General features: G+C 41.7%; 1 protein-coding gene across 3 annotated transcripts; it reads right to left on the reverse strand.

Annotated features, from left to right (window-relative positions):
• Positions 1 to 33,632: 33,632 nt before the first annotated feature.
• Positions 33,633 to 121,288, reverse strand: ALDH1A2 (aldehyde dehydrogenase 1 family member A2). 3 transcript variants are annotated; one of them, XM_081151559.1, is made up of 15 exons: positions 121,204 to 121,273; positions 120,934 to 121,125; positions 80,898 to 81,002; positions 80,619 to 80,759; positions 77,364 to 77,493; positions 69,032 to 69,093; positions 66,887 to 67,015; positions 66,650 to 66,763; positions 46,972 to 47,074; positions 45,108 to 45,292; positions 43,563 to 43,727; positions 42,806 to 42,963; positions 42,423 to 42,497; positions 35,336 to 35,425; positions 33,633 to 34,446 (listed from the first exon to the last, which is right to left on the reverse strand). In XM_081151559.1, the coding sequence occupies exons 2-14, from the start codon at positions 121,048 to 121,050 to the stop codon at positions 35,353 to 35,355; spliced, it is 1,557 nt and encodes a 518-aa protein (XP_081007685.1). In that variant the 5' UTR covers positions 121,051 to 121,125; positions 121,204 to 121,273; the 3' UTR covers positions 33,633 to 34,446; positions 35,336 to 35,352. The 3 variants fall into 3 exon arrangements, with proteins under 3 accessions (XP_081007685.1, XP_081007684.1, XP_081007686.1); XM_081151558.1 differs by having other exon boundaries at positions 120,934 to 121,288; XM_081151560.1 differs by lacking the exon at positions 43,563 to 43,727 and having other exon boundaries at positions 121,204 to 121,276.
• Positions 121,289 to 134,545: the final 13,257 nt, after the last annotated feature.

The following is a 134,545-nucleotide window of genomic DNA, read 5'->3' on the forward strand; positions in this document are numbered from 1 at the left end:
TTTTTAAAAAGAGCAAATAATAATAAAGATAAGAGCAGAAGTCAATGAAAGAGAAAAACCATAGCGAAAATCAATGAAACAAAAGTTAGTTCTTTAGGAAAATCAATAAAATTAATAACTGTCTACCCCAATTGATTAAAAGAAAAATATAACAGAAACTAAGAATATCAAAAATAAAAGAGGCTTATTATGACTAGTCTTAAAGACAGTTAAAGGATAATAATAATTTGAACAAATTTATGCCAACACATTTGACAGCTTTGATGAAATGGACAAATTACTTGAAGAACACAACCTGAAATCCCTACCTACCAGGAAACTAGGAATAGAAAGTAACTTTCTCCACTTGATAAAGACCAACTATGGAAAAACCAATAGCTAATATTTTACTTAATAGTCAAAGACTTGTGCTTTCCCCCTAAGATTAGGAACAAGGTGTGTATGTCTGCTTCCAACACTCCTATTCCAATGGTACTAGAAGTGCAATAAGGCAAGTAAATAAACAAAGGCATCCAGGTAGGAAACTGTCTTTATATAAAGAGTCAGGAGAGTTAATATGTGAGTTTATAATAGCAAGATTCAGAGAAGTTAAGGTGACCGAGATCCACAAGTAGTGAGTGGTGGAATTGGGATTTGAATCTAGTTCTATCGGACAGAGTCTTCAGTGTTCGCGTTCTTACCCACCATATAGCAGAAGCTGTGGCATTCGCAGGTGATGGCTAAGGAGGCCATGTGTATTCCATATGGCCCCTCCACAAAACAGCGGAGCCTCTGTCAGCCTGGGTTCCAGAATGACTATGTGGAATATCAACTTTTGCATGTTAAACCACAGATTATAGGGCTCTTTGTTACTGCAGCATGATGTATCCTGTTCTAACAGATACAACTACCATGCTGCACTCCCCAGTACCTTCCTTTTGCAAAACCTGAGGATCTGTGTAAGAGTTTTAGGTTATAGCAAAGGGAAGTTGTTGAGGATCTTGAACCCCATTCTTAGGAATATAGACACCACTGAGTAGGTGATTGGGACTTCCACCCAGTTGGACGTCCTGGATTCAGTCTTAAAAAACTATGAAAGTCAGCAGCCCAGTTGCAAAGCTTTGCTGACTCTGTGTCTTGGCTCCTATGGCTCTGCCTGGGAGCCATTTTCCTTGGTATTAAAAAGCTAAAAGTGTCTCACTGGCAACCTCTCCAAAGGCTCAGCCCTTTGGGCACCAAGAACATATCCAGAGCCTTCCTGTCTGGGATCTAGTCCCCCGGCTGGCTCCTGCACTGGTGGGCAATGTTTTCCTGTGCAGTTGCAGTATTCTGTGGAAAATGAGAAGCAGAAATTGTTGTGATAAGCCCGGAGCTCAGGGGCCTCTGAGGAGCAGCCCTGGTGAGCTGGGTCACCTCATTTCATGAGGGCCAGCCCTGGGGGAGGCTCCACAGGCTTAATTAAAGCCAGCAGGAGCCTGCTTGAAGCAAGAGGAGCAAGAGAGTGAGGGCAGCAAAGAGCAGAGTAAGCCACACCCAGCTCTTCCCGCTAGAAACCAACCTGGGGAGTCCCACAGGCTGGAGCCCAGTCGAAACCAATGCACAGGATGAGCGAGGGGCAGCACATGGAGTGGGGGGGGGTGAGGGGGCCTGGGCAGTAAAGCAAGATGGTTGACACGGGACAGCAGGTGGGGTGGCAGGGACGGGGGAGATCCTTGTTCTAGTTTTGGAAACTTTCCCAGGGCAGGGCTACTGTGATTACCAGGATAACCAGCTGGGGTGTGGAGTCCGGGGGACACAGGAATCCCAAAGGTGCTTGTCACAGGACCAGGGAGACATTTTAAAGCCAGACACTGCTCTCATACCTCTTTTTGGAAGGTTTGCTCTTGTGCCGCAGTCCAGAGAAGCCTCTTCATTCTGCAGAGAATCTCCTTTTCTTCACTGTTTGTTGACTGCTTCATGGGTAAGTGTGGGCAGCAGTGGCTCTGGCTTCCATCCCGTGTACCCCTGAGCGCAGCTGCCCTGGGCCCCATCCGCACACAGGGCAGGTGCAGACTCTGGCTTCCGGGCTACTGGTCCCATACCAGGCTCTGGGCTGGAGAGCATGGACATCTTTTTCCTTCCATTCCCATGAGCTTTGGGATTGCTTTTATGAGAACTTGACTTCCAAACCAGCAGAAAAGATAAAGGGATTAACAATAGGCCTGAACGTGACTTTGTACATTCTCACAGCAATTTAGAGTTTGCAAAGCCCTTTAACGTATCTTGTCTCATTTTTACCCTGATGAACTATGAGGCCATTAGAGCAGGAATTCTTATCTCCGTGTTACAGATGACGGGATAGAGGTCCAAGAAAAATTAAGTGACTCACCAAAATCACAGGAATAGACTCAGGAGCCTTCCCTGATGCTTTAACTGGGAGTTTGGGGGTTGGTTTGTTTTCTGTCATATTGAGATGGTAAAAGATATCTCTTGTTTTAAAAATATTGTTTAAAATAGCCACACACAAAATGGAAGATCAATGTTCTCTTTTTCAATGAGGAAACACAGACCCAAAGAGGGGAAATGATTTGCCCAGGTTCAGAGACCATTTCTCCTGTCTCTGGGCCAGTTCTCTTTTTTACCCAAAAAATGGCCCTGGGCCAGACTGTGCAGTGTGTCTTTGTGTCTTTCCTCTCTCCTCAGTCCAGGCATGGCTTTCCTCTCTTGCCAGGATCTAGCTAGGATCTCAGGATTGAGAGCAGGAAGGAGGTTCAGTCCCAGTCTGAGGAATGGGGTTTCACGTTTGACCAAGGCCAGGCAGAAGTAAGAGGCAGAAACAGGATAAACCCAGAGCCCCTGGGTCTCTAGGGCAGCATTCTTCCATTTCACTGTGAGCCTTGAATCGTCCTCCCCAAGCTACCTCCTCCCAGCCTAGGTCCTGAGAAATTCCTGACTCTTTTCTCACTGACATCCAATTACCTCCTGCCTCTGCCTGGGACAGACTGGTCCCTCAGAACCAGGGGAGCCTGCTTTCCAACCCATTGGGCCCTTAGTAACACTGGTCTTCCTTCTCGACTCCTGCCCTCTCCCTACCACGAGTATAAGGCAACATGTTTAAGACTATCTATACCCAATAAAAAGAGTCATAATCTAATACAGACTAGAAATGGTGGAAGTGAAGGAGGGAAGTGTTCTTTCCCCCAGTTCCCTAATTCTGGAAAACTTTTCATGACTTCTCCCCTAAGAGTCCTTAATGCCCTTGACCACAGTGCTGGTGAAGGACCTAGAAGCAGCCTCCATGAGGGAGTTCCAGCTCAGCCTGGTAGGCCCATGCTCTCCTCCTGCCTTAGACTGTCTGACTGTCAATTCCAACTCACCAGGGGTTGGGCTCATTCAGTTTCCTGTTCCCAATACATACATACAACGCCAGGAACAGTGCTTTGCACATGGCAGGTATTTGTTTAACATTTATTATATATTATTTTATTGTATTACATCATCATGATATTTATTAATATATTTCTATTATTATTCATATAAATATAAAATATTTATGCATAATAAATGCATAATGTTTATGTGTCATAAATACATATTTACTCACACATCTTATTTATTGTATTATAGTATATATAATGTTATATAATACATAGTAATATATTACATAATATATAATATATAATAGAATATACTATCATATTATATGTTAAATAATAATACATCATAATATGAGATATTACATAAAATAGTATAATATAACATCAAATGTTATTATAATAAATATTATTGATTAATTAATAATTAATACATTCCTGTATATTTGTGCAGGACCAACCCCCAAGGGAGGCAGAGAAGGGCTCTGAACAATATATTTCATTAGTCCGAAGAATGAAAACTCAGTCCCAAATGTATCTCCCCAAAATGCTTTTCTTGTGAGTTCCCAGTATCTGTAAAGACTCCTTAGAACCCCAGTTCTCATAGTTTCATCTCCTGAGCTGATTTTTCTAAGAATGAAATGTATTAGCCTCCCTGATGCTCCTGACACGCTGTGAAATTACTTAATGGTACCAACAGGATGCTGCATCCCGGCCAAACCAAATAGACGCCTGGGCTAATGGTCTGGGGTTGGCTGGAAACATGCAATATGCAAGTTCTGCAGGAGTTCTAGATTTGGGAAATGCCCACAGGTGTCTGAGGGCTGGGAGAATGGGTCAGTTCTGCATTATGTCTCTTGTGTCAGTGCCTTCATGAGCCTCAGTTTACTCTCCTGCAACGTGGTTGGGGGAGGGAGCTGGAATAATTATGCCTCACAATGGGGCTGTGAGAAACAATTAGAGAAATATTGCAACGTGTTTGAATGAACAAATTCATCTGAAAAACCATTTGGCTGGGTCTCTAGGGAACCACAAACAGACTTTTACAAGTTCACAGTTACTTAGCTAAGATCAGGTGATGATATTTTATTTCAGGAAAAAGAAAACACCATGTGCTAGCAGAGTTGCTCATGCTTGGGCCCAGTGAGGGCCCCTGGGAGGAGGGAGGTGAGGGCCGCCCTGGTTCAGCCCCAGGCCTGGGAGGAGCCATCACCCTTTCCAGTCATTCGCTGGCAGTATCTTCACCAACACCCTCAGCCCTGCCATCTCTCTGCCCAGATGTTTGACTTTCCCTGACATCCCCTCCATGGCAGGCTTTTAGCTTTATGTCTTCTTCCTGGGTTTTCATTTTCTCTGCTTTTGTCTTCTTTTAGAAAACAGGTGGAAATGCCCCATAAAAGCTCAGTATTGAGCTTTGAAATATGGTGGGAGCTGGCCAAAGGCCTCTATCTTCTTTACCTCCCCATTTCCAAGACAATTCTTCAGGAATAAGAAGGTCATATGTCCTATTTGGTAAATATATCCTCCCCTCCCCTCCCCTCCCCTCCCCTCCCCTCCCCTCCCCTCCCCTCCCCTCCCCTCCCCTCCCCTCCCCTCCCCTCCCCTCCCCTCTCTATCCCCCTCTCTCTTTCTTTGTAATGATTTCCAAGGTTCTTAGCTCTGGGAATAAGGGAGCTCAGCATTTAACTATATACAGTCTGTAAGATGGCATAAGTAGCTTTGTCATTTGCAAAAACTCAGAGGGAAATACTGGTGATGCTTTATCCGCTCTCGGCCCGGAAAGGCCTTCTGGGCCTCAGCACCCACCTGGAGTAACTGCACTGCGAGGGTCTGTCTGGGGGGTGGGATGAGCAAGTCCACTCCCATCAGCCTCTCTGCCTTCTCCAAGGTCCTGGGGAAATCAGCTGAAGGCAGGACACCCAAGGCTGGGCTGGCTATGCAGTTGCTGCTGTATTATTTGGGCCCATCCCATAACTTCTCTGGGCTTCAGTTTATTCACAAATAAACAGGAGAAGCTTAGACTAAATCCCTGGATTTCAAAAGTTTACTTCTTTTTTCAGCAGTGGAATCCTCTTCTCAAAACCTTGCACAGAACCTCATATAGGAAACAGATCAAAGTGAAGCTGGTTGAAGGTTGGGGACAGGGCCCAGGCTGGGGCCAGTGGAGGAGATGCGGCTCTGTTTCCTTCCAGTTCCCGGGCTCCACGATCCCCACGCCACAGCCCCTGACTCCAGCTGAGGATGCAGGAGAGGAGCCAGGGACTGTAGCATCACCTTCTCTCGCTGTCGTCCCAGCACCCTTGCCTTCCTCCCGTGTTTCACGATACCTGGTTGAAAATAGGATCCTTTGGTCATGGCATGACATTGTGGAAACACGGCCAGCCCACCCCCCTGCACAGCCTGCTGTGGCCTTCTTCCCCAGCCTCCCAGCTTCTGAGGCCCTGGCAGATGTGAAGGCTGACCTGAGACCTGGGAGAAGGCCTGGGGGGGGCGGGGGTGCTGGCGACCTCACAGGGGAGGAGATCAAAGGAGGCTGAGCTCATCTGACCCAGGCCGCAGAGTCAGGGCCAGGACAGCTGTGCGAACAGAGGGAGGGCACCGAGCGCTCCAGGCAGGGAGAAGGAAGGTCCTGAGCCTTCTCCAGCTTCCAGGTGGTACCTGCTTTCCCCCGCGGTCATTTTTGTGGCGGACAGTTGGAGAGAGAGAGGGCCAGCAGAATTCCTGGTTGTTTTGTTTCTTTTAACTAATGCCTCATCCTGTACTTCTCTCCCACCTCCTCAGACTTTATAGGAATTTTTGGTTACTCAACACACCCTCTTTCCTGTCAGATCGCATTTCATTTCTCACATTCCACCCGGGGCCTAGGTTAGCGGAGCCCCGCTGCCCCGGTGAACCTAGGTGAGATATTAAGCCCCGCCTGGCCCAGGAGTCGCCCATCATCCCGCCCGAACCACGAGTTCTCTCTCCCTGGTGAAACGGAGGTGATAACAGTTCTCATGGTATTTTCAATTAAAAATTCCTGAAATGCTTCCAACATCAGCCAGCCAGAAAGGAGGGTGATAGAGAACAAATGGTGACAAGGAGAGAAAGAGAGAGAGAGAAGGAGAGAGAGGGAGGGGGCGGTGGAGCGGGGGGGGGGAGGGGGGAGGCAGATCTGTGAGGAGCCAGAGGTCAGCGAGGGATCGAGAGGGAACTAAAACCCGAAAACCGATGGCGAGAAAGAGAGGCCACCAGAAGAGAGATGAAGAAAGGGCGCAGATGCAGCTGCTCACGTCGAACGGGAGGCCTCGGAGACAAAGCGGGACCTGCACGCGGAAACACCGCAGCAGCCAGAAGATAAAGGGCTCTGGCTCGGGGTCCAACAGGAGTAACGAAGGTAGCTGGCGCGTACTTGGCATTCTTTGGCCAAGTTTTATGCACTGTCTTTGATTGGTCTTCCTTTATTCTTCTTTATCATTTTCTTTATTACACTAACCAGAGGGCCCCTCCCAAAAGTGTACCTGAGGCCACAGAAGGGAGCCACAGAGATCTAAACATGTAAGGAAGGAGGGGCTTTTATCCCTCAGTCCTGTTGGCTCTTGAGTGTCTCCAGAGCACTGAGCCCAGCCCTGACCTCCAAGGCAGGCACTTGGCAAATTCATTTCGTCGAAACCGAGGTGGTCGCCCATCGCGTTGGGGAGGGAGGTGCAGAGGCGAAGATAAACAGGAGAGAGGTGGGGAAGGGCGGTTATGCAACATTCCCAAACACCACTTCAGAGGGCGTGCGGCGGAGGAAATGAGAACCAGTCATTTCAAAGGCAAAAAAGTAAACTGAAAACCCCACAGGCACCCACTTGCACACAACGCCGAGCAGAAGAGGGAAGTCGCTGCATCAACAGGAACCCCAGCCACCGGGAGGCTGCTTGTGGAATTCTCTTGAGGAAAATGTCACATTAGTGAGTTCCTCCAATGAGTGTGGGACCCTCTTCCAGTGTTCCCTGGCCCAGGCAGTGACGCCACCCATGATCTAGTCTGTGCCAGTCAGAAACCCTGGGGGAGGCTCCCGAGCCTCCCCCACCTCTTCACCCTCCGTTGCTCTTCATCACACGTGGCTGGAAACCACTCCCTCCGTCTCCTCTAATCGCTCGGCTCAGACCAGCATCCCCACTCACCTGTGGTACAGTAGTAGCTTGCCAAAGGCCCCTGCATGGTCTCTTGCTCCCTCTAATACCCCATCCACCCTTAGCCAGGGTGATCTAAACATGCAGCTCTCGTGGCATTTCAACTCTGAGAGCTGGCCTATGGCTTCTCACTGACATTGAATCAAGTTCAAAGGTTGACCACAGGCTCTCACATCTGCCAGGACTGGCCTCTGAGTCTCTCCTACCTTACACTGCATGGAGCACATGGCCTTCTTTCTAGCACACAGAATTCCTTCCTGTCTCATGTTGTTAGCACTTTAACCTATGCATCAGGGTCTCTCTGTGGTACCTGCTGAGGGAAGGGAAATCTCAAAGGAAGGGGCCCTATAGTCTCCCAGGCTTCCAGGGTCCTCTGCCAGTCTGTAGTCTTTGCCCCCACCCCACCCACCCAGGAATTGCAGGATGTGCTCAAGGTGACCTTATCAGGCAATCAGGGGGCCTTGGAATGACCCCAACAGCTCCCACATCTCCTTACTTCTAACACCACCATGTCTGTTCCCACTGACAGACCACACGCTAACTCCAAATTAGTCACAAGTAGATGTTTTCCTGAAGTTTTAGGAGAACATCCCCAAACTGTACCGAGTGGGAAAAGTGGGAGGTCTGACTAATCAGGCTCATTGGTCCCTTGGGCTGAAATGAGGGTTGGGGTGGAAAGCCTCACGTGGCTCTCTGAACAGACAGTGCCCTTACCCATCCACATTCACTGTCTCACCAGCTTCTTTGTACCCACTTTGAACTCTCAACACTCAAGACTGTCATGCACTGAATGTGTGTGCCCACCCACCACCCCAAATTCATATGTGGAAACCCTGCCCCCCAGTGTGATGGTATTAGGAGGTGGGGCCTCTGGGAAGTAATTAAGTTTAGATGAGATTATGCCCTGTGGGGCTCCCATGGTGAGATTAGTGCCCTTATAAAAAAGGAAGAGACACCAGGGCTTCCTCTCCATCTCACCAAGGAAAAACCACGTGAGAACACAATGAGAAGGCGGCTGTCTGTAACCCAGAAGAGGGCTCTCACAGACACCGAATCTGCCTGCACCTTGACCTTGGACTTCTAGCCTCCAGGACTGTGAGAAATAAATGTCTGTTGTTTAAGCCACTCAATCTAGAGTATTTTCTATAGCAGCCTGAGCTGACTAAGACTAAAGCCCAGTCCCAGCCCCTCAGGACACCCACCCCTCTCAACAGGAAGCAGAGGCCCTGTTTCTGCCCATTGTATCACTGGCTCTGATGTTGGCAGATGCTAATGGGGCATTCCCCTGCTCAGAGGGCAGTGGGCAGGTCTGCCTTGCTGGCAGCATGACAGTCATTGCTTCATCTGCAGTTAGGTCCTTATCTCTGGGGGATGCCTGTCACTGGTTTCCCCCTGAATCACCTAGGAACATGTGTCACTGTGCAAATTAACTTTTTTTTTTCTTTCTGAGAATGCCACAGTCTAGTCTATGAAGAAAACCTATTTTTCTCTCTCTACACGATTCGATCTTGTGAAATAACTCTGACTTTTTTATGCCATATGTAAATTTGTCTCCTTCCTAAACTATGTTCATTACAAAGAGCCCCTCACCTCCACCCCAAACCCTGCCAGCATTAGCCAAGACTGCATTTCTGTCCCATGCAGGGTGGAGGGCACTATCTTCATATAGTTTCTCTATGATGCTCCCAGTTTCTCCCTGGCAAGTGAAGGAGGGTCCATTTCAGTTCCAGAACACTGGAATGTTCCTTCCTCCCAGGATCCCTTATTTAACTGGCTTGTTTGTCTTTCACTTTTCATCTCAAATTTTCTCAGGAAGTTTGTTTGTTGGTTTGTTCATCCATTCATTCATTCATTCATTCATTCTTCATTCATTCCATACTTACTCTGTACCAGGCCCTGGGACAGATGTTAGAGATCCAATGATGAGCCAAAACAAACATATCCCTTACGGAGCTCAGAGTCTTGTGGGAGCAGACAATCAGGTAGGCGTAAGAGTGCCACGGAGAGCTGTTCCAAGAATGCACTATTGGGGGAATTGGACCTAGTGAGGGAGGCCAGGGAGAGCTATTTGGGTGATGAGGGAGACATATGAGCATTTCAAGCAGAGGGACAACCTGTGGAAAGGTGGTTCATCAGGAGGGAGCAAAGTACATATTAGGGCCTGAAAGAAGGCTGAGGTGGCTGAGCAGAGAGTAAGGGCTGTTTCCCTGAGTGTGGGAGAGAGGGAAGGACTCTGCAGGATACACTCTGGGGTTTGCCTCAATACTGAGAGCAAAGAGACATTAAGGTTTTAAGTGTGGGATGGGGAATGGGAGCATCGAAGGGAGAGGAGAATAGGTGAGGGGTAAAGTGTGTCATGATCAGGTTTTCTTTTCAGAAGATCCCTGTGGCTGCATGGCGTAGAACGGATTGTGGGGCCCCTGTGGGTGGGGGTGGACCTGGCCCAGGTGCCACTGTGGTACAGGCAGGAGATGATGGTTCTAGTGGAGACCACAGCAGTGAGGACAGAAAGAGGTACAAAATTCCAGAAGACGCTTATGAGCAACTTCAAGGGGATTTGGTGAGGAATTGGTAATAGGAACTGAGAAGTATTAAGGACAACTCCTGGGTTGTTGGCTCCCACACTGAGGAGCTGGGGGTGGGGAGTGCTGCTCTTTGAGATGGGTAGGGCTAAAATAGGACCTGGTTTAGGTTCTATTATGCCTGCCCTGTACAAACCCACCCGACACTCAGCACTGTTATAATTCATCATTATCAGGGTGGTCATGTGTTTATCGTATGAATTTCCTGGACAATTATTAGCTCCACGAGGGTGGGACTTGAATTGGTCTTACTCACCCGGAAATCTGCAAGGCCTGACTTGTTGGCATTCAGCAAATGCTTGCTGAATAAATTAGTGACCATCTGCCTCACTCAGTCTACCCATGGGAAATCACCATGTGAAACATTCACCATTTCTGTAGCCTCCATGCATCCCAAACAGAATTTGTTACTAACCTCACATGTTGGAGTTGAAAAGCACTGGGCTTAGAGTCAAAAGATCTGGGTTGAAGTCCCACTAGTTATGTGCTGTGCTAGCAAAAGGTCTATAGACAAGTCAGAAATCATCAGAAATACGTTCCCTCTGGGGTAGAGCAACCTGGAAGCCAGGCCAGTCAGAATACAAACTCAGCAAACTGAGATTATCATTCTGTAGGTGTTAGCTTTAACATGCCCTGTGATGGCTCTTTATTTTATTTTATTGTTCTATTTTATTAATTTCATTTTATTATTTTTTAATAGTGGAAACCTAGAGGGAACTCAGAGTAGGTCAGGGGTCTTCAGCAGTGGGGCTGCCCTGAAAGGAATTTTTCTAGGAGTCATTTCTCTAAGGGACATTTGCCTCCCATTGTTCTTTCCTTGGGAGAAGTCATACATCAGAGAGGTTGGGTGTGAGCACTGAGTCACATGGGGAGCACTGACCCTGCCTCAGGAGTTCTGGCTCCAGACCCAACCTGCCGTTTGACTACGAACAAGCAACAACCCTTTCCCCGGCCGGGGCCGAGTTTCTGCATATAAAGAATGAAGGCCTTGTACTACCTTAATGCCTATTCTCAGAGTAGAACTGGGTATTGGGGATGTTGTTGCAGAGGCAGAACAGGTGGTAGCTTACAAGGCCAAAGACAAGGAGGGTCAGAGCTGGTGGAATGAGGCTGTTGACTTAAGACACTAGGAGGCACAAGTTCAAATCCCCAGCTGCCTGGGTCATTTCTACTTGTCCATCAATAAGGCATCCCCCTGAACCCCAACCTAAAATAAGCCCCTCACTATTTCCTATCATAGCACCTTTTTTAAAAAAATAAACCATAAAAATTACACAATTCTATCTATTTATTTATTTAATATATTTTTATTGATTTCAGAGAGAGAGAAATGGAGAGGGAGAGAGATAGAAACATCAGTGATGAGAGACATTGATGGGCTGCCTCCTGGACACATCCTACTGGGGATCGAGCCCACAACCCAGGCATGTGTCCTGACTGGGAATTGAACTGCAATCTCTTGGATCCTGCGTCGATGCTCAACTACTAAGCTGCGCCAGCCAGGCAAAATTACACAATTTTAAATTAAATATTTATGTGATTATGTTTTAAATGCATTCCTGCCAGTAGGCTATAAGTTTCACTAAAGTCCCCTTCTGTATGAACAGAAATTAACACAGTGCCTGCCAGGGATAGATTAAATGGAGATCTGTTATGAATGAATGAATGAATGAATGAATGAATGAATGAATGAATGAATGAATGAATGAATGAATAGATGGATGCATGCATGGATGGATGGATGAACGCCTGAGTGGGTGAGTATAGAAACAACAATTCACAAACTTCAATATTCTCTATTCTGTGAGGACTTCTGCCTTCTGGTTTTTGATGGGCTCACTCCCCTCCTCAACCCTAACAGAGCCCAAACCGTTTTCACCCAGATCTCCTCAGCTTGCTTGCTGGACCTGGCACTGCGACTCTTATTACTTATTATGTGGCTGCTGTCCTGACAGTCTTTGCTTTTATGATGAAAAGGATTATAAATTAGCCCAATCCTAAAGATTACTTCAGGGGACCAACTGCCAACCAAGTTCTGCCAAGATTTCTAAGACAACTGTCCTTCTGACAATGACAGCAGTTCCACTATTTTGTTCTTATTATTTGTCGGGCCAGACTGAACACTTCCCAAATATTACCATTCATTCTCCCAGCCACCCTGTGATGTGGTGTTATTCTTACCTCTGTTTCTCAGATGAGGGCACTGGGGGGGATTTGCCCACAGTGAGGCAAATAGCAGTGGACTGAGCTGACTTTGGATTTAGGCAGCCCGAGTACAGAAACCGTGCCCATAACCATTACGATAGATTTCCTCCTGTCCGAAAAGTGTGTTCCTTTCAGTTGAGTTCAGCTCCAGCTGTGAGATTTCTATTCTAGGGTTCATATTGGGTCTCCAAGTAATGCCCAATTGCAAAGCGGGTGGGTGTGGAGAGGCCGCTGTGTCCCGGGGAGAGGAAATATTTTGATTTTGGAGTGTCAATGGTGCATACAAGTTCTGCAGATTGTCCTCCAGGGGCTGGAGGCTGTGCTTTCGGGAAAATCTCGAGTGTCTGCTCTGGATGCGATCAGCCCAGGGAGGAGGGGCAGGTGCCCAGTCCCTGAGTGCCCACAACATCAGCGACTCCCACACCTTGGCTTCCCCGATGGAAGGCCTGATGCTAAAGATCTGCCACAGCAGAGGTCAACTCTCTCATTGCACATATTCCAATTTTAAACAATAAAGATTTAAAAAGTCAAATTAGGGATTAAGCCCGAAAGTGTGCAAAACAGCAGACTATCGCACGTGGAGGATCCATGAGTATTTCATAAAGCACCATCTTATAGTAACAAAAGCACCCCCAAATTAGGGCTGTTAACCCTTTTGGAAGTTGCTTGGATGAAAATCAACTCTTAACCAAGCCTGAAACCAATATGCTGTTGTTTCTTCTGTTTGTATCAATTTTAACAGCTGTTGCTTTGCTAGGATTAATTTGTCTCCGAGGGGTTTCAACACTATCCTCCCTGGTGTATTTTCAGAGCCCATAATGTCATGTAATCGGGACCATGTTATTTTTGTCTGAATCTCTGGGAGTGATGTAAGAGGAAAAAGGAAACTAGCTAACTCCCAACCATTTGACCAAAGGTTAAATTAGTCTTGGCCTTTCCCCAGCTGGACAGAGTGCTGCTCAAACATTTATTCCACCCGGCAGAATGGAAGTCCTCTTCCTTTCTTCTTGAATTGTTTGCCTTAAGATATCCTTCCCCATCATGTCCCCAAATAATATGCCAATATTCTTGTTCCCCTCGCCACGGCCCCCATCTTCATGATGTTCATTATGGATCATTAGCACTGAGGGGAAACGTGTAGAAAAGTCATACGAGGTGGAAATAGATCCTGACATGGGAACTGGAAACATGTTTTTCTTGAGAAAGACCTCCAACTGCTAAGTGTCTGCAAGAACACACTGCTTGGCCTTTTGGCCTTGTCACCAGTGCAGATGCCCAGTGTCACCGAGATCTCAGGAACACCCTGATGGCTCTGGTTGCAGCTTCTCCTGAAGCTGCCAAGAAGGACCAGTCAAAAACCCCTTCTGAGGACCAGTAGCTGGTCCTCTTGTAAGACACAGACATGTTGACTTTCACACTATCAAACTCTCACTTCCTGCAAGTACAGGAAGCTCTCTTGGGGCCTGTGAGTGAATCGCAAAAACTCAACATCTCTCCATCAACACTATCCGTTTTGTATTTGAAGGAACTTCAGGACATGAGTTGTGACTGTTGAATGATACACCAGGCCCAGTGAAATATTTATGTTTCCTTTTGGCATTTTTCTTCTGTCAGGTGGCAGAAATTCATCCAGTGGCAAATGAGAGCCTTGTTTCTGAAAAGGAGCGGGGACCCTGGTAGAGGAGAATGAGCTGGGACTTTGGAGCTAGAAGAGCTGGAAAAGCAACAGCGAACATTGACTGAGACTTCACCAGGTCTATGCCAAGCAGTTCATGTGTGTTTTCTTTTGCCTGTGTAACCATTCTTGGAGGCAGGTACTTTTCTTGTTCCCATTTGCAGAGAAGGAAATTGTCACTTGGAGAGTTTGACCAACCGGCCTAATGTCATGGAGGCCGGAGCTGGGAGACCATCCTGGGATTGTTGGGATTGGCTTCTCCAGCCCATTTCTTCCTCCCTGAAATGGGAACCTTAAGATCTGTCCTTTCAACAGATAAGGGCAGTTATAAGACTTGAGTGAGACACAGATGTGAAAAAATGGCACTGTGAAGCAATATGCAGTGTTTTTGCTGTTATTTTTGTGGCTGAGACATGATGAACACCAGGGACCCACTGCCTCACCAGCTTCTGTTTGTGACCTGAGTCTTGCAATTGGTGAGACAGTTCTTGGTGATAGAGGCCCATGTGGTTGGTACTTTTTCAAATCTTACTGGAGGAAGAGTAAAAAGAGGTAGGAACAAGAGAACAGGAAAAGGGTCTAACCAACAAGAGCAACATAGTGGCAAGAAGAGAGGAGAGAAACCAAGATGTTGAAGTACCAGCCCTCGGTCAGTTATTTTCCTTCTCACCTCCCAGCCTGAAGTCCATGTGGTCATCTTCATCCAAGCAAACCCCATCAAGTGCAGCCTTCAAAGAGCTCTCACATTTGACTTCTTCCCCTCTGTCACAGTTTTGGTTCAATGCCCATCACCACTCACCTTGACTTTGTCAAAGCCTTCCACCTGCTCTGCATGCCTCCAGTCTCATCCCCATCCTCCATCCTGCTGTCAGAAGTCTTACGCTTCAAAGACTACTCCTTCCCTTGAAGGATAACACCTGACTTTTGAGCATCAGTTACTACCCTTCACGACCCCAACCCTGCTAACACCCACAGCCTCAGGTGAACCACATCTTACAGTCCAGCATTCCAGCCACACTGAACCACGGCCATTGCCCACATTGACTTCTCCTCTCTCAACCTCTGTGCTTTTGATGTTTGGGAAGGGAGGAAGTTGTCTTTCTTACCTATGCATCCTGCAAAGTCTAACTCATGAATTCTCCTTCTGTATATTTTGATTGCTCCATATTTGAATTATCCAATAGTATTGTCACTATTTAATGCCTGTCATTCTCCCTTGGTGTTTCTAAGCTGTGGGAACTGTGTGTTAGCCTCTATAAATCCCCAGTCTTGGTGCCTGGTACACAGAAGGCACTGGAGAGAGGCTGTGTGAAAGGATGAATGAACCTCTACATTTAGACTGGGCTTGTATGCAAGATGGCTCTTCCTTTCCCTTGCTCAGTTCACTGACTGTGTTTTCCTACAAATTTTCATGAACTTTCCAACAACTGTAGAGATTGTGTTCATGCCCATGAAACGATATGATGAGTCCTCATTCTTCCTGAGTTGGGGAAGTCAGCGGTATGTAAAATATCTTAAAGCAAGCAGGGAAAAAAATGCTATTTTTTAAGTTGAAGTTTTTATTCAAACAAACAATTTTACTGAGCTCTGAAGAGTCTTGGAAAATATGTTGGTTTAGTGCAAGGTTTGAATAAAATCTCTGCCAGCAAATTAATCCAGGGAAATGAATCCTCACACCTCCTTTATTTTGCTCGTCTCATTGGTTTAATGAAAGGGATTGGAATGGCGTTGACAACACCATGTTATCCAAAGGAGCAAGATTAGGAGCTATTCTTTCCATCAAAAAGAAACAATATAAACTCTGCAAACAGAGGCATGTTTCCATTATTTTTTCATGAAAACCTATTCCAGTACAGTGGGTTAACCACAGCTATTTTGGAAATACACCCTATTAGATGTGCAGCCCCACAGCCAAAATATCATAGACATTTTAATTGTTCTAGTTGACTAATATTCATTGGTATACATATATACATACATATTCTGTTCTGAATTTGCCCATCAACCAGCATGTATAATCACCTAAAAGCAAAAACAGATTTAACTTTTAATTTTTACTAGTCTGATTACAAATGAGAATTAAATCGTGTGGTTTAAAGCAACAACTTCAGCCAAGTTGAAATGAATAACTTCCACAGAAAGTCTCTCATTAAGAACATTTCTTGGGCTTAGCCAGAGTTCTAGATGAAACCAATTATCTTCTAGGAAGTTACTATACTGGGAATGGTAATCTGGTTCAGTGGTTCTCAAACTTGAACTCCAAGGTTAGCGTAGGGCAGGTGGCATACGGATTTCTAAAGGAGAATTTCCAAAGTGTTGTTCGCAGACTTCCCCCAGATAAATACTGACTTGGTGTGTATGGGGGCACCTGGAAACCTATACTTTGGCAAAGTACAGGTTTGCAAACTGATTTTGATGCAAAGATGAGTTTGGGGTCCACCCCCACCCCTCACCTTGCACGGGTGTAACTTAGGATAGCACCTTCATAATCTTTAAGTGGCACCTCTGTGCAGGGACCTAAAATGTGTGTGTGGCAATGCCCTGTCCACTGGTGCTCCATGGTGAGAGCCACACGCTAAATAAAAAATGTGTTTCCCACTCAGAGAGCAAGAGTTTGGTGTTCGTGGGCAGTCAACAGCCTCTTCATATGCAAGTGATTTGTCACAGATTACTTGGAGTTATTCTATTGTGCAAGAGCAGTGGAATGGCCAAAGTAAAACCAGTCCTTGGCAGCCTCTGCCCTCACGAATCCTGAGGTTTTTCTCAGATCAGGGTGGGAAGGACTGAGTCTTTCAAGCTTGACCGTCCTTTTCATCTGGTACAGATCTGGCCCCGGCCTCTAAATGCAAGGGCCTTTTCCACGAGGTCAGCAGAAACCAGATACCTCAGCCTGTTCTCTAAGCTGTAGATCAGACGCCTGACTGATGGGTAAACTCGCTGGGGAAGCTCCTCAAGAGTGAATGGGGGTGCAATTACCTTAGAACTCCCAGTGATGGCTGGGCCCTTTCGTTTTGAAAGCTGGGTCAGGCAGAAACATAGCAAGTTATTGGGAGATGTCTCATGTCCAAGGCAGCAGGTGACCACTGGACATCAAATTGTTTCCTTTAATATAAATCATTATTCATTTTGGACTTCCTTCTTTGCCATCAGCTATGTGTCATAGATTTCTAAGAATATTTTAAATATTTAAATTTTGTCCACAAAAATGGGGAGAGAAGTAATGGGGAAAAAGCCCACTCTAACTGAATGTACTATTCCCATCTAGACAAAGAAAGTAATTAGTTTGGAAAAAGTAGCTGAGTATTTATCTTCATTTTTCTTTTAGTTATAAGTTGGAATCAATAGCTAGGGATTTGTATTTCTGTTTTTTTGTTGTTCCTTGATTTCTTGTTATACATTCCTCAAAAAAAAAAAAAATCAATTAACTATGTAATAGCAGACAGACTGCTGCTATTGAGAGTGGAATATTAAGTGGCATGAATCCAAGCATTCAGGAGATAATTTCATAACCTCACCAAATATTCAGTGTGTCACCCTTAGCCCAGATATTTGCTGTATCTAGAATTGCACAGAGATGGACACTGGAGTCGTTGGCTCTTCCAGGTGAAACAAACCTTCTCGAGGCCTCATCCAATCCTGTGTTTGCAGATCAGGCACCAAAGCCCAGCCAGAGGGGCCAGGTCCAGTCTCATGCCATAGAGATGGTAGTGGCAGGGCTGGCTCCGCAAACCCGGTCAGGCCAACACCCCCTCGTCGGCCCTCCTTTTCCAGTCGTGAATAGTCAGCCCTGGAACAAAGGATTTAAGAGTCTCGACCAAAGCAAACAACTACGCCCTTTACAGTGTCCTTAATCCCAACAATTAACTCTGTCATTGCATATTCCTGTTTTCAGGGTCTCCCGTTCCCCTGCACCATGTTCAAGGCCAGCACATGCTCCGTCTTTCTCTTCGGTAAATTGTCAAGAACAGTAAATTGTCAATTTGTCCGTAGGATCAGACCAGTTCCTTCTGCAGCAAAGAACAGCTCATGGTTCTGTTGCTTCGCTCTGCAGAGGGCCCATGGACTCCCACACGGAGCAGCCACAGCAAAGTGTATGCAGTCAGTGTCTTGCTCACTCCTCCCTCCCTCCCTCCCTCCCTCCCTCCCTCCCTCCCTCCCTCCCTCCCTCCCTCCCTCCCTCCCTTCCCTTTTTGCTCCTTTCCTTCTCTTTCCCTCTTTTTTCCTTATAATTTAGCCCCATCCCATATATTTGAAGCCCAAGGTCTATTGAATGAGCCCCATACCACACGTTAGTAGCTGGAGCTTCCCTCACATTCCCCCCCCGCCACCTCATCGTGGCTACATTGGTAGTAGAGTCTATCACCGAGGAAGACCTTGCCACCCAAGTTTCCTTTCTGGGGTTGTCACAACTTTCGTTGCTAATTTGGTAAGCAATGTGCCAACTGTGTAGTTACTCTTTCCTTTAAGGAATTGACATTCCTTCAACGACTGCATAAGCCCAATTTTCCCTCAAGGTCATTGGTACTATATTCTTTCCTTTTCTTTCTTAGCAATTTATCTTTGACGGCTGCTCTGAGGGCAGACATTATCCTGGTACTGGGGTTCAAGTCATGACGACAATGTGTGGGTTCTCCATCAGCCCCAAAGGGAATTCATTTCATGAACAAGCTTTTAAAATATTAATTTTTGTTGGTAGCACTCACTGGTTATTATCACAAATGTATCTGTTTCTTATGATGGAGATATATATTTAAAATATATGTCCTATTTTAAAAATGTATATTTTCAATCTTTTGGCATATAAGTAAATATTCCTTGACATCCACTGATTGGCCTCATCAATAAGGTGCTCTGCGGTTGAGGGAGAGATGTTGAAGGCAAATCCTGCGTACCAAGGAGTGTGCTCAGCCATTGACACGGACCTGCGGAGGCTGCAGAAGGAAGGTATGCCATGGATGCTCGGGCGGCATGTGGCCGGTGCCAGGTCCCGACCAGAGTAACAACAACGCTCGGAGGCTGGGGTGGGAACTGGGCCACCGAGGGCTCCGGGAGGCAGTGGGAGCCGGGGAGCTGGCTGGGGAGGCGCCCGCACTCCATCCATCACCTTCAAAGCAGCAGCCGGGCAGGAGCTCTTCCAGGGGCTCCACCGGGCAAACGGGCCTTCCATTTGCATTTCTTTGTTGCGCTGTTTGCATTTTGCACTTCACCACCTGTCCACCCGAAGGTAGAAGTTCATTAAAATATTTTCCTGCGCAGTCCTTCCCAGGAGATAGGGTTTCCTTTTTCCCACAGCACTGCCATCCCAGGCCCTGGCCTTGCTCACCTCCGGGGAGCCCTGGCAGCCCATTTTCTTCAAGACAAAGGAACTTTCCACCCTGAAGCTTCTCCTTTGTTTTCTGAGCCCCTTCCTCTTCTCATTTATATCAACAGTTTACACCTCCTTGGGCAGACCTATCCTACTCTAATAAGCCTCCCTTATTAACTTTGGGGGTCAGAGTTACATGCTTGCCTCTTTTCCCTTAAACTTTTGAATGGACAGTAAGACTGACTGGACAGAGTGGCATCAGCCAACACATCCCTGCAGATCCATAGCCCACATTTGAGGGCTGAGCGCCTTTGCTCACAGAGCCACCCTTCTGGAGATGATGGCACTGACACCCATGCAGGGAAGCACTTATATTGCTATGTCATCTCTGGCTATTTCTGGGCCTATCAAGATGGTGCCAGGGCAGGGGCCTTCACGTGGTTCATGGCATGTTTGGGTGGGTTTTTGAAACATTTCTTAAAGATTACTTGGCTCTATTTATCAGTTATATATATTTACCACCCAAAACTAAGATAAAAGTATAACAGAAATTCTGATCACTATTTTATAATGATACTTATCACCTTTATTATAGTTGGAATGAAAACATTTTCCATAGGAATGGTAACTATATCATCTGAAACAAACATCAGGATGAATAGTTTGTCAATAAGACATGGTTCTTTGATATTTGAAAATTGTGTTGTTAAGGAGTGTCTGAGATGTGTGTGGTTACTACACAAAAATGTTCTCACAGAGGATGTTTTAACCTGTCTCTATCTCAACTTCACCAAAAAATATATATATATTTCAAATGTTTTTCATTGCTCATTTTTTTAAAATTAATTTTAAAGTTGCCATTTAATTTAGAAGAAAGTTAAATCCTCTCTAAGACTCTTGGGCAAACTACTTAAGCTCTCTGAGTCTCAGTTTACCCCTCTGTAATTTGGGGATAATGATACCTGCCTCACTGAGTCTCAGGGATCAAGTGAGATAATATGTGAAAGTGCCTTGAAATACAAATGTCAGTTCTTAGAGATTTATTTCTTTGGAGCATTGACTGAGAACAAGAGAATCACCATAACCAGCAAAAAATATTTATGCCATGAGTTGGGCTTTTATTTGAGTTGCCCTTTTACTAAAGAAGTCTGGTGAGATGTGTGCAAAGAAAGAGATACAAACATTTTACAGGCACAGAAATGAAGCTGAGTCTGAGTGCTTTTATGCCTCAGATAATGTGATTCGTATAATTAGAACACAAAGTCTTGGGAACCAGAATCCGGACTGAGAGTGTAAATCATACTGTGTCACTTGGGAAAATCATCAGATCTCTCTGGTTTTAGTTTCCTTATCTGTGGAATAATTTTGGGCTAAATGTGGATCCTCCCAACTCCAAAATGGGATGACTTTTGCTGACCCAATGTAGGAAGGAGAGTAATGATAATAAAAGTTACATTGCTGATCTTTTCCACATGCCAGGCACTAGGTTCTTCACAAGTATTGACCATCTGTTTTCAAAACAACTGCCCTTGACAAGTACGACTGTTACATTTATATCAAGGATGAGGGAACCAAGGCAAGAGGGGTCAGAGGACGTGGTTAAGCTCACACAGAGTAAGAGGTGGGGTCCAGGTATGCACCCAGGCAGTCTGGGTTCAGAGCTGGAAATTTCAACCACACCCTATGCTGAGATAAATTATCACATATATGTTAAACGTTTATTTATTTAACTTAACCATTTAAAATGATGTATGAACACATTCTTATAATAATTGAAACTTTCATTGTGGGTCTGCATTGCTGTGATTACTAGTGAAAGTGAAGATCTTTTCATGTGCTAGCTAACCTGGTCTTTTGTATTTGTTCTGTGAATTACCTATTCATATTTTCTGTTCAGTTTTCTATTGGCTTGTCATTTTCTTATTGATTCCTAGGAGCTTTTTATATATTCTAGATACTGATAATTTGTCTGTTACATATAGGGCAAATGTTTTCTCCTAGTCTGTGTGCATACTTTTAAGAAATCTCATTTATTGAACGCTATAGGCCCTGACATGCACCGGCAATAATCCTTATAGCAAAACTATGTGTTAATCTCTCCTTCAGTTTTATAGCAGAGCAACATGTGATACACAGGAAAAGCATCTTGCTCCAAGTTGCACACAAATGACAGAGCCAGGACTGAAGGCTGACTGTCTGATTCCAGATCCAGTCTTAGCACCACTCTTAACTTCGTCTGTACTAACAGTCCCACTTGGCAAAATGCAAGGACTATTTTTTAAACCTCAGGTCACTCTTACTATAGACAATGAATATAAACTCTTTAATTCAACTAGTAAGTTTTCCTGTTTCTACTAATGTCATTTGGTGTGACAATATGCAAGCAGGCCCAGGAAGTATAAATCCAAACACAAACCCCTTGAAGGCAGGAGCCAATTTCTGTTCACGGTGCTACACCAGAGCCTGTGGGAGGTGCTGGAGATTGATGACATGGAAGGTTCTGTCCCCAGCAGGCAGAGTTCTCCTTGCTGGTATTGCTGCCTGTGGGAAAGCTTGTGTTCCTCAATATCCATGGGAATATCTTTCCACCAGCGCATCCCCATCCTGGGTCCTGGGCCGAGAGCTGTGTGAATAGATGCTGTCCCTTAGTGGGCTCCTTCTTTCTGACCATCAACAGCTCCTCCTGGATCCCAGCAGAGCAGCTTTCAGTCCACTTGCCGGCCTGGTACATGAGAGAAGCCTTGAGGGAAGTCAGGTCACAGAGCGAAGGAGATGTGCACCCTGGTACTGAGCTCATCCTCAAGAGCCCCTATTGTGGGGTGTGGCCCACCCACCTCTTTGCAAGGTCTGTTTAGCATTTCAGAGGAGAGCAATGCAGTCGTTTCCATCTGCCGCCACAGATTCCTGGTCACTCTCCCAACCTTCCCGCCAGCACCCCACTGCTTTGTTATACACACTGGGATCTAACCCTGATTAATGGACAGATATTTTCCCCTTGAGGTTGATTCCAGGTACTATGGGTTTTCTTTTGTTGCTTATATCTGCACTTTCCCCCCTCGACACCACTGCCCTAGAAGAGGGTGTCAGTGTGAAGTTAAGTAAGACTCTGGGCTTTGGACATGACTCTGAATCTCCCAGCTGTGTGCCTTAGGCAAGTAAAAGCGTCTGGTATGTAGCAGGCTTCACGATAAACCATAATGCTCTCAGCCTCTGATCCCTGTCCTCTATTTGTGCTTCTAAAATCATTTTTGGAAGAAGGGAAGGTATTTAAAAAAAATCAAATGACACCTTCTCTATAAAATTTCCCCCCAGCTTAGCCCCAGCCCCTGTTCCCCTATCAAAATTGATCACTTCCTTCCTCTGCCTTCCCACTGTAGCTTTGCTTCTCCTGAGTACAGCACTTAGGATATTAGAGTGATTTATTTATTTCCCTGTCTCCCACGTCGGACAGTAAGCTCCAGAGGACCAACACGTCTCGCTCACTAGGTCTTCTGAGCACCTGGTGCCGCAAGTGTGAAGGGGAGTGGGCTGGGCCCTAGGGAGTCAGCACCAGGGAGAGGAGAGGGAAGGCTGTCAGAGGGCGAGGCGGGGTTGCAGGAGATGCGCAGGACTGGGGAGTGGTAATGAAAATGGGCGGTGGGGCAGTTTGGGGGTTGGAGTCCCCTCACCTGGACTGATGCCCACCCAAGGCTGGAGGAAGAGCGGACTGAGTTCTGCTGGGCCTCTCCCGGGGCCGCTCAAATCTCATTGCCGTCAACAGCGGGACCCCTCGTGCGTCTCACTCCAGGAGCGCGCCGTCAAGAGGGACAGTGCCATGGGCAGTGCCATGGGCGGTGCCATGGGCGGTGCCATGGGCGGTGCCATGGGCAGCGGCTGTGGCAGTGAGGCCCCGGCCTGCGGGGACGAAGCCGGCCGGGCGCCCGCAGTCAGCGCTCAGCCGGGGCCACAGCTCAGGTCCTGGGCCACCAGTCAGGGGCCTCCCCTGCCACACGGGGCGGCCCTCGCCCGAGCTCCAGAGGCAGGAACATGGACGTTAAGTAACGCGAAGGAATTCTTCCTAGGATCGCACACAAAGCCCAGACTCACGGCCAGCTCCGAGGCCGCCCATTGGATGCCGAGAAACAGGAAACAACCAAGGGATGAAGTAAACTGATCCAAGTGTTGAAAAGATAATTTGTCCAAAACCAGGCCCGTGGTGAAGCTTCACTGTTATTTATTAGCTAAGGGCCGGGGCATGTGGAAAGGAAGCCTGCTTCGACCATTACTAGACGGTTTTTAAGGCCATTACTGACTCAAGTATCAGAACGAAGGCTCTTTACTCTCTCGAATTTCCAGCTCCTTTTCTGGGAAGGTTTTTTTCTGTGTGAAATCGGTTAACTTTAGGGAACAAACCCTGCGTTTAAGTTCTTGATGCCACAAAGGCCAGAGAGAGGAGGGGAAGACACAGTACCCGCGGTGAAGTTCACACCTTCCCAGGGGCCTGAGGTCCATTTATTATTTTGCCTGGGGGTCCCACAGTTGTCATCCAGCCATCCTGACATCACTGTCCGGGGTCCCACTCAGTGCAGAAGCCCTTCCAGACACAGTGTCATGCCAGGGGGAGAAGTCAGCGGTCCCCTCTAGAGCGGAGGAGAGAGGCCCTGGGGAGTAGACACACTACAGCCCTCCAGTCCCGGAGAGCAGTGACCTTCAGCAAGACAGTGACGACAGCAATCAAAGGCTGGGACCTTGGCAGGCCAGGCAGAGAGTTAGGGACACTGTGCATCGGGGTGCTGGCATTGCCCGAACACTCTGTGAGGCACAGTTTAGCATCTCTAAGCCTCCATTCCCTCATCTGCAGGGCAAGGAAACTCTAGAGCAGGCACCCAAATACCCATCTTGAGACCAGCGGCCCCACAATCGCTTGGGCTACATGCTAAAAATGTCAATGACATCTTTGGAAGGATACCAATAAACTGATGTTGATCGGGTCTGCTTCTGGGAAGAGCACTGGGGGACAGGGACACGGCATTGGAAGGAAATCTTCCAATACACAAATACTCTTTTTTCCTTTGGGTTTTGAGTTTTGAACCTAGTGCATGTAATGAACTATTCAAACACAGCTAAAATAATTCACATTTAAAATAAGTGGAACCATAAATATAGTTTCCCAGTCCAGTTGAATCAAAATATCCAGACAGGAAATGGGCAGTATTTTTAACTAGTTCTCTAAATTGACTCTGGTACTGGGTTCAAGGACCCCTGCCTGCCCTTGAGGACGACACCTCCCTCCCCACAAAGGACCCCTGTTACACAAATAAGAAAACTGACTTCTGAGGGGACCAACTCACACCCTCCTTAGAAACAGAACAGCCAGTAAAATCTGAGTTTCCAGTGCCCAGATCTCCAAACCATGATACTCTCAAGTCTAGAAGAAAGACTTTCCTTGTCTTGGATCCCTTGCCCTTCAAACCCAGCTCTCTTCAAGCTACCCTGGAAATCTGGGTGATGCTGTGTTTAGTGGGTACTAATGGGCTAATTGGCTTTGTTAAAGGACACTGCTTGAACCCTTCTGGAAACATTTGCAATTAATGACAGTGTTTTACTCCAGTTAGGTTAACATGGAGGATTCAGTACAACTATGTCCTCAAAATTCTATCCCAGGAGGCAGAAGAGAAAAAGCTCTGGACTTCAATCCCAAGACCTGGGTTAAGATGATTAATATGTAGAAGTCATTTCTCTTTTTGGCTTATTTTCTACATCTGTAAAATGAGGACATTAGACCGAATAATCTTAAAGGTACCCTTTAACTCTTCAAATTGTTACATAATCCCTGTCTAAATCTTTCTTTTGTTTAAATCTATATTTTCAATGACAGGCACTGGAAGATTTAATTGTCCCTTTGGAAAAGAGTTCCTGATGCAAAAGAGTACCAGGAACTCTTTTGCAGCTCTGAACCTCAGCAGCATGGTTTTGGCCATTTCAGGATTAAAGGGAACCATTCAGTGCACATGTCAGTCTTGATCACAAGAAAGAAGAAGATTTTAGGACTGACTATAAGAAACTGAAACCAAAGAGAGTTAAAGGTGGAAGAGAGCCTCTGAGAACTGAAGACGACCCAGCGTGTTTCTCTGCTTTTGACTGCTCTAAGCGCCATGTGCAAGTGGAATGAAGCCCGGGAGACGCGCTTCGGCACAGACACGCCTGCTCTCCAGTGGCTTCTGCTCCTGCCGAGGAAGGAAAGCCAGGGATGTGTCTGAGAGAGGGAATGTTGAGAAGAGATGCCCTAATTTTCATTCCTCTGCAAGACCCTTGTACCGGCTGGCATAGGAGCCTTAATCTAAGGCTTTCCTCCCGCTAAAATGCAAGTAAGTGTTCATGAGAAAGGTAGAAGAACTCTAAGTCTTACCAGCCATGTCCCCCTGAGTGTACATGAAGTTATCAGATCTTTTTATGAGTTTTTTTTATTGTGATAAAATACACGTAACATAAAATGTGCCATTTTCACCTTTTTTAAGGGAAAAGTTTTATGGCATTAAGTACATTCGTTACTGCGCAACCATCACCACCACCCATCTCCAGAGCTTTTTCACCCTCCCCAACTGAAACTTCTAATCCATTGAACAATAATTCATTTCCCTCTTCCTGGCCCCTGGCAACCACCATTCCATTTTCTGTCTCTCTGCATTTGACTGTTCTAAGCACCATGTGTAAGTAGAATGATGCAATGTGTTCCTTTTGTGTGTGGATTATTTCACTTAGCATAAAGGCATCGAGGTTCATCCACCTGGTGGCATGTGTCCAAGTTTCCTTTTTAAGGCTGAGTAATATTCCGTCATATGTCTATACCATGTTTTGTTAATCCCTCCACCCCCTGATGGACACTGGACTGCTTCCATCTTTATTGCGAATAGCACCTCTATGAACATGGGTGTGTAAGTATCTGTTCCAGCCCCTTCTATGACTGGGTTAGGAGAAGGGTGGGAGGACCCTATCTGGCAGATTGAAGCATTGAAGGCCAACTCCATATTCCAGGGCTTTTTCACAGCCTTCCATGGAGCGGGTCCTCTGGCCTCCTCACTTCCAGGCACCCGCCCTCTGGTGAGCCTTCCCTAGTGGGCAGCAGCTGTGCCAGACGCCCCTCCTGGGCTTTCCTTTCCAAGCTGGGAGGGCCTGGCCCAGCGCAGTTGGTGGCTCTGTGGAGCGTTTTCCTCGCAAGCATGGGCCATCCTGCCTCCGCAGCTGAGGACATGAATGTGTGATTCAAACCCACACACGAGCCCATCTCCCAAAATCTCAATGACCTTCAAAATAGGAAAGAATTTAATTGGGGGGTATGGGAACCTCTCTCCTAGAGGAGGCCTTTAAAGGTTACCAAAACATTTCTGAACAATGTGTTGAACAGACAAGACTAAAACTGTGGTTCAGTTTCCTGAAAAGAATTCCTGACAAGCTTATTTATTACAAAGCCCTTGATATCACTGAGGGTAAGTGGAAAAAAAAAAAGGCAAGTGTTTCCAATATGTATGTGGCTTTGTGCATTAAATTATTTGTTATCTTTGAGAGGGAAAAGGGAAAAAAAAACCCCGCCAAATCAGAATCCTGGGTCATTGTGCCCCGAGCCAAGCCCTCAGGACCGAGTTCACAGAGTGGTTCTGTTTCCCCAGGTTTTTCGAGGTTAGTGATTCTTCTTGTGGGCAGACCTTGTAACTAGCTTATAAGAATAACAGTTCCTTGTGGGAATGAAGCAGGACAAATGGGACAGACAAATGTGTTCTGGGCCTTTTTAGGCTTTGCTCTCTGTGATCCCCCAGGTTTAGCTGATATGACTGGGCCCCTTCATGGGACAGTGCTCCTATTTTCAACATCTGGGCCAGCACAACCCTGCCCTCTGAAAGTGCCAAGAGCTCTGACAGTCACACTTTGTAGCTATGGGGAGAGAAGAGACCTTTTCAGAATGTGACTGTCCCAGAGGTGTTAGCATCCTCTTCCTGAGCATCTCTACTGGGCTTCAGTTAAGTATCCAAACCAGACAAATGACTCCCCTGTACGGCAAAAAGGCCACCGTGTTCCTTGAGCTGGGTAACAACAATAACACAATAAAGTAATAACCTCACTCCAGCTGATACTCAGCATAAGGTGGCAAACCCTCTTTTAAGTTCGTATTTTCCTCCCTCATCAATTTGCCCCTTCTTGTTACTTGTTTTTTATTTATTATTATTATTTTTTGAATCCTCACTGGAGGATTTTTTTCCATGGATTTATTTTTAGAGGGAGTGGAAGGAAGGAGGGAAGCAGAGGGAGAGAGAGAAGCATCGATGTGAGAGAGACATATTGATTGGTTGCCTCCTGCACATGCCCCGACCGCGGCCGGGAATCGAACCTGTAACCCAGGTAATGCCCTTGGCTAGGGATCAAACTCGAGACCCTTCGCTGCGAGGGTCAATGCTCCAACCACTAAGCAACGCTGGCCAGGGCGTTACTTGGTTTTTAAACATATGAGAGCCAGGACAACATCTTCTGTGTTAAGAAATTTGTCTCTAAAACTCAGTGACTCATTGGAACTGACTGGACACAGGCATGTGATTTTAAATTGACATCATCTTTCCAATTTCCCAGCATTCGCATGAGTTCCTGGTTCCAATGCCACCATGTAAGGCCACCATTTTAAAAAATTAATTTATTTTCCAATCACAGTTGATATACAATATTACATTAGTTTCAGGGATACAACAAAGTGATTATACATTTATTCACCTTACAAAGTGATAACCCTAGTAAGTCTAGTACCCACCTGGCACCACACATAGTTATTATGATGTTATTGACTATGTTCTCTATGCTGTACTTTACATCCCTGTGACTACTTTGTGATTATCAATTTGTACTTCTTAGTCCCTTTACCTTTTTCACCTGGTCCCCTAACCTCCCTCCCCTCTGGCAACCATCAGTATAGTATGTTTTCTGTATCTATGAGTCTGTTTCTATTTTGTTTGTTCATTTACATTGATTTTTTAAGATTCTACACATAAGTGAAATCATCTGGTATTTGTCTTTGTTGGACTTATTTCACTTAGCATAGTGCTCTCCAGGCTCATCCATGTTGTTGCAAATTTAAGGCCACCTTGATGTAGGTATCCCCCTGCCTGGCTTCTGCATGGGAGCCCAAAGGCACAAATGTGCTAGTCCATCCCCAAGGAAATGTGAGATTTACAGTCTCTTTGGGACTACAGCTCTAGTGAATGCTGATTTATTTATTCACTTTTATTAATGGCTACCATTTTATTGAGCTCTTACAATGGGAACTATTAAGCACTTTACACAGTTTCTGTTCCACTCTTATGACAACTGTGTGAGGTAGGTCATTTTATCGCCCCATTTTACAGGTGAGGAAAATGGAGGGTTTGAGAGGCTAATTTTCCAAAGGCACACAGCTAGTGAACAGTGAAATACTTTAAAACTCTGCTGCTTTGCCCATTGGGGAAGGTCTTTATGTAACTAACAGGTTTTCCTTTCTGGAATTAGGGTGCTTTAGATTTGAACTTAAAAGACTCAACATGTGATGGATGGACAACCCTACACACACACACACACACACATACATACATACATACATACATACATACATACATACACATGGTCTCCAGGCTTTGCCTGACAAGCTTCTGCCCCCACCTCCTCTTGGCAGGGCAAAACACTTTTTAGCACACACAATTAGGGGCTGGGAAGGGACATTGCTGCAGGCTCGGAGAGTGTTTGTGGCCATTACACCTCCCTCAGGGCCACTAGGGAGCATGAGCTAATTGTATTAACAAGTGACATCTGGAATTTATTCAATTTTACACGATTCCTGTGTTGTTTATGAATGAACCTAACTTGGGAAATGGAGACTGGGATCTCAGCTGTTTAGCAAACAGACTGTGCCCCTGGGTGTGCCAAGCTCTGGCTAGAGCAGCTCCATGGGTTCTTGTTCAGTGCTACTCAGCTACCACCATGGGAGGCTTGAGGATTTCCTCCCTAGGCTACCAAACGAGAAGAACGGGGAAAGGTTCTATATTGTCCTTCCATAAATTGTACATAGCTGTGTGGAATGGGAAAGAGAGAGGACTTGCCAGGATCCTGGAATCGGCATGTTTGGCTCCAGATGGGGTAGGGGACGCAGGGACCTCTATTCTCTGAAGCTCAGGACTGCTTGGGCTGGTGTGCTTTTTATCCTGCTCAGAATATAAAATATGAAATCAGCTACCCATCTCTGTAAACAAACTGGAAAGCGTGTTGTAGAAGAAATTAGGCAACTTGAGCCCTCTTGATAAATAACAACCTATTTCATAAGAAAGAAAAGAAGAACAGGGACCTGCTCTTGAGAAACAAACAAAACAAGCATGGCCCAAAGACCTTGAAACCATTAAAAGGCGCTCATGCTTCCACAGGAACGAGGCCCAGGCCACGCTGGTTTCAGGTTCCTCCTCGCTACATAGATAAATGGCCAGCGGAAACATTATCCAAGCAGTTTCACATCAAAGGCTAATGGCAAGCCGCTCTTCCTTTTAGTCTGGCCAATAGCCATGTGAGAACTAGACAATGTACACGTTTAGGAAGAGGGCTTCAGTCAGGCTGCTCCAAAGTAGACTTTCCCGTGCTCTCATTCCCCCTGGTCTCTGCCGAGGAGCATTTGCTGTGTAAGACAGTCCAGGTGGCACCCCCAGCCCAGCCGGAGCCTTCGGGTCTGCATGTACCCCACAGAGTGGCAGAACAATGTGTTGAAAACACAGGACCAAAGCTTGGAGAACACTAGAGCTGCATCCATCCCCTTGTCCCCAGCTGGCTCAAGGAATTCCGACGGGGTCCACCTCCCTGGAAACCCAAAGGAAACCTACCCTGGAGAGTCGGGGTCTACTCGATGGCCTCAAAGCTGGGGGACAAATGATGAATTCTCATGTCCTACAGACTGTCCGACAAACCAACAGAATCATTTTGTTTTTACTTTTTGTCTAAAGTTGTGTGTGCGCAGCGTGATGTCTCAGACCAACTGAAGAGACACGTCAGCCGTGAAGTGGATGAATCCTCACTCAGTTTTGGGAGGTAGGCAGGGCAGGAATGGTCATCGTGATCCTAAGGAGGAGGAGGAGGCCCACGGAGGTGAAGTGACTTACCCAAGACACATAGCTTGTAACGGCCGATATGGGGCTCCCAGTGAAGGCTTCTGATCCGTTTCTGACCCCGATGCAACGCGCTTCCACCCCGCCACATCGCTAGCCAGCTACGTCTGTGGGCAAAGTTGTCCCTCTAGATTACCAACCCAGATTTAGCAGTGTGGGAAAGGCTCCGTATCATTCTTCCATAAACTGCATGTCTCTGCCTGGCAAGGACAGCAAGAAAGCCACCGACTCTTGGCTGTGAGTGGCCATGTTAAACTCCGAGCGTTACAAGGGTGGCAGCTGTGCCTGGCTCGCAGCACCTGAATCCCAGCACCTGTGCCAGAGCCCCGCCCAGTGAACATTTGCAGGGGGAGGGAAGGGCAGAAGGGAGAGCAGAAGGGAGGCTCGTTTCGTAGGATCGCTGGTCTGCAGCGTCAGCTCGTCTCTCATCAGACAGCAGGGACCCCGAAGAGCAGTAATGGAACGCTGTGGAATGTGCATCTCAGCCTCATTCTGGTGGCATTAGTTACAACCTTTCTTTTCTTTTATTTTTTTAACTCCCACTTTTAATTCTTGTGATTTTGTTGTTTTTATTATTCCTGTTGTATTTTAAACATTCTTGTGACTCACTTTAAATATTTCTGGGATATCAACCAAAAAAAAAACAACAAAAAAAAAACAACCTACCTAGAAAACCAATAAATGACTATATAAATACATTTGACTGGCAATGAGCATTTCTGTCCTGATTGCAGCTGTACCCCTTCTCCAAGAAGGCAGCCAACACGGCATGAACAGTCTGTGTGGAGATTTTTTCCCCAGCAGTCTCTCTCTCCCCTCTCCAAACTCTGCTCACACTCCGGCACTTACTCAAGGCCAGCTTCCTCCTCCTGGCCTCAGCCAGCCAACCCGTTTCCCCTGGCTTACTGCGCATGCACTGATGGCGGGTTCACACCCTCTCCCCACGAGGCTCCGCAGGGCCCTGGCTTGCCGGGGGAGTCCGCGCTGTGGCTCTGGGAGGCCTGCTGACTGCATGGCTGCTGCTGAGACGGGGCACCCGTGAAAGGCCTCCTGGCTCGCGGCATGAAGCACGCACGTGGCAGGGCTGCCGCTGCCTCCTCAGCCCACAGCCACCAGCGTCTCTACCGCATGAACGAAGAGAGTGACGGAAGATCTCCTGATTCGAGGTCTCCAATCCTCCTCCTGTCTCCTCTTTGCTGCCTGCCTTCCGTGAGCTCCCCCTGGGTTTCTGCGGGGCACGCCTGGCGCGATCTCCTATTTCTCTCACTATAGCCTCCGTTTCTTTTGCTCAGCTCCGTCTCCCTGGCCCCGGTTTGGTTTTTATTCTTGCATTCTCCGTACATAGAGCCATCACTTTTGTGTTCATACCACAGTCCTGTCACCTAAGCCAGGTTCCAATGCCCTGTCTCCAAATGCCTGCTGAGACTTCTGTCTGGATACCTCTTTATCACCCCAAAATTTCCATGTCCAAAGCCTGCAGGAGAGATTCTTTCCCCGAAACTTTGTTCCACGTTTCAACTTCTGGGCGGTGGTGCTGCCATCTCCTTACTCGGCAGGGCCTGAAAGCTTTCTCGTTTACTTTTCAGCCTTTCACATTCACTCATCAGGTTCTGGAGATTTCTCCACTGGGTTGTTTCCTTCCTCTCCATCCCGACAACCCAAGTAAGCATGACACCAAGCTCAGCTCATAAATCGGTCTGTTTTGCCTCCCCTCCGCTCTGCTCCACACCAACGTGCTCTACCCACTGCTTCATCAGTGTCCCGCTCAAGCAGCACTGGAGACACCCTACTTTCTGTGACATGGCCGAGGAACAGTGGATGCCCCCGAGGTCCTCTGTGAGCCGGCCAACTGCCAGCACGCGAGGCCTGCTCTGGCCCGTCGTCTCAACGTCACACAAGGATGCCTTGGCCTCACCTCTGCAGCTTTGCAGCTTTCTTCTTGCTCCCTGGCCTATTGAAATGACATTCCTGCCAGTTTGAAACCCACCTCTTCTACTAGCTTCTCTTTGGATGTCCTCTTTTCTTGGGGGCCTTCCTGTTTTCCTACATAGTCCAGTGAACTCTCTCTTTCTTTCTGTTCTTTAGCCCCTACATTATAATACTCTTGTCCTTTATTAACTAAAATGTCATGAAAAAAGAATGAAATTATCAATATGAACGCACTGAGGGTGTTTTGGAGGAAAAGGTACAATGGAAATCTCAGGGGTTAACAGAAAAAGAAATATAGAGACCATAACTATGTAGTGCTGGTGACAAATGACTGCCGAGTGTCTCTGTGTTTCATTAATGACTTCTATAATGCCGCCTTCAAATCATGGAGGGATGAAGTCTGAGGAACTTTATGTCTTGAAGAACAAAGTATGTCGATCTTATTCCAATACCTGCTACAAACGAGCTCTATAAGGGTACCTGTCCACGGGACTTGCAAATGACTAGTCTGTGCCCATCTCCTTCTCATTTCCTTCCTGAACATGAGGGAGATGGGCAGGAAGTCTATCATATACTGAGTTCAACCCCGCGCCCGGGAACTGCACTCTTGCCCACACCACCGGTTCCTCCCAGGGACGAGCTACGGCAGCCAGGGCACCGAATTCAGCCACGGCAACACGTCTCTCCAGGCCTGGTTTCCCCTGTGGCCAAGTCATCAGTTTTTGTGTTTATCTCACTGGACCCAGACTTGGGTGGCGATTCCAAGGCTTGGAAAGAGGGGATGTGCAGGTCTGAAGGGTGGACACCACTCCCCAAAAGCTCAACTCTGAGAATACAGAGCAAACAAGCTCTAGCTGGTCATAGAGCCACCCCTGACAGCTTCCTTTTTACAGCTGCAAAAATATTGTGTCAGGTTGTCAGCTTTGACTTCATTTTGCTTCGGTAAATAAAAATGCAGCTACTGCTAAGTGCCCCATGGGCAACGTGGGCTCTCACCATGTAGCCTGTGCTTGTGAGAACAGGGCCCCCAAAACTCCTCCACATTTCAGCTTTCACGGAGGTTATTTTGAATGAAAATTGTCATTCCATGTGTTTCATAGATGTTTATACTTGTTTGGCACATAAAGCTATATGCACAGGCAGATTCTAAATAGTGTCAGAAAACAAGGTCTTGTCTACCTGCTGCCTTCTGCAAGAAAACCCTCCCGGACTCTGCTCAGTTACCAGAGAGAGCAGCGCAGCTGATAAAATGGACTCAAATGTACGTTGTGTGACACAGACTTATAAACACAGCCAGAGTGCCGAGGAGTACACAATATAAATGCTTTATTGCTAGCACAGAGGATTCTTTTTAAGTAAATTAAAAGAAATAAATCTTCATTTTCACATTCTATATTGCAGTTCGAAGGTAACTATCTGGTAAATGGGTATGTTCACTTGGACACACGCTATAAGGGGAGAGCATGACATTCATGTGGAAGAACTCAGAAACGTGACATCTCTCACGGCATCAGGCCACTGAATGCACTGTCGTTTGTAAATAACAGCAAGTAGAGATTTCTTTAAAACATCGTGAACAGACAAGGGTTAGAGCAAGAAAACCGGTGTGGTTAGAAAGCAGAAACAGTTAAATACAGAGGCTAATATGTGTTGCCCATATTCCATATACTCTAGGTTATGTTTGGTACTTTTAAATAAATGATCCTCATCTAGGTTAGAGACAGGATTGGATTTGGCAGCTGGAGAGAGGGAAGAAGGAAAGAGCTGACATTGCTCACATCACACTGCCGGGCTCACTGGGAAGAAGAGGAGTGTGTGGCTGGAGGAGAGGGAGCCAGCCTGCTTCTCACCTCCGCCTCGGGAGCCTGAGAGGCAGGAACGGTGCATGGAGGGGCCACTGCATGTGGCAGAGGAGCTCTGGTGTAGCGTGGCAATCGTGGCACACTGGAACCATGCAAACGGAAAAGAAAACCGCCAGGCTTGGCCAGATTTTCCAAGGTTCCTGCCAGTGGAATTAGGGCATTTTAAGGCATGACAGGCCAAAGTAACACCCATAGCACTGAAGGTAGCAGCTGTTGGTGCAGTGGGGGCTGGGGAGGCAGAAGAAGCTGTAGATCCAACTGCAGAGATAAGTCACTCAGTTAAAAATTGTCAACCAGTATTGGAAACAAAATTATTTCTGCAAGGCACCCCACATTAGCTTTTTCCAAATTCCCGAGCCTACTCAGATTGTTTTGGTTGATTTTAAAGACAAACTTTGGAGAAGACTTTGTTAATCTACCAAAACCCACTCCCTGCCTTATTCTGGAACAACCAGAAAGGAGTTAAATGCACATGCGCACCCACCCCCAAAACCATGCTGCAAGCTCAGAAGCCGTGAACTGCACACAATCTCTGCGTCCCACCTTCCTGATCTTTCACTCATATTACTATGGATGTCAGAACACCAAGCTGGGTCTGGAACATCCCAAGTTCTTCCTCCCCAGTATATCTGCAGTGTACCAGCTTCTGGCATTGTCAGTCTGGCCTGGCTCTAAAACCATTTCATGTTTTGCTTTGAAGAAATGGATAACATGAAATGGTAATTTGGCTGCAAAACCTTGGAAAATTGTTCCTGGCCCAAACATCTGCCCCAAATGAGCTCAGCTGAGATCTCCTTGGAGGAGCAGGCGCAGGGTGGAAAGGCTACCTTTCCTGAGGAGGCAAGATCTTTGTGACAAAAGGCATCAAATAATCCAGCGCCCTATTCAGCCCCATGACAGAGAGATTCTGGGTGTGCCGACAGTTACCCCTCTTACCTCCACCCCACCCTCCCCAGTATTTGGTATCGTTAGGTGATCCCTCACAGAGTGCCAAGAAACTGCCTGCTGGTCTGCTTTAGGGATGCAGTGACCCGCCTGGCCTACAGGTTATTTAAATCTTTAAATAAGGACCGAGTATCAACGTTGATTCCTGAGAGCTGGGCCCCACAGGGAAAGCAGAGAGGGGGGTCGTGCAGGTGGCCTTCACCTTCCTCCTTGGCCATCTTAGGAATTCTTCTGGGGGATCTTGACTGTCACAGTCTTGACTTCAGAGTACTCCCGCAAGCCGAACTCTCCCCTGAAAAGCACAAATGGGCAGCGTCAAACACCGGAAGCCCGGGCAGCCCGACCTGGGAAGGTGCAGTGTACCACCTGCTAGCAGCAGGCCAGAGGTTTGTGTAAGAATTCCTAATGGAAGCCCAGCCTCCATGTGAGGGCTGGGAAAGTCGTCATCCGTGAGCAGTCACTGCTAACGGCAAAGGATAATCCGTCTCCACAATATTATACAGAAAGGCCACAATTCCCAGCTACGCAGTAAAATAGGCCTGGAGGATCACCTTGGCCAGCAGTCACCACAGAGGCCGGCCGTGCTCCTGGGTGGGCACCATGGTCAGCAGCAGACCCAGGTCTCTAACGCCTGGGCTGTGTTTCTTCCACTGGCATCCTGGCTCTGCAGGACCACAGCCTGCTCTCCTCTTCAAAAACCTCCTTCCTGCCACTGGACACCCAGGACACGTCTCCTCCGATCACTCTCCCAGAGAGCTGGTCCACTCTAACTGGGAGAGGACCATGAGATTCCCAGGCTAAGGGCCCCTCGGGTTGGGATTCTAAATTCTTTCTCATTGGTCCTTAGATGTAATAAATGGAAATGAACCCCCAAAGGCCTACAAGGGCAGAGCACAAAGCCCCTGAAATACCTTAAAACCATGATCCTGAATAAACACTGTCCGCAGCCCTCACAGTAATCATAGTAACTGACTAAAAAAGAATCGGGAAGTGGTAGTAAGCTGTCCTCTGACCCCAGTCCCAGACTCTCCTTTGGCCACTCTCCTTCCTGGCTCACAGAGGCCTCTGGGATCTTGGCCATTCATCTGGTAAACAAACATAACTGAGCTATTACTATGGGCAGCAGTGTTCTGGGTTAGGTGAAGGAGAAACTAAATAATTGGCCCCAGCCTCTGAGGAGCCTGCAGGTGGTTGGACTGGGAGGGAAGGATGGGAGCTGGGTCACCTGTTCAGGTGGCAACAGGAGACTGAGGCAGCCCTTCCCAGCCCTCTGGACACTCTCAGAGGCATTTTCCAACCACAGCTTTAAGGCTGCTGGGGTGGAGTAAAGCCTGTGGCTATGATGCTATTTTTCTTCACTTTTCTTCTCTAGCCCCTCTCATTTTTACCTCTTTTTATTGCCTTTTTTTCTTTTCCCTATTTCACTGTAAAATCAAGCATGTTCTATTTTTTCTTTAAAATACTTGAATGTTTCCCCTTCTATTCTTTGTAAAGTCACGCCTCCTTGAAGTTTTTCCTGAAGCTTTCAGCAGGAGCAGCTGCCCCTCCTGCTCTGTGTTTACAGAGCCCTAGACCCACCTCTACCACAGCCTGTCAAGGGGAGGGCTGCTTGAGCATCTGACTCCCCCATGGGCTTTTATCTCACTGACCGAGTTTCTTGCCCACCACCCAACCTAGTGTACAGCCCTCAGCATCAAGCTCAAAGACAGCACTTGGTAACTGCGGGAGGGAGGGTGGGAGACAGGCTTCCTCCCATCCTTACTTCCCTAGTTCTACCCTGCTGACATACCATTTCTGCTAGAAAAAGGAAAAGAACACTTAGGGGTATATTTGAAGAAGAATGGATTAAGAAAGGCTGTCTTTAAAAACAGTCCTGTATAAAAGCTAAAAAGTTACTGAATTCATTCTGCTTCCTTCTGGGAATCCTCGAGTCCCTACACAAAGCCACCTGAGCTGACATGCCTGCTGCCACTGTCCCCGGACATCAGAGGGAGCCAAGGAAAGACTGCGGCCAGCGTGCTGCTCTTATCTGCACTGGCCACTCGTTTACAGGAATGGGAAGAATAAACTTGGGGTTGCCCCACTTGGTATATGGTTTCATTAGCTATACCCAGGCTCTGGGTCTCCATTACCAGCTCAGCTCTGCTCCCTCAACCTTTTTCTGCCCTTAGGCAATCTGAATGTGTCTCTTCATCACAGACATCATCTGCCTCCTGTTTGAATCGAGGTCACTCCCTCGTTTCCTGGCTTGTGCACACCCTTAGGACAGACAGACCCTGACCACTGTCCTCTCGCTCAGATCTCTGACCAGGTGGTAAGAAATGCACGTCTACAGGGTCAGAAGTCTACAGAGAGCAGCATGGTTGCTTCTGAGGGTGGCTGTTGGATCCCGTAATCTTTGGTGCGCAAAGCAATGGAAATCCTGCTGGACCAGACGTGTTCTTCGTCCGTGTCCCAGGCAGCCATCTGCTGCCACAGTCCGCACACAGTCTGCTCCAAGACTGAGGAGTGGACTCAAATCTGCCATAAAAAGCAGCACTGCCCATGGGCGCAGGGCCTCAAAGAAGGCCCATGAGAGGTCCCAGGGCAATGGATAAACCACAGGAAGAACACTGGAGCTGGGGTCAGCAGATAGGAATTCCACTTGGCTCTGCCATTCACTGTATGACTCCAGCAAAGTCATACCCATCCTCCTGGTACCTAGTCACCTCTCAGGAAGTAGCTCCTTAAGTTGAGTACACATAAGTGTCCCCCATGAAGCTGGCTTCAGTTGTAGATTCCTGACCACCTCACCAAAGACTGTTTTCCTGGGCCTGGGGGGGACCCAGGATACTGTGATCAGGTGGTTACCTGGCCCACCCTTTGCGAATCCCGCTGTGAGGTCTCCAAAAGCCTGAGGTTCCGTCTTTAGCCTGTTTGCCTTCTCGTTCCACAGTCTTTCTCTAAAATCTAATTAAATGCTAAGTAATCCAATTAAATTCTATGGGACAAACAGTTCCACAATGAAGGTAGAACTTCACTACTGCATAAAAGGCAGACACATTGCTTTTAAGGTATCCCAGTCTCTGTGTGGTCACCTTCAAGGCTGGACCATGTGTCAGGGCACAGGTGCACTTAGGAGCGAGCCTGCATTCCTGTTTCTCAGCCAGACCAGGCTATACTCCCTAAGATGAACTAGATTTGGCATACCTATAGATAAAGTAAGAGGTCAGTTTGGTGTCTCTCAGCCAGCCATTTTAAGAAATCAGTTAGACTCATTCATTAAACAAACAGGGCTTTCTGCTTAGGGCATATATTTCCCTGCCTTATTCTCTGGCTCACAACAGCATTCCTCAGAGCAGGGTCCCCAGACCACCTGCATCAGAATCATTCCAGAGGCTTGTTAAAAATGCAGATCCTGGGCTCTGGCCCAGATCTACTAAACCAGAATCTCTGGAAGTGGGTCCCCAGGTAGGCATGCTCAGCATGCCCCTCCTCCAGACTGCAGAGGTTTTCTGTGCATGAGCATGCTGTGTGGAAGCATACATGCACAAAGCATGTGTGCACATCCATGAACTTGAGAAGCCCTCATGTAGAGCATCCTAATAACGTTTCTCATCTTCAAAGCTTGTGTCCTTAGTTTGTAAAACGCTTTCTTTCCATTCCCTTGACTGTGACACATATTTTATAGCTTGGGCTCTATGACCCTGTGTCTCAGGGAAGCCTAAACTAGGAAGGGAAAGGACAGCACAAGTGAGTCAGATGGAGTTCGCCGAACAGGTGGAACTGAGAGAAACTCAGCCCAAGTCTCTGACCCAAGAGTCAGAGGCCAGCCCATCAAGTAACCTGCAGAGTGCGGCCTTCTCCACAGCTCTCCCTGGGAGAGAACTCAGTGGCTCCCCAGCCCTCCATGAAGCTTGTTTCCAGAAGGTGCTACCTCCTGTCTCTGTTCCTCTTAGAGGTGGGCAAGATGTCAGGGATCAAAGCTGCATGGAGTTTGCAGCCATGAGATAAACAATTCCTTCCACATGCAGGGTTAAGGGGAGTTTCTGGGACTGTATTAAATGAGAAGAGCGTGGGGGGTGGGGGGGGCGGACGGACAAGTCAGGTTCTTTTATATGAAGTGTTTCCTACCACTCTAGGTTGGTTAAGAAAGAAAAAGCATGTTTTAGGGGCAAGTGGGGACAAAGAAGCATATAATTAAAACAAGATGAAGTGAGTCTCATCAAAGGGCACTGTTTCCTGATTATTTTTTAACTGCACTGGGAAGGTCAAATCACTATAGCACCTATGAGACGAGTCGAGAGGCTGTTCTTCAGTATCTTGGGCCACTGATCTGGGTGGTTCTGACACAGCCAGATTGTCTCCTGGATCATCTTTCTAGCAAGGAGAATGCTTCTGATAGGAACAGACTGGACCTGGACAATGTTACAGCCTGAATCCCGGCAGGAAGCTTGACCATGAGGAGGGTCCATGGTGAGCCTGGGATTAGGAGCCATCATCCAGTGCTTATTTATTACAAGTATATTTCATGCCCGTGATTCACCCTGTTAATGATCTGTAACAGGAAAATCGATGTGACCAGCATTCCCAGAACCAGTGACTGCTCCAACCTTTCAGAGCCTCTGGGAGCACAAACCCAGAGGCAGGAAGTGAAATGACAAGCTGAATGCAGCTTGACAAGTGGAAACAGAAAGTAAGGCCACGTGCCAGTTAAGAATAAACAGCTGGAGTATAGGAATACCAATAACTGAGAAAAAAGGATCTGGACTAGCTACGGGTTCTGGCTGCAAAGCAAATGAGAGATACTGAAAGCCAGAGCAAAGGTTCAAGCAGCAGAGGTTCCTCCCTGACATTACAGAGACAGAACAGAAGTTGGTGATACTAGCTAGAATTTAGGAAAAATTCAGCCACACTTCCAAAGTAAGATGTTTATAAGGAAAAGAATGACCACCTACATAACACTCACCTATAGTGCTTGATCAATAACAATGATAGCAGCTAATATTTTCAGAAGGTTCTCCAGGCACTCTGTTGGGTGTTTGGCATACTTAATCCTAACATTTAATCCTCACAGCAACCCTTTGGGCAGGTACGATAATTATTCCCACTTTACAGATTAGGAAACTGAGGCTTAGTAAGTTTAAGTAATTTGCCAAGGTTGCACAGGTATTAAGAGCTACAGCCAGGATAAACATCTGAGCAGTGTGATTCTACGAACTCTGCTCTTTGCCTCAAAGCTACACCTGCTTTACAGTTTAATGGCTGGAGGCTAGAAATGACCAGCTGAAGTATCTAAAGCACGCAGAGCCTCTGTGTTAGTCTTATGGTTCACTGCGCTTTTCCCCCAGCACCACACTTATTTCTCCCACAAAGCCTTTACCCTCTCCTCTCACGCTGCCACCTTGCTTTCCCCATCAACCCTGAAAAAGTGTTTCCCTCTCCCCATCTACCTAAATGTTTCTCTCCTTTAAATGCCAATTCCAATCCCTATGTTAGAGCACATTCGAAGGTTTTTCGGAATTTTCCAGCTCACAGTGATCTCTCCCATTCCTGAACTCCTCTATCACTCAGCAGTCTTTCCTGGAATTCTCCTGATTCTTTCAATGTTGTATATTTCATTTAGCCAACAGGATTATTTATTTATTTATTTATTTATTTATTTATTTATTTATTTATTTTTAAGTACCATAATTAGCTGCATCTTCCCCCAAAGACCAAGCATCATGCTTTGCACACAGTATATGCTCAATGCTTATTAGCAGATTTAAGCATTTGCTCAAAAAACACAAAAACAAAAAAACAACCAAAGACACATTCAGTAATGGCAGAGGGAAAGGGCATGGAAGCTGTTTCCTCTTGTGTCACAATATTTAGAAAACATGGATCCAGCTCCTTTCAAAATACAGAAACATTTTTTATTGAGCAGGTGGGTGTCAGCTCATGAAGACCGTGGCTATCATTAGTTCTCTGAATGCCACTCGAAAAGTCTATTTACATATGAAGCCTGCAAATAAAATCCCTCTTGAGCCTAAATTTCCTCTGCTCAGTCCCATTATTCAGATCCTTAGCATCGCAGGACTGGCTCTGGTCTTGTGCCTCTAGAGTCCTTATGCCTGGCACCATGCTTCCTTGCCTGGATATTCCTTGGGGAACTAAGTACATTTGGAGCCACTGAAACCTAGGTTCAAATCTCAGATCCGCCACTTACTGGCTGTGTGGCTTGGGCAAGCTATGTAACCCCTCTAACCCTAGTTCCTCCTCTGAACTATTTGTAACATAAGGTTAAGTATCTATTCTATAGAATTATTGTGAAAATCAAATCAGGCAATGTTAGGAGAGAAGTTAGCATAAAGCCAAACATGGGTCAGGCATTTAATTAATGTTATCAGTACTGTTATTGCAGATTCCTCCTAGTGGGTCTTCTTCCTATAATCTCTGCCCAACCATCCTCTATGCCAGGAATCTTGGTCTTAAAGACCCTGGGATCTCAGCTACCACAGAATGCCCCCTAAAACTCTCTGAGGTTGGGTTTAAATCTCTTGCTCATCTTATGCCCTAACACTGCATTCCCAGACTCAAAGAACCTATAGGTGCTGAGCAGGTGACCTAAGTGAGTGAATCAGGTGTGTGTAAAATGAATGACAGCCACTATTCAGGTCCCAAAAGCAACAGGAGGGGTGGGGAGAATGGTGAACAGCAGAGCTCATAGCTGCAGCAGTTCTGCTATAGGGGGATGCAAATATGCAAGGAATCTACATTTATTTAGAGCCCCCCTCATTTTTGAATGGCAGGTAAAAATTTTTTAATGTTGTGAGGCAGAACAAGACATTTGTGCAGGCCAGCTTTATCTCTGGGCTAGCAGCTGCAGACCTTTGTTTAAACACCAAACTCTACTTTGTTCCCTGACCATTCTACGTTTGTTGTGCCTTCACGCCTTTGTTCTCACTATTCCCTCTGCCTGGAAAGCTTGCTCCTAAGAAACTGATATGCTATTTCCTCTGTGACGTCTTCTCTGACCCCATCAGGCAAAATTAATTGGTTCTGCCTCTGTACTTATAAGATGTTTGACACACTTCTCTAAACAGCCCTTATTATATGGAATTATGGGAACATTAATTTCTCCCCATCTTCGCCTCAGGTGAGAGAATTGTGGTGACTCATCTTTGTAACGTGCAGCACAGTGCTTAGCTAATAGTGGTATATATTCAACCGAATGCTTGTTTAATGAATAGAGAATGAAAGTACTCCTCTGTGCTACTGCTCACACCCCTGTTTCTCTGCAGACACCAGCAACTTTGGACACTTACATTTCTCTCCCATTTCCAGACATCTTGAATCCCCCAAAGGGGCTCTGGGCATTTAAGGCATTGTAACAATTGATCCTGAAAGGAGAAAACAGCACTGTTAGTGTGAATTCTGCTTGCACAAAAATAATCCTACAGGCATGATACCTTATTTGTAAGTTTTATTTTTATTATTTTTATTCCAGATAAAAAATTTGTAATTTAAGATTTACTTTGATTTCCTGATCTAGCCAGTAAAGACTGCATCCCTCTCAGGGTGAAGTCTGGCTGCTTTCGGTCTTCCCCATCCTTCCAGAGGACACCACCCAGGCTCTGGAGAATGGCAAGGCCTCTACTCCACCAGTGGAATGTGTTATGGCCAGAACAATGACACAGAATGATCTTACCAAACAGTCCCAGCTTGCATTGCAGAAGACACTGTGAGGGCCTTGTTGATGTCATTGGTAAACACAGCGGCTACGAGTCCGAAGTCGGAGTTATTAGCTCTTTCGATAACTTCATCCATAGTCTTAAACCTCAGAATTTCCTGAACAGGGCCAAAGATCTGCAACAAAATAGTTTGACCCAACACAGTTGCTTTGCCGTTCTTTTGCCTGCTTCCCACATTTCAAAGTGTTCTCTGCCTTCGTTATTTAAATGATGTTTTAAGTTTAGCAGCACAAATCTGTGAAATATCCCAAACTTCCCTAGAGTAAGATTACACAGGAGTCTATCCTTAGAGTGTGTTTGATAACCCATGCCCCACCCTCCCTGGCATCACTTGGTCCCACTGTGTGTACTACAGCTGCGTCTCTGAGCCCAGGCAGAACCAAGGAGGCACTGCTCTGGCTGCTGGCTGACCCTCAGGGTCCCTCTGCTGCATAAATGTGAGGATGGCTGGATACCTTTCCTGGTTAACAGCCTGGTGACCCAGCAACTGGCTATTCCAATTGTTCTGTTGACAACAACTGCAACCATGCAGCATGTCACCTAGCTTCCCTGCCTTTTTACTTTTTTCCTTGAAACAGATTTTCAAAGTCACGTTTACTGCTATAGTACAATGTATATAAAATATAAAGCACGTAAACTCTACTATCATTTACTGAATGCCCTGGAAACCACCCCAAGAAAGAGTTGCTTTTGTTAGAATCCCGTATTGGATACCTCCTCCTTAGCGATCCGCATGTCATCAGTGACATTGGAAAACACCGTGGGCTCGATGAAAAACCCCTTCCGGCCCAGCCCTTTGCCACCACACTCCAACTTGGCGCCCTCGGCCACACCACTCTGGATGAGTTCCAGGATCTTGTTGTACTGCTTCTTATCAATCTACAGAAAAAATTTCCAAGTGACTCCCACTAAAATCTTCCATGAAAACAGAAATAAGTGCATTCTCAAGAATCATTTTGATCTTTTACAGCTTCATCATACCTAGTCAAATCATATTAAATACTATTTTTAAACATTTTTGATCCATGAAAAATGGCAATTCTGCATGATTTAAACGAATACATCAGGAATTCCAATACATGAATGGCTCTGATGAGACCGCTGAATCAGAAATACCAGTTTAAGATTTAAACAACATTTCTAAATGATAGACACACTGGTGAACTGATTATCCATTGTATGGGGGAAAATGGACTTCTATAGCCAAGTGAAGAGTTTAACAAGTTGTACTGATACTAAAGAGATGAAAACAATAGGTGAGCTAATACACAACCTCTTTACATAGTACAGCAAATCTTATTATGGTAAATTTTTAATGGAACTATTACAGTTTTAGAGAAAAGGATTGAGTTTAAAGAGTGAGGGCTAGCTTCCTACTCCATAAAACAAGGTCAGTCTTGTTTTCCAAAAGTTATAAGCTTATCACTCAATTATTATGGTAAATAATATAAAAACCTGCATTCACTTGAGTTTGACATGCTCAGCTAGAACATCAATATTCTCTCAAATGGCCCCAAAACTTAGGAGGTGTTGTTTCTTATTAGAAAAACCCAGGCTCTGGTGACCCAGATGAGATCTGGTCCACCTATTTCCTTAAAAATTCTGAGGTTCTTTCTACAGTTTAAAACCAGAATTCCATCTGGAAATATGCCTTGGTGATTGTGGACCGCCTGCAGCACTAAAGAGTGCAGGCTGTGGGGACTTCAGTGGCCTCCCCATCCTACCACAGTGCAGGAGACACTAAGAACAAGAGACAACCATACAGTCTTTGTGTCCTACACATTCACAATCTACAAATGATCTCCCCAAGTAGGTCAGGGTGGTGGAGAGAATCCTGTGAAGCTGGAAAAAAGATAAATGGCTTCTGAGAATGAGAGATGCCTGGCCTCCCTGGCTGTGGCATCTGTTGGGATATTTGAAGTGGTTAGGGCTAGGACTGGGTTCTCATGTCATGATCCATCTTGTCACGACTAGGTCTTTCTTTAGAGCTGAGGGACTCCAACTTACCCTCAAATTTCAGAGTATCCTTAAGGCAACCCTAATCCTTTAGTTTTTTAGAAATAAAATTTAGAAATGGAAAGAGAATCTAAGACATAAATACTGCCTCACTGGCCACACTTCCAGCAGTGAAAACGAGGCAGAAGAGTAAGAAGGCAGCGGGAAAAGGGAGACGGAGCTTTGTTGAGTCCCGCTAGAGTGACCAGTTTCTGTGCTCACCAGGGATTAAGTACAGACAGGGACCACTGATGATCTCTCTACCTGGGGTCCCTGCTCAGTAGTGGGATCAAAGGGGCTCCCCACAATGCGCCTCTTGGCCCGCTCCACGCTCCTTCTCACAAACTCCTCGTAGATGGACTCCTCCACGAAGATGCGAGAGCCCGCAGTGCAGCACTGGCCTTGGTTGAAGAACACTCCCTGGTGGGCCTGCTCCACCGCATAGTCCACTGCAAGAAGGAACAGTCACGCTCTCAGTGCTGCCTCATCTGCGGAGGGGCCTGCCCGGGGCGCCGCCACCTCCCCTCTCCACAGCCCCAGGGACGATGCCAGGCCGACCGCAGAGCATACGGTGAGCAACAGTGACGCACACTGGGCTGGGAACGCAACTTAGTTCTGGTTCTGAGAGACCCTGACGTTATTCACTATATTAACTTGGACACCTTCACTTCCTTGAGTCCTTTTCTTCTATAAAAAAGGGACTGGAGCATGTGATCTCTATCAGGAGTCTCAAACCCCAGTACTGAACGGGGCTGGGCAGACAACGTAATGGTAGGAATCTGCCAGGCAGTGAAACAAAGCGAGGGACTTGCGGAAGGGAAGCCACTACATTTGGCTGTTGCTATGCATGGATATAAGTCCATGCTTGCCAGAGTTCCAATTTTAAGGGAAAACAGAAATCAACATTTTAATGTATAGTTTTTGTTTTTTTTTAAGCACGGTGTAACATCCAGACATACAAACATAGTTATACCGGCATTTGCCCTGTGACTGCCAATACACACCCCGAATCTATAGGGCCTTGTGCCTGTTGTGTTTAATTAGTATTTTGGTGAATTAAACTGTAACAGCAATGGCTTTTCTTTGAAGACATCACATTTCCTCTAAATTTACATGGAATTGTATAACAGTTCATGATAACTCTTTCCTTTTGATCTCTTCTCCTTTAAGACAGTATTAAATCTGGTGTGTGCTAGCTTCTAAATGACTGAATCAATCCATCGACATCATGTCGGCGAAGTGCCGCCTCCTCAGGAGGATTAGCTGTGAGAATTCTGACCCCCTGACATCTAGTATAAAGCTGAAGCTGGACTCTGCAAAGGCCAAGCTGGGGCTGGAATTCAGGCGATCTGCTCTCCGTTCTCTCCAGTGATGAACTGGGGAAGCAGCTCTGCCTGGCAGGATGTACAGAAGGAAAAGGGTGACTGAGAAGATTTTGGAATTTCATTCCCTGGAAAGTTTTTCGAAACAGAGACCAGACCTGTACAGAGTCACCTTGACAGCATTCTGTCTGGAGATGTGGGATTTCCTAGGTCAGTGCTTCACGCCGCCCTAAGCTCCTGCTGCCAAGGCGTAATCACCTCCAACTTGGGTCTACTCATACAGAACTGACCGTGGTGTGCTGTCATCCTGACTGAAAATCATGGGAGCAACAGAAAGGGGTTGGGACAACTGAACAGGGAAGGGGTTGTGGGTTTGGAAACATGTTGGCAGGGCTAGTGAAATAGAATGTTTTTAATGATCTCTAAAGCCACCAGGCACACTTGAGAAGTTTCTGACTTCTTGAATCTAAGCAGGGAGGTTCTAGTTCAGGTGCTCAGAAGCTTAGAGCATTGGTCCTCCCACTAAACAGCACTGAGCAAGCCTTCACCCCTTCTACCTTTTCTACAACATCTCACAGTCAAATAGCTTATTATTGTCTAGAAAACAAACAGTATTCAGTTCCCCATTGATAAATGCTCCTTCCCAGTATTAAACTATTTTCCCCTTAGAAGGAAGGGTCTAGATTCTTCTTGAATGCCTCTTAGCTTCAAAGATCTTTTTCTCAGTGTCTTGTCAAAAGTGGAGACATGAGAGAGCATCGGAGGGCAATGAGTAGAAACACGTATAAGGTCTGTGGCTGACTTACAATCAGCATCTGCAAAAATAATATTGGGGCTTTTCCCTCCAAGTTCCAGAGTTACTCGCTTCAAATTACTTCTTCCAGCTGCTTCTTGGATAAGCTTTCCAACCTGAAAGGAAACAGAGAGAGGTTTTGCACACTGAGCAGTTGAAATGGTCAGTGGCCAGAGCCAGCTTTGGGTAACAGTGGCAGGGAATAGGGATGGACCCTGCAAAGCACACCCACCCACTGATGACATAGAAACAGCTCCTGTGGTCAAGTCGTGTGGACAAGATATAGGTCACTGTCTCAGTGACTAAGATTGCTGTCAGTTCCCCAGAGTCTGCTTCAGCTAAAAAGAGCTCTCTTGCCCAAGAGGATACTCTCCCCTGGGCATCCTGCATCCGCCCACTGATGGTGGCTGGGGTATAAAGACCCTGCTCTTCCAGCCCACCACAGGACAACTACGAGACCATATATGCTCCACCAGGCCACATGTGGTTGGGTGAGGCCATCAGGCCTGCACGGCAGCTTGACTTCCTGTGTCCACTCCCCCTCTGTAGGGAAACCTGATAAATAACCTGCATGCCAGACCCCATCTCAGGGTCTTCTTTTGGAGAATGTGACCAGTAACCGGGTGCAGCTCTACTGGAGGGCAGAGGTCACTTCATGGAAAATGCTGAGCCACCATGGAGCCCATATAGGCAGTTTGCTCTTGTTGAGATGAAAGTGCTACTTGTGCCTGGATCCTACAGAAAATTAAGTATTTTAAAAGCCCGAAGAGAAATACTGAATTTACATTGGATTACTCCAGCCCCTTGTTGAGATTCTCAAGTAGGACTAATTCCTCTAGCAGTGTAGAGTCATGGTTAAGACAAAAGACTCTGGGGCGGGATTTTTTTTACTGATTCTACCACTTACTATTTGACCTGGGGAAATTTATTTAGCTTCTATGTATATCAGGTTCCCTCCTCTGTAAATGAAGCTAAAAACAGCATCTACCTCAGAATTTAGTTGTCTTGAGGACTAAGTGATTTATGATACATGGCCCTGAGAACCTGGCCTGGCACACGCAGTGCCCACATGTTAACCACATGCAGGCACCGGAAGCCCAGCCCTCTTCCTCTGCCTTCAGTGCAGGGGAGGAGGTGACGGTGCGGGGAGGTCCTCCCGACCTTCCACAGCAGGTCCTGCCTCGCATCTCCAGACTGTCCATGCACATCCACCGTTTCAGGAATGCTACTCAGTAGCTGGATTAAACGTGCTGTGGTTTTAGTATCACTCTACCTCATGCCAAAAATTTTAGAAAATATACTCTCCTTCTGAGGATACCTAACATTGGGAAACAAACAGCAATGTCTTTGCAAAAGGTAAAAATAAAGTCTCTTCGTTTGCAGAACAATGCTACTTATCAGGGGGTTGAGAAGCACCAACATCTGACCCTAAAGGTGAATGGGCAGATGTCAGCCACGTTGCCCCTTCCCTGCCTTGCCAGCCCATCTCTCTTCCACCACAAGGTAAACTTCCTAGGAAGACAGGCTAATGAAGGCCCCATTCGCAGGCAAATATGCTCTCTCCTTCAGGAAGAAAATATGTATACACAGAGGAAAGGAGAATCTGGTCCTGTTCTGGCAAGAGAAGGTCAGCCAGGTGAGAATTATGACTGAGGCCTAAGACCCCTAGCAAGAGAGGGGAAACCAGCACCTCCAGGCAGCTGGACAACAGCACTAGGGGCACCCCTGAGGAGGCTGTATCTAGGCTGCCTGTTTGGAGGGATTTCAGTGTGTGTGGCTCTCTCTGCCCTGAGGAAAGCATATTAATTGATGAGGACTCATGTCAAAGTCTAGGGAGATAGAACTGTATGCAAAGGAGAAAATCACTGGAAGTCATGAACTTTATGCCTCATTGTATTAAAAAACTAACATTTATTGAGTTGGTCTATCAGACATTTTCATGCATTTACTCATTCAAACTCTCAAAACCCCTAAAAAGTAGACACTATCTCATTTTAAAAGTGAGCATACTCAAGAGTTAGAAGTCAATGGATGTGACCAGGTTACCCAGCTGGCTCCAGGCAGAACCTGTTGCACTCCATGCAGGCTAAATCCAGAGCACAAGTGTGGCTCACTCACTTATTCCTTCCCGCCTTTCTCCCAACACTCTGCCCTGGCTGCCTGCCCTTCAGTGTTCAATGAGCATCCTCCAGCTCCAAACTGATTTCAAAGCGAGTAGAAATATCACATTTTGTAGACACAAATGATGATCACAAATATTCTGCCTTCAGATTGACATTTTAAAAAAATAAGCAAAAGCAAGAAGAAATCACAAATTTTACATATTGTAAGGCATTGAAATGTTTGGAGTTGGTAGAGAGTGCCAGCCCAGCGGGCATTACATTTCTGTTAGCCCTACTCCCTGGCCTTTATCAAACCTTCTTTGGGTTGATAGGTGTGTTTCTTGCCACTAAGAATGTTGTCCAGTGACTAGTTTCATGGCTAGAGTAACTATCCAAGAACCTTGCTCAGTCTATGGCCATCAGAGAATACCTAAGAATAATCTTCCCTGTGTCAATGCTTTGCCAGCCTTTCCTTAGAAACCAAATTTGTGTTGAACACTGCAAGGCAAATCTCAGATGAATAATGAATGCCTTTCCTTTCATCTCTGGAAGAAGGTCAAGTTGCATCCCAGCCTCAAAAAGAACTGGATGCATTAGGCGACGGGAGAACCACTTCCCTCTGGAGTGGCCTCAGGATAGGATACTCTGAAAAACCTGATTCACCAATCTCCTTCCAACAGCACAGATTTCTGGTTCTCCTGCAGTGTGTCAGGTGCAATGTTGGGCACAGTCCCCTAGCGACAAGGAACTCAAGCTAAGAGTACTCCCATGTAAACCTAGCAGGAGCTCAGTTAGTGCAGTTTTGCAGTCCACTTAAAGGAGAGCCTGGGCCTGATTCAACACGAGATCTGAACAGATGAAATTATGGTTCTGCAGCACTTTGTTAGAAGGTGAAGTCAGACCACTCTGGGCCTTACCCACAGAATCGGGATGGGAGGCAACACCCTTCATTAATTACTGGATCACGTATCGTGCGCCTTCCCATGACATTCTCAGTTTCCAGGTCAGACTCTCTTTGGAGAATATGTTACTACTCATTAATTCTCCCTGCCAGTGGAGTGAGGTTAGGTGACCCCGAACAGGAGGCACGGCTCATTTTCGTTATCATGAGGGGGAAGAGGCGATGGGAAGGAGAACAGATGCAACTCCAAAGCAGGGGATTCTTAATAGGAAAGAGTAATGTTTAAAAACAGTATGTTCAAGTGAGAACTCACTCTGTGTCTGCTTACAAAAATATGATAGATAGGACTTATGCAAACCAACGTAAACTGCTGCTTATACAAATACCAGGCAAAGGCTTCCCAAATTAAAGTCTATGCATTTAGAAACACAGAAGAACAAAAGAAATACAGACATCAAGCAAAGGTCTGGGATTCACTGGGCCATCTTATATGGAAAAGTGATAAGTGGGGTTCCTTGGGGATGTGCTACACTGGTCATGCTGAACCCCTTAATACGCGACCAGAGGGTGGAAGTGCCTGGTGGGATACATGAGGCTGCAAGGATGCTCGGGTCTTCTGAGTGGTTAAAAGTTAAGTCAATAGGGATGAACTTCAGAAAACCAAGCCCTATTCTGATGAAACAGACAATCTGTAAGATCAAACAGATAAACATATAGTTTGGGAAACATGCAGTATGTGAATATAGGTTAAGTAGGCTAAAGGCACAGAGACCATATTTTGAGTTACTATTATCTTTTTTCCCCAATCAGCAAAGATTTCACAAGGTACTCTTATTATACCTCCTGCCCCATCTCTGACAACCTGGCTAATTATACCCATGCTCAGGTTTGTGGACTTCAGTTTGGCCCACAGGAGTCGGAAGACCTAGATACTACTAACCGTGGCTTGGGTCCTAACTCTCCTGTAACTCAGGAAAGCCACTTCAGCTCCTTGGGCCTCATCTCTTCATCTGATGAATGAAGGCACAAGCCAAGCAGTTAATCTGTCCCTTAGGTCTCCAGATTGTTGGAAGAGTTAAAGATACAGAGAGCTCTGGAAGCCCTGATCACTGTGAGAGTGTCCACAATCCCTCTGCATTTTTCCTGTGGAGAAGTAGTTTTTCATATCAGCACCACAGCTGCACTGAATGGCAGAAAAATCTGATCTTTTGAGTTTCTTGCATAGAGCTCATTATGAAAAAGTGATAGTGTTCCTATCGTGTGGTTTCCTAACTTCGCACTCCCTGCGGAGTCTCTCAGCTGTATCTGTGTACCCCAAACAGGCAAGGGCAGGGCACTGGGGCTCCCCCACACATAATGGAACTGGGCTAATTCTCAGCAGGAATGTTGGCAGAGATCAACTCTGACTCCCATCCTGGTTTTGAATAGTCTTCAAGATTGATATCAGGAGTATCCCTGGACAAGCCACAATGTGCCAGAATCATGTTCCTGGCAATGCACGGGGTAGGAAACACAGCTTGGCATTTTGCATGGAAAATAATTTGTTATACGGGATAAAAGAGAACATGGATGGCAGTCTTTATTCAAGGCTGTTTCTCCCTGAATAGAGTTTCTACAGCTGTTTAAAATTTTTCTTTTTATTAATTACCCAGATTGGGATGGATTTCTTCTCAAAGATATTTCTTTTTCTTGATTAGTTAATTTTGCATGTTAGAGTGAATTCCTTCTCAGAGATACTCCAACTTTTTTAAAACTAGAAAAATCTCTAGTCAAGATCTCAATCAACTGGTTGAAGATGGCTGCTTTCTGCAATGTATTTTCACTTTTTAAACCCCAAACAGACGTGCTCTATGCTTCTACCCTCCTCTCCTTTCTTAATTTTCATTGTTGTGCTCACTGGTTCCAACTAGGATGCAAACAGAAATGCCAAAAATGTGCATTATTGGATATTTCTTCTTGTCTTTCTGAAATATTATTCAGAAATAACAGACCAAATCAATCTGTTCAGACTTGTACCAGAAAGCAACAGGACCGAGGCATCTAAGGAGTTAATTTATGTGGTAACAGCAACTTCAAAACTTTACTTGTGAAATTCAGATTATGAAAACCAATATAGCCACCAGCTACATTTCCAGCCTCTTTCCTACTAGTCCCACCACCACACCCCCATCACTCAAGCCACATGAAACCACGTGCCCTTTCCAGAATGTGCCTATACAAAATAGGCTGTTTCATCTGAAATGCCCTTCCTCCCCTTGTTTACTTGGTTTGCTGATTTCTTCAGACCTACCTCTGTCACCTCACCTAAACGCTAGCCTGCTATGCCATGCTTCCCACAGGTTTTGGTGTCCCAGCTCCACTGGCTGATCCCACATGACTCACACACTGTTTTCATTTCATAGCTGTCTTCCCCGCTAGGCTGAATTTGTGAGCCGAGGGACTCTATACACACACACACACACACACACACACACACACACACACAGATTTTCAACATGTGATGAGTCAATGGGCCAGAACATGTTGTTCTGCTCTTGAGGTCTCTGGAAATCAGAGAACATGACATCTTTAGAGAAACAGAGATGAGAGACAGGGACACAAGACACCTACTTCCAAAGCTTAGCTTTGTCACAGCTAGCAGCGTGATTTTTAGCTTTCCTCTTCTTACTTGCCTCGGGCTTAAACTTCAGCATCTTTAATGAAGGGCATGGCTTTGTGGCCCTGACTCCACATTGAAGTCCCTGCACACTTAAAAGCTTTTTCTACGTCTGGGCTCTACTTCTAGAGAGCCTGATCTGTGTCTGGAGCGGGGCACACAGGCGTGGGTGTTTCTTAAAAATTCTCGAGAACATTTCAATGTGTCGCTCGGGGTAAGAACCATGAGATTAGAGACTCTTTAAGGGCATTTCTCTCACACTCTCTAACCTTTCACTGTTGTTTCTAGTTTCTAATTGTTTAACATCACTTATTGAGCACCTATTGTGTGCTATTTGTTCTCACAAACATTACTTTATATAATCTTCATGACAACTCTGTGAGGCAAGAATTACTGCCCCATTTTAGAGCTGAAAAATAAAAACATGACTCAGATCAAGAACTGACTTGCTGATAGGCACCCAGTGAGTGGCAGAGCCAAGAATAGACTCCAAATGGCCACACCAAGTCTAGGGCTCTTTTGGGGGGGTCCCCTCTGCCATGAGTAGAATTCTGATAGTTAAACACACTACCCACAACTAACAGTCTAGATCTACTGCCCAGGACCCTTAGCCGTTCTTTTCTTACATACAACTCTCCCTTCCTATTTCAGGTACATTTTTTTTAAATCAAGATTTTAATTTTTTGGTCTCTTGATTAGGCAGAAGCCTGCTACACTGGAGTCACAGCTACTTCATGCTGGTTCTGCTAACAGGCGAACTAGAGGTGAGCGTCTCAGGACCTGTTCACTCTGAGGAGAGGAGCCTACATACAATCAAGACTCTCGGCTCACAGGCGGGGACCACCACGTACCTTTTCTTATTAGTCTTTGGTACTCAAGTTTAGATTATGGTATTAAAGGAGAAAAGGAAGAAAGCTAATAATTTAACACCTGTACATCCAATAGTTTTGACACATCAAACTGGTACATTTTATTCAAATGCTGGATATCTGCAAGAGGCCCATTTGATGTTTTTTAAAAAAAAGTAGCTAAAACTGGAGCATGCTGCTCCCCACCTGTGAAGAGGGAGAGGCTGCCTAGAGGAGAGCGCCGACCTGCCTCATTACTCAGGCAGCAGAGAGGGCGTCTGTATCGTGCAACATGACATTCATCTCACTTAGGAAATGAAAGGGGACCCCCGGCTGCGTGAATTAGAATCAGTGATAATACAGCTGTTGGATACAAACATTTGTTTGGCACGAATCAATCTGGACTCTCCTGTAGTTCGCTTTGATGGCCTCTCTACTATCTTGTTGACTAATGATGAAATCATGGTTTGTTAACCTAACTGAACAAAGAAAACACCACACAAAGCAAGATGCAAACCGTTTCCCTCTACCTCATTGAGGTTGTTTACTGACTCTGTGTTAGTTAGAGCCCTTTCATACTCACTTCTTAAATATTTACATGTATTGCCTGTGTATTTAGCTGCATAAGTAGAAATTAATTCCATCTTTAATCTGATTGACTTTGTTTGCTTTTTAAAGGCCTTTGCTGAAGTAAATGGAAAGCAGCCACCTGAAATAAGCTCCTTGTTGCTGTTAGATATTTGGTGATGTACCAATGGACCCCCCCCTCTCCCTGGGGTAACCATAACAGGAGCCACATTCAAATCCACATTTAAGTGACACGTGCTCTCTGAAAGCATCTATACAATTTCTCAAGCAGCCTACAAAATTTTAAAAAAAGGTAGATGGATAAAGAAGTAAAAATTATAAGCTGAAAGGGGTTAGAGGATTATGTGATCATTTGGTTTGCCTGTGAAAATTCTCCACCTGCCACCATTAATATGGACAATTATAAGTTGGCTTTCATATTCTAGACACATGCTTCTCCCTCAGGCCCTCTATTGTCTGTCAATGATATCATTCCAGAGAGGAAACTAAGAGATACTCCAGAGGCCACAGGGTTGGTTCCCATCCAAGTGCATGCAAGCCTCTCCCTAGAGAGAGATATCAAATGTAGACTGTCAGAAAAATTTAGCTGCAGCTTCCTCCATTCACACTGCTATAAGCTGCCTCACTGAGGGTATAGTCCTAATAGTAAAACGCTTCACTGGGCTACCTTCCACCTCATTCTCTTTGCCAAATTTTCTATTCCCTCTCTTTCTCTCTGTTCCCCCACTTGATATCTACATCTTTGAAGATTGCTTTTTAGTTTTTACTGTTCTTCCTATAAAGAAATTCCTATGCTATATTATATAAAGCTATAGTGAGATAACATTATAAACCTGTTAAAATGGCTAAAATTAAATCTTGGACCTCGTCTTAGGAATGCTGCTTTTATGCAGATAAGGGTTAAGTGTACAAAAATTGCTTATAAAGAAAATCCAACCAGCTAAGGCTGGAAGATAAAATTTTCTGCAAATAAATCAGCTGAGTCTCTGGACTCCATTGAACAGCCTCCGCACATAACGGTCCTGAGGACATAGTGGTGCTGTGTGACGGCATTAGATCTGCACTAAACCTAGGAGATCCTCCGGGGAAGGCCTGGAGCACAGGAGAAACAGAGAAAGGGAGGAACAAGATCATGAAGAACTCAGTTCTAGTTACCAGGAATCAGTTCTACGCTCACATGCTGGATGGAGCCCTGAGTTGCTTCATTTGTGAAGGAGTGATTTGAGGATATCCTCACCAGTGCCGGCACACAGTAGGACATCAACTGGATGAAACAGGAATCTTAGTTCTAAGATGATCAAAGTCACCTCTCTTTAGTAACTAGTGAGCCCATTAGAGCCCTTCTGGGCTCTCGGTCTGCTCCAGTGCAGGAGGCCCAGGAGCGAGGGGAAATGTAACCAACTACACACACTGCAAAAAGGCAAAGGACTCACTATGTCGCTTGTTCATGGGTGTGCCTTATAGAAGTCCTGGCGCTTTACAGTTGCACTGTGCACGTTAGAGCCTCTATCTGAGAAATACAATCGAACAGAACTGCTCAGGTGGCAATGAGTTCCCTGCAGTCAGTGGGATGTTTTCACAGATCACCCACACTGTATAGTTCCGTAACATGTATGAACTTTCAGAAACATTTGTAAACTTCTAATAAAATACTCGCATTTTTTGCTGTTTCTTTGTTGAGTAATTCAAAGATATAGGGACTGCTTTGGACATGTCCTTACTTTGCTAAACTGATTTTGAACTAATTTATTTTTCCTTCAGGGGCTTAGGAGAGAGGTTATTGCTGGGATGGGAACTACAGACACAGCAGACAATATGAGTGGTGCCTGTCAGTTTACCCAAACATTGTAGTTTAGCAGAGATTAACAAAGTCAGAACTGCAGGGTTTTTCTTAAATGGGCCTGGGAACATGTTCTGGAGTATGACCCAACTATTAAAATTGTATATAAATTAGTGATTATTGAATGTTAATGAACATAACAATCACTAGAAAACCTATTACAATGAGAATTCTTGGGCCCCATTTCCAAATGTTCCGAGACGATCCTGGGTGGTGCCATGAATGTACATTTAATAAGCCCCTCTTCCTCCCCTGGCTCCACCCCCTTCCTATCACTGTAGGTTAGACAGTCCTTGAAAAACTACTGGAAAACAATGGCGTAACTACATTACACTGTACTGCAAAGGACTCCGTCCCTACGCCAGAATCCAGTTCTGGAAAACTTAGCTGAAGGGGTGGCCCCCAGTCTAGGCCATAGCGAAGCCCTAATTGAGTTCCTTCACAGGTACCAAGTGTCCCCTCCCAGCACTCTCTCTAGATCCATCCAGCACACTCTACCACTTTAAAAAAAAAAGATTCAAGATCAGCTATCCAACCTGGGCAATCTTCCAAAAAGTGAAACAGAAGAGCAAATACAAAAACAGAAAAGCCTAAACATTTATTAGAAGACAAAAATATTTGTAAAATATTTATAAAAGCTATAAAACAAACAAAAGGAAAGTAAAACTGCCAGAGGCGAGCAGGAATTAATTTTTGATAGACATATTCTTCACAAATGGAAGTTTCAAATTCAACTAATATTTACTGAGTTTTTACAATGTGCCAAGCAATAGAACTGGAACTTTCAAATATATTACCTCAATTAATCCACAAATAAACCTTTAAGGGCTTATTCATAGCCCCTCTTAATAGATGAAGAAATGAGAGATCAGAAAAATTAAATAACTTGCAAAGGTCATACAGCAGGAGAGGTGGGATTTGATCCAAGGTCGGTTGAATCCAGCCCCGTTCTATTATTACACACTTTCCTAAGCATAAATTATTCTATAAATTACATTTTAAAATAAACAGAAAACAATGACAACTAATATTTATTGACACTTTATTAAGAACAAGGCCCTGTTCTAAACACCTTAGATATTCTAGCTTATTTCATCCTCACAATCCATGCATTAGGTACAGTCGTTACTTACCCACAGACATGAAATCTGAGGGCTGGAAAAATTTAAATAACATGTACTATGAACAACTCCTCACAATCATAATAGAGGTTTAAATTATTCTAGTTTTCTGATACGGATACAACATCTTATTTAATCTTGATTGTTTTTAGTATGATTTGCAGACTGTGTTTGGAATTTCTTATTGAAACAGTGATGATTTCCTCTAGTTTTTTGTTTGTTTGTTTTGGGGGGTTTGGGGGAGTTTTTAGAGAAAGCATGGAGTGAGGCAGCATTTTTTCAAGCGTTCACTTTAGCGAAGGAATGAGGATTTTATTTTCCTTTAAGAGATGCTAAATAAAGGATTCAAAGAAATGGATTCAAGCTGAACTACATTAAAGGTCTTAACTTCCTAAATTCATTTTAAATTCTGTGAGGTCTTTGTTGGCATTAGATGGATTATTAACTATTCTGCGCAGTTACTCCTGCCTTTGCTTCTGATAAGCCACTGGATAGTTTTGTAGATGAGAATTAACTTGGTGTGAATGTAGGTGAGAGTAATACAATTTGAGGAATAGAAAGACGATTTATGAGGCATAGGTATAGGGGAAAACCTGATATTTTACCTAACTTCTGCACACTCTGTGTCCTTTAAATATTAAATGCTTTCACTAGAACACTGGGATTGTGTTTAGCAATCACTGAACATCTGGTGTCCAGCGCTGGCTCAGTCTACCAAGTGTCCGGGGCACTAGGAAATCAGACACACACTAACGCCTCAACACGTCCCATCTGTCATAATTTAGGTCCTTAGGGCTTTTCCCCCCCAACCTCTGTAAGGCTTTCACTTCCAGAGGAAACTTTTAAGGATACACACGGAATCAGTACCAAATCTACAGCTCTGGAATTCAAATGCCTGTTAAAAGTAGAGCTGCCTGAAATGACAAAACATGAAAATTGCATTTGTTATTGAGAGGCAACGGTGAAACCTAATCCCCATTTTACATTCCAGCCAAACACGTACCGAGCTTGTTGAAAGTGCTGGTCCTTAATATCAGACATGGGAAATGACTCTGAGAATTGAACGGTACCAGTATTTGCTGATTATCTGCCAATAGCAAGCAACACGCTACTCACAAGGGTCCCCCAGCTGGGGGTCCTCCAAGTCCTTTTGGTACTTTGGTTCCCACACCTCTACAATTTCATTTTCTCCAAAAAGAAAAGGAAATAAACCTACATTTTTCCAGTTGTGAATATTAACAACTGTAGAATTAAGATGTAGAATTATCTTTGTCTTAAATATTATGTTTGCATGAAGGAGCTTTCCATTTAAATTTAAATATCTTCAACTAAAGATTCTTCTCCTTAACGCACATACTTAAAAGGCATGTTGGGCAAGAGAATTTTAGTTTTATCCTTGATCTTAGAAAACATCTTCAAAATCAGGAAATTTTTAAGTGAAGTGGTGCAGAACTGTTTTCCTCTTCCTCCACACTCCCAAACACACCACACAATATTAGTTATACATTCACAGTCACCTACATTCAATAGCCTGAGTTAGGCTGAATCACACAAGTTCTCTAAGGTCTAGCATAGTACTTGATACTTAACCAGTGCTCGATCATGTTTGTGGAATTGACTTGACAGTTTAGGTTCAAAACATCAGGTCCTATATCCCAGAATGTCAGATGGAAGCATAATATCTCAAATAAGATTTAAAGATGTAATTTTAAAGTAAATTTCAGGAAAAGAAGAAAAAAAATGAATTAGAACAGTGACTTTTCAGAATTAGATACTTCTGACCATTCTTTGACTAAAACATGTTCCACTGAGAGATTACCATTCCTGGTTTTTAATGGCCCCTTCTCCTAGGGGATGATGTACAGTCCCTTAGCCAGAAAGACAGTGCAGCACTGTGATTTGGAGCACAGGCTCTGGATATGATTCTCAGACCTACAACTTACTAGCAAGTGACCACAGGCACGTAATTTAACCTCTCCCAGCCACAGCTGGCTCACCTGTGAAGATGTAGTGAGATGATATATGCAAAGCACTTAGCAGGTACCTGGCACACAGTAAGTGCTCAATCAATATTGGCTGTTAATAACCACAATTAAAACCTTAAATGCTTTCTAAAATCATCCATTTTTAACAACATTGTTGAGATATGATTCACATACCATAAAAGCCACCTTTTAACATGTATAATTCAATGATTTTTAGTATATTCAAAGAGTTACGCAACCATCACAATTACTGCAATCTAATTCCAGAACATTTCATCACTCCAAAAATAAACTCCATATCCATTAGCAGTCATTCCTCCTTTCAGCCCCAGGCAATCACTAATCAACTTTCTGTCTATAAATTTGCCTATTCTGGACATTTCACATAAATAGGACCACATTCAATATGTGGTCTTTTATGAATGGTTTCTTTCACTTAGCATAATGTTTTTAAGGTTCATCTACGTTGTAGCGTGTCTGAGTACTTCATTCCTTTTTTATGGCTGAATAATATCCCACTGTATGGCTATAGATATACCACAATCTGTTTAAACCATCATTTGATGGACATGTGAGTTGTTTGTACTTTTTGGCAATTAAAAATAACATTTCTGTAAAAGTTTCTGTGTGGTGTTAAGATTTTGTCAAATGCTCTTTTCCTGTGTGTATGAAGATGATTGTGTGATTTCTGTCTTTTATTCTATCAATATGAAGTATTACATTGATTGATTTTTGGATGTTAAACCAACACTACATTCTTGGGATAAATCCCACTTGGTCATGGTATATAATCCTTTATATATGTCACTGAATTCTGTCTTCTAATATTTTTGTGTCTATAATTTATAAAGGATATTGGTGCATAGTTTTCAGGTAATATCTTTGTAGGGAAGGTCTCTAAACTTTGGCTTCAATTTTTTAACCAAGAATCATTTCCAAAGGTTTGACTTGTAGCTTCTTATTTTCAAATTCATCTGCCTGTCCAATCCCTTCCCAATACCCACTCTATTCTACTAAGAGCTTCTATACTCTCCAGCCTCTAGTTGTTTACTAATGCTGCTCCTTTTCCCCAATCCACCTACTTATCCATATTCTACAAGACCTACATCAAATCCCTCTTTCTCCTTAAGCCTTGAAAGACTATCCAACCCCCAGAAGCCTCTCCCTTTTGGGGATGCTGATGTCATATTACAAACTAACATTTGCTTGCTATTTACAATTTACAGAGCTCATATTGCATTTAATTCTCACAACCCTGAGAAAGATATATGCTTACTATTATTAAGCCAATTCTGTACAGAATTAAGTGACTGGTCCAAAATTGTATAGCTATATAGTAAAAGATACTAACCCTGCCTTTGGTTGCAGGAAAGAAAGAAGGAAAGTGCTCCATTTGATATATCACCTTCTAGCTATGAGATTAAGCATTTATTTCTCAAATTCAGTCTTTCCTCCTGCATGTAGCTGACAAATATTTATAATGCATGTTGACTACACATCATATACTACTTAAGGTAGTGAGGAGAATACCTAAGGGTTGGCTCCAAAGACACTGCTACCCCACCCCCAAATTTACCTATATGACCAAAAACTCTCATCCTCTGAAACTAAAGCTAAAAAACAAACACTAAACTGATAAGCAAATCAGCTCACCCAAAGAGATTGAAAATGAGTTACTTATGGGAGTAAGGTACTTATAAAATATTTTATATATCAAACAAACCAAGGACTTTTTTGAATTTAAATGTCTTTAGAGTTGTAGTCTTAAGACTTTAATGATATCAACTGAAGTAAATAAATTTAAACCTCATTGACTATAATACATCCAATATAAGTCAATGATAAGCCATGAGAATAGTGATCTGTCTGAAACCTAGAGAAAGAAATCAAAGAACAATCTCAAAGGTAATGAAACAATGCACTAGGGCTTCTGCTTCTGGTCATGGCACTGGGCTTGCCCTCCCACTGAGAACAACTAGCTTGCAGGCGTGGCTCAGTGGTTGAGCATCGACCTAGGATCCAGGCGATCCGGGTTCAATTCTCGGTCAGGGCACATGCCAGGGGTTGCGGGCTCAATCCCCACTCAGGGGCATGCAGGAGGCAGCCAATCAATGACTCTGTCATCATTGATGTTCTGTCTCTCTCTCCCTCTCCTTTCTTCTCTCTGAAATCAATAAAGATATATTTAAAAAAAAAAAAAAAAAGAACAACTAGAAAAGAGATGAGTTTCTTTCTTCAAACGGGGCATCAGGCAGCATGGGACTGTGATTCCAGAGCTAAGAGAAAAAAATAAGGAAAGATCTTTCTGCCAAAAGACTTTCTAGATTTCAGCTGGGGGAGACCAAAGTAGAACATGGTGGTCTCACTGAATTGATGAAGTAGATCAGAGTTTTCAAAGGCTGAGGCGGCTAAATGTGAAGAGCTTAGTAGCAGAGGGACAGAATTCAGTCCAGAAATCTGCATGGCGATCCCCTTGGGTCTTTGGCTCAATGCTAAGCAGTAAATACAAAGAGTGAAGCTCTAGGAGATTCGATAACGAACAAAGACCAGGTCATCTGTATGCTGAATAATTCGAGAGCTCATACAGGGCTGGGAGACATTTGAGTTCTGACCAGACAGAGTGGAAAAAGACCTTGAACACTGGGAGCATTCAGCAGAAACCCCAGAAGGATCTCAACTTAGTAATCTTAGTGAATTTTGTATGTTAGTAAAAGATAAACTAGTCCTAACAAAGCTCAAAATTGAGTATCAAAAAGATCAAGTTGTACTTAACCACCTGTTAGGGGGGGAAAAACCCAGCACTCTTTAAAGAGTAACAATAAACCCACGTGTTCAATACCATAATGGTCACAAGGTTCAGCATCCTTTCAAAAGTTAACAGACATGAAAAAGGTATATATATACATATATACATACACACACACATACACACACATATCTGAAGAAAATAATGGTCAAAGTTTTCCAAATTTGATGAAAACTATAAACTCATAGATCCAAGAATTTTCAATGAACCTCAATTAGGGGAAAAAACTTCACAGAATCACATCATAATCAAATTGTTGAAAATGAGGAAAAATAGAATATCTTAAAAGCAGCCAGAAAAAAAGCAGTATGTACAGTAAAACAAAGATAAGAATGACTGCTAACTTTTCATTAGAAACAGTGTAAATCAGAAAAAAACCCGAATGACATATTTAAAGTGTTGAAGTAAAAGAAATGAAAAACTGTTGAATCAGAATTCTATATTCAGAAAAAAAAGTCATAAAAAATAAAAACGAGATAAAAACATTTTCAGACAAACAAGAGCTGAGACTATTAATCACTCACAGACCTGCAGTATAAGAAATGTTAAAGATCTTTACATGGAAGGAAAATCGTATCAGAAAAAAACTTGGGCCTACACCAAAAACAGGAGAGGGGCAGAAATGGCAAGTGTGTGAGTAAATGTAAAATAATTAAGTTTTCTCATTTTAAAATGTTTTCAAAAAGCTGACTGAACAAAAAGAGCAGCAAGGTTCTGTGGGGTGTAGAACATGTGTAGTAGTAAATTGTAAGACAAAAATAGTGTAAAGGACGAGATGAGAAATGGAAGAATTCTCTTGTACAGTTATTACACTATATGTGGAGTAACATAATACTATTTAATGATAGACTGATTAAGATGCATATTGTAATTACTGAAGTGACCACTTGAAAAAGAGGTATAGCTAATAATCCAAAATAGAAGATAAAACAGAGTACTCAATTCATGGAAAAGGCGGAAAAAGGAGCAAAACACCAATGGGACAAGCTGAAAACAAAAATCAAGATGGGATATTGAAATGCAACCATATCAATCACTCATTAAATATTAAACAACAATAAAAAATGAATACAGAAGAGTACATATTGTATTATTCCATTTAAATGAAATTCTAGACTAAGCAAAATTAATAAAAACAAGCATCGGTTGGCTGGGGCCAAGGGTGCGAGCCACAAAGAGACGTAAGAAATCTTTTTAGGATATGGAAAAATTCTGTACCTTGATCTGGGTGATGGTTACATGAGTGTATACATTTGGTACTTAAATGGGTGCATTTTATTGTATGTAAATGATACTTCAATAAAGTCTTTATTAAAGTTAAAAAATAAAAAGGTCTTAAATATCAAAACAGATTTGAACCAAGCAGCCTCCAAACAAGCATGTTCTTACTGATTCACTAGGCCACAGCTTGTCTGGCCTGAAAGATCAGGTCACCCATTCAGTTAAGTTTCCAATACATGATCTTGTGACTTAAAAAAAAAAAAAAAAAAAGCTGCTCAGTTTTAGACTGAAATATCTTTGGAAAAGAAACTTAAATGCCTAGAAATTAATGGATCAAGAAATGTGTAAGACCTTTATGATGACATCAGTGATAAACATGACAAGACAAATAAGAGATTTACACCATGTTCCTAGACGGGAAGTCAATCTTGTAGCGAAAGCACTTACCCTCCATCTAATACAGACAGATAATGTAACACCAATCAAAAGTCCAATGAGAGATTTGGGGGAAGAAGGAAAGGTGCTTAAAAAATAGATTTGAAATTTTATCTGAAAGACTGGGCAAGAATAGCCAAAAGGTTTTGAAAACCTGAATAACAGGGTATCTTGCCTACCACACTGCAACACATCTTTTAAAAACTAGTAATTAAAGCAATCTGGCACTAGTGAAAGGACAGACAGATAACATTCTGAGTCTCAAAAGGGAAACATGCATATATGGAAACTTATCATATAATGTTAATGTTTTATTCAAATGAGTTGCAAAGGGATAGATTGTTTAATAAATGGTGCAGAAGGAACTGAACACTCATTTATAAAAACAATAAACTTAGGCCTCATCTTTCATTATATATGAAAATAAATCCCAACCAGATTAAAGATTTAAACAAAAACAAAACCATAAAGGTACTGAAAGAAAATGTTAAGGATCATTTAGATGATCTCCAAGAGGTTTCTTTAAGGATGACAGGAAGCCCAGAAGCCATTAACAGAAAGACTGAAAGATATGACTATATACAACTAAAAACCTGTGCATGACAACTCAGTTTTTTTTTAATTAGAAAGCAAACAACAAACTGGGAATATCTGCAAATTCTACGAGAAACAGAAGATTAATATACTTAATACATAAAGAGATCTCAAAAATAAAACCATCACTCTAATGCATTCTTGGTGATAAGCAAGTCTGCATGTAAATATCCTTTTGTTTTGCAATTCCACTTCTAAAACATGTCCAACAGAACAACATATATACATTCGTCTTGGAGCTCCAAGAATTTTTATTTCAATCATCTGTGTAAAAAAGTGAGAACCGTGTGAAGTGCGCAAGAATGAGGGTTAACCTATGGCGCACTGACGCACGAGTGCTCTCCTCAGCTGTTCCTGGAACGAAGGCCATCTATAAAGACTGGCATGCAAAGTACGCCATCTCACTTTATATGTTATCATCTCATTTTTATTTTTAAAAATTCTACAGTCCAAGCCTCTGAACTGACTCAATCAGGACCACTGGTTGGTTCATGAAAAAAAGGTTAAAGCATAAGGAAAGATACTTTAAGTACTTCATTTTACTTTTAAAAATATGTACATTAATTCTCCAGTCTTTGGATATAGGACCAAGGACTTTAATTATGGGTCCACCTGTGCTTTCTGATTAAACCATACCCTTAAAATATTGTTTAAGATTTCTGGTTTCAGTTTCTTTAAAATGCAAATTGCATTTGCAAAGCAATCCAGGTGCACAATCTATCTAGATTTCTATTCTTTCCCCAATCTTTTACAATTGCTTTGCCCACTCTTCATTGACTACAGTTTTGCTAAGCATCTAGCCCTTAGCAAATCTTTTCAAAGCATTAGACTTAGTTGAAATAGAAACAATAATTCTCTTTTATGCTCACATTTTGGTTTATATGGTTCATCGAAATTTCAAAATTACTATAATTAGTACAACTAAAATAAAAGGTTGACAAACATAAAACTTAATAATCTGTAAGTATAAATTAACACTCAGGTTTATTAATCAATCTCTTATGAAATGTTTTAACATGAGCCAGTTTAACCAAGAATCATTAATTGTATCAGGTGATACACTCAAGTCCCTAAACCTGTGCTGTCCAATACAGAGAACCAGCAAGTTGAAACGTGATGTGCTATAAATGTAAACTACATACCAGATTTCGAAGACTTCATAATGAAAAAAGAATGCAAAGTACTGTGATAATGATATTTACATTGATCATAAAGGATTTTTATATTGATCATTTTATATTGAAAGATAATATGGAAATAACAGATTAAATAAAATATATTACTAAAATTAATTCACCTAAATTTTTTAATGTGACTAATAGCAAATTTTAAATGACAAATGTTGCTCTCATTATACTTCTATTAGGTAGCACTGTTTAGAGCCACAAGCAGCCTTTGTTCAATGCTGAACTTCATCTGTGAAGTTCCACTTGATAAAGTGAACCAGACTCTATTTTTTCACCTCTGTTACCTCCATCCAAGACATTCTGGAGTAACATTTTATCAGAAACTGCTCTAAGCAGGCTTGTGAGTCTGTATCAGGCAGGGATCAATAAACTATGTCTCAGAGACCAAATTTGGCCTCCTGCCTATTTAGTATGGATCACAAGCTAAGAACAGTTTTTTGTATTTTTAAATGGTTGGAAAAGAAATTTTAGATGATGAATATTTTGTGAGGTGTAAAAATTATATGAAATTCAAAGTTCGGTATCTTTAAATAAAGCTCCATGGGCCCGTAGCCCGCTCAGCTTATAGATCGCCCAAGGCTACTTGGTGCTACAAGGGCATAGCTGAGTAGCTGCATCAGAGACTGTTCTGCCTGCAAAGTCTACACTACTGATCACCTGGCCTTTCACAGAAAAAAGCTGCTGACCCTGCTCCATATCATCCCTCACAACTCATGGGCAAAGTTAGTCGCCAGTTGCATCTACAGGATCTGGTGGAAATAGAATGGAATGCTTCCCATTTTAATCTCTACGAGAGATTAGTTTAATTTCCAGCTTCTTGTTTCTGCCATTATTGTTCTTGACTCAAGAAAATGTTCAGAAACCCAGTCACTGGGAAAGTCTCTTCTGAAACAGTTTTGTGTTTCTTTTTGCCTCTGTGTTCCTTTTATTTTTCTGGGACAGGTTTTACACAGATGGCATCACAGAAAAGGTCAGAGGTCTGTGGCCTCAATGGTGTGCACCTTTACTCTGAGATTTGCCAGTGCTCCAGCTATGATGCCAATGCTGACCTCCGAGGGCTGGGTGCTCACTGCTCCCTTCGTGTCCAGCCTCTGAGCAACATTTTCCTTTTTTTTTTTAATTTTTAAAAAAATATATCTTTATTGATCTCAGAGAGAGGAAGGGAGAGGGAGAAAGAGAGATAGAAACATCAATGATGAGAGTCATTGATCGGCTGCCTCCAGCACGCCCCCTGCTGGGGATTGAGCCTCCAACCCGGGCATGTGTCCTGACCGGGAATAGAACCTCAATCTCCTGGATCATAGGTTGATGCTCAACCTCCGAGCTACACCAGCTGGGCTTTCCATTTTCTTTTAAACCCTCTACTCATTTGCAGGATTGTTCAACCATGGTTTCCCAGGTACCTACCTCAGTAGACCCTGTGAATGCAATCTTGTCTATGCCAATGTGAGAAGCTATTGCTGCCCCAGCCGTTGGCCCGTATCCTGGCAAAATATTGATGACTCCTGGTGGAAAGCCAGCCTAACAAAACAGAATTGGAGGAAGCGTGGCTCGTGAGAGCTGAAGAAGCACGTTAAATCAGACATGCTCCAGTAGGCCCCAACCGTGCGGGGCGGGGGCCACTCCCGAAGGAGCTTCTCTTACCTCCTTGATGAGGGCTCCCATGTAGAGCGCGCTGAGTGGTGTTTGCTCTGCTGGTTTAATAACTACTGTATTGCCGCAGCACAGAGCCGGAGCAATTTTCCAGGCAAACATCAGCAGGGGGAAGTTCCACTGAAAGGAAAAAACCCCAGGTTGATAGATGGAAAAATATCCCTCCGTTACTTTGTTTTCAAGCTGTGACTTCTCAGATTTCTCAGACTAGTCCTCAACATAAATCTTGTCCCACCACAAAGTATAGATGTTTGGATTTTTAAATTACTTCATTAAGAATAAAATAGGACTGACCTTGAGAATTCAAATTATTATATTACAACTACCCAGCAAAAGAAATCACACAGTGCAAAGGGAGTCTTTGTTTTTCCTTTGTTTGGTTTGGTTTTTCATTGTTGTTATTTTATATGTGTTTAAAAGTAGACTTTGGTTCCAGTAAGTTCTGTGTATGAAAACTTTTTTTTGCATTTGTGATTTTTACACCAGGAATTCAGACTACTATGAAAGCTCTCCAGTGTGGAAGAACCTGGAGAGAAAATTCCAGCTGTGAATTATATTTAAGCCAAAGCCTATTTCGAGGGTGTGCCTTTTCTTTACATACATGTATTACCACAAAAACATGATGATATAAAATAGTGTGTATATTTACTTTTTGAATATGCAAAAATTTTAGTTTGTTTCCTTTCCACTGCAAAATAAGTTAAGGAGACTAAAAAATATATGTGAGCATCTGAATTTGGGGCTAAAAAAGGTTTAAAGTGATAAAGTGAATTTAAAAGGACTTGGAGCTTGCATTCTCACAAGCGCAGGCATGAGCTTCAGGACTATCAGGTGTCGTCGATAATTTCATTAAAAAAGAAAACAGAAATCTTGGTCCCCACTTCAGCCCCCGGCCACAATGTGTTTCTGCCTGAAGCATCTCAGCTGCCATCCTTGAAAGATTCTCACTGGCCCTGGCAAGCTTGCAAAAATATACAAGTGTCTTGCCTTCACCAAACACCCAATTTCTTTTCCCCTTAGTTGTTTATAAACTTGGGAGTCCACAGTGATGTTTCAATTCCATCTACAGCATATAAATCTTGGAGCGCGGTAACTGAGTGGAGCTGGCTGACAAGCAGCTCTTGTCCTGTCAGTGAAAGCTGCAGCTCCAAGAGTCTGGGAAGGGCAGGGAGAGCAGGTTTCAGTTCCTGCAATTAGGGTGACAGACCTCACCCCTGCTCTGATCCAAGTGGGGTTTCCCTGGGTGGTTTAGGAGCAGAAGATCTTAAACCAAACCTCTCATTTTCCATTTTCATTCTCTAATAAATTTCACAGTAACCAGGAGTCTGCGGCTCATGAAAAGAACATTAATGCCTCTCAAAAATCTTTGCTCCCCCCCACCTAAGGCCAAAGATCATCTTAACTCATTCTATATTTTGAAAAGAAAAAACTCCTTGTCTACAGTGGAAGAGTTTAGTTTGGGCCTCCCCTGAAATCCTGGCCAGCACGATAAGCTAGCACTGTTGGAAGATTCGATGGTGTTTTGTATAATGCCAAGGCTGTGTATGAGAGGGAGACAGAAAAAAAAGACAATGTTTAATGTTCCAATCCAAACACTAAGCACTACATCTATTTCCCTTTACAAGACACACAACAGCCCGGCATGGTTTCAATTATGAGCGTGACGTTAATGGTACTGCTGTGTCTTCTGTAGAGTCTTCTATCTGGACTCTTGTGAAAAGAAACAGTGGGAAAGAATGGGATTAAAAGACCATATAAAACAATATGCCTGGAAAGATGGTGAGTCACAGTTTTAAAAAATAAACAAGCAAATATAACAAAGCATTAATTTTCCATAAGCCGAATGGACATCCATAACCAAGGGCAGGTTATTAATACATTGGGCTTGGCTTTGCTTATTTTAATCATGAGAATTCCATGACTTGAGAACTCAACTCCTGGTAACGGAGCTGAAACCCTATTAACCTGTTCAAATAAGCATTTGCAGGGAGGCTGTTAAAGATATGTCAACAACATGAGCTCGGGTTTTTTTCCCCAGTAATGGAAAACACACATCGCTGAGATCCATGTTTTATGTATCTTTAAGAGAACTGGTTCAAATGAAAATAAATACGAAGCACGAGGAGATACACTCACTGGGATGATCTGTCCACACACTCCAATGGGTTCATGTCGTGTGAAGGTAAAATAGTCTCCATCTGAAACAAATGAGCACAGTCACTACCAGAGAATTCAGATTAGGAGGAAAAGATGCAGAGGGAGAACTTGGGTGGTAGCAAAAAACAGAAATACAGTTGAAAAAACATCCTACTCAACCGTGTACGAAAGCTGGTAGAAGAGCTGTTACTTGGCATAAAGTATCTCCAGATACAGCTCCCAGACACCCAGAGCGCTAACCTCAGAGGCAAAATGAAGGACAGGTCGATGACACTAAAAGAAGGCCTGGGAGAGGGGGGAGGAGCATGGCGGGGACTGGAAAATATTCATTACTAAATTTTATATTAAATATTTAAATGATACTTGTATGTAGAAAAGGTATTTGATTTAAAAACTGAGGTACCTCAAAATTTTAAATAACCTTCTGAAGTACTAAAAAAAAATAAGTAAAATGCTATTGGGTAAATTTAAAATGCTAAGCAACTGGAAAAGGTGGGGAGTAAAAGTGAGATCTATTAATCCAGGTGTCAAATGCAACTCCTGGGCACTGGGGGATGCAGGCACATGTAGTTCTTTTCCAAGAAGGCAAAAGACTTCTTCAAAAAAAACTCCATCAATAACCCAAAGCCTCTACCCTCAAACTAGCCATGGAAATGAGGATGATTTAATAGCCTTGTTTTCTTTATAGGAACAAAAGGCAAATGGAATAATTTTCTAGGAAAACCAAACCCAATTCGTCTTTAGGAAAATGCCATTACATTTATCTGAATTATTTTAAGTGGCTAATTGAAATAACTGAAGAAAGAATTTTAGCACAGGGTCTTCACTTCTGGTCTGGGCAAAGTCTTTGTTTTTCCCTCCATTGCCAACCTTTTGGCCACTTTACTGATATGTGTTCTCTCTCAAAAGCCATCCCCCTGGGAAAGTGAAGATACCTGGTTAATACTCATGAAGAGCATCACTATTAGGTTTAGGCAGGGACACAGCTGGGGGCTGGAGGGGTGTGCGGGTTGGGGGGAAGAGAAAATGATGTGACTGTTTATCACTGTCTCTCAACATGTCTGAATCACTAATATTTATCACACAGAATTGTTTCAAATTCAAAATTATACAGTTTAAAATAATTAAAGGCCTTTCTCTTTCTCCTGGACCTCTTCCCAGAATAAACAGCCAGCAGCATCCTTCTACCCTTTTATCCCTCCTCCTTCACTTTTTTTTCAATCCTCACCCAAGTGAGGATATTTTCTCCATTGATTTCAGGAAGAGTGGAAGGGAGGGGTAAAGGGAGAGAGAGAAACATCGATGTGACAAAGACACACTGATTGGTTGCCTCCCACACACGCCCCAAGTGGGCATGGGGATCAGACCTGCAACCCAGGTACTAGCCCCTGACCAGGAATCGAACCCTCGACCCACCAGTGCGCAGGCTGACGCTCTAATCACTGAGCCACGCTGGTCAGGGTCCCCTCCTCATTTTTTAAAATACAAGTGGCATCATGTTATTCACAGTCTTCTGTATTTTGTCTTTCCCCATTTTTTTTTTCACATAAATCTAACATATTTAACTGCTGAATTTTATTCCACTGGCTCAATAATGGTACTACTTATAGACTATCCTGAGGGACACCTAAACTGCTTTCAGTTTAGGCGATTATAAATAATGCTACAAACACTACCATTTATATATTTTAGTTTTGTGTGCATATGACTCAAAATTTTTCATAGATGTCATTCTTTACAATAGGACCAGTTATTACCCTTCCTCAACTTATAAATCTCCATAAAGGTGAGTTTTTAAAATATTAATACCTTTAACTGTCAGATTGTCTTTTTCAGTAGACAAAAATGTGATGTCAGGCTCTTCTTCTAGGAAAGGTTTTCCATGGGGAGCAGTAACACCAATCAATAGACTAAAGGGTTTCATTTCCAAGGAAATCCTTCCCAACTAAACTCTACAGTTTGGCTAAGGTGATGGATTCAGGTGCATAAGCACAGACCATAAAAATCAGAGTATAATGTCAAGATGGAGTACAAATGGGCTGAAGAGAAAGTGGGACTATGAACTGAGGAATAACACAGGTGCTTATTTTAGCAGCATGTGTGGGAAATGGAAGGGCTCAGGGAAAATTCGCAAGGCCCTCGCGCAGGCACAGCCCCGTGATTCACAAAGCATTCCCCCTCCACATGCTGAGTGCTTACCAATTCTGTTGTATTACTTACATAATTTTGAAAGTTACTGAAGAAATGAAAGACAGAAGAAAAAAGTGTACGCAAAAATCTTTTAAAACCTGACCTCACGAGGAATTGAACTCGACTCCGTAATTGTGTCCCAAGAGAAACAGTTATGGGGAGCGCAAACTTTCCTGAATAAGCTGTTCACAGATTGGACAATTAGCTAAAGGCTGGCACAGAGAAAGGAACCAAAGAATGCTCTCTGCCTACAGTTCCTCTAAGTAGTTACAGGGCATATGGGTGCTTGAACTGTTCCCAACAGAGCACTGAGTGAGAGATAAAGGACCCTAGGCCTTGAGTTTCGTCTGTATTCCCATCTGGTCAGTGCAAGGTGGTGCTGGACACCCCTGGTCTGATCCGGGGTGCCTGGCAAACACAAGAGCTGTGCCTTCTACGTGCACTCTTGTCTAGGGCTAAAGGTACCTCAGAGGTCCTTCCCAGCTACTACGACCTGCTCCAAATCCCACCAAGCTTCTAGACTAAAGCTACCCAAAGATCAATCGCTCAGGAACCATCTTCATCATTTCTGCGATATCCAAGTATAACTACTCTATTACTTACTCAGTAATTCTGTTAAATCAACTCATCTTTTATTTATTTATTTATTTATTTATTTATTTATTTTTAAAAATATATCTTTATTGACTTCAGAGAGAGGAAGGGAGAAGGAGAGACACAGAAACATCAATGATGAGAGAGTCATTGATCGGCTGCCTCCTGCAGGCCCCCAACTGGGGATCGAGCCCGCAACCCGGGCATGTGCCCTGACCGGGAATCGAACCGCAATCTCCTGGATCTTAGGTCGATGCTCAACCGCTGAGCCACGCCCGCCCGGGTGTCAGCTAATCTTTTAAAAATATGTACATAGCTACTTACTAGCTTCACCTTAAAGAAAATCTATGAAACAGGTTTCATGAGCTAGCAATATTTTCTTCTGACCTCTTCAGACCTAATAATTAAAATAAAAAACATTCACTGCCTTATTGCGTAGAGTCAGCTTTCATGCTCCCCGTGCCAGGTGGTATGCTATATTGTGCTTCTCAAAAAATGTGTGCACAGAGCCCCTGGAGGTCTTGTTGTAACAAGTACAGACTCTGAATCGGTAAGTCAGGGGGGACCTGAGACTCTGCATTTCCACAATCTCCCAGGTGAAGCGGGCGCTTCTGACCCACAGATTACACTCCGAGTAGTGAGGGTCAAGGAACCAAGAGGGTCAAGGGGAGTCCACAGGTGTCGTGATGAACTACAGGCACTTTACGCTGACTTCATTTCTATTTATTTATTTTTTGCCTCTCTGGTAACTCTACTGATTTGCCTGAAAGGAATCTGAAGTGTAGGAGAATCTGATGAGTGTTTTTAATACTTTTAATATAGCAAAATAAGAACAAACATATGTATTTCTATAGGACCTTACAAAATATTTTCACATTTTTATCTCATTTCATGCTCAAAACAACTTGATGGGAGAAAAAACAGGGCAACTTATTATCAGCATTGTATAAAAAGAGAAAATATGGCACCAATATGTTAAGTTCAGAGTCACATAACCGGTTAAGTTGTGGCTCCTGGACTTGAATCTGGGCCATCAGACTTCAAGTTCATTAACCTTAGAAACATATTAAAGACTCTTTCGCGAATAAGGTGTTGGATTTAGGTGGGTATCACAAACCACAGAATCCGTGTTATGCCAACAAGGAGTACAAATGGGGTAGAAGGACAACCCTTTTGTGAAAGGTGAAGGGGATTCTGAGGATTCGGTATGCGGACCCAGAGAGCTCACACAACTCCAGGGTCTGCAGAGCAACACCCCCTTCCCTCAGCTGGGGGAGCACAAGGCTGTGTGTTAACTTCTCTCTCTCCCTTCTACACCTAAGATGATATATGAGTACTCTTCTCTGCTAGAAAAAAATTACCACTCATTTTCCCATCTTTTATGTTAACAATGCTCCCCAAATGTGGCCAGATAACTTAAAACATTGTTCCCTTCACTTCTCCAGCTTTGTGCTATGAAGCACATCAGCTAGATGCAGGAAAAAATCTTCACCCAAACACAGACACTCCGTCTGGAGTTGAGATGATATTAGGTCTTCTTACCAAATGTGAGGCAGAGAAAGCTCAGAGTCAGCAAGGAAGGATTGCACTTGAGAAGGACACCAAAAAAATGTTCTGAATATCATAATCTGAGCGGACAAGTTAAAATATAATAAACTAGGGTGAAAACTAAAGAAAAGATGAGATATCAAAACAGAAATACTAAATCACATGTAGGACTTTTTATCTCTCAGTCTCTTTCCAATTTCACTCAAGAAAGTAAAAATTATCAAGTAACAGATACCGCTCTTACAGGAGTTTAAGACACACTCAAAGGCAACTTCTCTGATGTCTCTTTACACCTGAGTGTTTACACCTCATGAGGAATATAAGTTTCTTACAATTAAATACTTTATCATACTATGAATCTGGCTGAACTATGGATCAAATTTTACTGATTATGTAGATTGAGCCATTTCTAGAATTACATTAAGAAAAATCTTTTTCCCTAGAAATGAGTAACAGAATAAGCTTCTGCTATATTTGTGAAATACAACTAAGCCACTGTTCCATATTCTTTGACGGGGCTCCTCAAGTTACACAGGAGAGATAGCAATTATTTAGTTAGCTAGAACAATTGAATTATTTAGGTTATTCCTTCAGGTTAAACATTCTTCTTAAAGCAGATTTTATAGTTACTTGAAAAAAATTTTTGAAAGAATTTTTATTTTCATAAGCATATCTGACATTGGTAACATCTATACAAAAACTACAGTATAATTGGGCAATATGTACAGTCAAAAATATCAGAAAAATCTGAAATGTGCCAGAAATTGAAGAGAAATTCATCCAAAATAGACCTCAAAAACTAGCTCTCAATTATAATACTAAGAGTATTTGAAGAACTGCAGCTAATTTTATATACCTGGTCACACTAAAAATGAGTTTATTTATAGCATAAAAATCTGTAACACAATTCTGTGAATGAGAGGCCATCTTCCAACTTCTGATCTGTGTACAGAATGACCTTTTGAGGAGCTCGAGACCCTTTAGATTACTCCAGTATTAAACAATTAGACCAGCCACACTGAACTATTCCATTATGTCCCCTGGCAGATTCCTATGTATTCTGACACTGAACAGACCTCAGTGAACATTTTACAGCTATAATGATAAACTATAAACACCTATACAAACTCTGAGACTTTACATTACTTCTCTGGACCTCAGTTTCTTTGTCTGAAAAATGAGGAGATTGGCCTTAGGGATCCCTGAGGTCTTGCAGCCTTGAACCTCTCAAAGAGGTTACACGTGAAACAGACTTCATGACCTCCTGTCACCACCAATTCAGGTCCCACTAACCACCCTGGGTTCTTCTTAGGTGGGCAGAGCAAATCGCACTTCACTCTCAGTGAACAGTAAGATTTCACCATATGCGTCCTTTGTTGACAGCACGAAACTAGATCTAGCTGTTGAGGACAAAACCTTAGGATCTGAATCAATGTCTAACTTATTCTTATTTATTTTTTAACTTATTCTCTAGTTTAACAGGTAAAACTGAAAGGAGATGGAAGTGGGTAAATAATTACGCATGACCTGGGTAGTTTTTAACCTTTTCTGTAGGCTAACATATCACAAAGCCATTTTTATGTAGGAATTCAGCTTAAAGCACGAACTATATTTTCTCTGCTTCCATATCACAAAATCAATAAAATCAACACTAGATAGTTAAAGAGGAAAATCATATACAAATCAATTAACCTCCGTTTCTCCCTCCATTAATTGCAAACAAGCTTTGATCGTTCCTCCATCATAAGGAGTTTGTGGACGTGAAAGAATATAGGTTTAAAATAATCAAAATGGGGGGGGAGGATTTTCCTGCTGGACTGCTATGAGATTAGAGATAATACAATAAGCACAGAGAAACTGTTCCATAAATTATAGTAATGGTTATTATTTATCATCACAATTAGAAGATGTCATAATAGAAGGGTCAGAGCATAGGATTTATGGTCAGAAGCAATTGCTCCACCAAGTACCATGGCAGGAAACAATGAACAGTGCGTAAAGGGAACCGCATCCAGACCCTTGTGAATCAAACCAGACCTGCGTACTTCTGTGATAACATCCACTGTGGGCCTTGATGGGATACAATGGAGAGGAATGGGGGGAGCTCTCAAGTCAGAAGGAGCAACAGCTGTCCAGTGGATGGCTCAGAAGTGGTCGTGCCATACCCTCCTCTCCTCTTCCCAAGTATTCCAGAGGGAGCTACCCGGCAGGGGGAGGGGGGAGAGCAGATACTTGCTCTCTCCAATTGACTACCCACTGTGTAATCAAAGTGCTCCCTCTAAAATGCAATTTTGATCAAGGTACTCATCTATTTAAAATAATTCAGTGTCTCACAATTGCTATGGGATAAAACATGTACCACAGTTTACCCAAGCCCCAGAGCCCCCCATCTTCAATATCTGGCTCTACTTTCAGATTCGTTACCAGATTGTACTCTCCTCCCCGCATGCTTTGCACAGGTATTGCCACCACCTGAGACGGCCCTATCTCCACCTTCACTTACCTACCCTTCAGGTATCATCTTGTATAGCTCACCTCCTTCTCAAGGAAGCCTTAATACTGGCTAAGATTGCCTCTCCCATGGAGTTCCACTGAACCTCCTGTTTCCATGTCTCAATAAACCACACTGTACTGCAATTGCTTATCTACTCATTGGTTTTCCTTACTATTTTATGAGCATCTTACTTACTCACCTTTGTAGCCCCAATGCTTAACACAGGACCTGAAACATAGCAGGTGCTAAAAAATCTGTCAAATGGATTAATATATTTGAAGACATGAGCGAACGACTAGAGGCTGAAGTTGGTGCCTGGGAAAGGAGGTGAAGGAAGAGCTCTTCTTATTACATGGTAGACTGCCCGCCTTCCTACATGTGAGGGAACGAGAGAGACGACAGCATAATTCTTCCTGCTGTTTTGGTTGTTGCCCAGGTTCCCAGCATTATCTCTCGCTCTTCCTCGTATGCACAGGGAAATGGGCTGTTTTCTGGAGTATGCAGGTAGAGTACCTGGCTTAGTGCTCAGCAGCATCCAGGAGCCACTCGATAAACATGTATTTTCTTTCCTTATGTCTATTTGTCACTCCCAATATCCACATAGCTCTTTTGGTGGGTCCCTTTCCTGTTACCGTATCTCTTCCTCCCAGTATGTAAAATGGACCCTCTAGCAACGTGAATCACCAGGCACTAATGTGAAAATTTCGGCTCTACAACTTATTTGCTGGGTTATTTGGAAAAACTATTTAACTTTTCTAACCCTCAGTTTCCTCCTCTGTCAATGAGGAGGTTAATAATAGTGCCTTCCCTTTGGGTGCAGGGCAGGAACTCAACGTGGTATTCGCTATTGCTAGTATTCATGCTCAGATCAGGAACTTTCCACCAAGTAACTCGGTTCAGGCACATTCCCTCTCCTTTAAAGGAATACAGCACAGACAGGCCAAGCCTCATGGCTTAAAAAAAAATAAAAAGGTGTCGGGATGGTTGTTGTTTTAATAGATCATGAAAGTAATTCATAGTCAATATAGAAAAATATTTTTAAAAAAGAAATACGTCATCCATAATCTCACCACCAAGAGAAAACAACTGTTAACATTTTGGACTCTTTCCCTCCAAATGTGTTTCAGGAGGGAAAGAACTGCTTTACTCGTCTCAGAACTTTCCCAGACTTCCCCACGCCCGAGGCCTCTCCACACCACCGGAACCTACCTGAACCCAGAGCTAAGCACACAGCAGCTGGCAAGCGCTTACCTGTTCCTTGGCTGGTTGATGTATTGATGTAAGTGGCTTGACCCTGAACTTACATGTGAACTGTCTACATAAAGCAATAGGGACATTATCAGAGTGATGTAATTTGTTTGATTCAGACTGCTATAATGTGCTCATATCTGTATTCTCTGTAACTGCAGTTTGTGTTTGGTGGTGAAAGTGGATTCCAGTGGAGCCTCAGGATTCCTTTTTTCAGCGTACTCAGATTTCACGTACCTACAGGAATGGTCATCCCGTGAATTTTATCAGCCCAGCCTGCGTAATACCGAAGGGTTTTGATTACTCCTTGCAAATCCACATAAAAAGCCTGCAGGAATGGTTTGCCACCATTGAGGGATTCCATGGTCTGGAAGAAAAAAAAGAGAACTTTCCAGTGATATGCTAAATAATTTCTGAAGCAGAAGGTAAAGGCGAGAGGACACAGGTGAACATGAACAGAGATGCATACCTGGTAAACTCTGATTTCTCAAATACAAGGACTTTAGTTCTGCCAGTTTAGTGTAGTTTCCAATAAAAACCACAATGCATATATATGTGTATGTTCTTGGACCTATGTACTTCCAGTAATCACTATCCAAATCCATAAACACAAGTTTTCAACTGATGATAAACAAATACTGTTTGTCAAACCCCCTTCTCTTATATTAGTCATTAGAGCTCTGTGTATGTGTGTGCATGTGCATGTGTGCATGTGTGTGTGGAAGGGGTGGGAGATATTCAGAGCCTACACTAGTAATCTGAATCCAAAGAGGAGCAGGGACATGGGCTTTTATGCAACTGATGAGAATATAAAATGTTTTCCACAGCTGCCAAGACCCCTGCTGAGAAATGGAATATCCACGGTGCACAGTGAGTTTATTTATTGCCACCAAATAAACAAGATCTCCTCTAGGGAAGCTCAGACTTTAACTATTTGAGGGCTGGTTTTTTGTAAATATTTATGTTAACAACCATTATACATTGAGAGTGAAGTATCTGGTCCATTTAATAAAAATAGAGATATTAAGCAGTTTTAGAATATAAATGTTATTATTATAATCACATGTTCCTAAAGTGGTTAAATCTGCAACAAAAAGAATTACAAATGAACACACTGAAATGAGAAAAGAGTATTTTGACTTGAGAAATATTAAAGATGTTACAAAGTGAATAAAATGAACAAGCACATCTGTAATCTCATGTTCTTCTCTATAAGGACATTTTACAACACATAATGGTGTGAACACTGAGTGCTGACTAAACTAAAACTGAAATAGTCTCCATTCAATGACATAAAAATACGATTTATTCTTTACAGTGCAATTTATCCACTTACTATATGTATACGATAAAATTCATTTAAAAAATATCATGTTACTTAGCTTCTTAGCTTTTTCTGACTTGACTTATTTCACTTAGCATAATATTCTCAAGTTAAGAGCCATATGATTTCACTCACATGTGGGATATAAAACTGAAACTCATAGATGCAGACAATAGTATGGTGATTACCAGAAGGAAGGGAGTGGGGATTGGTGAAGGGAGTCAACTATATGGTGAGGGAAGATAATCTGACTTTGGGTGGTGGGCACACAATACAATACACAGATCATAATCATAGAATTATACACTTGAAACCTACATGATCTTATTAACCAATGTCACCTCAATAAAAAAATAAAATAAAATGTCATGTTACTTATCACCTTTATTAAAGGAAATCAAATTATTTCCCAGTACTTTTTAGAATGTTTATATGTTCATGAGATGAGCATTGCATTCTCCATGTCTAGCATAAAGCCATCTACACTGCATAGGGTGGAACAGAGTCACTAATGAAAATCTGGGCCACCTAAATGGTCCCTATGAGCTACTGACACCAGCCAAATTTTTTGAGAGCTGCCAGCTCTAGGTTTCAATTGTGTTTACTTGGATACATCATTAACTTCAGTTTTCTGTCAGGAGCTCTCCTATATTCTAGAGGCTACCCTTTGTTAACACTCACTCCTGTCATGGTAGTATTTAAAAGTAGAAATGCCATTTAGGTGTCATCCCAATGAGACATATGTCAGAAAAAGAATGGCATTTGAATTTTATGACATGAAAATATAACTGCAAAAATCAACTATATCATCATCTAGTACCTATTGTTAATCTAATGTTGTAAATATTGTATATCTTTAACTCAATCAAACTGACCCTGTAGACCATCCATGTACCTCCCACTGAACATTTATGTGCCAAGAACTGTGTTAGGGATTTTAAAAAAAGTAAAATACAATTTTCACTCTAAAAAAAAATCATAATCCAGTGAAGAGACAGGCACACAGACTAGTGTTTCCCAAGGTATTCCAAAGAATTCCGTTTTGCACAATATTGATAGGGTGGCCAAAAACATAGTATTGAGGCTTATGTAAGTTTGAGAAACATTGGGTAGGGCTTTTCAGAGTCTTTAATATGCCCAATGTCTTGTGAATATCCAAGGAGGAGCCATTTCACCATGAAACACCCTTTTCACAACATGAATAAGCACCTCCTTGAAGTACCAGATTAGGAAATGTTTTTATAGACAAATAAATGTTACATATAGCTAGAGTTCCAACCATCTCCATGAGGATTCATTTTTGTTCCCATACTCGAAACAGATCCGAGGGGCTGGTGGGAGGGAGGAGCCGTGGCAGAAGCGGCCCTGAAGAAGGGAACCGATGCCTGCCTCGCCCAAAGCAGGCCCCACGGTGACCTGTCGCCCAAGTAGACAGCAGGGTATAGTACTCATGGTCTGAATGCCCTGACTGAGCAAGGACGCCCTAAATGTTAATTGATCAATTGTGGGTCATCCACGTGGAGATCCCCTGTGTACCGAACAGACACTCCTTAATGGTTCCAGTTTCCAAAAACTGTTTCTCTAACAAAATGACTTTTACTTTAAAAACAGCAGCAACAACAAATAACATTAAGAGGGAAGTTCCTTATGTAAGAAAAAGGTTGTTTTAGTGAAAGAAAGTTGCTGAAAGTGACAGAAAAAAGTGAGCAGAATGCACGAGAAGACCGCATCACGCCCTGGGCCTCTGAAGGCCGCGCCCTAGCCAACAGGGGTTAACTCCGGGGAGGCAAGAACTGTCATTTTTGATTCTTCGATGACTCACTTGGTATCGGTTTTCTGCGAGCAGCACGGTCACGCTCCGGCTGCTGAACTGCATTGTTTTGCTGTGTCTGTCCAGGGCAGGAGGGCCGCAGGAAGGTCCTTACCAGTCACCGGAAGCTGAGGTTTTGTTCTTCAAAATTCACTAGAGAGGGACACTCGCTGGTCCTGCACTTACTTCCCCAACCCGACGGCAGAAGCCAGACATCTCTGGGTTTTTCTGCGCATTATGTGCCCCTTGGCTTCTTCCCCGGGGAGGCTTCGCATCATATTTTCAGCAAGAGAGAGGAACCTAAATTTCAGTGGGAGGCAAATGTGGGGTAAAGACAACGGCTTCCTGGGCTACTTACCGCCAGAGGCGCCCTGTCTCGCTCCACCAGGTCGGCGAGCTTGCCCAGCAGCCGCCCCCTTTCGGACGCGTCCATCCGCCGCCACACGGAGCCGAGGGAGAAGGCGAGGCGCGCGGCCCGCACCGCCTTGTCTATGTCCACCTGCGAGAGGGAGCACAGCTGACGCGACACGCTCGCCAGGCAGCGGGCCCTCTGCGCTCGCGACGGAAGTGACGGGTGAATGTCGGCCGTGGTGTCTGGGAAGGAGTTGCACAGGGAGCCTGTGTTCTGAGGACATACCTTGTCTGCTTCTTGAACTTCACACACCTGTTCTCCCGTGGCCGGGTTGTAGACGGGGAACACACGCCCGCTCTCTGAGTTCTGCCACTCGTTGTTAATAAAGATCTGCAGGAGCAGACAGCAGAACGGCACAGGTGAGACAGCGGCCGGCAGCCGCAGCGGCAAGCCAACGGCAGCAGCGCGGGAACCGGACGCGTCCCGTACGCTCGCTGCCACACGGATTCGAAGAGCTGGAAGAGACCCTTCAACAGGATGCAGTCCAGCTTCTCCCCAGTTTAGGAATTTCCTCGACGATATTTTTTACCTCAATGTCATCCAAAGGTTAAATATAGCGAACGTGTCAGCCAGTGAGAGAATCAAACAAGAATGAAAGGGCAGGGTCTCATAAACATACGAAACGAGCCCTGAGGCTGAGAGAGTATTTACTGTGGATCGTCCAAGCTCTGGCCAATACACAGAAGGAGTGAACCATGGATTAAACTGACAGTGGTCAAACCCTAGATGCCAGTTTCTCTGTCAGAGGCATAAGTGTCTTCACAGGGAAACTTGAAGGTGCTAAAATAAATATTTACTTAGTTTACAGCCATATCCTGAACTGGGCAGTGACTCTGACCAAACTAACTAGTGAATCAAACAAGTTACAAGTTACAAATCCAACTGAGATTTCTTTCTCTTTGCTTGGTAGGCTAGATGGGGAAAAGGTCTATAACTTTTGAAAAGGTCTCTCCAGGCTTTCTTGAGAGCCTTGGTTTCCCTATATAAAAAATGAAGATCTTATTAAAATGGCAAAGAGACTAATGGTTGAAGAAATTACTTGAGTCAATTTCTGTAAGACATGAGTTAAAAGGGAAAATATAGGCAAAGAAATTTAAAATTTTTTTATTGAAATTAAGAAAGAAACCCAAACTAATATTTGGGACTATGAAAGCTCAAAGAATATCCAGAAATATTTTACTCTAACATTTGTGGCATGACAGTGAACATTTCTGAACTTATGAGTCAGTCAGTGATAAGCTGACCTGTTATTGCCTGCCATTTTTAATAATCATAGATGAGACTACTTGAGTATACAGCTACAATTTTAAATATTAAGCTCTAGATTATTCCAAAGCTTTGCTTTTTCCTGTCTTTGATAAAATAATGAGCTTGTGTTGAAAGAGTTATCTTTTCCTGAAGGCTTTCTAAGATAAAAGGAAAAAAATAACCTTAAATCTGTATAGCACTTAATACAAATGTATTAAGCACAAACACAATGACCTTGTAATTTCATACATTTTATAATTTTTAATATAAAATTTATAAACATGCTTAACATAATGTATTCATTTATTCAATGAATATTAAGAGTTCCAGCCTTCCAGGCAGCATCTTACAGTCTCTAGTAGTTCATTAAATACTCACAACGGCCTAACAGCAGGATTTCATTATCTCTATACAAAATGAGACAACTGAGAGGCTGGGAAGTTAAGAGTCCTAAGAAGAGGTTCTCATAGTGGCTCGGGTTCAAAGTCTGTTGCTCTTTTCATTAAACTATGGTGTCCAGGATTGCTCAGCCCCAAAAAACACTAGTTAGTTAATGTCTAAGCCTAAATTAGAGCCATAGTTCTTGGACTCCTGGTCTAGTTCTCTTTTCACTCCATTTAACAAATTTCTTAACAGTTCACAGTTCATCACATCTGCATATTTCTTTGAAACAACATACGATCTTTAAGGTAACAAAAAAAATTAAGAGGTTAGTTTCACTAAGGATGCACATCTAGAGTATTATCAGATTTAAGGAACAAGGGGTCTTGCCAATATTCCTTATTCCTTTTATCCACTATTTACCCACTTCTTAATCTTTGGAATATCATCACTATCTAATTTTAGTTTTTAAGCTTCTTTGTTGAGCATTTCTAACTATTTGTTACGACTGATATTTCATGACTTTTATTGTTCCTTAAAGGTCCTTCCAAAGATCAAAAAAAATAATTACTTATTTTTAATAGAATAAAATTCATTCTCTTACTATTATCATTTAGGTCCATTGATCATTTTATAAACCTGATACATTATGGGATCTTTTCCTATACCTTGAAACATTTTACTATTTCATCATTCTAGACACTATTTCATCATCACTCATCAATTATTTCCAACTATGCTTAAAAAAATCCTAAAACAGTAAGGAAACAAAAATATGACAAAACTACCTAAAAATGAATAAGTAAACACATCACAACTATTTCATCATCCTTCGATTTTCTTATTGTGTTGGCCAAAGTAATGCATTATCTTTCAAAAGGGTATACAAAAAGTCCAGAGACACCATCTTTGGTGTCTTTTTAGCTTTCACTGAACACAGTTAAGAATTCAGAATTTTCCATTTCTGTCCATAATGGGAAAGAGAAGAAAATTAACAAAGACATTTCACAGTTGTTAGATGAGTCAAAAGATGAAGGCAGAGAGAGAGAGAACACTAGAGACTCTACTGATGAGGGGGAAATTGACTGAATGAGCAAAATCTTGAACTATGAGTCTTGAGAATAAACAAATAAGCTTTCTCAAAATGAAAAATCAAAGAGCAAGCAATTTATAAACACAAACAGGAAATATGTTATTTTAACCAGTCATTCATTAGGAAGGACTTATTATTTTTGCAACAAGAATCTGGACCATCTTGTTTTGATAAAAGGACATGTGACAACTATTTTATCTTTTATGATATGTGTGGATAAAAATTTACTTGCTATGATTCAAAAATGGACAAACTCTGAAGGTAGGGGTATATACAAAGGTGACTGGAAGGGCAGATATGATGTAAAAGTAAAAAAGTTCACTGGATTGATCAATCTAATTTATGGTTTTAAAAATAAAAAATAAAAATGTTTTTGTAATTATGGAACAGAAAGATAGCCATCATCTTTTTTATTAAATTATGAGCCTTCAAACTTTTCAATAATTTTACATTGTGATCATGCACATGTAAGGAAAAAACACACAGAAATAATAAGCTATAACCCACTGGAAATGTATTTAAAATCTGGAGTCAATATTGATGACAGGATATATTCCATTTCATACATGAAAGCTGATAAACACATCAGTGCACTCAAAGGCCATTGCCTATTTCAGGTACATATACCTCCAACACCAGAAAAATATAGAAGAAAATGTTTAAATTTTTATTTTGTTCGTTTCGCTGCTTATTCTAGAAATTTTTCCTAAAATAACTTAAAATTTTAAAAATATAAAGAGTCCATTGGATCTAACTGGTAAATGTGATGACTATTTTTCCTGGTATGACAAAGGTTAAAATATTTTATATTTTTACTGCATTACTATTTGTGTAGACCCAGCCATACTGAGTGACAATTAAAAAACTTGTACTGACGACTTTGTTGGTACACAGGATAGCAAACACCTCCATAACACCTGAAGGTTTTCAGCTTCTCTGGGCCATTTCAAAAGTTTTGAATGATGTCTACAGTGTTCTTCTCTGCCTGGCTGGCGTGGCTCAGCTGTTGAGCACTGACCTAGGATCCAGGAGACAGCGGTTCGATTCCCAGTCAGGGCACATGCCCGGGTTGCAGGCTTGATCCCCAGCAGGGGGCGTGCAGGAGGCAGCCGATCAATGACTCTCTCGTCTTTGATGTTTCTATCTCCCTTTCCCTCTCCCTTCCTCTCTCTGAAATCAATAAAGATATATTTTTAAAAATAAAAAATAAAGTGTTCATCTCTGACCAGGCTCCTTGGAGAAGTAGTTTATTTCAGGGTTGTAGCAGAGAAGCACAAAATGATCCCAGACTATTGTGGTGCCAAAAATCAAGTACATGTTCAAAAACTGATGGGACATATTGAAAGGATAGGAGCCAACATGAAAGGGCTCCCAAAAGCCAATACTGGGATCGTTTAAACAACAAATAAGTAATAATATTAATGAATTATTATTCACAGAATGAAAAAAGCATCCAAGAGTCCATACTGATATAAAATTCTTAAATGAATGAATAAATGAATGAGGGGTGAGGAAAAGCACTTCCTCACAGAATTCCAACTAACAGCAGTGAGGGGATGATGGAATTAGATCATCGCCCTTTGTCAAGCAGCACAGTAATAACTGCTTCAGGCAAAAGTCACCAACAGATAGTCAACTTAGTGGGCAAAAGTATAATGAAAAATTGGGTGTTTATGCAGTCTCCCTCAAGATATTTATTAATTACAATGGGAAAAATAGTCACTTCACATTTAAGGAACTTGGCAGACAGCACCTTAATCAAATGATCAAAGTAAATGTCACCAGTGATGGGAAAATTCATATCATATGCACCTTATATGACACACTGAGGACACATCCTTCTGCAGGATTCTTACTAAAATGGCATAACCTGAAACTTTTTTTTTAAGTATGTCTTTATTGATTTCTTTTTTTAAAAATATATTTTTATTGATTTCAGAGAGAGGAAAGGAGAAGGAGAGATAGAAAGAAACACCAATGATGAGAGAGTCATTGGAGATCGAGCCCTCAACCTGGGCATGTGCCCTGACCGTGAATCGAACCTCGATCTCCTGGATCCTAGGTCCACGCTCAACCGCTGAGCCACGCCCAGCAGGGCAGGTCTTTATTGATTTCAGAGAGAGGAAGGGAGAGGGAGAGAGAGAGATAGAAACATCAATGATGAGAGAGAGTCATTGATGGGCTGCCTCCTGCACACCCCAGGTTGGGGATCAAGCCCGCAACCCGGGCATGTGCCCTGACTGGGAATCAAACCGTGACCTCCTGGATCATAGGTCGATGCTCAACTGCTGAGCCACGCCCGGTCGGACACATAACCTGAATTTAATCATGAGGAAATTATCAAGGGAATCCACATTAAACCTCATCCTACAAAATGTGTCCTTAATTTTTTACCTTTAAGTGCCAAGGTCATGAAAGACAAAGACTAAAAAAACTGTTCCAAAATAAAGGGCACTAATAATACATAAAAGTAAATGAATCGTGTAACTGTGGATTGGCCCCTGAACCAGAAAAAAATATATTACTGGGACAGTTGGTGGTACTTGAATAAGGTCTTTGAATTAGATAATGTGTCCATGTTAATTTCCTGCCTTTCATAATTATACAGAGGTTGTAAAAGATGTAAACATTTGGGGAATCTGGGTGAATGGTACATAGAAGTTCTTTGCACTATTTTTGAAACTTTTAAAAATAAATCTGAAGTTATTTCAAAATGAAAAGTGGAAAAAAAAATTAAAGGTTGGAGTTGCCCTTTGGCATCTACCTTTTATACTATAAAAGACCAAAACAAATTTGTTAAATAAAAAGAATAAAGATTTAACTTCTTTCTTTTCACATAAGTTCCTCCTTAAATTTGAGTTTGCAAAAAATAAAATAATTCAAGTTCTGCCTTAAAATAAGGCCCAGTGCTTCCAAAATTATTCCTTTTAAATTTACAAATTATTTCAGTTAAAATACTTGTTAGTAACTGTATGAGAAACTAGAAAATTCTACTTTGCATTTTACAGAATTTCAGGATACCAGGCAGATGTAGTCCTTCCTACTCTACAGCTCTTTGAAAGCAGATGTCTGACTCTAGCTAACTTATTTGAGCTTGCTCAGTGTCTTCATTTGTGAAATATACAAATACTGACCTATAACATTATATAACTCTGTGATGCTCTAATCACAGGCAAAAGAAGCAGATGACCCATAACAGAAGGTCCCTGTTTGCTCTAGGTTTCTAAGAGGATGGGATGGATTAGCTCATAAACCTAACTTTCTTTCTATGCTTGTGAAGAACTGTCCATGGTTTGCTGTTGGTATTAAAAGACACAAGAATGTGGTGGGCACTTAATTGATGTAAACTGGAATGGAATGTCTACTGGGAGAGGACATGAATCATTGTCTAACACCCTTACTGATATGATTAGAAGTATAATACCTGCCACGCCAAAATAAAATCTGAAACATACTGAAAAATGAAGGATATATTTGGGCAGTAAAGTTTTCTCCTATCATACTGTATTTAATATATACAAAAGAATATATGTAACATAAATATGAGTTAACATGCATTATATATACAGGGTGTCCCCAAAAAATGTATATACACTTTAACAGCTGATAGCCCAATTTTGAAAATAAAATGTATTTTAATAAACACTGCCTTTATAATTATTCAAAGTGTGTGTATAGATTTTGTGGGACACCCCATATTCAAACACATCATGAACACACTATTCAAGCACTAGAATGTTGTTCATATCACTGAAGCTACTTGAGTGTTTCTCCCCGATCCCATCCTCCTGCTTGACCCACTCTGCCACCAGAGGTATCCACTATTCTGAATTTTTAAATTTTTTATTCTTAGATATATTTTTTGTTTTTCTTGCCTTTACAGACTAATTATTAGATACAGGTTATATCAATCTTGTGAAATGCATTATTCAGATCATCTTGATCTTTAACATTTTTTCTGCTTGTCCTGCTAATAACTGAAAAAGCTGTGTTGAAGTCTCCCACGTTAGTAGATCCATCAGTATATCCCTTAGCTCCATCATTTTTATCTTTATAAAATTTCAGATTATTTCATTAGTGTATATAAGTTTGTAACTATTGAGATTCTCTGGTAAAACAGAACCATTTATCAATACGAAGTGACCCTCTTTGTTACTGATCAAGCTTTGTCTCTTAAAGCCTATCTTGTTTAATATTAATAAAGTTACTTAAGTTTTTCTTTAGTATTTTCCTAATATAGCTTTTCCCATCCTTTTACTCTTATGTCTTTGTTTTTATATGTCTCTTTAAATGATTTTGACTAGATTTTACTTTATTCAACATGAAATTTCTGTCTTTTTAACTAGCAAGTTTAATACACTTGTATTTATTGTGATCACATTTTGTGATTATATATTGTGATGGTTGGACTTGATGCTTTCTATTTGTTTTGCTTTACTTCCTGTTTTTTCCTTTCTTGCCTCTTCTTTCAAGTTGATTGTTTCCCATGTTTGTTTTACAATTCAATTTCCCCTTTTATTGTTTTGGAAGTTGTACATTATATTTCTATTCTTTCATTGGTTGTCCATGATATTTTATCATGTATATTTAACAACTTGAAGTCTAAAGTTAACATATATTTTAACATTCCTTCCAAACAGTTACAAGGGCCTTAAAACACTAAATCTAATTGCTCTCTCCAAGAGTTTGTTATAAAATTATTTTATACAGAAAATTATTTATTTAAGAAGTTTTTAATTTTATTCTCATGATTCTTTTAGAATTTAATTTAGTGAAGATTTATTGGGGGTAAAGTCTCAAATCTGAACATATATTTATTGCACTGTCATTCTCAAAAGATATCCCCAAAAGACAATTACTTTCTCATACTACTCTGAGGATATTATTCCAATATTTTCTATCCTGTCATAAGAAGTCTGCTATAAGTCTCAGATTATCATCTTTCTTGATGATTTGCTTTTTCCTTTTTTTTGCAGGTTTTCTTATACAATTTTTAATAATTGAGTATTGAGTATTTTTTATGTTTTTTTGTCCAATCCTTAATGAAAGAGACTATTCATGCTTCTACTAAGTAAAAATACACAATGTAATTTTCGACTTAAAAAATACTGACCATGCCCAGCCGGCTGTGGCTCAGCAGTTGAGCATCGACCTAGGATCCAGGAGATGGAGGTTCAATTTCCGGTCAGGGCACACGCCTGGGTTGCGGGCTCAGTCCCCAGTCGGGGGCATGTGGGAGGCAGCAGATCAATGACTCTCTCATCACTGATGTTTCAACTCTCTCTCTCTCTCCCTTCCTCTATCTGAAATCAATAAAGATATATTTTAAAAAAATACTGACCATATTTCTCATGAAATATATTCATACTCAAATGTTATTTTTTTCCTATAATATGGTTTCCAGATACATGTAATGTTTAAAGAAAACAATGAAATTTTAAAGGTCGGTAGATCGTATAATGTCTATGAATAAAGATAAAGCCCTATCCATGCAGCTCAGTTGGTTAGAGCATTGTCCTGATACACCAAGGTTGTGGGTTCAATCCCCAGTCAGGGCACATTCAAGATTCAACTGATAAATGCATAAGTGGAACAACAAATTGATGTTTCTCTCTATAAAAAAAAAAAAAGAAAGAAAGAAAAAGAAAAAAAATTCCAACTCTATCAGTTTTGTTAGCTCTGATAAACTTTGAAGGTCTTCATGAAATCAGAGACAAAACGATAAATAATAAATTGTCCTGTCTTTAGATGTCAGCATTCTTTATGTTACATCATTCATCATATGTAAAGAATGTTTTGAGGGTTGTTGTTGTTTTTTAATACAATATTTTTCTCCTCAAGATTAAGAGCCCATGTTTACCTCATTGAACACCCTTGTCAATATAGATCTGATTTTGCAATAATCCTCATGGGAGGATTATAAGTATTGCATGGTTGCATGACTTATATTTAGGTTTGGGCTCTAACGCCACTTCTGCATGTAGGAATCAATCTCTAATAAGCAATAGCTTGTGAAACATCTTTTAATAAGGTCAGGAAATTCTGATCCAGCACCTTGGCAGATGCTTCTGACTCTTATTCAGAGCCATTTTAAAGAAATATATCTCTGTAGGCTAAAAACTATAACCAAAAAAATATTCTGAGAATTTATATATATTTTTTCAAGTGAATGGGTAAATCAGTTCTTGGTTTGTTTGTTTGTTTAATTTTATCAAATTTATTGGGTGACATTGGTTAATAAAATTATATAGGTTTCAAATGTACAATTCTATAAAACATTATCTGTATATTGTATTTTGTGTTCACCATCCAAAGTCAATTCTCTTTCCGCCAACATTTATCCCCCCTTTACCCTCTTCTACCTTCCCCCACCCCACTTTCCCTCTGGTAATCACCATACTGTCATCTGTGTCTACAAGGTGTTTTTTTTTCTTAATGCTTTCGTCTTTTCCACCCAACCTCTTCACACCCCTCCCGCTGACAGCTGTCAGTCTGTTTTCTGTGTCTATGTGTCTGCTTCTATTTTGTTCATTAGATTTCACAAATAAGTGAAATTATATGGTATTTGTCTTTCTCTGACTGGTTTATTTCACTTAGCATAATACTCCCCAGGTCCATCCATGCTGTTGCAAAAGGTCAGAATTCCTTTTTTATAGCCAAGTAGTATTCCATTGTACCACAGCTTTTTTTATCCACTCATCTTCTGATAGTCACTAGAGCTGCTTCCAAATCTTGGCTATTGTAAATAACACTGTAATGAACATAGGGTTGCATATATCCTTTTGGATTAGTGTTCCAAGTTTCTTTGAATATATTCCCAGAAATAAAATCACTGGGTCATAAGGCATTTTTTATTTTTTGAAGAAATGCCATACTGTTTTTCACAGTGACTGCACCCACCAACAGTGCACAAGGGTTCCCTTTTCTCTGAATTCTCACCAACATTTGTTGTTTGTTGATTTACTGATGATAGCCACTCGGACAGGTGTGAGGTGATATCAAATTGTAGTTTTAATTTGCATTTCTCAGATGATTAGTGATGTTGAGCATATTTTCATGTCTATTGGTCATCTGTATATCCTCTTTAGAGAAGTATCTATTCAGATCTTTTGCTCATTTTTTAATTCATTTGTCTTCCTGGTATTGAGTTTTATAAGTTCTTTATAAATTTAGGATATTAACCTCTTATTAGATATATCATTGGTATTGAATATGTTCTCCCATTCAGTAGCTGCCTTTTCATTTTGTTGGTTTCCTTTGCTGTGCAAAACCTTTCTAGCTTGTTGTAGTCCATTTGCTTATTTTTTTCTTTTGTTTCCCTTGCTCAAGGAAATATATCAGAAAAAATTTGCTACGAGAAATGTCCGAGATTTTACTGCCTATGTTTTCTTCTAGGATTATTATGATTTTCTGTCTTACATTTAAGTCTTTAATCCATTTTGAGTTTATTCTTGTATAAGGTGCAAGAAGGTGGTCTAGTTTCATTTTTCTGCACGTATCTGTCCTGTTTTCCCAGCACCATTTATTGAATAGACTGTCTTTACCCCATTGTATGTTCTTGCCTCCTTTGTCAAATATTAATTGATCATAAAGGCTTAGGTTTATTTCTGGACTTTCTACTCTGTTCCATATATGTCCATTTTTATGCCAGTACTATGCTGTTTTGATTACTATGGCTTTGTAGTATAGTTTGATACCAGGTAATGTCATTCCTCCAACTTTGTTCTTCTTTCTCAAGATTGCTATTACTATTCGGGGTCTTTTGTGGTTCAATATAAATTTTTGGAATATTTGTTCTAGTTCTGTGAAATACACCATTGGTACCTTGATAGGAATTGCACTGAGTCTATAGATAGCTTTGGGTAGTAAGATTTGCCTTTTCTGTCTGGTTGCTTTCCAGATCTTGTCTTTGGCATTCTTAAGTTTTATCAAAATATGTCGAAGTGTCAATTTCTTTTTTATTTACCTTGATAGTTAAAGATTATGCTTATAATGTCTGTGAATTTTTGTCTCTTTCAAGTTCTGGAATATTCTTTTTTTTTAAGTTTTTGTTTGTTTCTTAAATCTTTATTGATTTCAGGGAGAGGGAGAGGGGAGAGGGGAGAGGGGAGAGGGGAGAGGGGAGAGGGGAGAGGGGAGAGGGGAGAGGGGAGAGGGGAGAGGGGAGAGGGGAGAGGGGAGAGGGGAGAGGGGAGAGGGGAGAGGGGAGAGGGGAGAGGGGAGAGGGGAGAGGGGAGAGGGGAGAGGGGAGAGGGGAGAGGGGAGAGGGAGAGGAATGTCAATGATGAGAGAATCATCACTGATTGGCTGCCTCCTGCACGCTCCCAACCGGGGATGGAGCCCACAGCCTGGGCATGTGCCCTGACCAGGAATTGAAACTTAATCTCCTGGATCCTAGGTAGATGCTCAACTGCTGAGCCATGCCCGACCAGGCTGGAATATTCTTAATTGTTATCATTACTTTGAATATCATTCTCTTTATTCTCTCCTCTGAAACTCCTAGTGTTACACCTTTTTAGTCTATCCTCAGTGTATTTTAACCACTCATATTTTCCATCTCCCTTTTTTTATGTATATTTTAAGTAAAAACAGCTTTTTTTACTTTTGTAAATGCGGCACATAATGTTCTAAGAATGCAAACTATACGAGAAAGCACAAAGAAGAAAGTGAAAAAATCACCTCAAATTTCATCATCCAGAGATAGCTAAAGTTCACATCCTTCTAGACATACCTCTAGGCCCACATATGTATAGTTATATAATGTTATGAAACAAGATCCACTCTACATAAACTTTACAACTGTCCTTTTTAAAACTTAATATGCTATAGACGTTTTAAAACTGTTTCTTTGCATGTCAATGTGTGTTTACACATGTGTATATAGGTGTATGTATGCACACGCATGAATGTATGTAGCTTAATTTATTCAAACTGTCATCTATTGAGAGACATTTGTTTCCATCTATCTCCTTTTTAATCTGTGCCACAACTGAGTAATTTCTTCAGATCTATGCTCCAATTCTCTTCACCTAGATCTAAGCTAATTTCAATATTTATTTTTTATTTCTAAAAGTTCTGCTTTGTTCTCTTTCAAATCTGCCTGGTCATTTTGTTTTTAAAAATTAATACTTTAATTTTTAGAATGGTTTTAGGTTTACAGAAAACTGAGCAGATAGTACAGAGACATCACATACTCCCCCCTCCCACTGCCTTCCTCAGTTTCTTTTATTTTTAGTATCTTGCATTAGTGTGGTACATTTGTTATAGCTGATGAAACAGTATTAATATGTTATTAACTAAAGTCCATACTTACATTAGGACTCATTGTGTGTTGTATAGTTCTATGGGTTTTGAAAACACATAATGTCGTGTACCCACCATACAGTATAATACAGAATAGTTTCACCACCCTAAAAGTACTGTGCTCCACCTATATCCCTCCAACTTCTCCTCTAAAACCCAGACATTTATCTTTTTATTGTCTCTATCATTTTGCCTGCCATATAGTTGGAAAAATACAGTAGGGAGCCTTTTCAGACTAGCTTCTTTCACTTAGCAATTTGCATTTAAGGTTCCTCCATGTTTCTTCGTGGCTTGCTAGCTCATTTTTTAATGCTGAATAATATTCCATTGTATGGCTATACTACAGTTTGTTTATTCATTCACCTTTTAAAGGACATTTTAGTTGTTTCCAGTTTGGGAAATTGTGCATAAAGTGGCTGTTAACAGTCATGTGCAGGCTTTTTGAACATAAATTTTCGACCAATTTAGGAAATGCCTTGGGGAGTGACTGCTGGATCACATAGTAAGACTATTCTTAGCACTGTTAAAAAAAAAAAAAAAAAGCCAAACTGTCTTCCAAAGTGAGTGTACCACTTTGCATTGCCACCAGCAATGAATGAAAGCTTTTGTTGCTTCACAACCCGGTCAGCATTTAGTACTGTCAGTTTTAATTTTAGCCATTCTAATAGGTGTGTAGTGGCATTTCATTTTATTTTGAAATTCCCTAATGACATATGATGTTAAGAATCTTCTTACATGGTTATTTGCTGTCTGTAGATCTTCTCTGGTGAAAGGTCTTAGATCTTTCTCCCATTGTTTAATTGAGTTTGTTATTTTTAGTATTCAATTTTAAGAATTCTTTGTATATTTTGGATACAAGCCCTTCATCAGATATGTGTTTTGCAAATATTTTCTCATAGTTTCTGGCTTGTCTTTTCATTATCTTTCAGTGTCTTTACAGATCAAATGTTTTGGTTTTAAGGCAGTCCAATACATCAATTTTTCCTTTCATGGATCATGCTTTTGGTGTTGTATATAAAAACTCATTGCCAAACCCAAGGTCATCTGTATTTTCTCCTATGTTACCTTCTAGGAGTTTTATAGTTTTGCATTTTACATTTAGGTCTATGATTCATTCTGAGTTTATTTTGTGAAAGGTAAATTCAGTAGCTAGATTTATATTTTGCATGTATATGTCCAGTTGCTCTGGCACCATTTGTTGAAAAGACTATCCTTTTTCCATTATTGCCTTTGCTCCTTTGTCAAAGATCACTTAACTATATTTGTGTGAGTTTATTTCTGGGATCTCTATCTTATTCCATTGATTTATATGTTTATATGTTTATTCTTTTGCCAATAACACAATGTATTGGTGACTGCGACTTCACAGTAGGTTTTGAAGTTGAGTACCATCAATCCTACAACTTTGTTCTCAATATTGTGTTGATTCTTCGGGGTCTTTTGCCTCTCCATATAAAACTCAAAATTGATTTGTTTATATCTACAAGACAACTTATCAGGATCTTGATTGGGATTGCATTGAATGTACAGATCAAGTTGGAAGGAACTAACATCTTCACAATATTGAGTCTTCCCTATCCACTGAATATCTCATAAGCTCTCCTTTGACTTATTTCATCAGTTTCAAAGTTTTCCTCATAAAGATCATGTACACATTTTGTTAGATTTAATACCTATTTCTTTTTTTTTTTGTGGTAATGTAAATAATAGATTTATTTCATATTCCAATTGTTTATTGCTAGTATATAAAAAAAGAAATGACTTTTACATATTAACCTTGTATCCTACAATCTTACTACAATCACTTAGTAGTTCCAGGAGGGTGTTTGGAGGGATATCTTGTTTTTGGGGGGGGGGGGGTTGGTCAATGCTTAGGGATTTCCTACATAGACTATCATGTCATCCATGAACACAGGCAGTTTTATTTCTTCTTTTCCAGGCTGTGTACCTTTTCTTTTCTTATTGCATTAACTAGAACCTCCAGTACAATGTTGAATAGGAGTGGCAAGAGAAAGCATTTTGCCTTGTTCCCAATCACAGAGGAATAGTATCTAATTTATCACCATTATGTATGTTACCTATAGGTTTTATATAAATGTAAAGGAAGATTCCCTCTATTCCTACCTTACTGAGATTTTTTTTAACATGAATGGGTATTGGATTTTGTGAAATGCTATTTCTGTATGTATAGATATTATGTAATTTTTCTTCATTAGTCTGTTGATGTAACAGATAACAATAACTGATTTTTCAATACTGAACTAGTCTTATGTAATTGAAATAAATTTCGCTTGGTTGTGGTATATAATACTTATACATTGTTGAATTTTATTTGCTAATAATTTTGAGGTTTTTTGCATTATGGTAATGAGAGGCATTGGTTTGTAGTTTTGTTGGTTTTGATATTAGAGTAATGCTGGCTTCCTAGAATGATTTAGGAAGTGTTCCTTCTGCTTTTCATTCTGGAAGAGATTTGTAGAGATTTGTGTGATGTTTGATAGACATCACCAGTGAAACCATCTGAACTTGGTGCTTTCTTTTTTGGGAAGATTATTAATTACTGGTTCAATTTCTTAAACATATGGACCTATCTTGGCTTAGTCAATATAGGTCTTCACTCTCAGCTCCCACCAACAACTATTCTTTTCATTTGGGTCTCTTAGGTTAACCTCCTCAGGAGGGCACCTAACTGGGTTCCTACACTTCTTCTCTAATCAGTCAATAGCTGTAAATTAAATGTCTGCCATTAGGTCCAAACAATTGGAACCAGGAAAAAGAAATCATGTAGTACCATTTGAGACCATTTAAGGGCCAAGTTCTGAATCAGGAGAACATCTTTGCAAAAGAACTGTGGAGAGGCAGGCAACAAGTGATGAATATCTCAGGAATGGCCGCCACTTTGATAAGTGTTGGGATTTTAAGAAATTTTTTTTTTTTTTTGTAATACCTTTGGTTTTGGTATAAGGGTCTCAAAGAATGAGTTGGTAAATATTTTCTCCTCTTCAATTTTTTAGAAGGGTTTATGTAGAAGTGGTATTTCCCGTCCCCTTAAATATTTGATAGAATTCACTAGTGAAGGCATCTGGGCCTGGATTTTTCTTTGTGAGAACATTTTTTAGACACAAATTCAATTTAATAAATATAGGGCTATTCAAGTTATCTATTTCTCCTTGTGAGTTTTGGTAGAATGTGTCTTTCAAGAAATTGGCTCATTACTTATCAAATTTGTGGGCACTGAGTTGTTCATAATATACTTTTATTATCCTTTTAATGTTTATAGAAGCAGTAGTGATGGCCCCTCTTTAAATTCTGATATCATAATTTATGTCTTCTCTCTTTTTTGTTTGTTTGCCAGGCTAAATGTTTACCAATTTTATAGATCTTTTCAAAGAACCAACCTATGCTTTTCACTGATTTTCTCTATTGTTTTCCTGTTTTCAATTTCATTGATTTCTGCTTGCTTTAGGTTTACACTGCTTTTCATTTTTGTTTCCTAAGGTAGAGCTTAGACTATCTCTTATTTTATAATATACATATTCAATGCTATAAATGTCCCCCTAAATACTATTATCACTATATCCCCTAAATTTTGATAAGTTGTACTTTTATTTAGTCAAATATTTTTAATTTCTGAGATTATTTTGTGATTCATGTGTCAGTTAGAAATGAGTTGCTAATCTCCAAATATTTTAGGATTTTTCCAGCTATCTCTCTGTTATTAACTTCTAGTTCAATTCCATTACAGTCTGAGAATACATTTTTTGTATAATTTGTAGTCTTTTAAATTTGTTAAAGTGTGTTTTATGGCACAGAATGTGGTCTATCTTGCTGAATGCTCCATGTGAACTTGAGACGAATATGCATTCTGCTGCTGTTGAATGGAGGTTTACTTTAAACCACTCTGAGAACTCATATTGGCATTTCCTTCTAGAGAAAACCCAGCATTTGCATTTTCTTTCAGCTCCCTGATTCATTTTCAGATCTCTGTTCTTTTAATTAATCAATACATTAATGTATGCAAAGAGAGACGCTTTCACTATTTCTAGTTAATACTGTAATATTTGATATTCTACCATGTAATAAAGAAAAAGAAAGAAAAGGCCAAAACGTTGAAAATAAAATAAATAATATGTCTTTATTTTCAGATGACCTGATTGTGTAGAAATTCCTTTAAAAATCTATAAAAATAATTAGAAAAGTCCCAGGATACAAGATCAATATACTATTAACAAATCATTGGAAAATGAAATTTAAATACATATATTTATACACACACATTAATACATCCAAGATCTATTTGCATGTGACAGAAGGATTCGCTAGAGCAGGGATGAGGAACGTTGGGCCCACGAAATCATTTGGTCTGGCCCTGCCAAGGCAACCGCAGGCAAGACTCAAAATTCAATAAATCTAGGAGCTTTTTCCATAGCTAATTTTTAAGTTGATAATTTCGTATGGCCCACAAATGATGTTATAAACATCCAAATGGCCCTTCACAGAAAAAAGGTTCCCTAACCCTGCTTTAGGTTATACAGTTAATTTTAATGCTACATGTGGAAATCTTGGGCAGCAACTTTTGGCAGCCAGCAACTATTAACCTTTCAAATTATGCAAATTTTAAAATAATAATCTTAAAAAGAGTCTAAAGAAGAGTTATGGTTCTTAGTTGCAATGCAACCATTTCATAAAATTCAGGGACCTGCAAAACTCTTTCCACATCCTCCTTTGTAAAACAGGTTGATAGAACAAAAATAGTGTGAGCTGAAGTTAAGAGGAAAAGAAATAGCTGAGTAGAAATTTGATTTCACAGAAAAACCTGCAAAATGTTTATTAAAGCCCTATTCTAAGCACAGAGTTGTTTGTAGGTACTACTGAAAATCCACAGAAGAGCTGTACTCTGCTGTCCTCAAGCTGATAATCATGTTTCAAAGACAAGATTACTTTCAGGAAAGTTAAATAATGCAAGACACTCTATGATTTAGTGCCAAGATGAATGGTGGAGATAAGCATTGCAGGAGTACTGTTCAGAGAAGGGACAGACTGCTGCGGGCTGACATGTTAGAACACTTCAGGGGAACAAGAAGTAATGAGGGACATGACCTGAGGTAGGGGACGGATCAGGCAGAAGAAAGGAACTCCATCCCTAATAAAACGATTCAGCTGGCCTGGTCAGTCCCGCTTCCTTAACTTTAGCTCCTCTCCGAAGATTACCTGATAGCCTGGTTTAAGGAGTGTGAGAAAGAAAGAAGAGAGTCAAAATTTAGCTTCTCTCCTTCCTCCTCAAAGCCCCGGGCCTTGCCAGCAGCCTCGGGGGTCGAGCGGCCCCTGTATTCTGGGCACTAGTCTCTACCATAGCACTGACCTCAGAGAAGGCAGGATGGCCCCAGGCAGGCAGGGCCCGAAACCGCGAAAATCCAGAGCATATAGGTCAAAAACTCATAAAGCTTGCCCAACAGAGTTATAGAAGGGAGGACACAAGAAAAAAGAAAAATTTTAAATATGTTATAAATTAACCACATTTAGAAAGAGCAATGATTAAAGGGAGTGAAAAACACTATAAAGGAGACAGGAAGAGGAGATTTTAAAAGACAAGGCTAAGGAATATTGAAAAATAGTGTTAGAAAACAAATATTTATTTTAAAAATATATAGTTCTGTTAAAATAGAAGAGACTGAGAAAAATAAGGTCTAGGTAATTCATACTGAGAAACAATGAATTAAGAAGGGAACCCAGGATGAGAGGAGGTGGAGGGGACAGGGAGAGAGTATGACAGAAAAAACCGAAAGAGTAGAGCTCATTTCCCATGGAAGTTCGGGTATTCAATATTTTTAACTATTCAATGCTGAATAACTAGCTTTCTTTTTTTTATCACCATGAAAATACTGTTGGAAAAAGCATTAAAGCAAGACCTGCCAGAAAACATACAAAGCCTGTAGCATGAGGACAATTTGACAGCCACAGACTCTCAGCATCCTGTCATTTACAGAAATGTATTGTGCTCTTGGCTTTGGTCGATTTCTGAGTTTTGCTAGTATCCCCACACAGCGAAGAAGGAATTATACCGTAGGGGAAGTATTATTCCTGGGTAGCATAATCCTGATATTCTTAAGTGTACATGTACTTGGGCCAAAAGATTCTCAGAAGCCACACAAATAAATGCAGAAATAAAGACAAGGAGTCCCTGGCAATCAGTAGGGACTTTTTTGTTTTACAAAGTCTAGTCTAAACACAGCTGAGCTCATGAGAATATGTCTCTAAAGATATGGGTATCCATGGTCTCTTCCTATTAACACCCTCCCTTCCCTTCTTCGCATCCTTTCTTATCTCCTTCAATAGTTTTAACGAGTGTCTGCTCTCTTTTAGGCATTTACTTGTTAGAGTCTCCTTAGATTTCTATATGTTCTTTCTTTTCCAGGCTGAGCAAATTATGTCTTTCAGGCTAAATATATCTGCCTGTTTCCAGAATACGATCCCATGAGTACGGAAGGGCTAAAGGGGTTCCCGTGCCAGTCATCCCCAAAGCCAAAGGCTCCTGCTTCCATGCAGAGCATTAAAACACCCCCAAATAATTTTGTAAGAGAAAAAGACATAATTCCCATGACTGATTCACTTTCAGAAAACAGAGTTAGCTGAAAACTCAATTATGTGTAATCAGGGCACCAACCTATTTGCTGTCCCATGACTCCTATATGTGAGAATGCTGTTGATGTCTGTTTTAGGAAAAGCAGTAAGAAACAGCCAACTGGTCTGAGCAGCCTTGACCAAGTCACGCTGAATTACAGCAATTGTTACTCTGTTGAAGCAACATGGCATTAAAGCCAAGTACACACCAATGTCAGTTGTGACATATTCCCACACTGGAAGGAACTCTACATGCCATCAGTGCTGTGGCAGAGGCAATGGGAATTGCTACTGGTAATGGTTAATGTTCATTTCTTCCTGTTCCACTTTCTATAAACAAGGTAATGCCTATACAAGCTCATTACTGTAAACTGAGCACATTTAAATTGGCAGTAAAACCGGAGTATTTACTCTAGTGCACATATAAAGTGCCTCATCCAATGTTTTGGAAATGTTTCAAGTTTTGAAACCAAGCAGCTGGCAGCTTTACAAGCCAAACCTTACACTTAAATCACTCACTCTGGAAAGTTTTTGGGTGTCCCGTGTCAGGTAGTACCAGTCAGCAGACATTCATTCCCCCACCCCTTGGATTCTTTTGCAATAAATTTGCATTCACGGGGCTCTTATAATTCTTCCAGCACCGCAGACTCCAATGGCTGTTGATTAAATGTATATATCCCGTGCATTTAATCTGACTTTCATTATGGCCACTTCGTAAAAACGCCACAGACTGGACAAGCGATGACACATGGCAAGAAGCTGGAATCCCTGCAAAGCCTCAGATTAGGTTTTTTTCTCCTTCTTTATTAATAGTGACCATTTTGTGGCCCGGCTCTAAATCAGCAAAAGTATTTGACAGCAAATGTTCCTATCTATGGATTATATATAACCCGTCCTAAACACCAGATGAAAAAGGGATAACCCCAGGAAGGGAAGGGCTCCCTTCATGTAAATCATGTTACAAATTGGACAACACCCAGAGAGTTCATTGTTCAACCTCAATTGTGAAGGCCATTCCCATTTACTATTCCCCTAGAATCGATGTTAATTAAGGCGGACTGAGACCATAAATCAGCCTGGGAGTTTTACAATGTAATTCAGCATTGAGCATATATATTTATATTAAAAGTAACTGATTAACCACGAGAGTTTTTCCAGAAGTTGCTGAGGCCGTTTCTTTATAATGAAGACATGTCACCTTTCATTTTTGTGAAGAGAGGAAATGAAAGAAATATTATCTTCTAAAAAGGTATATTAAAGCTAGTAAGTGACTCACAGCACTGGTTATTGGGAGAAAGGGAAGAGCTGAAAAGAGGGAGGGAAAAGAAGGAAAGAGGACAAGAGTTACATGTGAAAGGGGAGGCAGTTGGCATCTTTATTCTATCTTCCTAGAAATCATTAATTCTTCCTTTATTCACAATCATTTCTTATGCACCTACTATATGTTAGACACTATGCCAGGCACTGAGGGATACAGAAATAAATAAAAGTCAGCCCTTGCCCTTGAAATAAGTGTTCAGCACTATAGTGGGGAAGACCAATGCAGTAACAACTCCAGTAATATGATGTGGTCACAATGTTCAAAAGTATTGATTGAATACCTACTATGAATATGCCCCAAAGAGCATCTATCTTATATTCTAATTTTATAAAACACTAGAAAAGTAATCTATGCCTCAGAGAAATCCAACCAAAGACGTACACCTGTCTGGCAGGAAGAGGAGGTGAAGTGCTTGTGTCTAGTCTTGTTTTCTCACTAGATGCTCTGCAGGTTTCTCACTAAATGTTCCCAGCTTCCCCAACCCTGCTTCTCTATGAGAGAAGGGGACTTGGTAACCAAAGACAGGCACTTGTGATACAAACCCTCTGTCCAGCCCCTGGATAGACATAGGTAATCGATCACGACGCTTCCCAGCTGAACTCTTGAATACTTTCAACACGGCACTTCAGAAAGCTACTACCATCTGAATGGAAGCTGTCACACCTGAAGACTCCCTAGTTCTAATACTGTGTAGCTAAGGTACCGTCCACAGAACACATGTGGCCACCAGTGGGCGCTCAACAAGAAAGTTTATCTGAAGCTCTGTGACACTAATTTGCCTTGCTCTTTCTCTAAGTGGATGGTGATGTTTCACAACCATGTGAATAACAAAGCTCTGTGCACACAGCAGAGCCCGTCCTCCGGGTTCAGAAGTGACTGCCGCCCTTTCCAATTATGTCCAGCACTTGATCACGCAACTCGCGTATTAGAAAGATACCATTTGAAAAAGAGAAATTTAGCTGGAAAACAAACATTTTAAAACCTACGCAAAGTAATCACCAAAAACAACTGGAAACCTCCCAACTACCCCTCAAAAACTGGTTTTAGTTTCTTGTTTTGAAACTATGGAGTATGCCAAGATCATACTTTAAAGCCAAGGCTAATTAAAGCACTAGTTTAAAATGCACTAATAAACAAGTATCCTTTTCTTGATCTAAATATAGTGGAGGCCACTTGGGTTAGGAAGAAATAGATTCACAGAGCTGGAAGTGGCCTGAGGTATAACCCACGCAAATGAAAAGTGTTGTATAAACTTGTCAAAAACCCAGTGACTGGCACGAGGTCACACACCCCATTAGTGGCAGGATAAGGATTGAAACCCCCATATCCTGATTCCTGTCCTAGCCTTTTTCTAAATTTAATTTTTGCTGACGTTTCCTTAGAAAGCAGATTTGATGGTTGGCCAGGGACTATGAGCAATCCTCACCACATCTCTTTCACAGTGTTGCCTAAAGATTATTAAGGACAAGAAATTTTGTTTGACTTCCTTTTTTCCTTCAGCACAATCAACACAGGTGACTGCAAAATAATTTTTCATTTCCTTTCTTGAAAGCAAAGTGTGTTAGGGACCCAGTGGTGATTTACGTTCCTAATGTAATTCTGCTTCGAGGCGAGGTCCCGGGACAGGCTGCAGTCTCCCAGGTGCAGAAGCAGGAACTTCTGCCGGAGGACACACACCAGCCAGGCTATTGTGAGCCTCAGATAGGGAATTATTTTCCTGGGCGTACTGAAGATCAGTTTTGTGCTCTTACAATCACAGGGCTATAGTTGAGTGTTCAGGAAAGGGACTTGGAAACCTGTCCTAATGACTTCTCGCAGGAGGCCTGGTTTTGGATGCGCAGAGGAAGAAGGGAATGGCCAACCCTGACTGACTTAGGAGCTGATCTCAATTGCACTGCCTCGGAGTGATTCCTTTTTCATACGTTCCTTTCTCTTTAGAATCTGGGTATCCAAGGCTGAATAAGAAAAGGGCATCAAATGCCAAAGTCTTTATAAAACAGTCACAGATGTTTGGCTCACAGCTACTTCTCCCAGCTAAGGGAGTTAAAATAAAAATTCATAATGGCACTTTAGTAGGACACTCCACACAGGCATTTGGAAAAAAATCTGTGAGTACAATTTCCTTCTATAAATATTTCATAGCATCCTAGATTCTGGGCACCTGGGCAGGAAATGTCATATATTTCTCCATTTAAGAAATTTTATTCCCTTCCTGGTGGAATGCTTTTAAGAACTCTAACAAGGACAATACTCTACTGCAACAAAGGCTTTCTGTCCAACAAAAGTGTCCCTTCCCAAACCTGAAAGGAATAGACATCTCATAGTGTCCAGGAGAGTGGTCTGAAACATGAATGGAGTATACAGTTGTATCCCTTGATTAAAACAGTGAAGATCATAAAGGTGGGCTTTTTGAAAATCAATTCAAGGTGACTGAGCTGGTTTATACTTTTTTTTTTTTTAAAGGATAACAAAGTAACATACAAGTCTATTCTCCCTAAGTCAAGTGTAGAGACTGAAGCTGCTTAACTTATTCGATCATGAAAGGTCAGTGTTATGAGGGTCATGTCTGCGCCTGTCAAACAAAGTATAGAAATAAGGAAATTCACCAAGGACTGATGTGATTAATCTTGCACATATTCCTTTATATTCCTTATAGAACAAACTAAAATGGAGATATTAGAGTTGAAAGATTTCCATTTAAACACCAGTCCCCTTTTACTACTTGTGTAATACTGAAGATCTTAAGACTCTCATACTCCGCGCTTTGTTTCTTTCTCCGTAAAAATAGGGGGGGAAAGGCCTAGCTACCTTGCCAGGCTGTACAGTTAAGGAGAGAATATGTGATTGTGCCTAAGGCTTAGCTGGCTGAGTGGAAGTTTCTCCATTTCCTGAGTTCCTTGAAGAAAGGTCTCCTGGCTTCAGCTGATTTCCCCCACATTCTAACATGCGATCAGTGCTCAAACAAAAGTCATAGTACCAGGGAAAGAAGTGAAGCTGGGATAAGGAATTCAGATTGGCTATTAACATGAATCTGATTCATCTAAAAGTTGCTTTAAGTTGTTTTATAAATCTCAGCAATTACTTGGATAAATATTCAAAACCGTGAAGCTCAGCCATGCCAGCCAAGCCACAGCACTTGGCCACTTTTGCAGGACAAGTCAGGCTTGCCACACTTTTCCTCGGCCACAGCAAAGTGGCCCCGACTACAGAAAGCTGCCGTGGACTTTCTAACTGGGGAATCTAAACCCCTGAGGAATTCTCAAAGCAGTGGGCACTAATAGGAGTTAGGTGTACATCATTTCCTATCCTCAATGAATCTTTGACATAAAGCTGCCATGTTTTATTTCAGTAATAAAATGTTTTGTTATTTTAATAGTAAATGCTTCAAATGATTTGTAGTAAACCCTGCAGTGGATTGTGCCTTGGAGAGTTGAATTTTACTCACCTTGCCACTAACCTGCTTTTGGTTCATCAAAGGAAAGTACCAGATAGCAAATCAATAAGCACACTGATTTATTTATTTTAAAAAAGTCCTTAGTTTTAAGTAAGCAGTACAAAGAAGCAGTGCGAGGGCTTGTCTTACCTTAGTTATCTCTTTTACAGGATGGATCTATTGTTTCTACAGAGGTACTTTCGAGAGATTTATGGACAACAAAGGACAGACGGCACTATCATTTAACTACATAAAATTAAGTTTCTGTTGTTGTAAAAATAATCGTACTGGTGATCACTTCAGTATGCTACTCTGCAAAGGAGCATATAACTGAATGTTATAATCAAAGGTAATAAAGGTATTTTTAACTTGAATGAAGAAATTCTTACTTTACTTCTAATTAAGAGGTTACCTATAGAAAGTAAAGTAATGAAGCAAATGATCAGATCAATTATGGGGGCGGCCCTTCCTACTGAAATATCTAAGTAGCTAGAGCAAAAGTGGTCCTGTTGACTGCCACTCTTCACCCTGCTTCACGCCAAAACATCTGGCTAAAAAGTGAAAAAACACCCAAATGGCATTGTATAGGAAAACACCTAGATGATTGATTGCATTTTTTACTTTAAAGTCAATGTTTTGATATTATAGAGACGTGGCCTTTGTTCAATAGGTGTAATTTTTTGCTGGTTAAAAAACATGATTTTACAAAGCTTGCTTTGACAAGGACTAATTTATTAATTATAATTTTAAATCAATTAACATTTGTAAATAATGGGCCCAATATTGTATGCCTTGAACCCCCTCTTATCCCGAGTGTTGGACTGAAAGGCAGGAAAAAGGAAAAGATTTTACTAGAAAAGACTGCAAACTAGACTTTCAAAGTATGCAGACAGCACAAGGTCAAAAGAAATAAGAAACTAGAGGCAATACTTTAAAACAGCTTTCAAATATTAATCTAAAGTGATTGTGCCAGAGTATTTTAAAATAAATGTTGTATGCCCACCACATTACACTAACGTGCAATGATTACACACATTGTGTGGATGTTGTAAAAAGAATGTTAGGTCATTAGCAGTTAGTTAGGTAGCAAAGACCTGCTCAGCTTCTGTCATATGCATCTAACCTCAAGGTCTGTTTCTGAAAGTGAAAGGACACTGATGGAGGTCTTTGGGGTCTTCTTCAACCACAAAGATGGGCAAAGGGGTCCTAAAATCAAGTTCTGCCTCCCCCAGAATTCCTATGTGTATAAAAATTACTAGATGGTGTGGCTTAGGTGTGTCACTTAAACTTCCTGTGGCTCAATTTTCTCATCTGTAAAGTAAGATAATAAAATCACGTCATCCAGTGGTCGTAAGGATTAAATAAGGCCTCTGGCTACTGAAAAACCTGGGATAGTGTGCACAAAAACTTTTAACGGATTCTAATTCTGAATGCAAACCACCAATTGAAGGCAATTGATTAGTGCCGTTCAAAAGCTAGTCACTCCTGGCCCTGTGCTTACTCATTCATTTACTCTTCTCTCCACAGCTAGCAACTAAGGCCTGTCTGCCAAACTGTCAGGGACACAAGGGCCAAAGGATGGGGGGCGAAGGTAAGGACTGCGAAGACCGTCCCGTCCTTTCACTGGTCTGGGACCTCTGATGGCGGCCCTCTCCGCCGGCCGCTGGTCCCCACAGGCCAGGGTGGCCTGGCCGGCCGCCCGAGGGAAGTGGGCCTGGAGAAGAGGCGACTCGGCAAGGGCTTTAGCTCCCTCCGGTCAGTCCTAAGACAGCCGAAGGTACCGTGATTTCTTTTTGTCTTTGGCTTCGGAAACAAATGTTCCTCTGCCTATCTTCCCTAGGTTTAATTAGTCTTCTTTCTCAGAATTCAGCCTGTTCATTTGCAAATGGAAGACATCAGAAAGGCTAGTGAGTGTGGGAGTGGGCGTTGGGGGGAGGGGGGAGGCTGAAGTGTTTATTTTCAAAGCCGCGGGGGTCCCCATTTGAAAAAGCACCCAGCTTATCTCAGTGTTTTTGTTTGTATGATTTTGAATTAAAAGGTTGGAGCAATTCATTTAGGAGATTAAGCTGTCTTTACAATGGGCTTAGTTGACCTATTTATTCACTAGTATTTCTAGGGTTAAAGAAAAAAGTCTACTGCACGCTTCTTCATTATTCAAGTGCAACACTTTTAAAGGATTCCTTTGGTCTTTTATCTTACTGCCAATTAATTTTACATTAAAATGATGTTTATTTGCTGGTCACAAATGAAAGTCACAGACCATGTGGATAACAGTTTAGGGTTGCCAGTTTTAGCAAATAAAAATACAGGATGCACAGTTAAATATGAACTTCAGAAAAGCAATGAATTAAATTTCAGTATAAGCATGTCCCAAATCACTGGCAAATCATGAGGAATACTTCCATTTTAAAAGTATTCATTACTTTGCTAAAATTCAAATTGAACTAGATGCTGTATATTTTTTCTGCAGCCCTACCAAGTTTTCGTGGATGTTTACGTGTTCCAAGGATGCCGAATGAAAACTAGGGGAAATTCCATTTCATTATTATACTTAAGCTTGCTCCCTGAAGAGCTGAAGTACTTCATCAGTCAAAATAATTCCCAGTTTATAAACAGATAAACTGATAGCTACCTCAGGAAATCAAGTGAATTTTGACTACAGGATGAGATCTAGTTCTAACCACCAAAGCCCATTCCATTTATGGTAATTAATTCCACTTTTGGCCACCTCATTAAGAAAAGAAAGAGCAAAACACAAAAGGGACAACTGGTATCTCCAGTTGAATTAGAAGTTAATGTCATGAACTACTACATTTAAAGGCCAATATCATCTTTCATTTACATTACAAAGCAAATATCCTGTGCAAAGAGGGGCTGAACCTCCCTCCCAATGTATATCCTAAGGTTGAAGAGGACTTTGAACCAATAAATAAGTGATTTCTCCACCAGAGACTAAACATTTGTTTGTCACAAAACACCAAGCTGGATTTTATGTAGCATGATCATTTTCATGTATCTGTTGATATAGTTAAATGAAGAGAAGGATTGTTAAATTGTTTTTCAATTAAAATGTTGGCCCTTGACTCAAATCTTAGCAAATGTTTTTAAACATAATTATACCCATTTTGCACTTAAATGATTAAATTCTTCCTCTTTGCTCTTGGTCATCACAATTATGCAAAAAGGTCTATGTTTTGCCTTCCCTGACCCCAGAATTACACTGTAATTCTGAGTTAATAACATGTGATGATGAACTAATAAGCCTAACTGTGCATAGCTTAGGGAGTCAATCTCATTATCCTAAAGTCACATCTAATATTTAGGAAGAACGTCTGGTTTCTGTAGACCTCAAAGGACCTTCATTTTTCTTTTCTTTTTTTAAATAGGCACCTTCCTGGAAAAGAGAAAAAAGAAGAAAAGGGGGCATCACGTGAAAAGCTCAAGTTAAGCTTCAACTGCTCGGTCAAGAAAAGCCTACTTGCCATGCACATAAATAACAGGAACTCTCGCTGGGACTTGATTTTGAAACAAACCTCGCGTAGGAGGTAAGTCTTGCTAAGAAACGCCACTGAAAGCTGCCACTTGACCCGGAATTCCTTTACAAGAAAAACTCGCCATAACTACATGCGAGACCTGTATGAGAAACTGCCGGAATGTCAACTGCATCGCAGTGGCCCCATATGGCCTGACCACTCTCCCTGGCATGATAAATCACTGGCAGGATCCTTACCTTCCTCCGTTTGATCTCTGCTCAGCAAGATGTGGTTTTGATGTGAAGAACTCCAGATCTCTTAGGTCAGAGACAAATAGCAGTGGCACTGACCTGCAAAGTGCTAAGTCTCTATTAGACTCAAGTGAAGAGCGTAAGCTTCTGACAAGTTCCCTCTCCCCAGAGTTTGCCGGACCCACCGTGGTTTTCATGAGCTCAGGCTAACAGAAAAGCTACTGATGGGGTTTGGAAGAAACGTGCCAACGAGCCTCTTCTTTCTACCACTACTGCCAAGTTTTAAAATCAAATTTCCCTAAGACTTAAAAGAAGAATTCTCTTGGGAGTCACTGCTCTAATTTCTAGTCCTGTAAGTCTTTAGTGAACAAAAATTTTGATTTCCGGTGGATCTTTATGACACTGCTAAATCACTCACTTATATAAGGAGAACCATTAACAGATTTCTGTGCACTACTCCCCTTGGAATCTCTTGGTGTGACATTATCAAAATTACAAGTTATTTAACAGTAATAATAAAAATAAAGATCTGAAATAAATCTAAAACACATTTGAAAAGCTTCCTGCAAAAAAGTATTGTATTCAGACATAATTTGTCACTATAAAAAACTGAAGAATCACTCCAAATATTGTAAGATTAAAACTGGTGTGAATTTCAGTTGCCTGAAACAATACGTAGTTCCGAGAAAGCAAAACTGTGCTATCATTTTAACAGTTTCGTTATTTCCATAGCCATCCCCTTTATACCACTCACAATTAGAGACACTCATAAATAAGCCTCTCATTAGCTTTCTGTGGAACTGAGTCAGTGACTTGGCAAGTGTTCATTAAAAGCAAAATGTTTGGTTTCTTCTTTTAGCTAAATGTTTCTGTACACATATTTGTCCGTATGCGTCTATTCTAAATGTTGAACAATAATCTCTCTCCTTAATTCAGCTCATCAAGAGTTGCAAAAATCTCTCTGTTTTGTGTACTTCCTTTCTAAGCCCTCTCTTTTTCTGCTGGAATTCCTAGTAATGACACCAGAATGTGGGCAAACCTCATTAGTCTCCCTGCTGTTTACAAGACAGGATTTATGCTCAATGTGCTGAACACAATCACACACATCACTAAATGGCTAGAACTACCACCCAGGCTCTAATCTGAGAAATTTTTCACTCAGTACAAATACCTATCAGCATGGAGAAGCATGGAAGAGCAATTACAGCCAACACATGTAGTCTTTTAAGAGTACACCAATAAATACCCATTTGTGAAGGTTAATTTAATGCAACCCAGGGTGTTATCTGGAATAGTATATGTCACCAATTCAATCCATTAAGTAATTACTAGATTCTCAAGAGGGCTCACAGAAGTCAAATGTGGTTATTCCAGGTTCACTGCTTCTGGCCTCCCTAAGGACCATTTAGGCCAACCGCTGGAAGAGCTAACTACAAAGGTTCCCAGGCATAACTAACCGTGTTATGAAAACAGGTAATGAGTCTAACCAAGGAATGAGAGTCATTAAGAGCCTGTCCTGAGAGAAATACTTAGGGAAGCACAAGTGTGTGAAAATAGAAAAGGAGATGAAAGGATGAGAAGGGTAAGTTTGGGAAGTAGAGGGTAAAGGGAAACGTATTGTCTCTAGAAGTGAAGACAGAGATCTGGAGGCCAAGATCTGGCTTAAAGAAGACAACCTGGCAGCAGTTTCTTTAAGTAGGATTTTGGAGCCATCTACAATGAAACATTAACTGTGCATCCCAACTACCACCACCCTCTGTCACTGAAACTCTATTAAAGTCTGGATATTGCATGAATTTCTGGGGTCACTCTCCATTTCTCTATTCTGCATCCCCACTAATGTCGCATGTAATAGACAGATCTAATAGTAGTGCAGCCTTAGTGAGAGATGATGGCTCCTGAAAGACAACATGGAAGATGCCCATCCAACTCGCTGACTTGTGTCTCTCCCACAAAATGATGGTTTATGGTGGGAGAAGCAGCATTAGGAAGAATGTGAAATATACCTGCTTTCAACAGTCTCACTCCCAAGTGAATCTAATACCCATAACAAAGAAAAGCACGTTTTGAATGAAAAAACAAACAAGCAGGTGTTATTAAGGGCCATGTGCGACCTCCCCATCAGTGAGAATCTGAAAGCCCAGTTCTTCATCACACCCTAAAGAATCACACCTACCCAGGTGATTCATACCTACAGTGTAATTATATCAATAGTTCTGTTTGGGGCTTTACATCTGGTTGAAATTGTTGCTAATGGTAGCTATGACAGTATCAACTAGAATTAAATTTGAAATTTCTACTCAGAGAATTAAGTTTGGGAGTATCCAGCAAATCACTCAGCAGAGCTTTAAACTAAGTTCAAATTTCACTGCCGTTGCTGTGGCTCTTGTGTTTGTTCTTATTGTGATAAGCAGGAAGGAAGAGGGGTATCTGAGTCCTGAGATTGCCACCTACTAGCTACTGGGCCTGGAAAAATTATTTAACTTTAATATGCTTGATTTTCTCACTTATAAAATGGAGAAATTAACATAATATCCATATCATAGGGCTGCCACAATTATTAAATGTAATCACATGTGAAAAGCACTTTGGAAATTGTAGTATTAATAATAAAAGTAGTAGCTATTAATGATAATAAAATATAACAAGTATTCACTCAACAAACATTTCCTAAGCATTTCCACTATGAGACACAGGAATTTGTAATCTAGTACAGTTTAGAAATAAGAAGTTACACAGAAAAATATAACACAAGGCAAAAATTGTGCCATTCAGGAGTGGTACAAACAAGCAATATGGGCAATCAGAGAATATAGGTTTATCCTTTTAAAAAAAAGGCATGGGACTAATTACAATTCTGTTGGTTATTACATAAGTACTATGAACAGAAGGCTAGATTCAGTTTTAAGGTTGGAAAATTTCATTCTTCAGAATTAGATGCACACAAGCACAGACCAAATCACTTACAAAATAGAAGCACATAGATGAATGAATGTACAACACCAGCTTTGCGCTTAAAACACAATTAAATTAAAACAATAACAAAGTAATTTTATTTTCAAGCCTGGTGAATCAGTTATTCAAGAAAAAGGGCCTTTCTATTAGAAGTTCTTTTTCACATTCTATTCATTGTCATCTTTCTACTTTATCTCCAGTCCTAAAAACAAACAGCACACAGTGAAGAATTCATCTATTTACCAGGAAATGGCCCTTCAAAAATGAGTGGGGTGTGTGTGTGTGTGTGTGTGTGTGAGTGTGAGTGAGAGTGAGAGACACAGAGAGAGGGAGAGAGGAAGGGAGAGAAACTACAACAGAAGTTACCATTCGATCACTTATTCTGTTGTAGGTAATGTAAAAAAAGTAGAGAAATTGGTCTTCGCATGAAAAGTTATAATGATCATGTATCCTAGAGTTTTCTACAATGATGCTGTAAAGTTGGGTTTATGGAATATATTACTACTCTTAATTTAGGGAAACCAACATGCATTAAAATCATCCGCCAAGGTCGGATGTGTTTCTGATATTTTCCCACTGTGGAGAAGACCAAGCTTAGAAGGAAACTGCACATTTGGGACCTCCTAATCTTATTCCAAAATTGCAGAGAATACAATTTTGAAAAGTTCTTGACACATTAATATCATTTGACTTTCCTATGTGTTACATCATTTGTCCGTAAGACTTATCGTGTTCTTATACACATAGAAATACCAATTACTAGTGGATTAAGACACAAATGCAAAAGGTAAAAATTTTAATAACAAAGTAAACTTTGAGAAGACTATATAGAAGAATAGATTGAAAAACTGGGAATAAGAATGGATTTCCTAAAGCACTAAACATTCAAAAAAAATACAAAAAATCTTCTCCATTAGCTTTTAAAACTATGTGACAATTACACCAAAAAAGAAGAAAGAAAAGGCATGGAGGGAAAAAAATGTTCACATAGTATATAACTGTTAAAAGATTATAATCCTGAATATATAAAAATTGCTACAAGTCAGGAAAAGCAGAGACCTACACAAATGGAAATGAGCAAATGATATATATACTAGCCAATTCACAAAGGAAGTAAGCCAAATTGCCAATAAATATACGCAAAGATGCCCAACCTCACAGGAAATCAGTGATATGCAAATTAAAACAGCGATGAGATAGTATTACACACTCATGAAGTTGGCAAAATTTAGTATGTATGAGAAGGCTAAGTACGGATGCGGAGTAATGGGAACTTTGATATACTGCTGGTGGCAGTGGAAACTAGTATAACTGTGTTGGACAAAAATTTGGCAACCTGTAATTAAGCTGTAGATACATATACCCCACGGGCCAGGAATATCACTTCTAAGTATATATCCTAGAAGGTCTTTCACACAGGTGTATAAGGAGATATGTTCAGTAATGTTTAATGCAACATTATTGTAATAGTAAAATGCTGGGAGTATCTTAAATGTCAATAGTAGATGAATTAAAAGTTGTGATATATTCAAGGAGTGGAATACTATGCAACAATGACAATGAATGAATTACAGGTACATGCAGCAACATGGGTGAATCTTGAAGATATTAAGCAAACTAATCAAATTACAGAAGCATATATGCACCATGCTAACATTTATATAAAAAGAGTCAACATGCAAAACAACAGCATATATTGTTTGTGTACATGTACATACACCTATGGGAAAGATAAATGGTTCTGAGGAAGAAGGGGAAGGTAGAGAGGAAAACTGGAGTTCACCGGGGAACTTCAGTATATTTCTTTTTTTTAAAAATTACAAGCAAACATTGCAAAACGTTCAAATCTAACAAATCTGGGTACAGGTACATGTTTGTTATATTACTGTCTATAGTTTTCTGTATGACTGAAACATTTAATTTCCTGTCAAGTATGTCCAACAATACAGTATGCTGGTGATCTGCTGAGCCACAAACATCTCTTTACCATCTGAATCCTCATGGTGCTTGAAGTGAACTTGTCTCAAGCATTCAGCATCTTCTATCATGCACCATAGTTATCCGTGCACATGTCCTCCCCCCGTGCCCAAGTGGGAATCCTCTCCAACCTCCTTTAGGACAAAGTCCACATCTATGTATCTTTGTGCCAGACAGTGACTAACAGTGCTTTGTACAAAAGAGGCCCTAATAAATGTCAAATGAATAAATTCAAGGAAGCAAAAGGGTGGCTCTAGCTGCAGTTAGAAATAAAAATGACCCCAAGATAATACAATTAGATATAACCTTCCCTGTGAAAATTAAGTTACATTGGTCAGTTGGGTATCAGACTCTAAAATATAAACGAGGTAGAATTCACTGGTCAGGCTTGCTAGAGAATTCAACCAGTCTCATACTGGTTCCTGATCTCCTCCCAAAAAGGATTCAGCAAGAAAGTCCAATTTTCACATCTCGGGAAGTAAGACTTTAAGTTCTCCTCTGTAGATGCTTTAGGCATTTCATAATCGTGTCATCCCAGGTATGATGTCATTTTCCCTCTTCCTTCCCACCCTAAACTCTCCGTCATTACTCACACCTTGGCCCACAGATCTGGTGTGTGTTTTGGTGCTGGGGACTGGAGGAGGAGGAAAATGGTTTATTTTTGCCTGTCAGTGACTTACTAAATCCACCTTATTTTGCCAGATCCACTTATGCAGAGGTAGGTTCCATCCTCGCTGTGGGAAGGACCACACAACTTATACCATTTTTTGGATTCAGTTTAATCTTTAAGAAACCCCTAGAAATGACCTGGAGCAAAAAACCCTGAGAGTCATTGGATTTGAAATCCAAAGAATTAGGCTAGACAAATCAAAGTTAGGTATGAGAAAAATATAATCTTTTAATTATTTTGAAAAATTTTCCCTATATTTTATAATCAAGATTGGAAAGTGTTTTGGTACCGATGATACCCTAAATTCTTCTAAATAAGAGACAGGTGTTTCCAGGTTCAACTGGACAATAGGTTTTATCTTTCCAAAGATCTAGGAATAAAGAAACTGCTACTTTGACTCTCCAAAGGTCAAATTGTGATGAGGAAAGGAAATAGAGCAGATAACTACTTCTGGTGGTAACAGAGCTGAACTGGAGAAAGAGGAAAACTCCCTTCTACAATAAAAATTAGAACGTTCATCCATTACATTCTAATTTTCAATCACATTCCCTGTGGTTAGCCCCAGGGAAGTTTTGTTGAGAGCCCAGCAAAAGTCTAGATGGTGAAAGCACCCAATTATTAGTCAACCTGGAATTTTCAAAGGCTGGAAATGTTTCCAAATCATGTGACACAACAGAGATTTGCTGTAAATAAACGCATTAAGAGTTAAGATTTTGAAGGGTAATAATTTGAATATAACTCAAGTCAAACACCAAGCAATAGAGAAATGCCAGAGAAAAGAAATTCCCAATTTGGATAATCTCATGTATCTGAAAGGTAAAATGGAATAGAGCTCAAAGACATGTCTGAAAAGGCAATTAAAAATGAATCAAGGTGACACTATGGCAATCACTTATACATGCATTAGACTTAGTGTTTGAAGAGAAACGACTGGCTTTGACATGACCTTACTATAGCAAATAAAAAAGTTAAAGAAATGCTAGTGACTTTCAAAAAAGTCACTGCACGGTGAAGTGCCCCAAAATTGGGCAGTCAGGACCAGTAAAAGTCTATTCAGTTTTAAATTATATAACTCAACATACCCTCCCATTTCCAAACAGTATCTTCCTTCTGAGAATGTCCTCACAGGCTGCCAAACTTCCTAGATCTATGCACCAATGACTTGGCAACATCTTTGTCCACGCTACTTAAAACACCAGAAATGGCTCTCTGTAATCTGACATTTAGGCCCAGTCAGTTGGGTATACTGAAGCACATTAATGCTGAATATTGGCACAAGTGTCAGATACCTACTTTGATTATTAAAATAGTCACGCACTGCTTAATGATGGAGATACATTCTGAGAGATGCATTGTGAGGCAATTTCAATCTTGTGTAAATATTGTAGAGTGAATTTATACAAACCTAGATGGTATAGGCCACTACTGTAATGTGTGTCTATACTTCTTAAAATTTATTGTTTGATTACAGTTGACATGCAATATTATATTAGTTTCAGGTGTACAACATAGTGATTAGACATTTATATCCTTTACGGAGGGATCATCCTGATAAGCCTAGTACCCATCTGGCAGCATACAATTATTACAATATTACTGACGATATTCCCTATGCTGTACTTTACTGTTATTCGACTGGCAGGGCAGTAGGTTTGCTTACAGCAGCATCACCACAAACAAGTGAGTAGTTATAGTTTAAGCCCTGATTGTTGGCGTTCCTTTTTATAATGCAAGTGCCTGATTTAAGCTTTGATTGCTGAGTCATATACTTTAAAGAGGCATCACTTCTAGGAAGTCTATCTGGAATGTACACAATGCCAGTCACCAGACAGGATAAAGGGCCAGTCCACCTCCTCGCACTTAGGCATTTTTTTCCTGAGATTTTGGTTGATTTAGACAACTGACCATCTTAGGCTACATGTATTTTTATCTTCCCATGCTTTAAGTTCCCGTTCTTCTGTTTTGAATTCACCAATAAAGAGTAAGCCAGTGACTTACTGTGCCTTGGGGCACAGGGGAGCTCCCAGGGCCAGATGAGGGCTCCCAGCCATTTCTACCTGACAGCATGACTATGGATAGGCTGAGATGGCACAAAACAGTAATGCCTCGGGCTACAACATTATGATGGCTACAACATCACTAGGGGATAGGAATTTTTCAGCTCCATTGTAATCTTATGGGATCACTGTAGTAAATGCAGTCCCCTGTTGATCTAAATACTGTTAGTTGACACATGACTGTAATGGCTGGGAAACTGTTTGATTTGGTGACTTTTTAGTAAAGATAAGACCTTGTAGGGAAACCTCCAAGGGATCTCATTTGATGAAAATCCAGTGTAAACATACAAGCTACGCAGAATCTTAAACTCTTATGACTAATTAAAATACCAAACATTGGCCTGTTTGTAAAACTTCATTCATCATACCATTCTGATCTTTCTTAATGGGCTCCATTAATTTGAAACTACAAATGTAATCACCACTTTACAAAATGAAATGGAATTAGCCCTTTGCTGATTATCATTATATGCCATTTACTTTCACACACTTCCTCACTGAGTCCTGACAACAACCCTGGAAGGTAGACACTATTATCTCAGTTGTGATAGATGTAGAAATTGACACCCAGTGAAGAAACTCCCTGAGAGGAGACACCATTCATAACTGTTCAAGTAGCTAATTAAGCTATCTGACCAAGGTTTGAACAAAGGCCTATTTTAACTCAGAGCCTTTTTTTCCCTAAGTCAAGGCCTTGTAAACTTTTTCTAAAATGTGGGCCATATGGTCTCTGTTGCAAATACTTGACTAAGCCATTGCAGTCCAAAAGCAGCCACAGACAATATGTAACTGAATGAGTGTGGCTGTGTTCCAACAAAACTTTATTTACAAAATTAGGCAGACAGTCTATAGTTTGGTGACCCTTGCAAGCTGTCACTAAGATAACTAAAAACAGAAAAATACCCATCAGTGTTTTCCATTATCCAGCTGAGAAAGACTTGACAGAGAACTGTGCATGTTGGTATTTGAGATGCTTTTGGTTTGGTCATGGTCTGATCCTGGTGCTTATCTAATACAACAGAGAACTAATTATGCATGCCTGGCTTCTCTTAAGCCTGGCTATAAGGAAATGAGACCTCACAGAACAGGCTCCTCAGAGAATCTTTTACCCTCAAATAAAAAAACTGATTCTTCATTTTATAGATAAAAAGGGCAGAAGTGCTTCAGCAAATGGTGATTCTATATGGTAACATAAGCCCGTGCGGCAGAAGGCATCAGGGCAGGCAGGACCCCAGGAGAATTACTTAATTCAAGTCTTATGATGAAGTTGATCAGCTCCCACAGGTTAAATGGAGATGATACAAACATCAAAAAGCTGTGCAATTGCAAAAAAAAGTATTTTTTTAATGAGAGGTCCCCTCTAAATAAGTATGACCAAGACAGACAATCTTGATTAGAGGCTTGGAAGCAACTAGAACCACACAATCTTATAAGAAATGATCCCTAGGATAGGCAACAATCTCGCCCCAGACATAAAATCCATAGAAATATCAAAAATAGTAATTTAAAGTCAGGGAATCAAAAGTCACAAAAGGTAGCTCCTTCTTAAGAGGAGTAGAGCAATTCATATTATCTCCATGTTTGCAATAGAAGCAACACAAAAATAAAGATTTAAAGTCTCTCTCTCTCTATCTCTCTCAAAAAAAGTATGTGACCACTAGGAAAAGCAAAGGGTATGGTGAGGAAAGCTCTATCAATTTTTAAAAGTCAAGGCCAAGGTCTTCCTTATCAATTATTTCTATTTCTTCCTACTCTCTCCTTTAAAAGGTATTGCAAGAATCATAAGATATATATGAAAGTGCTAGATAAACCATTAGGCCCTATAAACAATGTAAGTGGCATTATAAGTACAGTAATTATTGTTATTTTTACATTGATCAACTGAACTACCACCAGACTGACAAGTAATTTTTGGCCCTCAATGCTTCCAGTAAGACCCTAAGCTCTTAGAAGGAGGTTGCTTCCACAGCCCAGCTAGTGTAACACAAAGCACAGTTAGAAACATGGCCACTCAAATATCCTTTGAACTGAACTCAAATTGACTCCAGAAAACAGATGTTCAAGAAAAGGTTGTTAATTGAATAAATGAAAGGATAAATAGTAGTTACCCAATGTACATCAGCTCTGATTATCAATTGATTGTCTTTTATTTTTCCTCTTCTAATTTGGTGGGTTGATATCCTACAAATGTCCCCCTCCCTCCCTCCATACTAGGTCCCCACAGTATCAGATGCTAGAGGAAAACATACCACTTCATGTTACTGTTAGTTATGGGCACAAACTCTCACTGAAAAAGTGATCAACAGAGAAAGAGTTCAACACTTGTGTGTGTGTCTGTATGTGTAGGGGACAGAGGGACTAGTACAACCAGGAGAGATGACAGACAAAGGAGAAAGTAGGGGTGGTAATAAGATAGAAAGTTTCCAAAGACCTGGGAATCTGGAAAAGAAAAGATCTCCGCTGCAGTTCCAGGCGGTCAGTAAAGTACTAGACTTGATTTTACAATGTGTGTACTCCTGTGATATATTCAGCTATAAAAAGGTTCTAAAATCCTGACTGATAAAACAGAAGCAATTCAGAAAACCTTTAATTCATAAAAGCATAGCTAAAAGCAATCAGACTCCCACGCTAGCTGTCAAGCATTCTTCAAAGCAGTCCACTCACTCTTTCACGTTGGTGCTGTTATCACTCTCTTAACTAATGCAGTCTTTTTTTTGTTTGTCTGTTTGGTTTACATATTCCTTAATAAGAAATCACTTTTTAAACTTGAAGTCTAGCTTGCTTTATTAGGGAAATAAAAATAGGCATATTCCAAAGATGGTATTGCTGTTGATCATTAGTCTAAAATGGGTGGTGGGCCCTCAGAGAGGGAGGCTTATTTTAAAAACTAAACGTAATTGCCTGAAAGTCAACACATTAAAAAAAAAACAAAAAAACAGGAGGTTAGCCCTTTCAACATCCTTGGAGCATTTTCACTGGACCTTTGACAAACAAAGGCAGTAACGATTTTTTTCTAATTATCTCCCTCATTCCCCTTTTATTAAAAAAAAGTAAAATAGTTTTAGAAGAGAATGGTGAATAAATACAGAAAAATACAAGATCACAGTGCAAAGTTTTCCAAATGCATGCTGCCTGAAATTCTCAGTAGCGATTTTATGTTGGTCCCAAAATCATATTTAAAAATCCTACCGCAACAGCCTTTACTAAAGATGTATTTGTTCAACAAGACAAAATGATTAAGGGTCCATCTGCGTTCGTCATGTACCATTTTCTGATACAAAGATTGTTGTTTCCTATGTGTTATTTAACGAGCCCTCCAGCATAATAATTTTTAGCCATTAATTACCCTTTTAGAAATTCCTAGTGAATGTGGTATCACTGTTCTAGAGGACTGTCCATTCTACCTTGTTCATTCTTCTGTTTGAAAGTGCTAATATAATTTCCCTCACTGTGATAATAAGAGAATTTTTTTTAAAAACTCTCCATTAATCTTATTTTCCTTTTAAGTAAAACAGCATTCGCTATTGCCCTCAGCTACCAAAAGAGCAACTTCTGCTCTACGTTTAAAAAGCTGCTTGCCCACAACGCTTGTCTCAGAAAATTTAAAAGTCTCACTAAAGAGCTGAGGAGGAAAGCTGCTGGGAATGTTCACAGATACCTGATTTTACAAGGTTCTGTGAAAAGGGGTCACCTTCCGATTAGTATTACTCAGTATTTATGAGGGTTGTTTGTCAAGCCAAAAATAAGATGCCTCCTCCCCACAAATTAAAGAATCAAGTTACAATCCATTATTTCATTTCTGATTGTTTTTCTTTGTAATAAGTGGGAAAGTGGATACTGGATAAAAGTCTCCCCTGAGCGAAAAGACTCCACATTAAAGACTTCAATTAGCTATAAATCAGTTGTCTTTCCTACTGGGGGACAACGAGAGAAAAAAGAGAGCTGGGGTAGTTAGAGAAAAAGAGCTGCAAGAGCTTCCAAATTAAATTCTGAGATACCTACTGCATACCTAAAACTCCTTTCAGGGCTGTTTGGAAAATCCGATCAAAAGTAAGACTAAAATCAAACCCACCCAAATCTGAGGATTAGGTCCATTCTCAGAAGTAGATCTTGCATCTTAAGAACTTTCAGGAGTGGCTGAAGAGGTTAGGGACCCTCATAAAACAAAACTTTTATGCTGCAGGCTTTCCCCGCTGGTCCCTGAACCCAGAGAAGTGCCACACATTGGCACTATTGTTATGCAAACGTTGCCTAAATGGCTGTAACCATTAACGACCTCTCATTAAAACGGCTTTCAAAAATTTGTCACACCATCTAAAAAAGCTAACAGGTACATCAAATTCATCTAAATGGGCACTCGAAAAACAAATCACCTTGATTTGTAACCTAAAACTCAATGCAAGTAAAATTTTAATATTCTGATGTTGTTTTTTGTATTTCTTTCAACCATTAAGTCAGAACCAAACAATTTACTTGTGGACAAAATTTAGTTTATCTTGTAATAAGCATGGTGGAAAACAACTTTAACCATGTTGTGTGTGCTCAGTGTGTGTTTAAGTTAATCGGGAGAAGTTTAGCGTAGAAATCAACTGAAAGAAATAGAAAATCAAACAAGAGAACTGTAAAATGAACTCTCAGAAACATGACTTTAAATCCCATCTCTCCTCCCCCCAATGCTATAACAGTATAAACCCCCCATATGCGTAATTAATAAATTTTTTTCTACATCGAATTTAGGAAAAGAAAGAGAATTCAGTTTACATTAAGTAGCGAACACATATTTTGTTAATGCGGTGCAACAACAAAAAAATTACTGCCTGGCAAACCCGAGGCGTCAGAATTCGTTATAAAGAATAATTTTTTTTTCAGTTCAAAAGCGAACCTGTGAATTTATACAAATGAAAAGGCTTTCCAAGTTTTCCAAGATTACCGCCACTGCCTACAAAATGCGGGTGCAGGGCTGGCGTGGGATCTACTGGGCTCAGCAGCCAGGCTCCCAGGGAACCTGCGGAGGCGGCCAGAGCGCGGCGCGCCCGGCACCGTCGGGACCTCCGAGCGCGGCCCCTGACGGCGGGGCCCCGAGAGGCGACGGCCTGGCCGCGCGGCCGACCCGGCGGGACGCCTCCGTCCCCATTAGCGTCGATGCGGTGCCGCCGCCTTCCCCGCTGCGGTCGGGCCCCCGAGAGCGGGGCCGGAAAGCGGCGGCAGATGCGGTTTGGGGAAAAAAGCCGTTGACGGCGACTACTCGGCGCCGCGCTTCCAGGGCTGGTAAGTCCCCGAGGTGTCCCCAGACCCTGGCGGGGCTTCCGAAGCCCCCCACCCCGGGAACGGGGCGTCCCCTCTGCTGCGCGGGGATGACAAGCTGGCCCCGCGACCCCGGCCCCCGCCAGGCCGCCCTCTCGCCCTAACAGTTCCCGCACAGGAAGGAGGGAAGGTTCTAGAAAGTGTCCGCGGACGGCCGGCCTCGCGGCCGCTTACCTTGGTGTACTTGATTTCGAGGTTGGGCGTGGGCGACGGCAAGAGGTGCAGGGAGGCCATGAGGGCGGCGGGGTCCGCCTTCACCTCGCCGGGCATCTCGATCTTGCTGGAAGTCATGGTGGCGGCCGGGCGTCGCTGCCCCGCGTGGCTGTGCGGGCTGTGCGCGCGGTCCGCGGCCGGGGGCGCGCTCGCCTGTATATAGGCAGGTGTCAAGCTGGGGCGCTTCTTATTGGACGTGAGGGCCGCGGCGCGGGGGCTGGTCCATCCTACCTAGGACTGCGGGGCGCCGCGGATTTACATAGAGCCCGCCGCCGCCCGGCGCTCCGCGCCCACGGTCAAGTGCGTCGGGCGCCCCCGCCCCGGGCCCGGAACCCGCTCACGCCCACGCCGCCGTCCTCGACGGCCGGGGCGCGGGGCTCCGCGTGCAGGGCCGGCCTCGCCCCGCGGGGTCAGGGGCGGCGGGAGGCGCACCTCGGCCGCTGGCGCGCGGGTCGTGGTCCCGGAGCCGCGGAGGGAGGGGACGAGGGGCGCTGGCGGGGCCCCCACCGGCGGGGCGTTCACACGGCACGGAGAGCGGGGCGCGGGGTGTCTGCGAGACAAATCCGGGACACAGCCGCAGGGGGCGCGGAGATCCCCTCCCACCCGCACCCGGGGGCCCTCCAAACTCCGGCTTTCCTTTTCTCCCGGGGACCAGGGAGGGGGTGCCCTCAGCTCTCCTTCCCTGGGCAGGGGCGCGGGGACCTACGCAGCGACCCCGCACACACCCACTCCCGAAACCGAGCCCGAGGTTCGCCTTGGCCCCAGGGTCGGGGACGGGTAATGCTGAGCGCGAGTCCCTCTCCCCACGCTCGGACCGAGTGTCCCCGCGAGCCGGGGGACTCGGCGCGGCCCTCGGCAGGCTTCTCCCGCCCAGCTGCTGCCCTCTGCCGGCCGGGCTGCGCCCGGGCTGCGGGCCTTGGTCCTCACAAGCTCTGAGTTGCATGTTTCATTCGCCCCTCTAATCTTCACGGATCCCTCCTTCCAGCTCTTACGCTCCTCACCCCAAAACGCACAAAGATACACTTGTTTTGCTTTTACGGTTCTTCACGCTAACAGCTATCATCCCGCCGGATATTGAGCCCCTCACTTAACTGCCCCTTTGGGGTTGAACTTCCACATTTACAACCCCTAGTTTGTTTCCGTAGCTCCAATAGGTCTTCTTATAGTTTGTGGGAGCCTAAAAGACACCATGTAAGTGTTCGTCAAGACCCCAGAGACGCCATACCAGAATGGACTTCGGGCTCTGAGCTAGATCTGGGGTCCAAATAAAAAGTCCTCTATAGGTCACTTCCCCTCCTCACTCCTGTTGTAAGCCTAACGGGCCTCCTGATTCTTACCTTAAACGCCGTTTTCAGAGACCTTGGAACCCTATTTCTTTGGATGTTGTCAGCCAGAAAAGGTCTTGCCTTAAATACTTTAAGTACCTTAAACTGCCTAATGCTCAGTGCTTGGATGCTAAACAATAGAAATAGACAAACATACTTCCTTTTAGTATCAGGTCTATAGAAATAACTTTCAGCTTCTCAGAACTCGAAGTATATACCCAAGGTTACCTGAGTGAATTATTTTCATGGAGAAACTAGGGACCTTAGTTTAGGCAGTCCAGAGTTCTTGAGTCACACGGGATCTCTATACCCCAAAATTGCGCCTTAATAATATTATATGCTCATGATATACACTTTTATTAAAGCCTTAGAGGGTTAGAGATACAACTGAGGAATAAAGGAGTACAGCCTCAGAATTGGCTGGGGAGAGAGGGAGAAGGTAACAAGGGAAATAAATCGAGGATCCTGGTAGAACAATTCTGCAAACAGGTTCTGAGCGATTTACAATGCAAGGCAAGGTGCTGGAGGCCGGGTTACAAACAAAAGGGACAGCCCTTGCCATCAGTGAGCTTGAAACCCTTCCCCACAGAGATCACTGACTGTGAGAGGTTATGGGGAAAAGTTACAAAAGACCATCAACAACCCGACGGGGTGCCCCACCACTGAGACCAGGTCCCTGGTAACGCTAACCTTTGAGCTGGGCCATAAAGGAGAGGGAGGAAAGACAGTATAGGCAAAAAAGTCCACAAAAGCAAAAGCATAGAGATGTGAGAATACTTTTTAGGGGACATCAGTGTGGCTGGAGGAGCAGCAGATGAGGCAGACAAGGCAGTTGATTGAAGGTTGTAGGGTCCTTAATTTTTGAGACGCTGATAAACAGTCAGAAGATTCTGAGGAGGCCAAGCCAATGTGGCTCAGGGGTTAAGTGTGGATTTATGAACTGGGAGGTCAGGGTTTCCCAGTCAGGGCACATGCCCAGGTTGCGGGCTTGATCCTCAGTAAAGGGCGTGCAGGAGGCAGCAGATCAATGATTCTCTCTCATCATTGATGTTTCTCTCTCTCTCTCTCCTCCCTTCCTCTCTCTCAAATCAATAAAAACATATTTTTAAAAAATTCTGAGGAGGAGAAAAGGGAAATCTGTAAAAATTAAACTGGTAGATGAATATTATCAGGAAAAACTATCACAAACTAAAAAACCATTGATTTATATTTCTTCTCAAAGTGTAAGATAGAGTTGTCCGTCTGTGACTCACTTCTTGCTTGCTAACTCCTGTTCCAGCACCACGGCTGAAAAATCTCTCCCAAAGAAGAATCTGTGACAAAATTATTAGCGTTTATTACAGTGAGGTAGAGCAAATAAAGATTCCCTTCTCCAGGCAGGAAAAGAAGGCCTGGCTTCTCATAGACATCTCCGAAAGATCTAGTACAGTGACAGATGGCAGACTGATGTGAATTGTTCCCTGATGGCAACTGCTGTGTGAGATTTGCTCTCCAACTAGACAGTCAAGTGATCAGCACAGGAACTGTGGCTATTTCTCTTGTTCCTTCCCTCAGTTCCTAAAACAGCATGGAACATATAGTAACTATTTAATAAAATTTTTTGTTGGAAGACAGTTCTGCTGGGGGATGGGGGGTGTTGAAGTGGGGGGGAGGGATTGGAGCAAAAGAGAAAGAAAGAGAAAGAGCCCTGGCCAGTGCGGCTCAGTTGGTTGGTGGTGTCCCATGCACCCAAAGGTTGCTGATTCTCTTCTCGTCTGGGCACATGCCCTGGTTTCGGGCTTGATCCCCAATTGGGGGGTGTACAGGAGGCAGCCGATCATGTTTTCCTTTTACACTGATGTTTCTCTCTCTCTCTTCCTCTCCCTCTCTCTCTCTCAAAAAAAAAAAAAATCACTAAAAATTTTTTTTTAAAAAACGGTAAAGAACTTATGGACACAGACAGCAGTGTGGTGATTGCTCAGGGGGCAGGGGTCGGGAGGGTGAGAAAGGGGGATGGGCAAGTGGAAGAGAGTATACGGGGGATATATGGTGATGGAAAAAAATACAATGAAATAAAGAATTTTTGTTGAGTGATATGAGCAAAAGATGAAACACATTCCCTATGGCCCTGTTCAACTACTTCTAGCGTAAGTGGAAATTAACTTTCCTACACTTCTGATTATAAAGATGCTTTTACTATAAACCTTTCTGATCATAGATTTTTAAGAATATTTTTCTTCATATAATCATCCTCTGAAAAAATATGTCCGCCTATCTTTAGCTCATGATTGCAGCCATTTATTTATTTTGTCCAAGCTCTTTAGTTCACAATGAAGACAGAATATGTCTTCTCAGTTTCTGTCCATAGGATTTATTCTTCTGTTACTTTACTTGTAAGATTGCCTTAACATCTCTTCTCATATTCTTATTCTTTTTTCTTTTTTTTTAATCTTCTCATTTCCTCTCTAGATTTCAAAATGATTAAAGTGGCAGGCTTCCCCAGAACTCCCCTCAGATTGCTAACATTTTGAATTCCAGTCTTTCCCTCGATTTGGTTAAGAAACATTTTCCCCATCCTTATAATATTTCCTTCTTCCACCCTTCTTTATCTGTAATTATTTATTGTTTAGAATACATAGTATTTAAAACTTTCTGTGCAAGGGACTGTAAGCTATAGCATGCTCTATTTATTTCCTTGTGAAAACAATTTATTAGGCCTGGTGGAGCCAATATCCTGGACTTGGAGAAGAGAAAAAGAAATTCTTGCCTCACATTTCCTCGCCTAAATAATAGAATGCAAAATTGTAATTTTAAGGCACCCCCTTTATGTGAAGTTTGTCTTTAAGGTATGAAACCATAGCAATTTAGTCTTCTTTTTAGTTTTCAGGAAGGAAAGTGTTTCTTATTTGAGAAACATGCTTTAGAAATCAATGAGGGCAACTGAATGGAGCAGAAAGATTCCCCCTAAGGAAAGAATCCTTTTGGTTTTGACAGTAACTGAATGCCTAGCTTGAACATCAAGCTTCCACATTCAGGGGCTGTTTCAGAGTCAGGTAGCCCTGCTTAATGGCCTTCCTGTTCCCGTTACTAACCGTGATGACAGCCTACCTTTTCTAACAGATACACTTGCATTTTAATTTATCTGCAAAATAAATCACACATTATAGCATTTCTCTCTCTGGGTTAATTGAATCAGTTCCTTAAATGTCTCCAAGTCTAATGATTTGAAAGGGGCACATTGTTTGAAATATTTAAAAAATTAGGGCCCTTGGGTTGTATGCAGAATGAGTGCTTATTTCAGATATAAGTGTTTCCTAATGATCTCATTCATCTCAAATGGGCTATGCTGGGCTACTTTATGTGAAATGTTTCCTGAAAACTAGAACAGGAAAGCTTAATGCACAGTATATTTATAGAGAAGTGGTATTTAATTTATTAACAAAAGCTCGTATAGAGCTTTACATATTTCAATCCAGAAATGCTTAATGAAGTATTTTGGACTCATTATGAAAACTTCTATTAAATAAATTCACTTATATTTTTATTTAATGTGAATATTAACTTTTTATTTGGGATCTAAATGCTCATTTAATTATTCTTTTCCTTCCAGCATCTATGAGAAAAGAGGCCGAGATTGTGCCATTTATTAACCATAAAAATTCTCTACATATTAAGTCCCTCATGGCCCTATGTGGCCTCTGGTCACTGTAGTCTATGAAAAGGGGTATTTATGGTTGCAGGGAGTATATTCCTAATTGGTTATGACTCCAAAAATCATGTTTTGATACAAAACACAATTCTTGCCTTTTAAAATATATTCTCCACCTTTTAGGAACCTCAAGAGACTATTTTGAAAGTGGGAACTAGATTTGTCTTTGTTGTAAAGCCCAGTTCCACCTCATATACGTTTAAAGGCTACAATCTAGGTGCAGAGATGAGCTCAGTACTGTATCAATAATCACACTTAAGAGGCATAGGGAAAAGTGAAAAACCCAGCTATGCCCCCTTTTCTGACAGGCCTGAGGGAAAAGGCATTAGCTCCCTCTGCAGTTCAAGGTATGTACATACAAGTGAATATTATTTAGAAAGCAATAGCTTGAATTCAAAGTATTTTATCTCCTACGGATGAGAAATCTTCGGAGATGTTACATTTTTCACTTGAATTACTTTGGAGGAAAAAAAATCTCAAAATTCAGGCAAATTTTAGACTACAGTTATTTGGGAGAGACACTTTCATTAAAAGACCTTTTGACTTTGAAGAAAAGAATGATAGTGTTCATTAGCCTGATTACCATAGAAAGTGAAGTGCTTAGAGCACTGCAGTCCTGCTCACATAGTAGGTCAAAGCATGCGGTATCCCAGAGCAGGTCACATGGATGTGTCTCAGATTGGAAGCAACTATTTTTATCGTGGTAGGCGAGGAAGAGTTACTAATAGGCAAGCTCCAGAATTTTTTTTCTCTCGCCCAAATAAGCATTCGGCATGTAACTAAGTTAAGTTTGCTCTTTTGTTTTTCTTTCATGTTCCTTAGTCTGTACTTTTCTTTTCACTTTCAAAATTCTTTACACCCACACATAACTCGTAGCCATTACTGCTTACTTTAGGACTTGCCTACTCTTAAACATGAGCTTCTTTCCCAAGTCCTTCTGCCCCCATATAGTCATTCGCCCAGAGGGCGTGAGGCATAAGGAATTCCCACGTGAACTTTGGTGATATTTGGGGCAGGGATCCTTATTCATGTTCACTAGAAAATGAGACTGAACGAACAGTCACTCTTCCCTCATTTACATGCTGAATGAACCACTGAAAAGATGAGGAGCACTTCTGATGTCCTGACAGCAGAGGGAGAATGCCAGCCTGTTTCTTCTCAGCCACACAGCCCAGCCCGTGAAAGGCGCAGGGCAAAACGGGGAGCGTTCAGAGACGTCGGCGCACAGACATCCGATTCGGGCTTCCAGCCCCAAACTACAGAGGACGGGGCTCTTGCTTCGGCTGCACGTCTGCCCCCTTTCAAAGCACCTGTGGTGCCCTGGCTGCTGTTGCTGCACCTGGATTTCTTTCCTCCCTTTATCAATCAAGTGGCTTTGAACAAACACTGCTACTCACTGATGGTACATTATGAGCCAAGCATTGACACAGAGTCTGTGAAGAGCAAAAATGAGGTCTGCGGAATAACAGTAACTGTATATGTGAAGTCGTTAAGGGTAAAAGACAGGAAAGAAGTCAGAACATGCAGCGCAGAGTGGAAGCGAGAGAGGACTCAGAGGGGAGACTGCCCATTCACAGGTTTCGCTGAGGCCTGCCGGGGACCTTATGCTCTTCTAGGTGCTTTGGGGAAATGAACATAAGATACAAGAGCTAAAGATAACATTTTCCAAAATGAGTCTCTACAAAGAACTCTCTTGACCTTTTTTTAGGGTAAAGGTAACTGATGTTATCCGTTAAGTTTATTTGTAAAATTAGAATTCCCAAAAGCAAATTCTTGGAGCTGCAATTGCCTCCTACTTACTGAATCTGAGTTAAATGTTCTCAAGTCTGAGACCCTTTGGTACAGGCCTAGCCAGAAGAGAAAATAGAGGAGGGAACAAGGCAGCTTATTTTTTCCCATGTAGGAAGAAAAGAGCGGTAAGTAGAACACTAGGTCGTGTTTCTGGTGTTTATATGCCTGCTTTAGATTGATGTTGTCACTTTACTCCTGCTCAGTCGGAGGGTCAGACATTCATGGAATAGTCCAATGGTTTTGAACTCAGGTTCCCATTATAATCATTTAGGGATGCCTGGTCCCACCTCCAGAGATTTCAATTAGCCTAAGAAGGAGCCCGAGACATTTTTAACAAAGCTTTCTGGAGTCTATAAGGCACAGCCTGATTTGAGAACCACCGGTTACCCCACAGCAGGTTAACTCGGTGGGGCTACTTGAGTCCACTCTGCAACCTCTGGATTGGAAAAGTGGATTCCATGCTTCCCACTCTGTAGTGCTCTTTGATTTGCTATTTTTAATTTACTATTTGAAAAACACATCAAGCTTCAAATGGATTGACCTTTCTGCTAATGTGTTTCACCTAAATTAACTGAGGCAATTAACTAATTTATCTTGGAATTGTGCACTTTCCAGTTCACATTTATCAATTCTTAAATGCTTGGTCTGGTGTTGCAGTTTAAATTTTTTATTATTACCCTTTAAATCTGAAGAAATGTCTTACATCTAATTAGCCAAACTTACATATTCAATTAATAGATTCATTATGGGCTAATGAATATGGAGGCCGCACTTAGGCAGCATCTGCCTGGCAGTTGGAAGGACTCGAACTTTTCTGCTGTGAAAAAAGGAAAGAGTCTGCTATGTAACTGAAATGCCTTGAACTTCGAACCATACTGCTATGAAGGAATTTTATGGACCTGCTAACATAGGAAAGACAGTATGTTAGATACAGAGATACTGCCTTTCCAGAGAAAAATGGGAATCAGAATTGCAAAAGAAATACTCATCTGAAGACACACTTCAATATAAAAACATGGAGGCCTAGTTTGTCATCTCAGATGATTGAATTCTTCTAACCTGAGTTATTCATAAAAAATGCTTAAAAAATAAACTCAGTGAGAAAATTAATAGCGCGGATTTTTTAAAACAAAACTTTTAACTTATACTTTAGCATCAATCCAAACTCTTGTGATTTTATAAATTTAAAGATATGGCCAGACATTATTTTGGGAACTAGAGGCTCCAGTAGAAAGTGGTATATGGAATCTAGATAATTCAGAGATTTAGAATGATTTTCCACAGTATTTTTAGTTATTAATATTCTGGCTTTTTAGTTCTCTGGCTATGAATAAATAGACATTTTTAGTAATTATGAATCATGAGTTTCAGGAAAGGTGTGTGAGAGCTAGAATTCACTTGAAAAACTGCCTTTAGAGGTGGCAAGACTATGAGGAAAATAATCAGAAATCACTCCCAAAGCGTGTGATATCTCCCACTCAAAGTATGAACTGAAAGAGTAACTCTGGGCCTGTGTCTGCAGTGAGGCAGTCAGAACATTTCAGGACATGTGTGTGTTACTCTATGGGGCACTGCAAGTTGTTTTTGTGGGGTTTTTTTCATTTTACACTCCTTGTATTCAAGCTGACATTTGAATTAATAAAAGAGCACATTTCTTACCTTCACTTATTCAAGTGCAAAAGTCCCAGTATCTTTGCTAGAGTAGCAAGTGCACATTTATCAAATATTCTAAAGATGAATTACTGCTATATCATATGTCTTATACTAATGGCCTCTTCTGTGCCTAGCACTGGCTAGACTCCCTGAGGGTATGAAAAAGAAAAATATATGGTCTGGTCATACCTCAAAGAATTCATAATTTCATTCTCATAAGGACAATCTTCATAATCAACAATATACCTAGGCACACAAGATTTCACGTGTTCCAAGGGTATTTACCCTCTTCAGTATCTGGACAAAACTGCCAATATGAGTGAATTTTCCCCATGCTGCTCTCAGTAGAAAGAGCACAGGAAAAGAGACAGAAAACGGCATCTGGTGTGGTCAGGGGACTGGAAGGAAAACATGTAAGTGGTGCCTGAGTAAGAGCAACCACAGAGTTGAGAGAAAAGACAAATGAATTAGCCTATCAAATCCTTTTTCTCAGAATTAATGCAATAAATTCTTCAAAAGTGAAAGCATTGTTTCCCAAGAGTGCCAAATGTCCATTTTCCTGATCCTCTTTGTGTTCCAGGGGATAGTTTTTCAGGTAGTCACAAATTAACATGGCATTCATAACAGTTCTATGTATAAACTGAGGAATATTTTGCAACTTTAAACAATTTAAAATGCTTTTAAATTTTTAGATATATAGGTCTAGACATAATGTGCATTAAGTGGGATGTTTATTCTTTATCTTGACAACTAGATGGACATTGAGCTCTAGAGATGCTAATAGTTTATTTTTATAAAGATATTTGGTAAGAGGGGGATCCAAGATAGCAGCAGAGTAGGTAAAATTTACCCTCACTTCCTCCCAGGACCAAACCAGAATTATAACTAAATTATAGAACAATCAACCTAAACAAGCAACTGAAGACTAGCTGAATAGAAGTCTTATAATCAAGGATTTACAGAAGAAGTCACATCAAGACTGGTAGGAAGGGCAGAGATGGATAAAGGGCTGCCCCATACCCACATGTGGCAGTTAAGAATCAGAGGGATATCTCAGTTGCAAAGCTTCCCCCTGGGTTGCAAGGGGTCTCAAGCCCACACCAGGCTCTCTAGCCCAGAGCACCAGAGGGGGGAAGAGGAACCCATATAACATCTGGCTGTGAAAATCAGCAAGGATTCCATCTGCCAGGGAGAGACAGGAGTAGGCTAGAAATCCAGGCACCCTCTTAAGGGGCCATCACACAAAATCTTGTTCACAGCCACTCACCTTGGGCTCTTGCAGAGGAAGGGTAGCTCAGAGTGGACTGGAGTCATACAGGGAGAGACTGGGTTGTATGGCTTCAGGAAGAGGGCTGAAGGGACAGCTGCTAAGGTCCTTGTGCTGCTGAGTACCTCTCCCTCACTGTCCAAAAATTCCTCCTGGATTGACCACTCCCCTCTCTACAGCGACAGCCTGGGGGAATGCACTAACTCCCTGTGGCCTCACTCTGCCAAGCTGACACCCTACAGAGGAGTCAGTTGGCTGTGGCCGGCCTGGACTTGCAGTGCAGACTTTCTTGGAAGGCTCTCAGGGAGGTCCAGGTAGACCCAGGGGGTGGCAGAAATGCACAGGGAGAGACTGAGTTGTGTGACTCTACGGCAAGGGCTATTGTCTCTGCACACTTAACCAGTGCCATCCCACCCTCATGGGAGATCCACTGGCTTCAACCTCCTGACTCCCCCTGCCCACACCCTGACAAGAGAAAGAAAAACAAAGTTAGAAGTATCTCATTACCTGATATCAAACTCTACTATAAGGCCATTGTAATCAAAACAGCATGGTATGAGCAAAAAACACACACAAACACAGACATATAAATCAATGAAACAGATTAGAGAGAGCCCAGAAGTAAACCCACTCCTATATAGTCAATTAATATATGACAAAAGAGGCAAGAACATGCATTGGGGTAAAGACAGTCTATTCAATAAACGATGTTGGGGATTTTGGACTGCTATGCCAAAAAAATGAAACCAGACCACCTTCTTACACCATATAAAAGAATAAACTCAAGATGGATTGAAGACTTAACTGTAAGACTTGAAACCATAAAAGTCCTGGAGGAAAACATAGGCAGTAAACTCTCTGACATGTCCCTTAGTAATATTTTTTAATATATTTTTCCTCAGGCAAGTTAAAAGAAAAAATAAACAAATGGGACTACATTAAGTTAAAAAGGTTTTGCACAGCAAAGGAAATCACTAACAAACTGAAAAGACAACCTACTGAATGGGAGCAGATATTCACCAATGATACATCTGATAAGGGATAAACACCCAAAATTTATAAAGAACTGATACAACTCAACACACAAAAAACCCAAACAATCCAATTGAAAAATGGGCAGAGGACCTAAATAGATACTTCTCCAAAGAGGACACACTCATGGCCAATAGACATGTGAAAAGATGTGCAACAAACCATCAGCAAAATGTAAATTAAAACCACAATGAGATCCGCCTCAAACCTGGCAGAATCCTATCATCAATAAATCAACAAACAACAGATATTGATGAGGATTGGAGAAAAGGGAACCCTTGTGCACTGTTGGTGGGAATGCAGCAGACTGGTGCAGCCACTGTGGAAAATAATGTGGAGGGTCCTTAAAAAATTAAAAATGGAACTGCCTTCTGACCCAGCAATTCCACTTCTGGGAATATATTTGAAGAAACCCCAGAAGCTAATTTGAAAGAATATATGCACCCCTATGTTCACTGCAGCGTTACTTACAGTAGCCGAGATATGGAAGCAGCCCAGGTGCCCATCAGTAGGGAAGCGGATAAAGAAATCATGGTGCATGCAGGTTGTCCCAGAAAATGTGCACACTAACAGCTGACAGCTCAATTTTGAAAATGAAACGTATTTGAATAAACACTGCCTTTATAATTATTCAGAGTGTGTGTATACATTTTTGGGAGACACTATATATACAATGGAATATTACTTAGACATGAAAAAGAATGAAATCTTACCATTTGCAACAATATGGGTGGACCTAGAGGGCGTTATGCTAAGTGAAGGAAGTCAGACAGAGAAAGACAAATACCGTATGATTTCACTTACATGTGGAATCTAAAGAAAAAAATAAACGAACAAACAAAATTGAAACAGACTCCCAGATACAGAGGACAGACTGATGGTTTCCAGAGGTGAGAGGGTGTTGGGGGACTGGGTGAAAGAGCTCATGAGATTAAGAAGTACAAAAAAAAACAAAGTACAAATTGTTAGTTACAAAATAGTCACAGGGATGTTAAGTACAACATAGGAAATATAGTCAATAATATTGTAACAACTATACAGTACCAGATGGGAACTGGCAATTTTGAGGGGAACACTGTAAAGTATATTATTGTCTAACCACTATATTGTACACCTGAAACTAATACAAAATAATATTGAACATAAACTGTAATTGAAAAATGCAATTAAAGATATATTTAGTAAGATGCAATTATATTTTTTAATGGAATACTTTTATTTAAAATTTGATACACATTAATTTAATTTCTATTTTACCATTTAGTTTTAATATAAAATATTTTACAAAGTAACTTTTTTGAAAACACCTATGAGAAATACTTTAATGCTTCTATTTGTATTTAATTCACTTTTCTGATGAAATATATTCAAATTTTACACTTTAAATATAATTTTTTAAGAATCTTTAAATCATTATTCTGAATATCAACAAATTATATGAAAATCTTGGTCATAACAATATAGTGATTTTGATGAAATCAAAGCAAAAATTGCATTTTGTCAATAAAAATATGTTTTATGAATAATGCATATTTTTATTTCTTACTCAAACATTGCTGGCACATCAACAGAACACTAAGATATATACAATATAAATGAGATTCAGTAGTCTTAATATTTTCCTTTTAGGCTAATAAAATCTAGAGCTTTATATATTTAAACATTTTGACATCATGAAGGCCTACTCGTTACTTCAGAATGGAACATGATATTTAAGAATCTGTAAGTTTAGTTTAAAATGGTATTCAAATGTATGGTGTTTGGGCTTCAACTTATCCTCTTCATCTGGACCCCACAAATGTTAGGGGTGGACCCAGATGCAAAAAGCTGCTTTTCTCCGTGGGCTCAAGACTTTGATCTTTCTTTACATCCTGGTTCCATGTGACTTCTCAGACCTGCTTGATCAGTTTGTACTGCTTGCTTTTGTTTACTGTCCTGTGATAATCCTCCTGCATATTTTTAAAGTTTTTTTTTTTTTTTTTTTTCTGAAAAGGCACGTCACATATTTCTAGAAACATTGTTTGAATTTGAACTTAATACATTAATTGGCTCTTCATTTTTAGGTGGTTTTCACCTACTGTTAACAGGTTGAGTCCAAGTTGTTGGTTTTTTTCCTGTCTCTTAATAATTTTTTGTTTGTTTACTTTATTTCAATATGGAAAGGGCACCGGATCAGGTCAGGAAACCCAAATCTATTCCTGACTCTTCCTGTACTCACTGTGCTGAGCCTCTGAGAATGTTTTCTACTTCCCCTAATAGAAAATGTTCATGCTAATGTGCATATGTCTTCATGAGAACATGCCAAATTTTATATTAGAATATCTGCATCATTTTTTAAACTACAAAAGGAAAACAATTCCACCTCTTTATCTGTATTATAGTGCTATTCTCAGAACTGTGGAATAAAGAATCAGGGCACAGTTGAGCTTAAAAAAGTTGTGGTATAAGTGAAATACGATCATTATGTTACATCTTCACAATTCAACAAAAACAACCACAACACTGTTAGGAACTGGGGACTATTAAGACGTGTAAACCATCATCCCTCATCAAGGAGCTCCATGTGCATTCAGGCCAGCAGGGAGCAGAGTGGTGACAGGTGATACCACGCTGCGACAGGTGTGCGGTGCTGTGGAGACCAGCACAGAACCTGGCCACGTCTATATGGGGCTCGGAAGGACGGCATGTGAGCTGTGCCTACGTACAGGAGGGCACACAGGCAAGACCAGCATGGGGCAGGAAGACTGGAGCAAATTTTAGAAAAGAAAGCAAAGTGTAACATACCTATAGAGGAATGCCTAGGAAATAAGCCTAGAT

Source organism: Miniopterus schreibersii (genome assembly GCF_964146895.1).
Source record: "Miniopterus schreibersii genome assembly, chromosome: 1".
In the NCBI taxonomy this organism is placed as follows: domain Eukaryota; kingdom Metazoa; phylum Chordata; class Mammalia; order Chiroptera; family Miniopteridae; genus Miniopterus; species Miniopterus schreibersii.

Excerpts from the sequence above, each read along its gene's own strand:
- ALDH1A2 (XM_081151558.1), bottom strand. The coding sequence starts at position 121,050 with ATGACTTCCAGCAAGATCGAGATGCCCGGCGAGGTGAAGGCGGACCCC. Across the intron at positions 45,293-46,971 it reads TATTTTTGCAGATGCTGATT|TGGACTATGCGGTGGAGCAG; the intron begins GTAAGTCAGCCA and ends TCCTTCTTGCAG. Across the intron at positions 42,498-42,805 it reads ATGCAAGCTGGGACTGTTTG|GATCAATTGTTACAATGCCT; the intron begins GTAAGATCATTC and ends TTCTCCTTTCAG.